The sequence below is a fragment of the Furipterus horrens genome, unplaced genomic scaffold, assembly GCF_987537825.1.
Source record: "Furipterus horrens unplaced genomic scaffold, mFurHor1.1.pri manual_scaffold_3, whole genome shotgun sequence".
Classification (NCBI taxonomy): domain Eukaryota; kingdom Metazoa; phylum Chordata; class Mammalia; order Chiroptera; family Furipteridae; genus Furipterus; species Furipterus horrens.
In genome coordinates, this window is record NW_028327173.1 from 159996441 (window position 1) to 160140619 (window position 144179).

Consider the following 144179-nt stretch of genomic DNA (forward strand, 5'->3'; position numbering starts at 1 on the left):
CTCCCCCCCAACCGAACCCCACATATGATGAAGAGAGAGGAAAAACAGCACCAGACACTCCCATTCCCAGGGGGGAGGAAATTAAAGGCACATGGCAGGCACAGGTCTTTAACAATTCTGAAATCCAGCCACACACACACATGGTGCCAGTTCCCCTGATCCACAGGCAGGGACTGATATAGTCAGTGTCTGTTTCTTCTCTCTGGAAATGGTTCCTTCATTGGGCTCTTGGCTGTATCCTCAGACATCCTTTTCCTTTTCCATGAAAAATGGTTTATATTTGCACCTAATTTCTCAGTCTACTTCTTGCTTACAGGAAGTTGGAGGCCCAGAGCTCTCTTTTCATTTTGAATTCTCTTTGTTCCTTTAGTCTAAGCATGTATTATTCCTTTAAAAATATTGTGGGTTTTCCCTAGCCATTGTGGCTCAGATGCATGGAGCATCATCCTGTAAACTGAAAGGTTACAAGTTCAATCCCCATTCAGGGCATGTACTGGAGACAGCCGATTGAAGTTTCTTTCTCTCTCTCTCCCTCTCTCTCTAGAAGTAATGAAAAAAAAAAAAGTCTTCAGGTGAGGATTAAAAAAAAAAAAATGTCGTGGGTTTTATGTATGTTAAGTTACAATTCACTTCATTAGACAAAGGTCACCCACACACCTCTTGGACAGAATCCCTCTCTTCTTTGAGCTGTAAAGTTTTAAAACAGGTCTTACAGCCACAACCTCAACTTGATCTTGACTAAGGTCACAGTGTGCTGGTAGCATCCTCAGGCCATTTCTTACTTTGAAGACCCTTGAGGGAAGGAGGGTCTGGAAAAGAGAGTTTTATTTTCCATCCCAGCAACCCTGAAGTGGCAAAATTGAGCTCCTTCTCTAGTTCATCTTTCCTTCCCAGATTTTATTTTATCTCAGGTAAATTAAAAAAAAAAAAAAAAAAAAAACGGGGCAAATTACCTCCTTCAGCATTCTACTTGGAAATTTCCTTTGGCCAGACCCACAAGTCCATTTAGTACATTTTTTTCTTTTCTTTTTATTTTTTGATGTTATTTTTCAAAATTTATTGCCAATATCATTGAAAATGGCATTTTTCCCCCTTAAATACATTTTCTCTCTTCCATATTACTACAGTCATGAGCTTCACTAATTGTTCCACTACTTAAAACACAGGTGAACAACTTTCCAGCCTCTAATCACAATTCCGTCACTGCCTTACCCCCCTCCCAGCCTTCCCCTATGGCTCAGGCTCAAAATCACCTTCTGTTACAGCATCACACCACTTCCAGGTACTTTCAGTTACCTGTAGCTATCTAATAAACCACCCCAAAACGTAGTGGCTAAAAACAATGATTTATCATTTCTCATGATTTTGTGGGTTGACAGCAGCAATGTGGCTGCATTCATCTAGGAGCTCACTGTGGCTCAACTTGCCAAGATGCACTCAGCCTCCAGAATGTGTCTCCATGTGGCCTCTTCTCATAGTAATTCCAGCCTCAGTCAGTTTCAGCACGATGGCCAGCTTCCAGAGACAGCATTCCAAGAAGACAAACACTGCTGTGCAAGTCTCGTTCCATCATGCTCGCTAATGTCCCATTGGCTAATAAACTTGCATGATAAAGTCCAGAGTCAGCGTGGGAGGGGACATCATACTTACTGGGAGGCGTTACTTACTGGAAGGTGTTACTTATTGGAAGTCATTGTTTACCGCATTTTCCAACTTTGCCTTACCATTTTCCACCTTGTCCACTATGCTGAACTTATACCCTGTTCCTTGACGCAGAAATGTCTTCCTTGCCTCAGTCTTTGGTTTTTATTTGGCTTGCTCTACCTCTAGTCTTCAAACAGCTATTTCTTTTGTTTTCTTCCAGTAGCAGCTGAAATGTCACCTTCCCCCCATTCGTCGTCGGCAGCCGTCCGTCTCGAGAGACGATGGTGTAGCTTCTTAAGAGTCTATCTGCACCACCGAGAATGGCTGTGCAGTCCAACTCGGGAGTGACATGGTATCTGTCTCCTCCCGTGTTGAATCGACATCTTGCGATGACACTGGAGTGTCCTCTCCAGTGAAGCTGAAGCTACAGAGCCTGGGCAGGGTGATATGGAGGGTCTGCTGTTGCCCATGCAGCAGACCCCCCCTCTCTTCGCAGCTGAAGGGTCCAAGGGAAAGACGGAGTCAATACAGCTTGGCTTCAGGTGTGCCGCAGGAGTTGCCGGTGTTGACTACAACGTCAAACCGCCTTAGGGACTCCGGCTCCGGATTTTCTGTCGGGGTTTACTCCCTTAGCCTTTCCCCTGAAGAGGTATGCCGCAAGGCAGCGGAGGTTTTTTTGGAATCAGAGTTTTCCCCCCATTACTATCTATGATATTACCATGTTCTTTTCTTGCAATCTGAAATAACCCTGTTTATGAGTTTTCTAACTTGTTTAATTTCTTCTTCCTCCTACCAAAATACGAGATAAGGGTTTTTTTTTTCTACTTTATTCAAAGCTGTATTCTTAGCACTCCAAATAGACCAAATGCACATTAAGTACTTAATATATTATTCTGAAAGTATGATGAATGAACAAATAGGTGGATGAATGAAATTACCTAAATCTTAGTGTCAAGAAAGTTATAATAATAAATGTGTTTATTTTTACAAAAACTGTTAAGCAACTACTGACTACTAAAAACCAGGAGTGACCCAAAACAGTCGTTTTTGAGAACTGGAATATTTAAAATAAATGATATATTTTAGATTTACTTCAAAAAAAATCTGAAAAACACAGGGAAATCGGTTGGGGCACAGATGCTACAAGATTGTGAATTGATACTTATTTAAGTTTGGTTAAGGGTACATTAAAGTTCACTATACTGTTCTCTTAACATATATTTGTTGGGAAGTTCCATAATAAAAAGTTTTAAAGTGACTTGTAGATTAACAAGAGATTAAAGAGCATTCAAAATATTGTGAAAAATTTTCATAACTATTAATTTATGATATTCCCATTTTTCCTATTTTTTTTAGAGCGTTCTATCTATATGTGATGAAAGGGAAGCATTTTTAAAGATCATCTAGAAACGTCATTGGCTAGATGACTTGAGGTTTATTTAGATGTTGCATCTAACCTGTAATGGGCCTCATTTTAAGATAATCCTGGAACTTTGCATGCAGAACAGCTTTCTGTAAAGCAAATCATTCCCCCATTGATTTCCACTAAGTCTGGAAAGCATGCTCTCATACCTCCTGCTGATGTCTCTGTCTGCTCATGACAGCTCAAGGCAGGAGATGGGAAATGCAGAAGCCCATGTAAGCACTGGCATTTTGCCTTGATCTGGAGCTCAAGGCAGGTATCTGATGCAACAAATTTTAGTATTTTCTGCCTGGATCAAGAAGCCAGGGAGAGCAGGAGTTTGCTCCAACAGATGCCATCCTCATGCTGACAGCCGCTTTGCCTGGCTCTGATATCAGTCTGGGGAGTTGCTCATCTCTTGGCAGAATTCAATTAATAAGATACTTTTCATTATTATATATCTTCCATATGAGTGTTAATTTGGGATAATAGAAAAAATATATGGCTTTGTCCCTAGTATCAAGCAGCCTGAAGACTTAAAGGGCTCAGGAACAAGTCTAGCCTTAATGCATTGTCTGACACTTCCCACCCAGAGCTAGAAGTAGACCATTACAAAGTTGAAGGCTGCCATATCCTGGGAGTTCACTTAAGGAATCAGGACCACGGAGCGAAAATCATCCAGAGACAAAATTGACTTGTGAAATGAGCCATGAACTTGATGATGTAGTTGTGTGGGCAGAAGCCCAAGTGGCTGGTTTCTGGGCAGGGAAGGAGGTTGCTCATCTACTCCTAAAGACCTCAGACTTATGACCAGGCAAATCTACTCAGGAAGACCATTTTGCTTGGGCATCTCTGCTTCTGGAATAGAGAAAAGGAACCAAATGTGAATTTATTTTATTATTCTTATTTTTTTGAATTTGTTTTAATGGAAGTCTCTTCACTGGGATTTCCCATCACCCACAACTCACACCCACGCTTCATGTAATGCTGTCTGGTTACAAAGGTCGTTGGGGGAAGGCCAAGATATGGAAATGGAGGTGTGATGGGAAGAAACCTGCAGTAAAAGAGACGCATCAGTTTAGGGTGCATGCAGCTACAAGTCACAGTAAACTGTAAGCATGGGTTGCTTCATCTAATCTCACCTCCCAGACAGCTGCACCTTCTCAGGGAGGCCCTGGATTTGTGGTGGAAAGAGCACTGGGCCAAGGGTCCTAGTCTTGACTCATTACTTGCTTTCTTTCCAAACCCTGTTTTTCCATCTGAACAAGGAGGGAGGGTGATCTAACTTCTCTAAAATATAGGTTCTAACGATCCAGGAGTCAGTAGATAAGTGATGAGATAGAAACTTGTAGACCACTAGAGAGGGGCAAGCCTTGGAGGGGTGTGTAGTGAGGGCCTCAGAGAGCGGGGGCTGTCTGTGTGGGGGGAGTGGGAGGTGGTATGGCAGACCTTTGAGAAGTAGGAGGAAGTAGTCCTCACTTTGTGATTATGTTCAAAGCCCCAAACTGACCTGGGTTTTTTGGAATAAGTTAAGTGAGGGTATCTACCACAATGCTCAATAAATGTTAGTCTGCTGCTCTCTCCCTTTCTATAGGTGAAGCCCACCTTCCCTATGTAGGACCACCTCACCGAGACAAGAAAGAGAAGCACTTCTGGTTTGCAAATGCAAACAAATGCCTACCTCAAGACTTCCTTTAAAAAAGAAATTTTCTTACAATTAAAAAACAAAGTACATACACACAGATACACACACGTATAAGCATAGCATAATTTTGCAAAGACCACAGTAGACTCCAGTCACCAAATTAAAAATAACAATATAAAAAATTTTATAGGAGTTCAGGTGGATCTGAGAATATTCCTATTTATAGACTCACACAATAAAATAGTAGCTGAATTAAAGATTTGTTTAATGCAAATATTTGGCATCCTGCCAGAAGGACCATAAGGCTATTGTCAAATCAGTTAAATTTCTGCTACAAGCAGTAAGGGAGGCCATCTGCTGTAGTTGGCAAAGAAATTAACATATTTCAAAATGCAAACACATCTCAGTCTTTCCCTACAGACCTCAAAGCAGGCACCTTGACTATAGACAATTTGGATCTAATTTTTCACCCAATGTCTTTAAATAGGCAAGAGACATTAGATAATACATATTCTATTTATTTGCTATTATGAAGGATGACAATTTCTTAGCTTAATACTTCGTGCCTTCTTCATGGATACATGGAACAGACTGATCGATCTCGGAGGGGAGGAAGGTAGAGCTGAAAGAGTGTTTGAAATGACTAGGGAGAGAAAGAGTAAAGAGAAAAACCATTGGTAGAAGGTCAGAGGATTTCTATATTTAAATAACAGGCATAGGGTGCTAATCCCTGAAAGAGACCAAATAAGGGGTCTGAGGTAGAAAGTGAATCAGAATACAAAGTTATAGAAACCAAAGGAACAGCGTTACTGGGTTTACCAATAATAAAACCACCAGTACTTTTTGAAACAGCTTCCAGGCAAGGTAAAGCTAAAGGAGTTCATTGTCACCAAGTTATTATTACATGAAATGTCAAAGGGATTTACTTAAGAAAAAGATCAAAATAATGAACATTAAAATGACAATGAACTCACAACTATCAACAACTGAATCTAAAATATAAAAACAAAAGCCAACCAAGCAAACAAAAATAGGAAGAGAATCATAGGTATGGGGATCATTTGGAGGGTTATCAGCTGGAAGGGGGAAGGGGAAGAAATGGGGAAATGGTGCAAAGATTAAGAAGCATAACTGGTTGGTACAAAATAGACAGGGGGAAGTTAAGAATAATATAGGAAAGGGTGAAGCCAAAGAATTTATATGCACAACCCATGGACATGAACTAAGGAGGGTGAGATTGCTGGAGGGAAGGTGGGTACTGGGTGGAGGGGAGCAAAGGGGAAAAAAACTGGGACTACTGTAACAACATAATCAATAAAATATACTTAAAAAAACTTATTTATAGCAATGCATATCAAAATCAACCTCTATAGGTTTAACAAAAATCCTAATTTTGGTCTTCTCTTATGGTAACAGGTACTGAGGCAATTTATGGTAATACCTGATTTTTCATCTCAGACGGCAGGCGGTATAGTTCAGTTTACACCAGTAAACAGTCTGCTTCTAAATGTAGTCTTTACTAAGAACATTCTTTTGCTCTGTTCTTAACTCCTCAGTGCGAATTCTCTTTTTACTACACAGCATACTATACAATATATACCTCTAGTTGGCACTTCTTAAAGAACATGTAATTAGTTCTTCAGAAGACCAAGCACCTCTCAAAAACAGGCACAAGATTTTAAGTCCCTTGTATCTTCCTAGGTTATGAAACTCATTTGATGGATGACTTCATGCTCCAGGAAATGGGCCCTCCCCCCAGCTATAAAGGATGACTCAAGAATCTAAGCTAACTCGTTTTAGGGTGGGCCACCTCTTTTTGTCCAGAGGCTAAATGGAGGTTGGAGAGTGGGAAAGGAGTACCTAATGGGAGATTCTGGGATTTTTTTTTTTTTCTGAGAAGAGGTTGAGAGCTGTCCTTACCACCTTGCTTGTGATGTATAAAGATATAATATTTGGAGCTGTGGCAGCCATATTGTGCCCTGAGGCAACAGAAACAGAAAAGTGAAGTTGAAGATGATGGAACATAAACACAGCATCTGGTTCCTGACAACATGGAGCCATTAAATGAATCCTGCTGTCTCCAAAATTCTTAATCTAGAAGTATGTGGTGTCCTTATGGTTTTAGCCAGTATGAGGTTTTCCTTTACTTGCAACCAAAAGCACCTCAGGTACTAGACATATCCCCCCACCCCCCACCCCCGATCTTCTTACTGGTTCATTATATCCACAGGTTCTTGCTTTGTTCATCTGCTCTTGATTATTTAAATACTTATTTTAAATCAACATCTAGGTAGCTAATTACTTTTATCCTGAGTGATTGCTGATTGTCATTCTTAGAATTGGTTTCATTTTCCTCAGGTACTTTAGAATTCTGGTTTGAGGCTCATGTTGTGTAGGAGTCTTCCTGCTCTTCACCTCCTCCCTTCTGCGTTTCTACTCTCTTCTTTCCTTTTATAAATGCTCCTACCACCTGTCCAAACTCAGGGCTCCAGTCCTGTGGTGATAGTAGGGCTATCATGGACCTACACAGGCCTGTACAGACAGACAAGTGGGCTGTTTGGCTCAGGCCCTGGCTACAATATATTACAGTTTCTACAATATACGTTATTTGCTTCATCTCAGTTTCTTTCAAGAGTGAGGAGACTCCATATCAAAGCCTGGTCTCATTACTCTGTAGGAGTTGAAATTTCTGGCTGCCCTGCTACCAGACCTACAACTCAGGTTCTGAATTACAAGTTCAGTATACTTAATCACTTTGTATGTTTGGTTTGTTTAAATTGCTTTTGAATACCGCTGTACTTTAAAAATCTTGTCCATTTTTTCTATTACTTTTATTTGAAACCTCCCAAAAATACATATCTAGGTACTCCGTAAGCTGAGCTTTAAAGCAAACATTATACAAGTGAGCAAAAACAAAAAAAAATTTTTTTTGACAACATAAAGCTCTATGCCATGTGCCATTAGTAAGTCCTTAGTGAACAGCAGAGCTCTAATAAATAATATGTGTTATCCTTCTGGATTAAGATCAAAGAGCATATTGGCAGCATTGTTTTTACCTTGTACTGATTTTTATCCACTTCCCCAAATTTCATGAGCTCAAAGAAAGAATGGTATCAGGTCCGTTCATAAAATAGTATGTTGCCTACATAAAAATAGACCCCATAAATCATCTTAAGATCCAGTCAGTTTAATATAAAATGTTTTTAATTGATTTTGAAAACATTTAAAAAACAATTTTTGAGCACTTTCAATAAAAAAAGAGAACTGAAATGCTACTGCAATATTCAACTACTGTAGTTTTAGCAGGTACAACAGACAACAAAACATTGGGGAAATCTGACTTTTTGCACTAAATGAAAACATAAAACAGGGCTTGTTTTTGTCATTTATGGTGTAGTTAAGCACATTATAGTACAAGACTATTATATGAACCTCAGATGCACTGCACAAAACACTTTCCTTCTTTTCAGTTCAAAAGTCAGTGCTTATTGCAATTATATGCAAAATTATTTACTTCATGAAGTCTTATCATGATAAACAGTATGCAAAATGTTTTAAACATCAAAACAATGAAAATAATCTGAGAAAAAGAACATATTCAACAATAACTAAGCAGAATTAGTAAACATAAAAAAGTAAATAACTTGTGAATAACTATGCTTGCCTGGTTAACACTGAACCAGTTTCAATACAGCCAAGAAAAAAAAAGTGGTTACAGGAATACCTAGTACTGTACAAGATAAGTCAATAACACTCATGCACATTTTGTGATCATGTATTAACATGGTGAAGCAAACTAAACTTAATTCTTCCTGCTGTAATATTCTCATGTAAGAGAATAAGAAATAGAAATATCTCATTGAGATCAATGCACATTGCTACATAAGACAAGTTTATCTGTCACTTTGATGACATTTTGTCTTTTCATAATGAAACACATTTAAAAAGTTTAATCTGTGGACTGTACTGGTTGCATTTATCCTAAGAGATGTGCCTACCACAGGTTCAACAAATTTAGTGCAATATATGAACCCCAGAAAGTTTGCTGGACGAATTCAACCAAATTTAAAGTGTTTGCTGCAATACTGTACAGGGGGTTAAAAATCCTCCAGTTTTTATTTTACTTTTTTATCAAAAAAGATTTCATTATTTTTATATTAGTAGGAAGTTAATAATGTAAACATGGGATTAGAATGGCCTCAAAATCTCCTTTTCAGAGTATCTCATATAGAAAGGCTCTCATCATTTGTTCAAAGAAATCCCACAGTTTCCTTTGGGTGTTGCATACTTTGGTGTGCAGTAGTGCTGTGTCTCAATGTACAGTGAAGAAATAACTAGCATAAGAAAAAATATCTAACAGATCATTAAATCAAGATAACAGCAAACACACACAAATGCCAATAAAACTAGGACATATCAATATATAAACCTCTGAGCCAACCCTAGCACCATTTATTTATCAAAATATATTAATACCCTACCTTGCAAATTTTGTGAACAATGAAATCTTATTAAATTACACCCTTCATCACAATCGTTAAATATTCATTGATTGTAGTCTTCTGACTGGCTTACTAATTGAGGTAAAGGAAAACTTAGCTAGGTTCAAGGTAGCACAGCGATGGTTTAACGTTAGCTTTAAAAACTTAATGGCAACTTTTAAATCTATCTGAAAATAATCTTGAAAAGAGTTAAATGGAGCTGTCAACTAGTGAGCAGATTTGTGTCAATAAGAAATTCATAAATAATTATTCATAAAACAAAATGGGAGCCACTGAGAGAAACATTTTAAAACAAATCCTGAGTGCTTATTTTGCAATTGTGGTTATCACAATAAATAAATTAAGCATGTAATAAAATGCTCCTCTTCTTCAAGTAATATTGATATCCCCCTTTGTTTTATCAGAGATATAGATTTGTGGCTTCAGACCTCAGGTGGTAAAATGTGTTTTGCTCTGTTTTTTTATGTTATCTCCCTCCTGCTTGTTTTTCAAAGAGGTCCCATGATCAAATTATATTACTATATTCAGGAGGAGCAATGGAGTCTGTTACTACATTGAGGACTTAAAAAATACTATAATTAAAGAAACTTCAAAATAAATCTTAAATAGAATTCTAATATGTGCATGCAGCCATTGTGAAGAAACTAAGTAAATTCTTTTACTATCCTTCTAAATCCCTCTATCTCAGTTACCAAATAACAAAACATAAAATTTTTTCTAACATGCTTGCTTTTATTCTATTAAATTACAATGTTTGGAGATATTTGTGTGTGTGTGTGTGCTGGCTCCACATTAAAATCAACATTTTAAAACAAGATTAATGCAAGGTCACAAATGTAAATGGCTACTCGTTTTTCCTCTAAAAAATTATAGTGCAGCTTTTGCTTTCCTTAAATTAAGTTAATTTTTCGTTATTTTTTTCCTATTTAAGCCCTTCATTGCAGGTGCAAATGGTACTGAAGTCCCAGAAAGTCCAACAGAGATTTTTCATTCTACAGTAGCTCTATGCTTCAAGCCTAAATACTTAAAATAACCTGAATATCATCCCTGTTTCAAGAACTTCTTATCTACAATTCACCTTACCTATGATTTTATACCTAAAAGATAATGCCAACAACAAAAAGCCTCTAAATCCTGTGTAGATCAACCAATGACTTAAAATGAACTTACACAAAATAAAGATCTAGCCTGCTCTTGTAAAAGCTGGTTAGTCAATTCTAGCAAAAAATGTGATTAAAATGGGGAACATTATACAATTTAAAACCTAATACTTGTTCTACAGCCTACTGTCTTTTCAGAAACTTTTAAAGAACTGAGGCAAGTCTAACCATTTCCTATTGAAGAAGAAACCACTTCTGCAGCAAACTCTTTTAAAATGTCACAATTAATAGTAAGTGTTTCTGCTGCGGGAGGCACTTCCATTAAGACAAATACAATACATATGTCTTTAGATACAGTGTGCTACATATTATAAAACACAATTTAACCCAACATTTCAACAGTAGGATGGTCCTTGCTTTCTATCCATTCAAAACCTGATGAAGTCATAGAGCTCATAGATTCACTGCAAATTTGTTGAAATAATGGGTCATTCTTTAAGTCTTCCAGTGTAGCTTCATCATCTTGTCCCTGCTGACGACCTGGATCAAACAGTAGATTTGGGTCTAAAGTGTTCAAATCGTTGATGCTGCCTGAGAGCTCAGAAGACAACCTGATATCGCTAGGGAAATCAGACGCAGTATTGGTGAGATCAGACGCCACCTGACCTACCAGCCGCTGGTTGGTTTGCAAGCCGTCTCCACTCAACAGGTCTTTAACAGTGCTATTGAAATCTAATTGTTGCTCTCCTATTTCTGATTGTGCTTGATTATCTCCAGGAGAAAAACTGATCTGATCGGTGCTATTACTTTTGGTGAGGTAAGATGGTGTTTGGAATTCATATACAGAAGTGCTGGAATCGATCATATTCTGAGGATTGGCACTAGGAAAAACAGCGGAGGTTTCCAAAATCTGAGTGAGATTCATCCGAGCTGTGTAGTTGGAAGGCAGGTTGTTCATGCCCAAACCTCTCACTGCATCATCATTGTCAGAATCCAGTTTACTCAACAAAACATTGGTTATCTTTTTACTGTTTGTTTGCTTCTGAAGAGCGTTTGGGAAGGCTGTCTGCATCATGACTGTCAATGGAACTGACTGACTTCTTTGAGCGATGTTGTTGGCACATGCGTCTGTATGGACATTTGTGAAGACGTGAACTTCTGGGGTTACTGGACTTCCAAAGGGCATCACATTAGATCGGGGGATATTAGATACTGGATAGAGGGTGCTTCCACTAAGATTACGTTGGCGATGAACAGCAGGGCTCACACTCCGGCATCTGAAGTTGCTGCTGGCAGATGAATTAGTTCCTTTATTATCGAGAGGGGCAGGGACTGCAAACCCCTCCTGTTTGTTGGTGTTATTTACAGTGGCACCTTGATGCTGCACAGGAGAGACAGGAGTCAAACGACCAAAATGAGTGTCATGATGTCTGGGCTGGGACTGATAAGACTGTCCAGGCACAGCAAAAGCATGAGGTTTCCTGAAACGGTCTTCCACTAGTTCCTGATAGCTTGGGAGAATGCCATGTCCAGAAACGGATGAATTACCAACCCCACTATACCCGTTATTCATCCATTCAAGCTTGGTTTTGTCGGGGTGTGTGGCCATGGGTCTTTGCATCGGTTTCACAGGACTGCTTGAAACAATGCTGGCATCATGATATGCCATACTCGAGCTTATAGGAGTAAATGCAAACGGGTTCCTGCATTCGACAGGGCTGGGAGGGACACTACTGCTGCAGTTAGAATGTGGAGTGCCAATGGGTGTGTGCCGACTGCTTCCTAAAGCGCTATCCACAGGTGTGGTCTGGGCGAGCCTGGAGCAAGGGCTCTCCCGGGACAGACTCTGAGACCCAGCAATCATTTCAGATGTGGGGGTTGGGGTCGGGGTCGGGGTTGGAGTGGGTGTGGGCGTGGGCGTGGGCGTGTGGATCGGAGTGCCATTGCTGTGGATTGGATGATAGAAGTGGGTGCTGGAGGTGTGAGATGACATTGGAGCTCCTGGCGTTACTGACTGATTCTGAAGGGTCATTCCCAAACAGTTACCATAAGAATGAGAATTGTTCATCGACATTTGCTGCTCCATAAGCACCAGCTCTTCCACAATACTATCTTGTGTAAGTTCATCATCAAAAGGAAAGTAGCTTTCATTCGTCTGGGAAACAGAAGGCTCAAACTCTTTCAGATCAGACTGTAGAGGTAACTGATCTGAAGGCTGTGCTTGAATTTGATTCAAAGAAGATTCTTGTATCTGGTTGTGTAGCTGCTGGGTATACGTGTCCTGCGGCATTCCTTCTAATTCCCAAACAGATTTCTCTAAGTCATTGATATCAGAGTGCTCGGGAATTGTCATAACACTGATATCTTGCTGTTGTTCACAGGCGGCGGATACAAACTCAGAATCCTTAGTGATCTGTTGCCATTCATTTGGATTAAAGCTGCCATCTGTTTTTGAATCACTGTCCAAGAGAAAGACGCTTCCTTCAAGTTTTACTTTTATACCTGGAGATGATGATGGTGTTTGCTGTTCCAAACCTGAATCACTGGTAGTAAGAGCAGAAGAATTCAAGGGTTGGTTTGCCATCATTTGTGAATTGACATTTATTGGTACCTTGCTAGGACTTGGAGCACCTACTGTCAAGCTTTCTGTTTTCCCTGAATGTGGAACCTTTTGGTCTTTCTTAACACTGCCTGGTTTCTGACCTTCTATGGTAACTGCAGAAAGCTGTTCCACAATTGGTTTCTTTACAGGAGGCACCTGGGACTCTTGCAGTACAGAAGACAGTCGCTTTCTTGGACTTTTAGTGCATAATTTAGGGTCTTTATTTATTGAGTCACCATTAGATGGTGAGCTGGTGCTGGTGAATGTTAAGTTCTGAGTGGCAACTGAGAGAGTGATAGTGCTTTGATTATTGCCTGTCGAAGTGCCTGGTAGAATTTCATTACAGCGACTTTTACATTTGGTCCTCTGGTCACAGACCTTAGTTGCTTTTATTTCAGTGACACCTTCATTTGAAGGTTTTTGCACTACTCCATCGGTATTACTTTTCTGTCCCGAAAGGGCACTAGGCATTGTTTTAGGAGCTTTAGTACCATCAGAGTTCTCTTGGCACTGTATAGGATGCTCATCTGATGAGATTTCCGGTTCCTTTTTGACTTCCACAGCAGATGTTCCCCCGGCACCACTGGTCTTGGATCCAGGAGACTGAAGGGAAACAACAGAACCATTCTTGATCTGTGGAAAGGTCCTTGATTCTTCTGTTGTTCCTGTAGCACTGTTTACTGAGGCAGAATGTTTAAGAGGGGCACTACTGTTGCTGGGTGTGAGGGATATTGCTGTCATTTTCACCACATTTAGAGAACTCATGTGTGAAGTGGGTACAACAGCGGTTTTGATGGGACTGCTAGTAAAGAGGACAGTAGTTGGAGAGCGAATGGTGAGTGCACTGGTGTTGGCTGGTTTAGGTAAGATCTGAGGGTAGCGGTTCCGGGCAGAACGATCCCCGCCAGGACTGGCTGGAACGTTCTGAGGAGTCTTTGGTGCCTGTTTCACAGACTGCATGTGCTGAGTGACCACTTGTACATTGAGGGGAAGAACTTTGCCATCAGAAGAACTCATTGGACTTGGTGATGTTACCAATTGCCTGGTCCGCTGGACCTATTAAAAAGTGAAAAACAAAAAATCAGATTTAACAAGTCTAGAATATTAACAGTAAATCACATATCTATATAGCATTAAGACATTTTCATAAATTTTATGCTTAAAAGAAAAAGATAGTTCCTGTTAGATGAGAGTTCTAGACCAGTTCTATAAAGCCTCATAAATATTACAATAAATGGAACATTGTGCAATAATAGTTATAAAATACATTATGTAAGAAGAGAAGAACATTAAGATAATGAATATATACTAAAATAATTATTTTAAATGAGATTATAAGAAAAGGAGATAAAATCTTGAAGAAACACACAACTATAAAGGTATATACAGAGTCTGTGCCAAGAAGATGACTCACTCACAGGGAGACTGTCTTACAAATGGCCTGCCTCGGGTGTTAGCAACTAAACCACAGTGGGTAAGTCTCAGATAAAGCTATTGTCTCTTCAAGTTTGCTCTACAGTGACTAGTGCAAGAACACAGTTGCCAGGTAGTGCATGTTTTATGACATGATAACAATGATGATTGAGAACAAGAAAAACAACAGGATGAAATATCTCCTTAACAATATCATCAATAATAGCATAACATACTACCTTATTTTAGCACAATACACTCTCATTTTAAAAGCCCCTTTCATCATAACCTCAGTTGTGTGAGAGAGGAAAGAACAAGACCGCAACCTCTATCTGTTGATAAGGGAGCAAGGCTTGGAATAGCTAAGGGACTTGCCCAAGGCCCAATGTCCAGCAAGCCACAGAAGCTAGGTCTATGTTAAAACATTACAAGTTTGCTCTGAATGTTAAAAAGAAAAAAGTTTAAAACACAAAAAAGTTCGCAATTCTGTCAACTCTCAAAATGTCTCATCTCTTACATAAAGCTCTGACTGGCTGTATGCATATTTTATATATCTTGGATCTTTATATTCTTACTTATGTTCATTTTATAGCTCATTTTGTAATCAACAGGTATATTTTGAATAAAAGGCAGCCAACTAAAGCGGAATCTATCGTCACAAAATCAGTTTATAACTGAATCTACACCTCTATTTGCCTCCTTCTAATGTGCCACTTTTAATTAAATGATTGATTTCCCATCATCCCAATAAGGCCAAACACTATTTAATGATATTACCGGAATGGGACTAGGGACAGCTGCCACAACGATACCAATAGGTTGAGGAGAAAGGATTGCAGGATTTCCATTAGAAAGACTGGTCACTCCATTGGTTGCAGTGCCTTCTGATTTTTTTGCTGAGGATTCTCCTGGCAAAGGGGATTGTAGTTTCTGCTCCTGCTGCTTCTTCTGGATTTTCCGTTGCAATTGCTGTTTAGCATCAATAGGCGATGGCAAAGTCTTCACTTGAGGCTGAAAGGAATTACTTTCAGCTGTAGGTATAAAAGCAGAAGGCTGGGTAATTCCTTTAATTCCTGAAAATAAACAGAAAGAAGAGCTAAAGTAAGCACTCTCCTTCATAAAAGGTACTTATAGCTCAGTTTGAGTATGTAGCCAGCTACAGGCAAAGCAACCAGAACCACCAAATTTTAATTCACAGTTTCTTTATAAAGCATCAGTATTAGGTTTCCAAGGTATAAACAAACATCTGTCAATATGGTCTTAGTGGGACACCTTAAAATAAGGTTCAACTCAGGTGACAGTTTCAATAAAAACCAGCAATAACAGATGAAGATTTTGAATAGCAGCTATGTCATAAATGTGCAGAAGCTAAGATAAATGCCGAGAGCATGTTTTATATTTTATCAGATGTCAGAAATTTCCCTCCCTCCTTCTCTAACAGAAATCCATGAATTTTCATGACTTTTCATATTCAGCCCACAAGGGGCACTCAATAAATATTTATTGAAACCATCCATATCTTAGAAAAAAATTGTATGGAAATGTCTTTAATTCCACCAGAAATTCATGAAAATAGGTACTACTATTTTAACTGCTACTGTATAATTATTTCAGTACAACCTATGAGAAATTAAACAGGTTCTTAAAAAGTCTGAGGTTAAGGTATTTTGAAAAAGTGTCACTGAGAAAAAGGAATGATGAAATAAACAAGAGATAAATTTTAATTTAAGAAAAAATTGATCATATAACAATTTTTTAAAAAGTTCACTTCACATTTCAGGTATGGCATCAGGGCTATTAGAGAGGAAGCTGTGGTTGGTAAAGACTGGAGAGAGAATGAGAGGAGAACAGGGTCCGGCAGGTGCCCCTGCCATTCCGTCCCCTAGCCCTGTTTCTGCTTTTCATTGTTCAATTAATGACAACTTGGGGAGGGAGAGACTGGAAGGAGGGAAAGACGTGACTGCAACTAAACTCTCTCCCACTCCTCAACATTGACCCCACCCCCAATATCTCCTAAGTATATTTTTTTCTCTTCAAATCCAGCCCAAGTTGCTCGGTTCCCTCCTGGCCCCCAGCCTCAGCTCTGGCTTCTCAGCACCTGCACCCCTGAGAGTTCCTGCCAAAGGCTCAAAGCTGTCTTCCCCCTACTGCCAGGGTTTCTGGACAGGAATGAGTTCCAAGCAGCTGTTACAAAAGGACGTTTGTAACACAACCTGTTCTCTGTAATATGGAGACTAAATTTATAAAAAACCAAATTCACCTTCAAAGGACGAGGATTAATCACTACGAAAGGTATTTAAAAAAAACGTGGCAATGGCTAAGAACAAAATTTCAAGAGAGATTCTAAAAATGTTTTGAGTAATAATGCAATTTTTAGTCAACTTCCCAAACTGACTACTTTCACAAAGGGAAAACATGTTTACAATTGTAATTCTTTGTATTTTTGTTTAAAAATACACTTTCCTTTACATTTTATGTTTTAAAAATTCAACATTTCTTCCAGACTTTGGGAACAATGTGGGAAACAATAGAGAGAGATGCTTCTTTTCCCCGTAATACCTTCTAAGTCCTCAACTTGTTCAAGTACCCTTCCATCTGTGAGCAGGGGTGGGAGAAAAAGAACACAGAAAGTTGAAGGGCCCCTATTTTTTAAAACTTTTTTGCCAGAAGATAAGGAGACAGTATGGTGTAACTGAGTTAACCTGGGCTTTTGAGAGAGATCAGTCAGATTTCAAATCCTGGCCTCACTACTTATCTGCCCATGGACAAAGTACTTAACCTCCCCAAGTCTGTTTTTGGGTCTGTAAGATGGGGCTGAATATCACCTACCTCAAGGACTGCTGTGGAATAAATGAGGTGACATATGCAAGCTATCTAGCTAGAGAAGGCTGCCCAAGCACTCTCCCACTCATGAACAGGTAAATGCAAACAGATCTGTGTCATACAGTTTACATTTAGACAGGAAAAATTATGACAAGGTTCTAAGAGATTATTTTGCTGAAGTGGGTCCTCAACTGACCATAAAATGAAAAGGACAAAACAATTACACATTACACCCCCCCCACACAAAACTTAAAAGTTTCTGATAAGTATAAACTAAAAGAAAAAAGATTATTAAAATAATTAAGATAAAAAAGTGAAATTATTTCAGAGACTATAATTCTGGCTGAAATAAATCTTTTTAAATTTAAAAATATTTACATTAAATAATCAGCAGAATCATCTCTGGAAAACAAGTTTTATGTCAACGCATTTTTTTCCCCTATAGAAATTATAATTTCCTAGAGTAATAACACAATCTACTCACTCTTTTTTAGGCTTATAAGGGTATGACCAAAATGTAACATTTAAAAAATTTCATCAGATACTTACACATCCATTCATTTAGAAAGAAGTAATTTATCCCAACAATACTGTCAATTCCTAAAACTGTGAATTCTAAAATTCCTATTTGAATGAAAATACTCATTTGCATATTAAAACCACTAGCTATTTTATAAAATGTTTCATAGTTTATTTTTTTGATGTTTATGAGTTTATCTGAGCCAAACTGACCATGTATGTAGGGAGCAAGATACTCCAGGGGAGTAACAGTTTGTAGCTTCTTTTATGCATCTGAAATTAAGGAGGGAGCCATATGGAAGTGGGAGGAAGCAAGCTGGGCACAGAATTTATAGGACTGTTAACAAGATTAGGGGCTTTCTTGAGGATTACTACCCGCTTCCTGGAGTATTCTGCTATTTCAAAGGTGTGTTAACATAGGTAACCTAGGTCTAGCTTAAAGCCTTTCCCTAAAGAAGTTACAGGTCTGGGCCACGACTACCCACCATGACTTGCCCAGTGAGGAATTTTCTATTTTTTGTAAGACTAAGGCATCTCTCACATTGTCCAAAGATCATTTTATTTATAAGCATTAGTTTCTGGGATAGGAGTCTTTCAAGTAATTTAAAAATTTAAGCTTATCTAATATTTATTAATTTAGGTACACATATGTACTTAAACGTACATATTCATGTATGGAAAAGTTAATATCAAGTGGGAAGTCTTAAAAGTTTCGTATCTCAGCAGAGCAATATACATAACTATAGCTTTAAGCTTTAAAATGGAAGCACTGTTATAATTACTATTTTTGTTGGCTCCACAAACCCATATGAATTTATTGTTAAGTAAAGAGCGAACGCATACAAATACTACGGAGAAAAAAAAATTCTTTGGCTAAACTTGTCTTTTCCTACCAGCTCTAAAGATAACACTCCTGTCAGTTTTACTTGTTAACAATAATTTTGTACCTGGTGGTGCTGCTGCCATTACAGTTAGAGCTGCCATTGACTTGGTGCCTATATAATGACTTTTTACAAGGAAGCGGGCTAATTCCAAGACTGTGTCAAATGGCTGGCTTAACACTTTTTGGGCCCATTCGCACACAAGACGGCAAGCAGAAGAAATAACTTCCTCGTCGATATTTTGAAGCTGCCCAGAAGGTTCAGCTCCTTCCAACTAAACAAAAGAAAAGGAAAGTTAAATTTTAAAAGAGCGTTCAGAGAAATGAAACTGAAGCACATTCAAGATACGTAATCTTTGATGATATAATCCAAATCTGTCAGGTCAAAGCACCATGAAGTGATCTGTTGGCAGGCATGTAAGACCCTTGCAAATTAACAGCCCATCTATGCCTGTACCCACCAGTACACAGGGATCAGTAGCACTGTGAATATAACATTTAAACAGTTGTTAAACATATATGAAGACTAAGAAATAGTTTAAATCTTTCTAAAAGTCCTTTCTGATATCAATAAAACTATACCCCTAGTCATATTTTCTCTTCTGAAAACATTTATAATATGCGCATTATCCTACAACTTAATTCTTCCTCCTGACAATATATGTATTATTATATATACAAAGGATATATTTACAAATAGGCAAGTTTAGGTCTATCTTGTTCCCCTTAATTTCAGAAGTCATGTTGATTTAAGGCACATACGTTAACATTTTTCAGCCACTGTTGATTTTTTTTCTCATTTATTTTGTAAAAGGCATAGTTCCTGGTCCCTGGTTTTATCCAAATGAGACTATGCAGCAGGCATTTCAATGCTGATATTAAAGGTACAACTCAACTTATTAAAAAGAAAAGGCAGAATTCTTACCCCATCTCCAGTTTTGTGAAAGTCAAGATTGGGCAGTGTTGGCATATGAACAAAAGCTTTTTTTCTTAGTCCACTGTAGCAATACGTAATAAACAGTTAAGGCCTAAAGTATTCTAAATTAAATGAACTGTGTACATAATTAGAACTTGAAAAGTAATCATATATGAAATGAAAATAAAATCTGAATGAAATAACATCTACTTTTTGAGTTCTTCAGTAAAACCTTAATATTATAAACTCAGGATTTTTACTCCTTTGAAATGGGAACAGTCTTTGTAGAATGTTACTGTCTTAAGTGAAACAAAATAATTCTCATCTGTTATAAATTTAATGAATAAATGTTTCTAATAAGCTGTGCCAGCCACCAGTAACAAACAGGTCAGAAGGAAAGAAATATCCAGATGGAAACCTGGAACAGAGAAGGGAAACTTTAGCCCAGGGCACTGGGACAAAAACAACTCTTAAGAGTGTCACAAGGGCTTTAACCTTTTCATTTCTCTTTTTCCACTGAAACACACAGGATTATCACCTGCAACATGCCAAAGACACATGAAGACATTTTGTTTATAATCAGAAAACAAGGACAGACCGTGTAACAAGTGAATAAAGAACACCTGGAACCATTTTAGAAAAGCAGCCTTCCACCACCACCCCCTTCCTCTCCTCTCCTCCGTAGCAGTGAATCTGTATGCTGTGAAAAAGGCCAAGAGCTAAACAAAGAGAGAGATGAAGTACTTCTAATACCATACAGAGGCCCTCTATCTTCTTCCAAGAGTAGGTAGAACTTTAATAAATTCTCAATGTTCATGTCCTTATTTCTATTTGCTCCTAAGTATTTCTCCATCAGAGGAAGAATCTGGCTTTAATTTTAATATAGACTTTAAGTGGTTGGCTGAAAAATACTTTAAAGCAGGAGTCCCCAACCTCCAGGCTGTGGACCAGTACCGATCCGGGCCTCTTAGGAACTGGGCCACAGAGCAGGAGGTGAGCTTGAATGTAATGCGCTTGAAGCTTGAATCACCCCGAAACCCCCCCGGCCCTTTAACCCCAGTCCATGGAAAAACTGTCTTCCACGAAACCGGTCCCGGGTACCAAAAAGGTTGGGGACCGCTGCTTTAAAGAGAGTACTAATATTCCAGTACAAGTTCCACAAGAAATATTTTGAATGTTAAACATTTGCAAAGGAGATTCCTATGTTTCTAAATTAGAGGAAGGAAAGAAAGGAAACTAACACCGTCCTTCATTTCTATTGATAATTGATGATTGCTGTACTGTGGCATGTCTCGATCATTCTGATTGCTAAAGAAAAGGAGATAAGATCATTAAGAACACATTACAGTGACAGAAATAAGGTGAAATCTACCACAATCTTAATAAACGCTATTTGTTATTTCTCTTGCAGTTCGATAAGTAGCTAGGAAAATAAATTTGTAATTATTCTACTAAGTACTTTTGCATTGTTTTTTTTAATAATTTAAATTTATTTCTAAATACAGTAGTTGTTGGTTGAACTACAACAGCAAATGTTCTGTAATAAGTGAAAATTTAGAAATTACTAAAAACCATCCTGGTAAAGGATATTTAGATTTGCCTCTTGTGCCCAGACGACGTGCCTTCATGTTTGGAAAGACATTTTTCATTATCTTTCCAAAGTCAGCAGCACTTAGTGGATGGTAACCAAGATTGTCACAATAGCTCCTGCAAAAGAAGGAGTGACCAATTTAGAGAGCAATAGAACTCAGGATTATACAGCACAGTGCTATTTCAATACAAGTTGATTCCTTTGACAAAGTGAAGAAACACATCATCTTCAAGTCACTCACCACAATATTCACTGATATATGATCATCATTCCCTGGAGACTAACTCAGGGTTAGTTTATTTTATCCTCAGGGTATACAGTATCATTCACTGCCTTCAGTAGCAGTGAAGACACTTTCAGTAAGAGATATATTGCTAGCATCAAGTTTTTCAACTACAATCCAACCCTGCATTCTGAATTGAGTATATCCAGACCAAACAGTAAGGCTATAAGTTTCCACATATATACACATATGTATATGTATCAAGTACATATATGTATATATTAGAGATATTAGAGACAAAATACTACATGATTTAAAATAGAAACATGACATATTAGAACAAAAAGGGACCTTATAGATCACCTATACCAACACTCTCATTTCACCTATAAGGGAAAGAACGAAGCCACAGAGAGAAGGTCCAAAGGTCCAGTGTTCTCTCCTCACCCCTACCCTCATTACTATTGCCAGGAAAAAAGTACTTTTTAAGGCAGTAACTTCAAGTGAGACCAGGGAAACAAACTCAGTCTTAATTACTCCTGGAATCAGCTGTTGTTATTCTCTAAAGGTGCCAGTCACAGATAAAAGGACAATCCCTCCTCTACCAGCTCAGCAGCAGGCTAAGGCCACATCTTGCTGTGGCTGCCAAGACCTTCCTCACAGCCACTGGCCTTTCAGAGAACCACTACCTGAGAAATACCAAAGTCAGAGGAATTCCCAAGTACTTCAATCAAGTCTCCCCACCTCACTGCCCCCAATCCATTTCAGCATCAACCAGAGCAGCTTCTTGATAAAGACATGCATGTGGTGGAGAGCCTAAGCAAGATTTAGGAAGAAGAAACAAAGGAAGAGAACTGGCAGGCCTAGTGGGCAGGGAGGGTATAACTGTAATTGGGACTTGAGTTCTTGTAGATAGTGCAATAAATATACTGGCAACATTCCTGAAGTGATCTGAGCACAAGAAGTTGAATTGGGAGACACTCAGGGTGAGGTAGGGAACCCTGGGAGTCTTAATAGAGAGAAAAGGGACAGGTCTGGAGACAATGGCATTTTCTTGATCATGCGCTCCCCATCCCCACACCAAAACCCACACTCCTCTGGTGGTGGTGGAGAGGTGAAGAGGTGCCTAGCAGACACATTTCCAACAACGCTGAAGATTAGGAAGAGGGGAAAGGAACTAGCACATTGAGAGCTCCCTCTACAGAAGTATCTAGATATGTCAACTGAAATTAAGACTAAATTCAATACTCCAGTTCAGGGATTGAGTTTTAAGTTATAACCTGAAGGGGTGACTGTTTTTGGGTGCTGACAATTTAAATGAATTGTATTACAACCATAACCATTCTGGCAGCAAGTTAAATCAGTCATCTCTATGGCTTAAGCCAGCACAGAAAGAAAATGTGAATAAGGCTCCTTTGCATCTAAGGAACTGAACACATGCTGTTTTCCCCGCCTGGATCATTACTTTCCTTATCCTTCCAGTCCCAGCTTTAATGTTATGATTTTGAAAGGCTCTCTTCTATCTAAAGCAATGCCCTTCTGCCACACCTAACCGCATTCCCTATCAGTGTACTTATATTAAATAATAGCCAATTTACTTGTTGTCTCAGTCTGGGCAGGGACCATATATAGGGGTGGGCAAAAGTAAGTTTACAGTTGTAATATAAATAATACAATAGTTAATAATATAAGAATAAACTTTCATATATTCGCAATTATAAATCTACTTTTGTCTACCCGATTTATCTGGTTCACAATATTATTCCTAGTACTAGGAACAAGATTTAAGAATCACATTAAGCCTTAATGTGACATCAACTATGTCACATTTAAAATGACAAAAAACTTTTAGGAACCACACAAAAAGACAAAAAAAAAAAACCCACAAAAACCTCAAAACCCTCCCAAACTAATGTCCACTGGCCCTACGATCACACAGGCAGATGGACCTAAGACCACCGATACCAAATAAAGAGAAGCAGGGCAATGGGGCCTACTGAGAGAGAACATATATCCATTCTTATTCTCTTTGTGATTACATTCTAATTCTTTTCATTATAATAGCATACCAAAAATTTTAATTTGGTAGATGTGGTACGTCAAAGGTTGGCAAAGTTAAGTATCAAGATGACCAAACTAATCCTGAGTGGGATTTCAGATGCTAACCATTCAATTTCTCTGGATTTTGATTCTTTTTTTCTTTTTTAATTATTTATTTATTTATTTTAAGTATACTTTATTGATTATGCTGTTACACTTGTCCCATTTTTTTTCCCTCCCCCCCCCTCTACCTGGTATACCCCATCCCTCCAGCAATCCCTCCCTGCTTAGTTCATGTCCATGGGTCATGCATATAAGTTCTTTGGCTTCATCTTTTCCTATACAATTCTTTCTAAAAATAATTAAATTAATTAATTAATTGGGGGGGGCGCACCCCTGCTCAGTAACTATCCTGTTAAAAGAAAGAAATTCACCTGTGGAATAATATATATATATATATTTTTTACAATAACCTTATATTTAGTGGATAAATATAAAAGGTATCTTGTAGACATATAAACAGCCCAAATTATTCTTATTGAATATAAAGGAGGCAAAGTTTAAAAGTAAAACATCGTATGATTCAAAATTCTATACTGTGACATCTATACATCAAAGAGAAAATAAAGAGAGCCCCAATCAATAATAACAATACTGGACACATGTCCTCAACTGCTTTAATTTTGTGAAATCTTAAAACTGAAAATGAGTTCAGCAGTTGTATTGTTCAACTTCCTGCCAGAGTTAGAAATGGCCTTACTCTTAAATGATGGGTTACCTCCATGTAAACACTTCCCTGATGGGGAGGGCTCTATTGAGGTAGTCTTTCCAATTTTCAGCAGTTCTAATTTTCAAAGAAAAACGATTTTATTGTTAGAGCCCCTTCCCCATTGGGAAGATCAAGATAGTTAATGATTCTGTTTTTAATCTAATTAAGTAGGTGTTTATAAGCTACTTAGTCATAATTTTTAAACCCGGTGCTATATGACAAACCAGAGGTCATTCCAGGCCACATGGAGAACTTGGTTAGTTTGTGTCTCATTTTCCTGCTGCATAACTAACTGCATGTTGATCAAGCAAGATACAAGTTAGGTGTCAATTAACTCCTCCGCATCAGATTGTATTTATGTAAACTCAAAACTGTGGAATTAACATAGAACGTTCTGTTTATAAGATAATAAAACACTTTAATGCCATTCTTAAAAATCAGATTCTTTTTTGTCCCACTCTTCTCCTTTTTAAAAACCTCTTTTAAAAAATGTTTTTGGATTTTAGGAAGAAACATCAATGTGAGAGAAAAACATCAACTGATTGCCTCACACACATGCCCCAGCTGGGAATCGAACCTGCAACCTAGGTATGTGCCATGACCAGGAATGAAATCCCTAACCTTTTGGTATACGGAATGATGTTCCTACTAACTGAGTCACACTGACCAGGGTTCTTTTACTCTCTTTTGGAACTATGCTTTTAAGACTTGAAATTAAGCCTCATATTCAACATGACCATTAACATGTCACTCAAAATCCTTGGTAGCAAGTCAATCTTTAATGTTTAATTATATCATTTACAAATCAATTATATAAGATAAAGGTATATGGGTATATATTGTGTAAGGTATAAAAATATAAACAAAAATCATAAAAGACTACTGGCAAAATAACAAGATTGGGCAAAAGTAGGTATACAGCTGTTTGTATGGAAATTAATACAATAATTAATAAATTATACAAGATCAACTCTGTGTTTTGCATATTCACAACTGTAAGTCTACTTTTGCCTCATGCTAGAATCATAGGATACCTATCCATACCTGGACAATTTTTGTGCATTTTTATGCATTACATCAGTGAATCTTCCTGGCAACATGGAGACAGTCATTTTCCCTCCTTCAGAGTTGTTTCTATATTCCTTTGAGACACTAAGTTTCAAACCGTTATGCAGGAGCTGCTATTTTCTTATAGATATAATAAAAGTTCTCAAAATTACTTATGTGGAAACATAACAGATATTTCACTATGTATACTAAATATGACAATTAAAGTGCCTGAATTCAATAAATGTCAGTTGATGAGGATGGTGGTAAGTAGACCCTAAAATGCACTTGCGCTGTCTCACTGTAATGGCACATTAGTACCTATAAAAAGTGTGTGATGCAAAGGTGATTTACACTATCATATAGAAAATCAATGAAGATATCATTACATGTGTATAAAATGTTATAGTTTAATTTACATACTTTTAATATGTGAATAATTCTTTAATTATATTTTACAGTTGTCCTGACTTTTCCCCCTTTGCCCCCCTCCACCCAGCAGCCCCCACTTCCTCAGGCAATCCCCCCACCATTGTTCATGTCCAGGGGTCACGTGTATAAGTTCTTAGGCTACTCCATTTCCTATACTGTACTTTATATCCCTGTGGCTATTCTGTAACTACCTACTTGTACTTCTTAACCCCTCACCTCTTCACCCATTCCCCCACATCCCCCTCCCATCTGACAACCATCAAAACACTCTCCATATCCAGGATTCTGTCTGTTTTTGTTTGCTTAGTTGGTTTTTTAGATTCAATTGTTGACAGATCTGTACATTTTGCCATTTTATTGTTCATAGTTTTGATCTTCTTAAATAAGTCTCTAACATTTCATATAGTAATGGTTTTGTGATAATGAACTCTTTTAGATTTTGGGGAAGATCTTTGTCTGCCCTTTGATTCTAAATGATAGCTTTGCTGGGTAGAGCAATCTTGGCTGTAGGTCCCTGCATTTCATGACTTTGAATATTTCTTGCCAGTCCCTTCTAGCCTACAAAGTTTCTTTTGAGAAATCAGCTGACAGTCTTATGGAGACTCTCCTGTAGGTAACTAAGTGCTTTTCTCTTGCTGCTTTTAAGATTCTCTCCTTTATCTTTAACCCTTAACATTTTAGTTATGATATATCTGGAGTAGGCTTCTTTGTAGCCACCTTCTTTAGGACTCTCTGTGCTTCCTGGACTTGCATATCTATTTTCTTCACCAAATTAAGTAAGTTTTCTCTTATTATTTTTTCAAATATTTCCAATATCTTGCTCTTTTCTCTTCTCCTTCTGGCACTCCTATATTGCGAATGTTGGACCTCCTGAAGTTGTCCCAGTAACTGCCATTCATATGGAAAAGCAGCTTGGGTGGGCCTGTAAATTGGGTGGGGCAGTCTCCAGGGACTTCCAAGGTGGGTCAAACAGTGTTAGCCAGGTTAATGGAGTCTCAGATATGGCACCAGCTTGCTGGCTCTGTGGGGGGAAGGTTTAGAAAAGAGACAATGGCCTCTGCTTGCCTTGATGCCAGATACTTCAGTTTCTCACTCTATGCCACTGGTGCCTGTCAAGCTGCTACCCTGGTCCTGGAGCTCAGAGGGAATGAGTCTGAGTGGGCGAGTCCGTGTGTGGGGTCTTTAAGAGGAACTGCTCGGGGGTCCAGCAGTTTCTTCCACTGACTCAGTCCCTGCTGGTTTTTGCAGCCAGAAGTTGTGGGGCTTACCTTCCTGGCACTGGAACCCTGGTCTGGGGGTGCTAGTGTTGGGCTGGGTTTCCTTGCTCCTGACATATCCCTCCCAAATTTTTATCTACCACACATGGGTGAGGGACTAGCCCGTTCTGCGTCTGCATCCCTCCTATCAGTTCTATATTATAGTTGTAATTTTGCTGTGGTTGTGTGAAAGGTCAGTTCATGTAGCCTACACCACCACCTTGACCAGAAGTCAGGAAAATTTAATTGGCATATTTTTGGCCACAGAATCCCACAATTCATGGCATAATATCCTTTTGTCTTAATGTATAATTTTAAGACACATACTTTGATTTCAGTCTTTTTTTGGTATCTGAGTAATATTCCATTGTACATACACGCACAATTTATTTATTGATCCATCCATTGATGGACACTTAGGCTGTTTCCATATCTTGGCTATTGCAAATAGTGCTGCAATGAACATGGAGGTGCTGTATCTTTTTGAGTTGTTCTGGTTTATGGATGAACACTCAGAAGTGGAAATGCTGAATACAAGTAGGTCTATTTTTAATTTTTTGAGGAAACTACAAACTGCTTTCCATAGTGGCTGCCCCTATTTACATTTCCACCAATAGTGCACAAGGGTTCTCTTTTCTCCATATCTGCTCCAATTCTAGTTATTTGCTGTCTTTTTGATAAGGCCATTTTAACACGTCTGAGTGATTATCTCATTATGTACTTTTTGCATTGCCCTGATGTTAATGATGCTGAGCATCTTTCATGTGCTTGGCCATCTACCTGTATGTCTTCTTTAGAAAAATGTCTATTCAGAGCTTCCTATATTTCAATTAAAAAAAAAAAAATTGGGCGGGTGGCTATTGAGTTGTATGAGTTTTTTATGTTATGGATATCAACCCCTATCAGATATATGATTTGCAAATATTTTCTTCCTTTTTATTCTGATGATTTCCTTTGCTATGTAAAGCTTTTCAGTTTGATGTAGTCCCCCACTTGTTTATTTTTGCTTTTGCTGTTACAATTAAATCATTGCCAAGACCTATGTCAGGGAGCTTACTGCCTATGTTTTCTCTAAGAGTTTTATTGTTTCAGCTCTTATGTTTAAATCTTTAATCCATTTTGAATTTATTTTTGTATATGACATAGATATTTGTCAAGTTACATTCTTTTGCATGTGGTGATCCAGTTTTCCCAACACCATTATTGAAGAGAGACCATCCTTATCCCATTGCATATTCTTGTTTCTTGAGATAGGTTTTATCACTATAAATTTTCCTCTTGGGACTGCTTTTGCTGCATCCCATAAATGCTGGTATGTTATATTTCCATTTTTGTTTGCATCAAGGAAATTTTTTATTTCTCTGTTGATTTCCTCTTTGACCTACTGGTTATTCAGTAGCATGTAGTGTAATATCCACATACTTGTGAAATGTCCAGTTTTTCTTTTGTAAATTGATATCTAGTTTCATATCGTTGTGGTGGGAAAATATGCTCGATATAATTTCAATACTATTAAATTCATTAAGCCCTGGCTGCTGTGGCTCAGTGGATTGAGTATCAGCCTGCAAACCAAGTGTCGCTGGTTCGATTCCCAGTCAGGGCATATGACTAGGTTGCACGTCAGGTCCCCAGTTGGGGGCGCATGAGAGGCAACCACACAGCAATGTTTCTCTCCCTCTCTTTCTCCTTTCCCCTCTCTCTAAAGATAAATAAATAAATAAATAAATAAATAAAAAAAATTGTAAAATGAAATTAAAAAAAAAAAAAAGGACTTGTGTTGTGGCCTAACATGACCTATCTGGGAAAATGTTCCATGTGCACTTGAGAAGAATGTATAATCTGTTGCTTTTGCATAAAATTTTCTGTACATATCTGGTAAGTCCATGTGGTCTAACACTGTTTAAGGCCAACGTTTCCTCATTGATTTGCTGTATAAATGATCAATCCACTAATGTAAAGGGGTATTACAATGCCCTACTATTATTGTATTGCTATATATTTCTTCCTTGAGGTCTATTAATATTTGCTTTATATATTTAGATGTTCCTATGTTGAGTACATATATATTTACAAATGTTATATCCTCTTGTTGGATAGATCTCTTTGTCATTATATAACACCCTTCCCTGTCTCTTATTACTGGTTTAGTTTTTAAAGCAGATTTTTTCTGATATAAGCATAGCTACCCCAGCTTCCTTTTGTTTTCCTGTTGCATAGATTATCTTTTTCCATTCCTTAACTTTCAGTCTCTGTGTCCTTACATCTGAAGTGAGTCTCTTGTAGCTAGCATATAAATCAGTATTTTTCTTTTCTTTTCTTTTTTATCTTTTCAGCCACTTTACATTAACAAGTTGGAGAATTTAGTCCCTTTACACTTAAAGTAATTATTGCTAGGTATGTACTTATTGCCATTTTAACTGTTTTCTGGTGCTTTTGTAGTTCTCTATTTCTTTCTTCTTCTCTTGCTATCTTCCTTTGTGATTTAATGATATTCTTTAGTGGTATGCTTATATTGCTTTCTCTTTATTTTTTGTGTATTTACTACAGTTTTATGCTTTCTGTTTGCCAAGAGGCTTACATGTAACAACTTACATCTATAGCAGTCTATTTTAAGTTAATAACAACTTAAATTTGATTACATTCTAAAGCTCAACATTTTTACTCTCCCTCACAATGTTTTATTGTTCTCTATAAAACAATGGAAAAACTAAAAAAGCTGGTGAATGTCAACTTTTAAGAACCCTGCAAATTAACCCAAGGCTTGCAGAAAACTGGGGAGCATGTTTCCAAGAAATATGGTTGGCTCTAATAAGAACACTATAATTTTAACTTGCCCAAGAAATCCCCCATTCTCCAGCAGTAGCACTGAAAAGTAATAGCCCATATACCCATGTCAGCCTGGTGGCCACCAGAATAAACATTACACAGCTGGAGTATTCTCAAAGCCTCATCCTAAAGAACAGTCATTATTTGTCTTGAGTGGTGGATTCTATAAGACTCCACCTACAGACTGTTATCTGACCTGTCTTGGAGCTTGCCCACTGCAAAATGCTTTCTCCCTGAAGGATGGGGTGGGGAAATTGTTAAAAAGAATTACAGGCAAGTGTTTTAACTTCTTGGCTGCCTGAGACACTGAATAATAGTTGGGATAAACAACAGACTAACCAAAACTTTTTTAAAAAGCTAGAAATAAGTTCACTGAAGTTTCACATATTCCTGGAAATTAACTGAGCATTTATGGTGTTTGTCCATGCCCCAACTAATAGACATTTGATAAAGACTGGGAGATTTAAATTAGTTTAAGGTGTTGAAGGAAATCTCCATCCAATCAACAGCTGACTATTAAGCTAACCAAGTAGAAACTTCGATGGCCCGACAGAAAAATGAAAGAATTCACCATTAGTAAACTGGTCCTACAGGAAATACTAGATGCAATCATTCAGGCTTAAAAAACAGGACACCAAACAGTAAATCAAATCCACACGCACACACAAAACAAAACAAAAATAAAGGTACCTTTGTATGTAAATATAAAATATAGTCTAAATATCTTTTGTCTTACAACTCCTTATTCCTATCTGATCTAAAAGACAACTGCATAAAGCACCAAATGTAAATCTGTGTCAATAAAGACACACTGCATGAAAATGAATGGGGATACGGTAGAGAACACACACACACACACACACACACACACACACACACACTTTTAAAGTTGGTATAACCCAAACTAATTTTTTATAAGTTAAGTATTAACTGTAATTTAGAAAATATATAGTAAAAGAAACAAGGGAATTAAAATGTTTTAACAGAAAAATACCCACTTAAAAAAAAAACATCAGAAATGGGGGAACTAAGGATAAAAAGACAATTTATAGAAAACATAGCACATGGTGAATGAATGTAAAGGGATTAAGTTCCCCAATTAGGGAGACAGATTTATAATAAAATATGATCAAACTATATGCCATCCAAATATTACATATCATAGAAAAAGACTTTAAGACAAAAATTGTGAGAAGAGACAAAATAGACATTATTTCATGAGAAAAGGGTCAGTCCACCAAGAAGGTACAACAATAATAACCTATTATACACCTCATAGCAGAGCTCCAAAATACATAAAACAAAAATGAGCACATTTGGAAGAAGAAATGAATAACTGGAAAACTCAACACTGGGTTTGCCAAAAGTCTGTATGGTGTTTTCCATAAAATAAAAGACACATTTTTCATCTTCACCAATAATGTTATTGATTTGGACACTTTGAGTATATCAGCAGGATATTACTACTGTTGTTATAGAAATAAAAGGGGCTATAAGATGGTAGAGCAGCCTCGGTGGCAGCAGCAGTGGTAGCAGCTGTGGCAAGAGCGAATGGCTCCAACTGTCCCATTGGCCTGAGAGGTTTTGGGCGCGGAGGGTTGCGATGTCAGAGAAAAAGCAGCTGGTGGACTTGGGTCTCCTGGAGGAGGACGACGAATTCGAGGAGTTCCCTGCGGAAGACTGGACTGGTTTAGATGAAGATGCACATGTCTGAGAGGATAACTGGGATGATGACAATGTAGAAGATGATTTCTCCAATCAGTTACGAGCTGAACTAGAGAAAATTGGTTAAAAGATGGAGACCTCATAGCATCCAGAAGAAGTGCTGAAGCAACCTAAACCTGAACTTTTTACTAAATTCTAGGACAGAGAATCCAGGATGGGACACTTTAAAAAATGCTTATTTCATTACCTGCTTGGTTTTACTTTTGCTTTTGTAACGCACACACAAAAAGGGGTGGGGGTGGGGGCTACAAAAGAATACCATGAGAAACTGCCAACAAATAGGATACACACATGAAACTGATAAATTCCTAGAAAGACACAAACTACCAAAATGGACTTAAAAAAAAAAAAAAAAGACAATCTGATCTATAAAAAAAGACTGAAGTAGTAATTTTTTAAAATACCCACAAAGAGAACTCCAGGCCTAGATGATTTCACAGGTGAATTCTAAGGAACAATTAAAGATCGACACTAATTCTTCTTAAACTCTTTCATAAAAATTGAAGAGGAAATATTTCCAAACTCATTATGTAAGGCCAGTATTGCCCTGACTCCAAACCAGAGATATCACAAGAAATAAAAATAAAGACCATATCCTTATAAATATATATGTAAAAATCTTTATAAAATTATTTTTATTTGGCTTAGACTTCCAGTTAAGATGGAGGCATAGGTAGACATGCTTTGCCTCCTTGTGCTTCTACAAAGAGAATCAAAACTAGATCTCAAAACAAGTAACACCCAGAGCTGTCAGAAAACCTAGCTGTATGAAAGTCTGATGACAAAGGATTTAAAGAAGCCACATTCATCTAGACCAGTGGTTCTCAACCTTCTTAATGCTACGACCTTTTAATACAGTTCCTCATGTTGTGGTGACCCCCAACCGTAAAATTATTTTCGTTGCTACTTCATAACTATAATTTTGCTACTGTTATGAATCGTAATGTAAATATCTGATATGCAGGATGTATTTTCATTGTTACAAATTGAACATAATTAAAGCATAGTGATTAATCACAAAAACAATATGTAAATTATGTATGTGTTTTCCGATGGTCTTAGGCGACCCCTGTGAAAGGGTCGTTCAACCCCCAAAGGGGTTGCGACCTACAGGTTGAGAACCACTAATCTAGACGGATAGAGGGGGTGGAGTCGCGTGGAGACATGGTGTAGCACGGAGAGGTAGGGGTGGAATGGATAGTCCCACATTCTAGTATTGTCGATAGAAATTGGGAGGGGAGGGACACCTTGGGAGCAATCAAGTCCAGCCCCAGGCCCAACCACACAGCCCAGGGTTCCAGTGTTGGGAAGATAAATACCCATCACTTCTCACTGTAAAAACCAATGGGCACTGGGGTAGCAGAAGGAACTGCTGGATTTTCAGGAGACTGTTTAAAGGGCCTGTACAGACTTACAACGTATGCAAACCCACTCACTCTGGGATTCAGCACCAGCGCAACAGCGGGAAAGGGCAGCAGTTGCATACGAAAAGTGGGAGAAGTGACTGGAAATGGGGTGAGAGCCAGGCAAACCTCCAGAAGTCAAGCAGTAGCACAGTCCCCTCTCTGAGCCCTCCCCCCACACAGAGTCAACAAAACAGTGAAGTGGTTTGCCCTGCCCTGGTGATTACCTAAGGCTCCGCTCCACACAATTTACAGGGCCTTTTTTACAACAGTGCATGCAACTAAGACAAGGAGTCAAAGCAGCTCTACCTAACACACAAAAACAAACACAGGGAGGCTGCCAAATTGAGGAGACAAAGAAATATGACCCAAAAGAAAAAACAGAAAAAAAAAAACCCACACACACAAAAAACTAAACAAAATGGAGATAACCAACCTATCAGATGCAGAGTTCAAAGAACTCATTGAATACAGCAACAACATAAAGGAAAAAAAATGAAGTTTACATTAAGTGAAATAAAGAAAAACCTACAGGGAACCACGAGTGGAGGGGAGGAAGCCAGGATTCAAATAAATGATTTGGAACACAAGGAAGAATTAAGCATTCAACTAGAACAGTAAGAAGAAAAAAGAATTAAAAAAACAAGGATAGTATAAGAAGCCTCTGGGACATCTCCAAATGTGTCACCATCCAAATCATAGGGATACCAGAAGGAGAAAAGGAAGAGCAAGAAACTGAAAATTTATTTGAAAAAAAAAGAAAGAAAGAAAACTTCCCAAATTTAGTGAAGGAAATAGATATACAAGTCTAGGAAGCACAGAGTCCCAGACAAGTTGAACCCAAAGAGGACCACACCAAGACACATCATAATTAAAATGCTAAAGGTTAAAGGTAAAGAGAGAGTCTTAAAAGCAGCAAGAGAAAAGAAGAGAGTTACCTAAAAGGGGAGTCTATAGGGCTGTCAGCTGATTTCTCAAAAAAAAACTTCATAGGCAAGAAGGAACTGGCAAGAAGTATTCAAAGTGATGAAAAGCAAGGACCTACAACCAAGATTACTCTATCCAGCAAAGCTATCATTTAGAATAGAAGGGCAGAGAAAGTGCTTCCCAGACAAGGTAAAAGCTAAAGGAGTTCACCATCACCAAGCCATTACTATATGAAATGTTAAAGGGACTTATTTAAGAAAAAGATCAAAACTATGAACATTAAAATGACAACAAACTTACAACTATCAACAACTGAATCTAAAAAGTAAAAACAAAATCCAACTAAGCAAACAACCAGAATAGGAACAGCCCATGGACATGAACTAAGGGGGGTTGGGATTACTGGAGGTTAGTATGGCACTGGGCTGAGGGAAGCAAAGGGAAAAGAAATTGAGACAACTGTAACAGCACAATCAATAAAATATACTTTAAAAAATGTATAAAAATATATATATACTCCTAACTCTGAAGTTAATTTTTCTAAAATAAATTTTCAAACAAAATTCCTTTGAGGTTTGCTTTTTAAAGTAAAAAAAATAAAAATGATTTTAAACTTCATATGAAAAAAATTGGTATAAAAATTTAAAAGAAATTGGTGTAAAAACCAAGGAAATTTTTGAAAAAGAAGGATAATGAGGAAAGATTGCTCCTACATTTAAATATTTAATAGCTAAAACACTTTTAAAAGGTATGGTACTGAAATAAGAATGGAAAATACAAAGGAAGAAGGCTGTAGTAAGATAAGAGTTAATAATAGATTAGTGTTAAAAAGAAAAAAATTGTTCAATAAACAAGGCTGGGATAATTAACCAATCAGAAAAAAATTTAAATTAGTCTATTATCTTATGGCATTTACAAAACAAATGCCAGCTGTGGCAGGTGTGGCTCACTTGTAGCATCATCCCGTAAACTAAAAGGTCGCAGATTCCATTCCCAGTCAGGGCACGTGCCTAGGCTGTGGGTTTGGTTACCAGTTGTGTCATGTGTGACAGGCAACCAATTCATGTTTCTCTCTCCTTCCCTTCCCCTCTCTGAAATCATAAACATGTCCTTGGGTGTGGGAAAAAAGTAATAACATAATAAATACCAGATGAAAAAAGCATTATACGTGAAAAATGAAATAAATATCTGGGAAAAATACATGTGAGTATTCAGCTACTAGTGGATGGAGGAAGCTCTTTCTAAGCATAACAACGAATGTTACAAGCTGCAAAAAAGTGGACAGATTAGACTACTTATAAAAATAAAAAGTAAATAAGCAGCAATCTTAAAACTTTTTAATAGTTAATATCCTTACTATATAAAGGTTCATAAACCAGCTACCCCAATTCTGATAATCTATATTAAGTTATAGGGTCAAGAATGTTTACTGCAGTGTTATTTGCAACTGCTCCTCTGTTCACAAATTGTGTAAACAATGGGACAAATGTGGTTAAACAATAACAAGAATATACACATGAGAAAAGGCATTAGAAAAAATAAAAATAACCAAAGTGGTTATTTTTCGGTAGTGAGATTACCGATGCTAGTTTTCTTTTTTATACATTTATAATCATCTGCCAAAACTTCCATTATGAATACATATTACTTTTATAAATAGAAAAATAATATAAACACATTAATAATTATTTTCATAAACACATGTGATGATCAGAGTTCCAAAGTTTCAACAAATATAAAAAGTTTACAGTCATTTGTAAATTAAACTGTCTTTGTATGATGAAAGCCCCTTAAAGCTTTCTGGTTCTATTAATATCTTAATGTAGCATGAAAATACAGTTAAAACGATCCAAATGTCTTAGATTACATCTTCAATTTTTCTCTCGGAGGGATTTTTAATGACTACTGACTTTTATATAAATATATCTAAACATCACTACAATGAATTACACAAGGGTCCATATGCATTAGGACTAGCTTAAAATAAAGGTACATTTCATATTAATAATATTTTTCCAGTGAATATTCAGAAGAAAATCTGTTTAAGATTGGTTATTCTACATATGGTAAGTTATTACTCAGGAAACCTCGTAAAGGCACTCAAATAGGATGATGAGTAGTCTAAAAAGCCTTTAGGAAGGGACAAAATTTCTCTTAAAATCTTTACAGATAGCAAGTGTTATTTTGTATATAACTGAAATCTCTCCTGCAATTTAACATATTTTCTTGGAAAAAAAAAGAATATACTCCAGTTTGCTTTCTTTAGAAAACATAATTTTAAAACTTTTAATTAGCTATTTCCTAATACTTCTTGCCTGCCTGTAGTCTCTTTTTAATATCTCTCAAATTATTTAAATCCACATGGCAAATTATGATTTTAGGCAATGTATAATCAAATGAGAGAAGAGCCTGGATCTCTCACATGCTGTAATTCTGTGGAAATAAACATATTTTCTTTTTAGCATCTGTTGCGCTGTTAATACATGTTACTGTGTCTTTTATAACACATATCATTTGTATGCATGTATACTAATTATATATAAACAAATTCATACTTTGAGCAGCTTATTTATTCACATTATGTGGGAGTCTTAGCCAACTTTACTTCTAACAACTTGCCTAACCTTTTCTACCCACTCCGTTTGATATTCCTCAAATTTAACAAGTTTGCTTTCTTACCTATTAAGCGCCACTCACAGAATCTGAGTTCTAGGCTTATAGCCACCCCTAAATAATTCTGTGCCACTGGAAGAGCCACCTGACTTCTCTGGGTTTTAATGTGGGACGGGAGCATACTAGAAGACTTACCAAGTCTTTCACAACACAAATTTTATCATCAATGGCAGGGATCAGATTCCCTTCCAATTAACCTTAATGTTAAGTTAGTGACTACTATGTGAAAATGCTGCGGGGAAACAACAGTAAATAAAGTATGTTCTTAATGAAATGTTTTTTGAACTAAAATGCCCAGACTCATATGGATTATGAAGACAGGCATAATCATTAACATAATTCTTTCAAATTTCATGGACAGAACTGATATTTCTTTCCTTGTCATTATTATCAAGCATTTCCCTTACCAACTACGACCTTTTTAAACTCTAGTCTAGCTTACTTTCTTTCAGCTGTTGATCTCTACTGAACTGCAAATTAACTGCTCAAAATTGAAGCACCTACTCCACATACCAAAAAAGATGTTTTTGTTCTATTTTGTTCAAGAAAACCCTTTAACTTTTCTTGTGAAAAAAAATTATAAAGATTTATAGGAACCTTAAAAAATGATTTACTAGAAAAATTCAGGAAAATATTATAGAAAAATATAATGATGCCTTGCCAAAGGCAGAAAACTTGAAGGAATATAGAACTGCACTAATGAAGCAGGGTCACACTTTCACAAACTAGTTACAAAGTGGTGTGCAGTTAAAGGACATCACTTCAAAAATATGTAAAATATCCTGAATTGCCGTATTAATTCATTATGGTGATGTCATACATTTAATTTGTCCAATTTGTCTTTTAGGAAATCAGGGTTTCAACATACCACACATTTGCCTAATATTAATTAGCTTTTAGTGAATACATATTTGCTTCTTTGTAGTGTCATAGAGTTATCTCTATTTTAATGAACTTGAAGTTAGTGAAGAACTCAAAATATATGAGTATATATACGTATCACATTCTTGTTGAGTGCAGAAGCTGTATCTTATACATTGTATTCTCAGAACTTATTACAGGGTCTGGCACATAGCAGGACATGGCAGGTATTCAACAGATTGTTATGGACTGAGAGAAAGAACTTTGTAGACTTGGATCAGATGCACTCTTAGCTTTAATTTTCCTAAAGAGAAAAATATCTAAAGCTCTTCAGTTTAACTTTGTTCAACCCTTGATCATTTCAGACATTTTTCTCTAGCCTTTCTCCAGCTCCATTGTTTTTTAAGGTGAGGGGATCAAAATTTTGAATGAGGGTAGAGAAAGTTTTCTTCCTAGATACCAATAACCTCCTTAGTAAGTGTAATTCCTCTGCATCATCTTACACTGGGTAACAGCAGCACTTATTTAACACTTTTCTTCCAAACTGTATAAGTTATTACAACACATTAATGCTTACTTACTGCTTTGACATTTCAATACCAAGAAATTTTTGGTTTTATTTACTCTGCCTGAATAAATCTCTTCTTCCAAATAAATTATCGAAATGTTAAACCAGACTAGAGTTAGCATCTATTAACTTTTCTCTCTCTAGAAAGGCCCATTAGTCTCTATGCTTTTATTTCCTGTCTTTAAATAAATTATCTATGTAACATTTGCCTATATAACAAAATTATATTGTCTAATATGTGCAAGCCACACAACACTCCTGAACACTATTGTTTTATTTGGTTGGTATGCGGAAGGATTTTAAAAGGTTTGAATGTATTAAAAGGCCTTTAAGAAGTCTAAATTTAAAAACAAACAAAAAAATATGTTTTAGCGTTTCCATATGTACTAACTTATTTACTGCCTTCCACTTTCCTTCCAACTCTAGACACACCTTCCTGTTATCCTTAAGAACTCTACAGGAATCCTCTTATTCAGCAATCCTATCCCATTGTCCCTTTACCTCCAGTATCCAGATGTACTCTAGAGTAATTCTTTTATTTGGTAATCCTGTCCTTTGTTACATATGTTACCAGAGAAATTTAGATGAAGGAATAGAAGAGATTTCTAAATTAAACTCCTATATATCACTGTGTTATTCACCAATGAAAAATCATTGTAGCCAGGTATAGTCCTTAAGCTCTTTAATACATTAGCATGCCTGACATATGTACATAATACTTACTTGTACTCATCATAGACTTCCTGTTTGGGTAGTGAAGTCTCAGGATGTTCCTCTAGAGTATTCCGAATCCAGAAAAAGGCATGCTTTTGTTGTGCCCGACTAGATGACATGGCATTCTGATCACTAATCATAGAACAAAAACATGTTTTAGCTGAACTAGACAGCAATTCAACGACAATTTTTGAGCCAGGTCTAAACGTTCCACTAAATTATTATGTGTAAACACACTATGAATGAGCAAACCAAACTCAGGACAAACAACAGATGCCCAGTTATCTCTATATGTCTTCCACCCGTGGATGTGGGTCATTTTCTATAGCTAGTGTCTGACTAAAGTTAATGCCCTGTTCCAGCTCTCCCCACCATCTCTAGATGGAACATTGACAACATGAAGTATTTGTTGTGGCTAAAATGATCTCTAATTGGATATTTGCTCACTTACTTGCCTGTTCATTTGCCTAAACTTACCAAATCATCAAACTTTAAAAATAAAAGTATGGAAGCAATTATTTATTTTCTATTTGCTTAGCATTCTCAAGTAACTACCTAAAATCTCACTAAAGCACACTCGATGCTCCAAACAGAATAGAATTTTTTGTATAAATTATGTGAATGAAATTAACTGAGAAATACTTAAGAGGGTATAGAAACTTTAAGAACAGAATGCATGACCCAGCAACGTTTCTCTAAAGTTTCTAGATGAGACAATAAATATTTTTAATAATGAAACATAATAATACCCACAAGCACTTAAAACATCTTATATTTATCAGAAATTCATGCTTCATACAGGCAACTCACTTTTTTCTTTTTAATATTCTGTGTTATGCTCACCTGATAGTAACTAAAGAACTCCTGAAGTTAATTTATTGTTCACAATACTTATGTACTTATTCTTTGGTTTTACTGCATAAATATATGAATCTGTTTATAAAAGATAACCCACATGCATTTCATAGCATTTACCCAGGTGTACAAATAAATTAGCAAAAACTATAAGTAAGCACTTAACCAAATATGATCTACTGTTTTGCCATTCTTTTTTCTGATGATTTTAGAAACAGTGTTAACAGTAACAACCAAAACACACACACACACACACACACCACTTACATCTTAGGTATCTCCTATACACACTGTACTTAAGGCAAAGACAGACAGAGAGAGAGACATACCTTTTCTCTCCATTGCTGAGACCAGAAGGCAGCTGAAGGTAGAGGTAGAGTTTCTCTAGGTCTGTAAACTTCTCAACTTCTTGCTGATTACAAAGGATTAAAAAGAAAGATCATTTTAAAAACACCGTTTCTCATTTAAAATTTACTAACACCTCTGTAAAAACAAAAACAAAAACAAAACAACAACAACAAAAAGACTGGTCTAAATGTAAGCCAGACTGAATGAATCAACCACCAATAAAACCTAGGCTTTTTTTCTCATCATTAAAATAATACAGTTAAGCTGTTTGATAAATATATTGCATGTAAAAAAAATTAAGGAAAAAAATGTAACCTTCCTATGAATCCTTATGTTCTAGGCCTAAATAAAATCATAGACCAATGCCTAGATAAAAGTTTACTACTTTTAATCACATTTAAGCAATGACGGTTGTACAGTTATTACCAGAAAAGTACTAGACTGAGAGTCAAGAAAATATTTATTATTAATTAGTTTTAGCCTACTCATTTAACTGGCTATGAGATTTCAATGCTCTTGCAAACTTTCCTTAGAACTACAAAATGGATGAGATGATTTCTAGGATCTTTTCCTAATTCTCAAAAAGCCAGAACACGTGACTAATGATGTCACCTATGGATGGAAATTGAGGTTTAAAAATAATGAAGTATAACCAACAGGTCTTCCTGCACTATGCAGATATACAGTAGTCCCTCTATATCGCGGTTCACTTATCGCGGCCTCAATGTATGGCGGGATTTTTAAAAATATTATATTTAATTATTTATCGTGGATTTTTCACTATATTGTGGGATTTTGTGGTACTGTATACGTATGTTGTTAAAGTTACGTAGGTTTAAGAGTGTAGAATATGTTTAAAAACATAAGCAGTGTTTATAAAAGCGTGGAAAAGGTTAATAAAGGAGTGGGAAAGGTTAATAAGGGACTGGGAACGGTTTATAAGTGTGTGGGAAGGGTTTATAAAGCCTTAAAATATATATAAACACTAAAATAAATATAAGGTTGCTACTTCGCGGATTTTCACCTATCGCGGCAGGGGCTAGAACGTAATACTCATGATAAGTGAGGGAATACGTACTTATTCTTTGCTTTCCAATAGCAGCTGTCATTTGGAGAACTGACTTGTGTGGTTTTCTATCACTATTGTTCTGCCAACTATGTCCTTTTGTCTATACATGTACCCTTGAAAAGCATTTCTGCCATAACCAGGACTATACAGCTTTCTTTCCTAGCTGAGTTTGCTTTAAATAAAGCACAAATCCTATTACAATAAAAATATAGTAAAATTTTGGTAGCTGGATTAATTGCATTGCAATTGAAAATATGAACACATTATTTGAATTCCTGGTGGCAGCATTTATTCTTACATAAGAAAGCACAGCTTAAACATAGATCCAAATTTTTAAAAAGCTTAAAATGGTATAACTTAGCCTATTCTTATTCTCATCAGAATTCATCTATAAAAAAGCTTAACTTTACAATTTTTCCACAGAATAACTTAATCTATCAATTACATGTAAATAAAATAACTCCTAAACCCACATTTTTTCCATTACACAGTCTGTGGGGTATTTTCCAATTAGCTCTCACTCTAATACCTAAATGGATTTATTAGCATTGTTCTTGTAACTTTTCCCTTTAAACAAAAACAAACAAACAAACAAAAAAAGGAAAACACATACACATCTCCTTTCTCAATTTCTACTTAACACTTTTGGGGGGAAAAAACAAAAACAAAAACTTTACTTGAGGACATGTTTATTGATTTTGGAGATACGGAAAGGGAAGGAGAGAGAAGGAAAGAAACATCAGTAGAGAAACATCAATTGGCTATGGCTGCTTCTCTCATACGCCCTGACTGGGGACTGAACTGGTAACCCAGGCATTAATCCCTGACCAGGAATTGAACCCACAGCCTTTTGCTTTATGGGATGCTCCAACCAAGTGAACCACATCAGCTATGGCAACCCCTTCTTTACTCCAGTTCTCCAGTGTTCAGTTTTGGAGTCTATTTAATTTTGTTCCTCTTTGTGCATTCCACTTGAATCCTTTATTTATCCCTCTTAACTCTTTCCCTCATATTCTCCCTCTACTTTATTTTTCCAGCTACTATATTAGTCTAGGTCTGTAGCTGTATTTAACAATGAAGGAAATTTTATTTAGTTATTTATTTGTTTGTTTCTATTATCTGCCATTTTCCACAAATGATTTATAATAACTATAAAAATATTGCATATCACAACATATACAAAGGATGGAAATATATAGATGAACAACACAATTGTCCTTGCCTTTAAGGAACTTACAATGATTCTCAAATTATTAAAATGTCTAACTAGCTGGTTTCCCTGCCACCAGCATCTCCCCACTTTAATCTGTCTTAAATATAGTTCCTAAGATACTTTAAAAAAATATATTTTATTTATTTATTTTTAGATACAGGGGAAGGGAGAGAGAAAGGGAGAGAAACATGAAGTGTGGTTGCCTCTTGCACGCCCCTAACTGGTGACCTGGCCTGCAACCTAGGCATGTGTCCCGACTGGGAATCGAACCGGCGACCCTTTGGTTTGCAGGCTGGAGCTCAATCCACTGAGCCACACCAACCAGGGCAGATACTTTTTATTGAATGTTATTAACATCAACCACAAGTGCCTGTCATATTAAATCCATAGTAGGTTACAAAGCAAAAACAAACAAACCAAAAAAACCTTAGTATCATTCTGGGCAAAGTCTGGGAAAATGTAATACAAAACATCATTTCTGAATAAGGAAAATGTGATATATATACATAATGAAATATCGTTCTGTCATAAAAAAGAACAAAATCTTGCCATGTGTGACAGCATGGAAGGACCTTGGGGGCATTATGCTAAGTGAAATAAAGCAGACAGAAATAGATAAATACTAGATGATCTCTCTTTTTTTTTAATTAATTTTTTAATCCTCACTTGAGGACTTTTTTTCATTGCTTTTGGAAGGAGAGAGAAATATCTATGCGAGAGAGACCTCCCCTTTGCACCTGTACCAGGGATGGTATGTGCCCGTAACTCAGGTATTTGCCCTGACTGGGAATCGAGCCCACAATCTTTTGATTACCAGACAATGCTCCAACCAACAGAGCCAAATCGGCCAGGGCTTGTACTACCTGTTTTATGTGGAATCAAAGCAACCACCATCAACCAAAGAAAAAAAGCAAACCCTCTCCAACAAGCTAAATGAATATAGAGAACAGACTAATGGTGGCTTGAGGTAGGGAGTGGAGAAATTCAGTGAACAGGGCAAAAAGGTACAAATTTGCAGATATAAAATGAGCCATGGAGATGTAATGTACATCATAATGACTATAATTAATAATACTCCATTGCATATTTGAAAGTAGCTAGGAGAGTATCTCATCACAAGAAAATATTTTTATTTGTAGCTATGTACTGTGATCGATGTCAACTGGACTTCTTGTGGTGATCATTTTGCAATACATACAAATACTGAATCATTATGTTGTACACCTGAAACTGATATGTTTACGTTAATTATAACTCAATTAAAAAAATCAAAGAAAAAACATTTTTCGATAATTAAGAATTAAAAAAAAAAAACAGTTTGTATTGCTGGAGAAACCTTGGATTCTATAGTTTTAAAATTTTACATATGCTAAAGAAAAGAACAGAGAACAAATTCCAGCAGGAGTTCAGAAGATAATACAAATTAGGATACAGCGCCAAAGAGATGATTTAAAGACGTCAGAAAAAGAGTTTTGAGAAAGATCAAACTGTCCTGTTTGTTTGTTTCCACCTTTCAAACAATGAAAACTTACTACTGTCAATTACAATTTCATTTGTTATATGTGGGATTCAACACACAGAAGAAAACAGTAGGGGAGTTTACTAATACTGACACTATCAACATTCTGTGAAGCACATGGGAACAAAGTGACTCCAGTTTGTGTGACGGCATTCTAGCCTAGCAATGCTGAGTTCGCCAAGAATACTTTTGGTTTTGGATATACTAAGTCATTTATGGTTATTATTTACTGGCCTCCAAAACAATGATCAGCAGTGTAGTAGAGAATTTAACCTTATTTATCAAGGCAAGAATATCAGGTGACAAGTATGTTAAACATCAGATTATTTGATATGCTTTGTAAAGATTTAAATGTCAAAAAATGGAGTTTGTTCCATGTTAAGATTCATTGGTTGTCAAAAAGAAATATTTTGGCTGGATTTATGAAATGAAGGACCAAGTCACTCAATTTTTAGAGCAGTAGAAAAAAGACCAAAGCATAAACTTTTAAAAACAATAATTTTTAAATTCAGTCATAAAAAGGAATGAAGTACTGACACATGCTGCAATATGGATGAACCGTGAAAACATACTAAGTGAAAAAGCCAGCCCTGGCCAGGTAGGTCAGTTGGTTAGAGGGTTGTCCCAATATGCCAAGGTTGTGGATTCGATCCCTGGTCAGGGCACATATAAGAATCAATCAATAAATGCATACACGAGTGGAACAACAAATCAATGTTTCTCTGTCCTCTCTGTCCACTCCCTCTCTCTTCCTTCCTCTCTCCCTCTCCCTCTCTCACATTAATAAATAAAAATTTAAGAAAAAAGAAAGAAAAAGCCAGACACAAAAGGCCATATATTGTATGATTCCATTTCTATGAACATTCCAGAATAGGCAAATCATAGATAGAGAGATTAGTGTTACCAAGGATTTTGGGATGGGAAGCAGGACTGACTGCTTAATGGGTTTACTTTTGGGGTGATGGCAATGTTTTGGAACTGGATAGCTAGTAGTTGCATAACATTGTGAATATACTAAATATCACTAATGGTAAATTTTATGTATTTTACAAGAAAAATTACAATTTTTAATACAGCTTGGCATATTTGGCAGACGTATCTGACATATCTGGTCTAAAACTTCAAATGACAATTACCAACATTCTTATTCATTAAACTTAAAAGTCTTAATTTTCTTGAGTTGAAGAAGTTAAGCTTTCAAAAAGTTATTGAAAATGGTTTCAAGTTTCAAGGGAACCGCAAATATTATCTAGTTTATTCAATGAACTAAGGTGGTAATTACCTATTATTATCGTTGAAAATCTTGCCCAAAAGCTAATAAGGACTTCTCTCTCACACAGTTCAATCTTTACAAGATACCCAAAAGGAATTCTGGAACTAAAGTTTGATTTTATATGTCAAAGACATTCCAGAAAACCACTTTTGAGAATTTTGGTAAAAATCTCCATTTACTCCAAATAAGCAAGGAGACCTTGTGTGCCATCACTTCATTCACGTAAGCATATATTCATGAAACTTTTTTTCAAACCCTTGGCTATGAAAATAAAGTAATGCTACAGACTTAATGTAGCAAATGACCTAGATATACTTTACTTTTTCACATCCTGGACAGAAAAGCTTGTGGCTAACAATCAGACTCAACGTTCACTTAGATATCATGTGATCCAGAGGAAAATAAAGGTGTAATACAAGATATGCAAAATCAAGTTACTTTTGGAAGTTCGAGGTGAAGTTTGGTGTTCGAATCCTACCACTTAATCTCCTTTTCTTCTGGTTTCCTTCTTCTGAAGGAACCAGTAGCACAGAGCTATCTAATGCTACCGTGAGGGGCACACGTAAGGTGGTGAAAAGAACATGGGACACAAACAGTGTTCATCAAATATCCCATCTGCTCAGACAGAATTTCTCAGCTTCCTCTGCAGTTAGCTTAGGGCCATGAATTGAGCAAAAGTGAAGTATATGATTTCTCAGCTGACACAGTTAAGAAATTAATGCATTACCTCTATCTTTCCCCCCCCTTTGTGATACCGTTGAAGTCATTTGTTTCCCCTGTGAGGCTATAACATGGACATGTCTGTCAGTGTGAGTTCCTGAGGGACTATGTGGAGCAGGGGCCTCCAATGATTTGTGCAGTACACATTATGTGAATGAAAATAAATTTTTGTGGTTAGGCGACTCATATTTCGGACTTACTTTGATATAGCAGCATAGCCTAGCCCATCCTGATTAATATGGGAAATTAGATGGTTTCACTCTAGCACTTCTGAAAAAAACTAAAGATCACTTTTATATATGCAGATAAAAATGTGGGGAATAAAAAAGGGTCCTTCTCCAATTTAAAACGCTTTAATTTATTCATTTTTAGAATATTCAACTTATTTTGAAATTATATTAAGCAAGAATATATAATGTTCATATTTATCAAAATGGGACATGAGCAAAAAATTTTTTTTTAAAAGAGGTTCAGAAGCACCAGTTTAGAATACATAGCCTTCAAGCTCTCTTCTACCTTTTACTTTAATAATAATATTAACCTAGTTAAAAATTAAAATCTAATAACTTTTGTACACATGACCCTAGAGTATACCTGTTTATCCCTCTATTTTGGGCCACAGCATTACTCATGAATTTACACTCACTAAATTTGCATTTACTGATTTTCTTTTTATGTTTTTCATTAGCAATACTTTTAATACTTTAATATCCTACTTAAAATTTAAAGATAAAAGTACCTCAAATAAAGTTTACAAAGTAGGTATACATGTATCACTATCCATATTTAAAAGATGCTAACTTTTTGCTACATCTGGTTGAGAATTCTTTGACTTTTCAACAGATTTATATCGTAGTGTTATATGGATTGAAACCAATTCATTCATTTCTCTGATAAGTAGTTAGTTACTATAAAAACTCACTATTTCAAATAGTACTGCAGTGAAAATCCTTATTTGTGATGGCTATATCCCTGTGCGAGCTTTTTTTCTATGGTATGCACTTAAAAGTGTAAGTACTTGGTCAAAAACGATGTATATTATCAATTTCATTGGGTAATTTCCAAATTACTTCCCAAAACTGTTAGACCAATTTATATTTCTCACAACAATGCTACAATTTCTCTACACTCTTGTGAGAACTAAAGATTTAAATTTTAGCTAAGCTCATGGATACAATTATCCAAAGTACCTCATTGTTTTACTTTAATTTTCTGACAGATGATCAGACTGAGTATCTTTTCATATTATTTATCATTTGAGTTTACTCTAATAGAGTAGTTATAAATTTTAGCATGCATTAGAAATGCCTGGAGAGCTTGTTTAAAGATTATAGGACCCCACCTTCAGAGCTCCATGGTTTCTGATTCAGTGGGTCAGAAGTGAGGTCTGAGAACCTGAATTTCTAATAAGTTCCCAGTGATGCATATACTGCTGACCAGGATCACATCTGATGAAACATTTCTCAAGGAACTGCTCATTAAAAATGGGGATAGGACTTCCGGTCAAGATGGAGGCATAGGTAGACACGCTTTACCTCCTTGCACAACCACAGAGAGAATTACAACTATTTCTCAAAACAAATAACCAGAACCATCAGAAAATTGAGTTGTCTGACAACCCAGGATTTAAAGAAGCCACATTCATCCAGAAGGGTGCCTTTTGTAGAGAGTCAAAGCAGCTCTACCTAATATACAAAAACAAACACAGGGAAGCTGCCACATTGAGCAGACAAAGAAATATGGCCCAAATGAAAAAAAAGAACAAAACCCTAGAAAAAGAACTAAACCAAATGGAGATATAACCAACCTATCAGATGAAGTGTTCAAAACACTGGTGATCAGGATGCTCAAAGAATTCACTGAATATGGCAAAAACATAAAGGAAGAAATGAAGATACACTAAGTGAAATAAAAAGTATATATATAGGAAACCAACAATGGAGAGGATGAAATTGAGAATTAAATCAATGATTTGGAACACAAGGAAGGAAAAAGCATTCAATCAGAAGAGCAGGAAGAAAAAAGAATTCAGAAAAACAAGGATAGGCTTAGGAACCTCTGGGACAACTTTAAACGTGCCAACAACCGAATCATAGGGGTGCCAGAAGGAGAAGAGGAAGAGCAAGAAATTGAAAGCTAATGTGAAAAAATAATGAAGGAAAACTCACCAAATTTGGCAAAAGAAATAGACATACAAGTCCAGGAAGCACAGAGAATCCCAAACAAGCTAGACCCAAAGAGGGCCACATCAAGACACATCGTTATGAAAATGCCAAAGGTTGAAGGTAAAGAGAGAATCTTAAAAGCAGCAAGAGAAAAGAAGAGCGTTACCTACAAACGGGTACCTAATAAGACTATCACCTAATTCCTCAAAAGAAACTTTGCAGGCTAGAAGGAGCCACCAAGAAGTATTCAAAGTGATGAAAAGCAAGGACTTACAACCTAGATTACTCTATCCAGCAAAGCTATCATTAAGAATGGAAGGGCAGATAAAGTGCTTCCCAAACAACGTAAAGCTAAAGGAGTTCATCATCATCAATCAATTATTACATGAAATGTTAAAGGGGGGGTATTTAAAAAAAAGATCAAAACTATTAACATTAAAATGGCAACAAACTCACAACTATCAACAACTAAACTAAAAAAGCAAACCAAGCAAACTAGAACAGAAACAGAACAACAGATATTGTGATCATTTGAAGGGTTATCAGCTGGGAGGGGGAAGCGGAAGAATGGGGAAAAGGTTGCAGAGATTAAGAAGCATAATTGAAGCCTGGCTGCTGTGGCTCAGTGGATTGAGCATCGGCCTGCGAGCCAAGTGTTGCTGGTTCGATTTCCAGTCAGGGCACATGACTAGGTTGCAAGTCAGTCCCCAGTTGGGGGCACGAGTGAAAGGCAACCACACAGTGATGTTTCTTTCCCTCTCTTTCTCCTTTCCCCTCTCTCTAAAAATAAAATAAACAAACAAATTAATCAACTTTTTTTAGAAAAAGAAGCATAATTGGCACGTACAAAATAGACAGGGGGATGTCAAGAATAGTGTAGGGAAATTGAGAAGCCAAAGAATTTATATGCATGATGCATGGACATGAACTAAAGGTGGGGGATTAATGGAGGGAAGGGGGATACTGGGTAGAGGGAGCGAAGGGGTAAAAATTGGGACTACTGTAATAGCATAATCAATAAAATATATTTTAAAAATGGGGATACTAAAAAAATGGGGATATTTAAAATGCAGTCTATATACTAATCCTCTGATTATAAGTGCTGCTAATATCTTCTGCTCATTATAACTTATCTTTTCATTTTGTTTTTGAGTTGTGTGATGATTTAATTCCAGGCAAATACATCAATCTTTTAATTTGTAATCTGTGCTTTTTGTATCTTGTTTTGAAATCTTTCTCTAGCCCAATATCATAAAGGTATCCCATGTTTTCTTTTTAAAGTTTTGCTTTTCACATTTAGGTCTTTAGGTCTTTAATTTATCTGAAATTTATTTTCCTATAAGATATAAAGTAGGGAAGGACCTAATTAAAAGTTTTGACAAGGTTAGCTTAATTGTTCTGGTATAATTTATTGAATAATTCAACAATTTCCTTCTAATTTTTCATGCCACATCTGTTACAGGATTCTTGTTTATTACCAGTTAAAAACAATGCCATTTTTATTTTCAGTATTTAAAAACATATTTCTCAGAGTTGAAATCTGATTTAGATAAAAGTCAACAACTTATTCTTAAGAGGGTCATACGGCAAAATGTAAGACTCACTGATCCTCCCTGAAGTTGTGTCACAGAAACTTTTCATGTAAGAATATCACCCAGTAACAGACTAGTTATAAAGCAGCTTTGATGGAGATTTTATAAATCTGAGGTTAATAGTCATGTATCCTATCCTACTGATAAATTAATAGCTAATAAAAATATAAGACATATATTACAGGCGAATGAAAGGACTGCTACATGAACTTGACTGATTAACCCTTCCAATTGAATCTATCCAAAGCAGTAGGACATAGTGGTAAAGGTATAGTATACAGAATCAAAAGGCCGGGATCTGATTCCAGATTTGCCACCCACTAGCTTTGTAACTGATATTAAGCAAACTGTTCTAGCTGAGTATTAATTTTCAAATATGTAAAACAGTGGTGAAATGCTCAATTTTTTTGGTAAGCATTGAAAGCAATTTATAAAATATATTACATAAGTATTCTGAAACACAGAATGGCTTAAAATCAGATTTTGGCAAGAGGTTATAATTCAAATTCCATCAACAAGTATAGAATCTTTTATTTGAAAAGGAAGGTATCTTAAGAAATTTAGGAAATATTTAGCCTGGCGACCTCCACTAACTTGGGAGGTACACCATAAGAGAGCAAGGCTCCTAGATTTTATGTGAGCATCAGAGTTGGCCATAGTTATTGAAGGTAATGTTCCACCAGCACTGACTTTTCTCAGGGTGAGTGCAAAAAGAAGGGTGGAAACTCCTTCCTCCTGAGCCATTAAAATTAAATCGAATCCCTGGCTGCTGTGGCTCAGTGGATTGAGCGTCGGCCTGCAAACCAAGTGTCGTTGGTTCAATTCCCAGTCAGGGCACATGACTAGGTTGCATGTCAGGTCCCCAGTTGGGGGCGCAACTAAGAGGCAACCACACAGTGATGTTTCTCTCCCTCTCTTTCTTCTTTCCCCTCTCTAAAAATATAAATAAATAAATAAATTAATTAATTAAAAGAATTAAATTAAATCAAAGTTAGAAAATATTTCTGACAATTGGGCCACTAGAGAGAACAAAATCAATCTAAGCAGAATTGGTCAGAAATCCAAGCTTTTCTCAGGTTAGACTTGGAACAAAATGTATAACTTTCCATTTGTTGTCTTCTGTCATTAAAAAAATACCTAAAACAATATTCTATATTTCAGAAACAGTTCATTTTCAGTGTCTGTCTGCTTAGGACACCTGTCTCTGAACTGTCAATACATACCAGATGGATTGCAGAAAACTAGCTAGAATTTTGAATATCTTATTACTAAAACTTGAAGACCTTCATGCAGATGGTAAGGAAATATGTTCCCACTATTTATTGGCATAGAATACAGTATAAGGTAGTCTGAGAGGAGATCTGCTCCTGTTTTTCAGGACCGTCTTCAATCAGGCTGACTCTACAATTTCTCAAAAGTTAATAAAAAATAATTTCTCCTGTTGTACATAAATTTCTCTGCAGTGATGTGTTTTCTGTTATGACACTTCCCTTAGGTGTTATTCAGGTTTTTATCCAAGGTTACAAAACTGGGGAAGGACTGATGCTCATAAAGACCATAACAATCAAAGGCTTAATGACAAGTTTTCATGCAAATCCTTGACAGTGAAATTACATTCAAGGTATATTATTTTCATTTCCAGAAGAAGCAGAATCTCCTGTTGAGATGTACACACCTTTCAAAGGACTGTCCAGGTTAGCAATAACTGAGTTCTGATGACAGATGACCAACGGATTATATCATAGTTAGTTCTTTAAACTTTACTCTTCAAACTGATGTCAAAAAAGTTTTTACAAGTTTTAATTTAAATTTGTATTTAGAACAGTTTAAAATGCAGAAACCTAAATTCTCCATTTTGATGGTTTCCTCAGTTAAGTTACCATATATGGAGGGAAAATATGCAAGTATACACTGATAGGATGATCACACCTGACATTTCTGCCCTTGGTTTTGTAAACTACAAAAACAAAACAAAAACAGAATGTGAAAGAATTCCAGTAATCTCTCCCCTCAGGTGACACTAATTCAGGAGCACAGTTACTAAAATGACTCTTTCTTTACATGTGTCACTGACAGAATGACCAAAGGGGAAAAATATCTTATTCTATAGCCTTTTAAAATTAATGGAAACTATCAACATACCTGATACTATATTCTCTCAGGCAGTTGTGAAAGCTGTCCTTCCACAGGGTTGAATAAGGAAGACAGAGAAAAGGACTATTTGTTAATGCTTTTTGCTTAGAATTCTTAATTTTCAGTTTTCTAACTTGCTATGAGAGTCATAGTGTATGAGAGTCCGTGTGATGATCTTTTGAGAGCTACCAACTATAAACAATATAAGGGAAATCTTTTTCTATTCTCAGTTCTAAAAATTATAAATCAAACACCAAGGGTAATTTTTATTGTACTTGTATGATTGTGAGGATTTACTCTTTCTAAACCTACTGAATTAACGTAATATGAAAATGATTTTAATTTTATTTTCAAAATGTTCTGTTCTAAGATAAGGAATGCAATGAGTCCAAAGACATCAGTTACTAGAAGCAAGGCTGAAAAGCAAACTTCAGCAAACTCAAAGTCTGTTTCTCACTTTCTTCTTACTAATTCTGCTGGGTGGCCTACAGAACTCACGACCACCTTAAAAAAGAAAAAAAAAAGAAAAGAAAAAAGAAAAACTAACAAAACAAAACAAAACCTTTTCAACTTGCCTTAACTATAATCAAGCTGACAGGAATTCTGACTTAAAGCAGCTCTAAGGGACTGTAATATAAGCACTGAAAAATTACCACTTCAAGGTACATATGTAAAATATTTGAGTAAATTCTGTGTTTATTAGAAAATTTCTGCACCTAAAACTGAGAATAGATTAAATTATAAAAGAAAAAAGTTAAAGAGACTGCCAAGAAAGTTAATTGTATTTAAAAAGTGGTCATTTTTATGAATGTGCTCTAAAATATACTATTTAATCTTTTTAGGGCTTACTAATAAAAAAGGAAGCTGAATCTCTGAAACTGAAATAATAAATAAAAAGGCAGCAAGTTTCATGGCTACATAAGTACCCATGTGACTAAAGACCAAATAAAATGCTGAGGCAAGAGCATATGGCTAAAATACTCATACAGCAAAGTACAAGGGTCTGAATAGGCAGAGTACATATACCCACAGATTTGAGTACCTTTGACATAGAGAGAACACTCTCTCCATTGTTATATTCTACAAAAAGTGACCACCACGGGATGATCATGTAATATTTCCCTGGATCACTCAGGTTATTATCAATGTTTCTGTATGCTGTCTGAAAAGATTCCCTATCCACCAGTGGTTGGGGATATGGATAGGGGGCACTAGAGAGAAGAATAAGATTTGGATTATTCTAGTCACTGTATTTTTAACTTTTCAGCATAGAAAGAAAGAATGGTTCCTGAGAGCCCAGTTACTGTTATGTTTTCCAAAAAATGGATTTCTAATTGATTCTTCACAACTACAAAGCTACAAGCTCAACAAAGGTGTAGGTAACAGAGAGGAAAAGTCAGTTCTTTAATTCCTGTAACCTTTCCTTTTTTCTCCCTTAGTCTACTTTTCTGTAAACTTGAAATGACTTAAAAATGCAAAGACAGAAAAACTAGATACTTTAAGAATGTATTTTTTGTCTACCAGAGCACATTTTTGTGTATCATGCCATTCTTTGAATACAATATTAATGAAAATAGAGTTTCTTTCAGGTAATGGTGAGAGATAGCCATTATATTCTTTTCTATTCCTCTTTGTGACAACAAAATGAATTTAAAAGCTAGCTGACAATGCTTGCAGCTTTTTTTAAAAAATTATGAAATAGAACTTAGCAAAACCAATGACATGGGCCTTAGTGGCAATTTAGTCCATTTGAGTCCTTAACAGGAAATAAATAAAATAAATAAACAAAAGTTCTTAAAAAACCTTCCAAATGGCATGGCCTTATACAGATTATTTCTTTTTATGATATTCAAGAAAACAACAACAACAACAACAAAAAAAAACCCAGCTATTTAAATCTGGCCAGTTTGTCAAGTTCCATCCTTCCCCAAGTAAATTCCACACAAAAATGCTTTGTTTTGAAAGCTACCCATTTCTTCTTCACGAAGTGACTGAAAGAAAGACATGAGATTCTGAGACAGGTTTTTATTAACAGTAAACCCAGTGCCACATCACAAGATAAACCCTGTCTTCTAACAATAAGCCTTTATCAAGCCATAATGAATTTGAATTAAGACACCCTAAACAAAATTTTTAGTTTCAATACAGTCTGGGTCAATAAGTTGACATTGGTCATCACTTGGCATTCACTACAGCAAGAATTTGAGGTGACAAAGCATGCTTTCTCCCATAAAGGAGAAAAGGGAGGAAGTCTCTTTAAGTTGTATACACTTTATACGTGCCTCAATGACATATTATAGACATCTGGAGGACAGGAAAGGAAGGGTGCCTCCTGTTAAGAATTACTCCTTGAGTGAGTTACTCATAATTATTTCGAAGAGTGTGTCACCTATCTTAGAGAGTCCCGCTCAAACAATACTAGTCTGGTTCTCAGGAAGCAGATATTCTATACCCGAATGTTTCATATAGCTTTAACTTCCCAACCAATCACTTTAGCAGGAGGCACATTAAAAGAACTGGCTTCTAACCTCAAACATTAACCTTGGGATAGACCTGAAAAGTTTAAAAATTAAAGGAAATTATTCATTTGTCCATTCACCCATTCATCCATCCAGCATTGAGGGCCCCCTACTATGCTTCAGGCATGATCTTTTCATTTTAGTACCAGGGAGACACAAAATAAACAAAATTTAAAAGTAAAACATGTTACAGGATGATGATAAATGCTATAAAGAAAAAATGTTGCAAAGGGGTACAATTTAAACTAAAGTAGTCAGGGAAGGTTTCATGCAAGTAAGAAGACTAAAAATGTTTTGCATCGTGGTTAATCAGTAGGAAAGACTCTCAAGACAGTTATTATTCTTTCTTCTACCTTACTTAGGCTTTTTATTGACCGGCTGTTGTAATGACCAGCCAGGGCAAGAACTGACACTGAAGAGAAGCCACATTACTAAGAGACAAAAATAGAAGCTGCCTTCTCACTCTCTATCCTCATGAATACTGTGATATCTTCAACCCTGTTAAGAATGGCCCTCAGGAGAACTTTGCCCCAAAAGAATCTAACACAGGTCACCAACTCAAGTGCCAGGCAGGTAATGCAAATGATTAAAGTAGTTTATAGGTAAAAATATCTATGTTGAGAAGCTGACACATGGCAGGGACTGGGAGGACTGGAGAGTGCACATGTTTGAAAGGGATACCTGTCTCTAGGTCCAGCCAACTGTTGTCATGTAGAACTAAAAACCCTGTGTCCTAAGTTTTCAAGAGAAACCAGACATCTTATCTCTTCTGTGAACTCTCCCAATTCTGAAATATGGCAAACAATTTGAAATTTAAAAAAATGTCAGCGTGGGCCAAACTAAACACCTCTGTGGAGCAGATCTAGTCCGTGGGTCTCCAGTTTAGCTCTTCTGGTCTACAGGGTCAAGGGACGAGTTCTTCCAGGGCCATAAGCACTAGAATGCTTGATTTGCTGGACAAGGTCTGCTTGTTATTACCATCCAGTCCATATCTGAGCAACCATGTTTTAAAATCCAGGATCTCTGGAATATACATTAGATTCAGAGCAAGCCATATGAATAATATGCCATAAACCAAGATGAAATAATACTAGAAGGGTTATACCTAGGGAACAGTCTCTATTGCAGTGTTTCAGAATTCAAGTACTGCTGATCTTCCACACAGATCCAAGATAGATGAATAAACTTTCTACAGACAGACTGCTTACCTGTTTCTAACCAGTTTATTACTATGCTAAATAGGATTTTTCAGAACAGATGGTTAGTATCTCTGTTGTGATTCCCTTTTCAGGATTTACATTTTGTAATGGACAACTTGCTTGCCCAGAAAGTTGGTTCTTAAGGTTTATTTAAAACAGGCTTTGGTGCCCTCTAAAGAAGAAAAATGTTTATAGAATGTAGCTTAGGCTGTTACTTTTTATTTCCCTAGAAAGGACAAACACTATTCCAGTGGGGGTAGCAGGTAGAAAGCAGAGGTCCTAAAGGATTACTTAACCAGTATTCAGGACCTAAGATACACTGACTACAGACTCAACACAATTCCACTTTTTCAAGTTTTCTACTGTATTCCTTTGCAAGAGGACCCTATTGAGAGCTTTCCCTTGGAAGGAACCTATCTCACTATTGGATAATCTGAATGCTGGCACCTGTCATCTAGTTTCAGGTTTCTTTAGCCCTCCAGAAGGAACAGACATTCTGGCAACCTCACATCACTTTCAACTCTTCTCTCCTAATGAAGTCCTCCTTTGGTGGACTCGCACAAATAAACCCTATGCCAGCAGAGCTGACTTAGGTCAGGAAGCCCTTATACTCATGTGTGATTGGGCCTACTGGATAATTCAGGATAATCTCCCCATCTCAAAATCCTTAATTTACTAACACCTGCTGCCCTGGCTGGTTTAGCTCAGTGGATTGAGCGTCAGCCTGCGAGCTAAGTGTCGCTGGTTCGATCTTCCAGTCAGGGTATATCAGAGAAGGAAAACTCTGACTCCAAAAAACCTCCGCTGCCTTGCGGCATACCTCTTCTGGGGAAAGGCTAAGGGAGTAAACCCCGACAGAAAATCCGGAGCCGGAGTCCCTAAGGCGGTTTGACGTTGTAGTCAACACCGGCAACTCCTGCGGCGCACCTGAACCCAAGCTGTATTGACTCCGTCTTTCCCTTGGACCCTTCAGCTGCGAAGAGAGGGGGGGTCTGCTGCATGGGCAACAGCAGACCCTCCATATCACCCTGCCCAGGCTCTGTAGCTTCAGCTCCACTGGAGAGGACACTCCAGCGTCATCGCAAGATGTCGATTCAACACGGGAGGAGACAGATGCCGTGTCACTCCCGAGTCGGACTGCACAGCCATTCTCGGCGGTGCAGATAGACACTTAAGAAGCTACACCATCGTCTCTCGAGACGGACGGCTGCCGACGACGACGACGACGACAAGGAACTCACTGGACATGTTCAATTTTTGCCCAGGTGAGTTAACTTCATTTTTGAGGGGCAGAACATAGCATTTTTTGCAAAGCAGTTGTTTTAATAGGTTATGGTAAGTCACCAAAAAAGGCCAATACTGCATTTTTTTTAAACCTAGAAGTAGCTGGCAATACATAAAAGTCCTCTCTTAGAACACTGATCAATTAGAGACCTAAAAATAAGGCACTATACACTTTTCCTAGGAGGTTTAAAATATGAACTAAAATGGATTTAAAATACTCATTTCCCTTGTTCCTAGTTATAAGCCTTTTATTTCTCCAGCTGATGGGGAAAAGGTAAACAAAGATTACCTACTCTTACTTTTATAATCTTAACTAGGATTGCTGTTGAATCGCCTAGTCCATCAGACAAGTATTTTTCTTCTTGTTTTCAGCTGATTTCCAGACAAGCCAAATTTTATTTACTGCTTACATTAGCTTTTCCTAATGGGAACCAAAATATACGCCTATTTCCCCCACAACACCCCCCTCACTCCTTTAACTGTTATTACTTCTAATAACCCCAAAGCAGAACTAATCGATTTAGGGGATCTAGATATTGAAACTGGTGGGAAGATTGCTCCCTGGTGGTATACACACCTAAAACACTGTAACATACTTCCTCTACTCTAGACACTTGCCCTATGGATTTTACCAATCACTGCCCGAACAGTATGCCCTAGATCACCAGTTTTATGAGAAGTGTTATTAGGGAAAAGAGTTAGAACACATTGAATACTTTTTAAGATTCACGATATACAGCAGCTTATTAAAATAGTTATTCAGACACCTTTTATTCCAGAGCTCATGAAATCTATTTGACTTTTGGAATCTTATTTTGCATAACATTAACATCCTATGGAATTACTCTGGCAAGGCCCATACTTTGGGAAACATGGACGATTATTTGCCATCCCCCTGTGGTTGACTCTCAGCAAACCAGGCCTTTTCTCTGCCAAATATTCAATATTATCTCTCACATTTTAGCCCTTGTTACATCCATCAGGTAAGACCATTTAACTGAACTAAAGTATGTGGACTAGTGAATATGAACTGAGCAGCTTTCAAACATTGCTGGGGTCCAGCTAATCCTCTAGTGTTGAATATGTCAAGGGTAAGATTTTGCCTAGACTATTACATTCGTTATGAAAAATATAATTGAATCAACTTTACAAATGTATGATGACATTACAGATCTACAATTGTTACAACTCGAGAAACTTAGGACATGTAGGTCATTAAAATTAAGTAAAAATCAACTGTTTTGATTGCAAAATCATTAAAATATTAATAAAAAACGATTTACAGTTAGGCTACCACAAGTATTTTCATCTGTTTTCACTGATAAGCAAAGTGCTAGACTTTAAAAATTATGATCATATATACAATTTCATATTTTTCACTTTTAGCATATTTCATAGTGACACAGTCTTCACAATTTTAATCAATTTAAATAACTAAAATTATTTTAGCTATTTTGTTTTAGTGAGCATACTGTAAGTTTTAAAAATGGCATTCAAACAACCTGCTTGCAAAAAACAGACTGCATTTAGAATTACTGATTACTAAAATTCAGTATGATAAGGCCAGATTTAATTTTTTCATTTCAGATCAATTTTAAAGGTGGAAAATTAATTCCAGAAACATTTTCTTGATTATAAAATAAAGTAAAATTTTAAAAACTCATATATAAGCTCATATTTCAGTCACTTTTAAAAAATGATACAGTATATAGTTTTTAAAAACTTGGGTTCTGGAGTCAGACTATCTGGATTAAAAGCCTAACTGTACCACTTAGCAAGTTTTATGACCTCGGGTAAGTTATTTAGCCTGTCTGAGCCTGTTTCTTCATCTGTAAAATGAGGATGATACCAGATTAACCTCATAGGCAAATTCTGAGAACCGAATGGCGAAATATGGAATGCACTTGCCTGGCACACTTGATAAATGCTAACAACAACAAAACAAATACAAAGAAACTCTCCATTTAGAGGATATTATGTGCAGATTATACATTCTTTTTGAAATTACTATTTATGAATAATCATTTAGCAATTATTTACTGAGTGTCTTCCATCTACCAGACACTGTGCTAATCACTGGAGATACAAAGCCACAAAACACTGTCTCACTTACAAAGGATTTTTGGAGAAGAAAAATTAATTGGGTGATTAGCATCCTATATGGTAAAAGCTTTAAGAGGGCCACAGACCTTTCTAAGGGGGTGTATAAAGCAGGGGCATGAAAGCAGGTATGGAGTGTAGGTTGGACTCATACATATTGCTAATGACCTTCTTCTTTGTCTTCCCCTGGTACAGAGGTTAGAAAACAAAATACAGTAGTCCCTCTCTAAATTGCAGTTCATTTATTGCGGCCTCACTGTATCGCGGGATTTTTAAAAATATTAAATTATCGTGGATTTCTTGCTATATCGCGGGATTTTGCAGTACTGTATGTATGTTGATAAAATTACATAGGTTTAGGAGTGTAGAATATGTTTAAGAACATAAGTAGTGTTTATAAAAGTGTGGAAAAGGTTAATAAGGGACTGGGAATGGTTTATAAGTGTGTGGGAAGGGTTTATAAAACCTTAAAATATATATAAATACTAAAATAAATGTAAGGTTCCTGCTTCGCGAATTTTCACCTATCGCGGGCAGGGTCTAGAACATAATACCCGCGATAAGTGAGGGAATACTGTACTCTATGTCCTAGCTTCCCTTGCAGTGAGGGGTACCCAAGTGACATTACTCTAGAGCAGCGATTTTCAACCTTTTTCACCTACTGGCACACATAAACTAATTACTAAAATTCTGCGACACCAGTGTCTCTGACTAAATAGTCAGGTATTACATGTTTTAAAAATTCTTTCAGCATACCAGTTGAAAATTGTGCACTACAGGTTATTACTCTGAAGTTCCTGAAGTGGGTTTTCAAAATGAACGCAGGTGTTCTAAAAGTATAGACAGACTCCCCTAGAAGAGAGCACTTTTGCCTTTCCTTCTGTCTTCCTGCCTCAGCACTTACACAGAGGGCATGTCAGTGCAGCAGCCACCAATGATATAACATGACAAAAGATGGCACAGTCAAAAGGGAAGAGCACAGGACTCGGGTGGCATCTCTCAGTTACTGTGCCACCTCCTGAATGCCCAACTTTGGACTTACTGGATGACACAAACTCTTATTTCTTTAAACCACCAGTTGCTGGAGTTTTCTTTTATCTGCAGCTGAAGGCATTCCTAGTAGATAAATGAAGCTTTCTGAAAAAAATTTTGAGCCAAGTCCAAAGGGAGTTAGCAGTTATCCAAGAAACCTGAGAAGGGCACAGCTGGCAGTGTTGATATTGGCATAAGTTCTACAATATGCACCCTCTGGCTTCCTGGACGGCTCTAGCAGGTGATTTGCCAACCTTCTCCATCTTCCACTTCCTATGTCTGTGGGATTTAATACTCTCCCCTCAATGGTTCCAGATGACGGAACACTCATTTTCAAATGATAAGTTCTGTGATGAACATAAAATGTGATAAATTTATGGCAATTAAGTCAACGGATCCAAATTATCAATTTACACATACAACACCTTCAACTGAAGCTGCCATGTATACTTACTATGTGCCTGCCAGGCACTGTATTTACACTAGTTATTTCATTCAGTGTTCACTACTCGGTGGGTTAGGCACTGTTTTTTCCTGTTCTTTTTCACAGAAATAAATTAGATTAAAAGTGTCCCAAGTCAGACAACAATGGTAATAATGGTAGGGGCGAAGCTTCAATCTCAAGTTTATTTCATTCCATAGCCTTAGCTCTGGGCCACGCTGCTGCACTGCAGTCTCCCTGAGCTTTTGGCCCACAGCACTTGCTTACATCCTCCTTGAATCTATACAATAAACTTTTGGTTCTCCATCTGTACTCTGGGGCTGAGAGTGGGGTGATTCAGGATGGTTATCGCTTAATAGAAGAGTATGGAAGGAAGTGGCATACCTAAGCTGAGTAAAAGAGAAGAAAAGGAAAGGATGTCAGAAAAAGAAAATACAGGCATTCTTTCCCTCTAAAGGAACGTGACGAGTCTCGTTCTTACTGGCAAACCGTGAAGTAATTCCAAAAAATAAATTCTAGTATTTTAACAAATGTATGGTCTCTAAAAGGCCTAAACTGAAGATGGCAACCTTTTAAAATATTTGATATTGCAATATGTTTAATAATTGATTCATTAGTTTATACTCATTCATACATTTAACAAATATTTATTGGTCATTCTCATGTGCCTCGTGTAATCCAATTATTATGTTCCTATACACAAGCAGCCAAGAATAAGTTAAAATGCTAATTATAATTCTCACAGAGGGAAAGAAGATGCATCAAATTCAGACCTGAGAAATCACAGTTTTCCAGAGATAAATCTCAAATATAACTAGGTATAGCCAAAAAGAAAAAGGGGGTGGGGAGTTGGGGTGAGGGTTGGCCTAAACTACGAGACAAGAGTTTATCAGCTTCAACACTACTGAGAATTTTGGGCTGATAAGTCTGTTCTGGGATGAAGTCGTGTTTTGTAGGATATTTAAACAGCATCCTTATCTTCTGCTCACTTGATGCTGGTAGACACCCTGAGTGTAAAAACTAAAAATGTCTCCATATATTGTCAAATGCTCCTTGAGAGGCAAAACTGCCTCCAGTCGAAAACCACTGTTCTAGACCAGCACTATCCAAAATGGTCTCCACTACTCACATATGGCTATTTAACTTGAAATTAATTAAAATTAAAAGTTCAGTTCCTCCTGCTAGCCACATTTAAAGTGCTCAACTGCTATATGTGATTAGTGGCTACCATACTGAATAGTGCATAGAGAAAATATTTCTATCATCACAGAACATTATAAATGACAGTGCTCTTCTAGACGAAGAGAGTATATACTCTCTGCTCTAACTCTGCAACGGTTCTCTACAGTTTGCTAAAAGCCAATGGAAGGAGTGGAGAAAGATGAGGTTAAACAAAAGTAAGGCCTGAGGATGAAGGGTCTTCAGTACCTTAAGACAGAAAAATGGGAAGCCGGTGAAAGGTTTTAAGCAAGGGTGTAAAATTATGAAAACAGATTCATATTTTATACAGATGATTGTGATTGTACTGTGGAGAATGAAATAAAAGTGGAGAAACCAGAAGCAGAAAATCAGCTGGGGTAATTCCAACAAGCATGGTGATCTGGATTAATGCAGTAGCAGTGGGGATGGACAAAAATGGAGCAATTACGGAGGCACAATTGATAGGACCTGGTGAATGACTAAATGTGAGGTAGGGTGAGGAAACAGAAAGAAGTAAAAAACGACTACCAACTGTGTTTTTTTAAAAAAAATTGTTTATTTTTAGAGAGAGGGGAAGGGAGGAAGAAAGAGAGCGAGAGAAATATTGATCAGTTGCCTCTTGGAGGCACAACGACTGGGAACTGAATCTGCAACCCAGGCATGTGCCCTGACCAGGAATTGAACAGGCGATTTTGCGCTTTGCAGGATGGTATCAATGAACTGACTCACACTAGCCAGGGCATGGCTACCAGGTTTTCAGGTTAGATGAGTAAGTAGACTTACTAATATAGTATGGTAAAGAATAAAGGCCCTCCAAGATGTTCATGTCCTAATCCTCTTAATCCCCAGAACCTGTGAATCTGTTACCTTACATGACAAAGGGACTTGGCAGGTGTTAGTCGTCGGCAGCCGTCCGTCTCGAGAGACGATGGTGTAGCTTCTTAAGTGTCTATCTGCACCGCCGAGAATGGCTGTGCAGTCCGACTCGGGAGTGACACGGCATCTGTCTCCTCCCGTGTTGAATCGACATCTTGCGATGACGCTGGAGTGTCCTCTCCAGTGGAGCTGAAGCTACAGAGCCTGGGCAGGGTGATATGGAGGGTCTGCTGTTGCCCATGCAGCAGACCCCCCCTCTCTTCGCAGCTGAAGGGTCCAAGGGAAAGACGGAGTCAATACAGCTTGGCTTCAGGTGCGCCGCAGGAGTTGCCGGTGTTGACTACAACGTCAAACCGCCTTAGGGACTCCGGCTCCGGATTTTCTGTCGGGGTTTACTCCCTTAGCCTTTCCCCAGAAGAGGTATGCCGCAAGGCAGCGGAGGTTTTTTGGAGTCAGAGTTTTCCTTCTCTGATATACCCTGACTGGAAGATCGAACCAGCGACACTTAGCTCGCAGGCCGACGCTCAATCCACTGAGCTAAACCAGCCAGGGCAGCAGGTGTTAGTAAATTAAGGATTTTGAGATGGGGAGATTATCCTGAATTATCCAGTAGGCCCAATGCAATCACAAATATCCTGGTAAAATGGAGGCTGAGGGGAGATTTGACTAAAAAAAATGTCCAAGTAATGCAGTGTTAAGACTCTAGCAGCCACTGCTGGCTTTGAAGATGCAGCTATTAAAAGCTAGAAAAGGCAAGTAAACATTTTCCCCTACATTCTCCAAAAGGTCCAGAGCCCTGCTGACACCTTCATTTCATCCTAGTGAGACCTGTGTCAGACTGCTGGCCTACAGAACCAAAAGATAGTGAATCTGTTTTGTTTTAAGCCATGACGTTTATGGTGATTTGTTGCAGCGGCAACAGGAACCTAACAAAGATAGGCTTAAAATTTGGGGTGTGATACAATCAGACTGGCTTTTTTCAAGTACTTATGCATGGCACATCCTGGTAAATTAGTCAATTTATAAATAGATGGATATATGGGTCTGGGGCTTAAGTTGGAGATGTATGATTAGGAGTCATCAGTATATTGAGATTAATTGAAACCATCAAAGTAGATGAGATCACCATGAGCAAATACAGAGAGAATGCAGAGGACTTAGAGAAACAGAGGTCCTTAAAAGAAAGTTGGAAGAGTATAAGACGTAACAGGAAATCAGAACTGTGTAGCATCTAAGAAATTAAAAGAATAAGCATATACTTAAACCAGGGGAGTTGGGGATGATCAATACAACCAACTGAAAAAGGCTTGTCAAGTTAGGGCATCTATTATATTTAGCAATAAAAGGTCATGGTATCCTTGATAAACACAAGTTTCAAAGGAGTGATTAGAAGACTTGTTATTGGGGTTGAAGATTGAATAGAAGGCAAAGCATGGGTCTGAATTCATTAAGCACCTTTTAACTAAACTTTGACTTTCTTCTTTCACAAGAAAGAAGAAGACAGGGTGGTAGCTAGAGAAGGGTTGTGGAAAGTATTTTTATTATAGATGGGGAAAAAATTAAAGGTGATTTTTTTAAGTAAATGCAAAAGCTTCAGTTTCTTCATTTGCAAAAGGGTGTTAACAAGATTACTCATTTCAGGGGGGTCATTGTGAAGAAAGAAAAAAAAAAAGTGAGCTTATAAGGAAAGCCCAAACCTGAGTAAGAAAGTTCTGCTGTCTCAGGTAGAGAAAGAGGACTAATTACAGTGACACTTGGGAGAATCTAACAGTGCAGTCATTAAATATTCTAGGACCTAAGGAGTATTCCATCTGCATAAATTTCATGAAAGTCAGTACTATTTCAGTAGCCCTAGTAACTGCATACTTCTTCCCTCACGTGTATACAAGAAGACCTAAGGGAAAACAAATACCATCTAAATTTAAACTATTATTATGATGGCTTTAATTTCTGAAGTCCAGTAATCCCAACATAAAAAGTATATTATAGCAACAAAAACTAACCCAGGAAGCATTTTAAAAAGCTTTCATTTAAACAAATTCTTAGAGTTTTGTAAGTACAACCTAAATTTAAACTATTATTGTAGTATTAATTTTCGAAGTCTAGTAACCCAAATATGACAAAATATGCTATTATAACAAAACTAATCCACCATACATCTTAAATCTTATCTTTAAACAAATGATTTAGTTATTGGGGCAGAAAAATAAACATCTACTTTGTTAAATGTTTAAGTGATCTCTAGTGTAAGTTTCAAAAACATGCGATTACCTCAGGTTTTGATTTCATTATTGATTAAATAGAGAAAAGTAGATCGCTTATAGCCAGTTCATCCTTAGGGTTATAATTAAATGTCAAGTTTTATTCACTAAAATTGGGTTAGAGTTAAAATAAATAGTGACTCAAGAACAATATATTTTATAATGGTAAAAGCCTTAGACAAAAGAAATTGAAGATTAGTTATTTTACTTACCAAAATGCAGTCCACTTTAGATTGTACAGTTTTGCTGAAAGAGAAAGAAAGTTAGGTTAATAAGAATGATAAATTTATTAAACACCTGAAATATCTCAAACAGATATGATAATTAGTCTTCCCTACTGTGAAAAAAATAATTTAAAAACTCATGATTAAGATCAGGCATTGTAGCCTAAAACTGCATTTTCAACAAATTCAAAAAAAAAAAAATCTCTTTCCCAGTCCCTGTACTATGTGGAACCCCAAAGCATAATCAGAATGGTTTTCGAATTCACTGCTACAGTCAACCTGCTATTGTACAGTATCATTTTAACAGATGTTCTGAATAAACAAGTTTTTTACGATATGTAAAAGGGTAGGTGTATTATTACACTTAGATATAGGACACAGAGTTTATAATGAATTATGATTTTTACCATATGCCTGATATTCTGGACAATAATTTGTTTAGTAGTTTAAAGGCATAATGGCACAATATTATCTGTAATTCTAAAGACTTGTTATAAAGTAGATTCTCCCACACTCTCTCTCATGTGTATATACACACACACACATGCTAGCAAAGGATTACCTAGATGTAAAAGCAATAACAAAAATTAACTAATATGATAATAAATTAGAGGGAAAGAATATATTTAGAAATAAATAACACAAGACCAGTATATATTATTTTAAGTGAGCTACTAAATATAATAGAACTATTAAATATAAGTGAACTATTTCACACTGGCTTCATTAATACAATTAAAGCCAGTATAAAACAACTGAATTGTCATTTGGATTTTGTTATAACACATTAAAGTAAAAATGCAATGAAATCATGCAAGTCCAGAAATAGTTTCTATTAATTTTTAAAAGATGTTAATTTTTAGAGCCAAACAAATGTCAAAAAGTGCTTATTTGCCTTTGTATATAGCTATAGAGTAAATAAAAAATCAGCATTTAAATCCCATTTCAGTTTACAATCAATAAGCTCAAAATTTTACACCGGTCTCATGATTTCAAATTGCCTTTTTTAAAAATACAAAGTATGACTGAATTAAGTACAATTACAAAGTTCAGAATGACTAAAATGAACAAGATAGTAAATGATACTTCTAGGTAAGAGGAACTGAAATCTCCTTCCCACAACCCCACAGAATATATATATATATCTAAGTATCGTCGGCAGCCGTCCGTCTCGAGAGACGATAGTGTAGCTTCTTAAGAGTCTATCTGCACCGCCGAGAATGGCTGTGCAGTCCGACTCGGGAGTGACACGGTATCTGTCTCCTCCCGTGTTGAATCGACATCTTGCGATGACGCCAGAGTGTCCTCTCCAGTGAAGCTGAAGCTACAGAGCCTGGGCAGGGTGATATGGAGGGTCTGTTGTTGCCCATGCAGCAGACCCCCCCTCTCTTCGCAGCTGAAGGGTCCAAGGGAAAGACGGAGTCAATACAGCTTGGCTTCAGGTGCGCCGCAGGAGTTGCCGGTGTTGACTACAACGTCAAACCACCTTAGGGACTCCGGCTCCGGATTTTCTGTCGGGTTTACGCCCTTAGCCTTTCCCCAGAAGAGGTATGCCGCAAGGCAGCGGAGGTTTTTTTATATTGGTTGTAGGTCCTTGCTTTTCATCACCTTGACTATTTCCCTCCAGTCTCTTCTTGCCTGCAAAGTTTCTTTTGAAAAATCAGCTCATAGTCTTATAGGCACCCCTTGTAGGTAACTCTCTGCTGTTCTCTTGCTGTTTTTAAGATTCTCTCTTTATCGCGAACCTTTGGCATTTTAATGATGTGTCTTGGTGTGGTCCTCTTTGGGTCTAGCTTGTTTGGGACTCCCTGTGCTTCTTGGACTTGTATGTCTATTCCCTTCACCAAATTTGGGGAGTTTCCCTTTATTATTTGCTCACAAAAGCTTTCACTTTCTTGCTCTTCCTCTTCTCATTCTGGCACCCCCATGATTCAAATGTTGGCCTGTTTAAAGTTGTCCCAGAAGTTCCTAAGCCTTTCCTCATTTTTTTCAATTCTTGTTTCCTCATTCTGTACTGGTTGACTGTCTATTTCTTCCCTATGTTCCAAATCATTAATTTGAACCCTAGTTTCCTTCCCTTCACCATTGGTTTTGTGTGGATTTTCCTTCTTTTCATTTAGCATAGCCTTCATTTCTTCCATTATGCGTTTGCTGTATTTAAGCTTATCTGTCAAGTCTGTGAGCATCTTTATCACCAGTGTTTTGAACTCTATATCTGTTAGGTTGGATATCTCCTCATTGCTTAGTTCTCCCACTGGAACCTTGATCTATTCCCTCTTTTGGGCCATACTTCTTTGTCTCCTTATTTTGACAGGTTCCTGTATTTGTTTGCCTCTGTGTCTTAGGTAGAGCTATCACTCCTGTTACGTTGTAAGGGGTGGAGCCTTAGGGATTCGTCAGTACAGGGCGACTCATTTCACTACTTTGTGGTGCTGTATGTGGAAAAGGGGTCTGAGAGGGAACAATGCTGCTTGCTAAGCACTTGCCCCTTTTCCAGGCACTTCTCGCACTTTCCGTATAGAACTGGCGCCTCTCTAGCTGTTACCCTGGCTGTCGTTCCCAGAGTGAGTGGGTTTGTGGACATTCTAGGAATGGGGGGGGGGGGACAGGCTCTAAACAGACTCTCATGAGAGACGGGCATTTTCCTCTGCTGCCCCAGCCCCCACTGGTTTTCACAACCAGAAGCAATGAGGCTTTATTTTTCCCGGTGCTGGTACTGTGAGATGTGCAGTCTGGCCTGGGCTGGGATCGCTCCCCAGGTGTTCCTCCCAGCTTTTATGATGTGTGACTGCTCCTTCCCATGGTCACAGTCACTGCCTTGCTGCCACCAGTGTCACCGCCACCACAGCTGCCACACTGCATCCTCTCCACCCCTCTTACCTGTCCAGATGGGTATTGCTTCTTTATATCTTTCTTTGTTGGATTTCCACACAGTTCGGTTTTCTGGTAGTTCTGATTGCTTTTTTATTTTGAGGTAGATGTAATCCTTATGGTCGTAGGAAGCAAAGCGTATCTACCTATGCTTTCATCTTGGTCGGAAGTGACTTGTGTTTTTGTCTTAAGAAATCCTACCTAGCTAAGATGTTATACATTCTATTTCATTACAAACATTTTTTAAGTTAGCGTTTTTTATTTTAATATTTATTTTAATTAGAAGCTTTTCTTGTGGTATGCTGTAATATATACATTTTTTCTATCTTACAAGCCAACTGTTTCCCATTTTATTAAGCCAAGTTTCCATATATTTAAATGTGTTTCTGGATTTTTTTGTTTTATTATTAACATATTTGTCTATCCCTGAGCCAATACAACACTTGGAATTTATTAGTGCTTTAAAAATTATGTCGAGTTATTTGCTTGTATGACCCTCCTTGACCATTTTCAGAACCGTCTTGAAAATTCTTGGACCTATAATTTTCCACTTGAGTTTTTCAGTTGTTTCAATTCCACAAATGTCCTGCTAAGATTTACATTTAACTGTACAGATATTATAGGTTGAACTGGGGGAGTTGATTAATAATTTGGATTTATCTTTGTCTGTCTTTAAAAATGCCTTGTAATTTTCTCTACTTTTTGTTAGAAAGAGTCCTAGGTAGCTTATAAATATTGTGAATATTACCTTTTTTCTTATTATAATTCAAATTGGTTTATGCTGATGTGCAGAAAAACTACTAGTTTTCTATGCTGACTTTACATCCAGCAGTCTTCCTAAACTCTCATAGTTCTAACAGTATGTAGAGTCTCTTATAGGTAATAATTTCACTTATAAATTAATGAAAATATTTTCCTTCTTTTCCATTCTTTATACCTCTTCCCCTACTCCTTTTCCTTATCTAATTATTTTGGCTAAAATCCCTAGTCTAATGGTGAAGAGTAGCAGTTATAGCTGATATCTTTGTTCTGTTTCCAAATTTTGTTTCAAAATTTTAATATGATGCATTGTAATATTCCATTTAGTTGATGTTTAATAATTTCCTAAAATATTCCTTGAATATTGGATGCTTTGATTGACTCAAAATAAAATGCTTCAGCGTTGTAATGTTCTGCTTTGGAAAAGGACAGGGTTAAGTTATAATGGAGTAACTTTCCCACGCATAACAATTATATGCTGTGGAAAAAATATAAATACAAGCATTAAGGTGAAAGAGTAACCAAAAGCAGGTAGCAACTACAGGGAATTCACTCTTAAAAGAAAGGAACTATACTGCATAAGATTTGTATTCATAAAACTGTTGCCTGAGGGCACTTATCTGCCCTTGAAGCAATGATTACTCAGAACTGAAGCAGAAATCTGCTGTCTTACCAGCAGAGGAGCCAGAGGACAAAGTCTGGGGCTGCCAGAGCCCCTGTGAAGCGAAAAGATGAAATCCCAGAAAGGAAGGTGCCACAAAATTTTTGTCTAAACTATGCCCAAATATTTGGATGAACTTTTTTTCCCTTAAGGAAAACTTTATGGAAAGAACTGAAGCCCCTATGGAGCCTTTTCCAATCTCGTTTCACTCTTTTTTTCTCAGTGGTGACCACTATCCAGAAGCTGCCCTTCACCATTCCCAGAGTGTTTATATTTTTACTACAAGCACTGAGTTTACCCATAAACAATATAAAGCAGTTTTGTTTTCTTTATAGACATGGAGTCAAGGTACATATGCATTCTACTTTTTTCTTTTCCTTAACAGGTTTTAGAAGAAGTTTACTGTTACATAGAGTTATGTGTTTAAAGGCATATCTCCTACCCTCAAATTCACATGTTAAAAGTCCTAATCCTCAGTACTTCAGAATGTGGCCTTATTTGGGGAAAGGATCTTTACAGATGCAATCAAAGTTGAAATGAATAAATCAGTCATTTGAGTGGGCTCTAATCCAATATGATTGGTGTGCTTATATAAAGGGAAATGTGGACACAGAGACACACATACAGGGAAGATGATGTGAAGGGACATAGGTAGAAGGCCTTCTACAAGCCAAGGAGAGCAACCTGGAAGAGATTCTTCCCTCATACTCCTGAGAAGGAATTAACCTTGCCAACAACTTGATCTTGGACTCCAGGACTGTGAGAAAATACATTTCTGTTGTTTTAAGCAACCTAGTGTGGTACTTTGTTAGGACAGCCTTGGCAAATAATACACATATTATTCCATTATTTGAACATACCACTTTTTATTTATACATTCTTTCACTGAAGGACTCTTAAGGTGTTTCCAGCTCTATACACAATATTGCAACATCTGGCACATAGACCTTGCTATACACCATTGCAAGACTTTTTCTCAGACAGACATACACAAACATACATACACAAACCTTGCAGGGGAATCCTAGTATGTTGATTTTCAACTTTCTACTATTGTTAAATTGCTTTTCAAAGTATACTTCATCAGCTGTGTATGAGAATGATTTTTTCTATTCTCTACAAAATCTGATAATGACAGACTTTTGCCATCCTGATGTGGGTGAAATATTTTGTTTTAATATGCATTCTTCTGTTAGTGAACATCTTTACATGTTTATTGACCACTGGACTTCTGTGAATTGCCTAATCATATCTATACTTATTTTTTATTTGTTTTTTGCCTTTTTAAAATTATTATTACTATTACTTTATTTACTTATGGGGTTCTCTTTACACTTTGGGTACTAATTATTTGCCAATTATTTGAATTACAAATATGTTCTCCCCGTCTGTAACTTGTTTTTCTTTCCATGGTGTTCACTGTTTTACAGAAAGCTTTTATTTTAATAGTTTAATTTATTAATATTTTTCTTTGTAAGAAGTGTTTAGTGTCTTGTTTTTAAAAATTCTTCCTTTTCATGATATCACAAAGATTTATTTCCTTCTAAATGTTAGCTTTTCACATCTGGAGTTAAATTTGTTTGGATTCTATGTGTGAAGTTTTTTTTCCCTTTCTTATACAGATAACTAAAGGTGCAAGAGGTTCATTCTTTCCAAGGTCTATGTCTTGATAACCTGTTTCCTATGTCTAGTATTTCTTCTGGTACACATTAGGCAATAAAATTTGTGATCAATAAAAAGAAGGATAGAGGGAAGAGAAGGGAGAGGAAGGGAAGCAAGGTAGAAATAGAAGTGTGGGAAAAAGTATTCAGATCATGGTCCTTGAAGCAAACTGAGTATTTATATCAGAACCATGTAAGACAAAAGGTTTTAATCAGATTCAGGAGGTAAACTAAAGGCTTTCCAGAACTCCGGAATGCTGAAGGCAAAGCTATTGCTCCTGTACAACTGGGTACTGAGTCTGCTTTCTCTCTTCCAGGATGAAAATATGGCCTTGCTGATGCTGAATTGGTTCAAAGGTCCAGAAACCCATGACACAATTTGGTTAAGTATCACTTAATTATTATGGCAAGTTTTGTAGAATGTTCATGAAAGCCTAGGTATAAAGGACCAAGATATATAAAAAATTTGATATGGCAACTCTAGCTTAATTTTCCCTGCAAGAAAGGTGCTGTGTGCGCCATAGGAAACCTAGAATGATCAAAGAGCTATGTAAGACTTACTGCAGTATTCCCTCTCTATATCATGGTTCACTTATCGCTGACTCACTGTATCGCAGAATTTTAAAAAATATTGTATTTAATTATTTATCACGGATTTTTCACTATATCGCAGGATTTTATGGTACTGTATACGTATGTTGTTAAAGTTACATAGGCTTAAGAGTGTAGAATATGTTTAAGAATGTAAGTAGTGTTTATAAAAGTGTGGAAAAGGTTAATAAGGGACTGGGAATGGTTTACAAGTGTGTGGGAAGGGTTTACAAAGCCTTAAATATATGTAAAAATACTAAAATAAATGTAAGGTTCCTATGCAGCGGATTTTCACCTATCGCAGGTGGGGTCTAGAACGTAATACCCGCGATAAGTGAGGAAATACTGTACTACTATACAGAATAGTCATCTGACTTATACATCCTTAACTAAATAATCCAGGAACATACAACAGGTGGGTGGATAATCTCTTCCAACAGTATCTAACCTGACAGTCAAATGGTGAGGGATGGGAGAGGGCACACAATAGAAAACAAAGGAAACGAATAGTGGGACCTAGAATGACTTTGGCCTCAGTGGCCCTCAACAGGAAAATAGCTGCCTAGAACAACATTATGAAATCATTATAGTCGAGGAAGTATGTTCTGTAAGAGTAAAAGGAGGCTTAACATCAATGTAATACACAACAACAACCTTTGAAATATTCTTGCCAAAATAGTGAAACATGTCTACATATTGAACCATATCTTCATCTAACTACCAGTACACAGGAAATAGAGGGGAAAAAAATATAATAGCACCATTAGAATGAAAGCAATAAAACCCAGATTGTAGGAAGCTCCAAAGGATAAACAATCCAGTTTCTTCAAAAATAAATACTCCAAGAAAAAATGTAAAAGACCTACAGATTGAAAGATTAACCAACAGCAATGTATGGATACTGATTCAAACAAACTGTAAAGGAAACAAAACAACACAAAATGAGATGTGGAAATTTGAGCACTGACTGCATGCTTGCTAATATTAAGGAATTCCTGTAGCTGTTGATAGGTTAATCATATAACTATTTATTTACACATGAAATAATATGATCTCTGGGATTTCCTTCAAAATAATTACTGGGAGGTTATACCTGGGGTTACATATAAATAAGATTAGCTAAGAGACTAGTTGCTGAAGCTGAATCATAAGGACATGAGGATTCACTGATCTCTCCCCTTTTGTGTTCAATTGAAATTTTTCAAAATAAAACATTTAGAAAGGGGGCAGTTCTTAGTAGATCCTTTTCAAAAGAAAAGTACATCAACCATGTAGGTCCTACAGCTAAGAGACTAGTTTGAGACCTAAAAACCTTCTGATGTTGATTAAAAATATGAATAACTTAAACTCTGTAAGGCTATATAGAAAACTAAGGATTACAGACTCATCCTCTATAACCAATAACTGCTGAGTTACTGTTAAGCAATGTTTACTAAAAAGCCACTGAATGGTACTAAAAGAGTATGTTAGTATTATTAGAAAGTTTAGACTATAATGACTCATTTTTATAAAAAACTTTTTAGTTATTTTTCTTTTTTGCTTCTTCCACAAACAGGCATCTTTCATGATGCAATTGCTGGCTGCTCCACATGCTGAGCCTCATGATTAAATCTGTACTTTGGGGAGGCAAAGGCTCTAAGCAAACTTTGCTGTTCCCTTTAGTCTCAGTCTCCTTGCCCAATTGTTTTTCAACGCAAACAGATTTTTACATTGATAATAAAAATTCAAAGAGTCAATAAGATTCAAATGTACAATCAAATAGTAGGAAGGCACTGGCTCATATAAACTTTGAAAATTAAAAAGAACGCATCAAATAAATTTATCTAGTAAGAAACACCATGGTATATATAGCGAAAATCAAATAAACAAACAAACCAAAGACCCCACATAGTTTTTTTAAAAAAGAATTCCAATTCTACCACTACTAGCTATATGCCTTACTTAGATAAGTTGTTTTCTTCTTCAGGTATATGACATCTGCTCCAAAACTTTTGTGAAAAATTAAACAAGATGAATTATATAAAGGCCATATGGCAATAACAAGCAAGTAATAGATTCTAAGTAAATGTTAAGTGAAACCAAATCTAGTCTTACCCTTTCATCTACAGTAAGGAAACTGAGGATCAAAAAGGTTAAATGATTTGTGCAAGGTCATACATTGATTTTTATTTGGCCCCATTATGTAACAATGCCACTATTATACCTGATACTAATGCCTCTACTTCACACTGGGTTTTTAATTAAGAAAAGAAATTGTGCCCTGGTCTCATTACTTGGTAACTTTCTTCTCCAAAAAACATCAGGTATTGCCAGGGAGCTATATAAAACTTTTGGCTAGTTCCCAAGTCATATACTCTTTGCTGGGCCTCAATGCCCTCTAGTGCTAACCTGTAGAGCCAGCCTCAGGTTTCTAATACAGGCAGTTTTACCTGGAGCACAGAGCAGGTAACAATACCCACGAACATGAAATGAAACAGGAGGTAAGTGCATGCACATAGAGACCCATCTATAAGGATGACTCTTTTCTTTGGGAGGTGAGATTTTGAGGTTTTACTTTCTTTTCAAACTTTAAAAAAGCTTCTTATACTTTTTGTTCTTGTTTGAATTTATGTAATAACATAAAACTTTTAAAAACAAACTAAAACATGGAGCAAGATAGAATCATGTGGAAAGCCCAGTAGAGAAAATTATTCTTTTTCCCCTAACTATCTGACTTCAGAAACAGTCGTGTACTCATGCAGCTTATTATCTTATGTACATTATGAGAAAGCTGGGTCAGATATAAGGCCGATTTTTAAACTGAAAAAACAAACAAACAAAAATCCACGGGAATAAATGTAAGTGATTTCTTTTGGCGGGGGGAGATGTACCTTATGTGTCACCAATAGACTTGCAATAATATATGTTGTCCTCCAAAGAAGCTCATTTTTTCTTTTTCCCTAATGTGGAACATTGAAAAATTAATCCCTGCCTTTTATCATCTAATGGTTATGGATTGAATGATGTCTTTTAACCCTTTTTGTCAAATCTGTTGTCCCCAGAACACAACAAGGATGCCAGCCTGTTAAATGAAGCATGCCGTTGTCCGGGGACAGCCAACTGACCTGGAGTCTGCACGATCCTTCCCCATGTGGGAAGGCCACCCTCCCCTCCACACCCCCACTCTTATTAGGGATTTCTGGACCCAAGGGTAGTAGGACAATGACCATGTCCAGCTTGAAGCAGCTAGAGGAGCTTGAGACCTTCGCCCATTGTCCTTTATAAGATTATAAAGGGTCTTAATATCTGAGAGGGAGGGATTGTTATTTTTTATTTTTAAAATAATTAATTGATCACATATTTACTAAAAAAAAAACAAAGAGAGAAGAAGAAGAATATATGAAAGGGTGAAGCGGGAAAGCTTGTAAGTATGAACCATGGATATAGACTTGGGGGGGGATTGCTGGGGGAGGGAGATACCGGGTGGAGGGGAGTAAAGGGGAGAAAATTGGAACTATTGTTAACAATATAATCAATAAAATACATTAAAAAAAAAAAAAGGAAAAGCATTAAACCAGTCTACAGTGTTATTAGATGTTTAACTGAGAGTCTCAAAGAAGAAAACCAAAATGGGAATGGCTGTAGAGGATCGAAGTAAAAATAATTTCTAAGATAGCAGACTCAGGCAATGACGCTTGATTAGAAACTATGTTAATGTCTCATGTAAACTGCTATAAAAATAATTCTTAAAATGGAAGTTGAAATGACCCTTGTGTATACTGCCATCACTCGAGACATGACTTGCTACTTTTTTCTAGATTTTATTCAGACAATATAGGAAAGGTTCAGTATCCCAGTATCTGTTCCAAAAAAAAAAAAATGAAGCCACCAAGTTTGATGTCCTATTGTCTTCTCTTTAATCCCAAGAATCACAGGACTTTTGTCATAAGTCAACAAACATGAAAGTCAATTTCATATTTAATATTAAAATTCTCTCTCTGCACGCACTAAAGGAACCAAAAGCAGAGAGCCTAATTTAAAAACATTGTTTCAGTCTATAAAGTAGAAAGCTATCTAAGGAGATTAAAAAACTCTCAATGTTCAAATGATACTTTAGAGAGGAAGATACCAAGACTGATATATTTTAAAGGTAGAATAGTTATCAATGGAAATAGGTAAAATAACTTATTAATGATATAATTTGAAAGATCTAGATTTTTTTATCTTTCTCCACATAGGAAGGTCTGATGGTAATCTCTTCTTGGGTTACTTCATAGACACTTATGGAATAAAGGATCATTTGATCTTAGGCCAAAAGTTTTCAAACATAAATAAAAACAGATCTTCCCTGGGGCAGAAAGCTTTACAAAAACCTAAATAATGAGGTTTAGTCTCTGAGACCTGTCAGTTCATGGGAAAAGTGTCTATAATTTCACTGTCCAACAGAAATATAAGCCACAGAAGTAACCTTACATTATCTAGTAGTCATATTAAGCTGTAAAAAGCAATGAAATTAACTGTAATGAAATATTTTATTAAAAAATCAAAAATATCACCACTTTAACATATAATCAATGTAAAAACATTAAAATATTTTAATTTTTAAAAATGTATTGATTTGAGAGAAGGAGAAGAAGAGAGAAGGAGAAAAAACATTGATTTCTTATTCCACCCAATCATGCATTCATTGGTTGATCCTTGTTATGTACCCTGACCAGGGATCAAACACGCATCCTTGTCATATCAGACAACACTCTAATCACCTGAGCTACCCTGCCCAGCCCAGCCCAGGCCTGAAATATTTTAGATCCTTTTTTCACACTAAGTCTTTGAAATCCAGTACGTATTTTATACTTAACCACACATCTCTATGATTTAGCCACAGCCACACATAGCGAGTGGCCAGTGTACTGACAACATAGGTCTATGGCACAGTATATATAGGCAATACTAAAAAGAATCTAAGAAAATTTGAGGACTGATTCAGAGGTAAGCATGCAGAGACAAAACAGGTTATCAATTATCTTTTAATTATAGGACATACTCCTTAGAAAGTACATAAAACTGTCAATCTCTTGAGTAGGCTGCCTTCAATCATGATACATGCAGAATAAGTGTTTCCTAGATTTTACTAGGATAGTCAAGTGATCAGTATCCTTCTATCTCCCTCTACCTCACCTACAAAAAGTCACTAAGCTGATATATCCTAGTGTCTTTTGCTTAAAGCTGAGAATCACAGGTAAAGATAATAAAGCATTTATATGTTATATGATAACACAGGCAAAAGACATTTGTCAAGTATGAAGGAGAATGAAAATGTTAGAAGCCAGCCATCTGGAACATCTGGAACAAAAGGCCATCTGGAACAGAGAGCTGCAAAGTTAGTAAGTACACATTAGGGATTAGAGATCATTTTGAGAGGCCTGTTTCTCCCAATATAAATAGTTATCCTATGGGAAAAGTAGCCAATATTCAAGTAAAGTTAGGAATTGCTGAGTTAAATAAAATTTAAAATATTCTATGTCCCTATACTATGGAACTATTTATAGACCTTAATATGCTTTCATGCAGTGTCCATTTAGAGAAAATTAGAAAGAGGGCTATAGTATGCAGCATTTCCCAACTAATTTAATAGTTTATTTTCAGGGATCATCTTAAGGAACTAGTATCCCAAGTTGGAAAATAATGATATAGAAGCACAGGGAAGACTACTCCCATAATCATAGGGAGAATCAGTGAAGGAGTACTGGTAAGGGCTTTAAGAAAAAAGTATATTTCTGGGCTAGCTTCGAGGGTCGAATTCCTAACATCCTGACACAAACTCTAAAGACTAAATTATCAGGAACACCTTTTTGATTTGGTGTAATATAAAAAGTCTGTCTGTAGAGCTATAATACCCACACTATTCCTATACTCAAGTAATAATGATGAAATAAAAATTTGATTTAATTAAAATCCTATCAAAAACATCTTATTTTAGTCCCATGCTCCTACAGACCAAAAGAAACTCTATAAAATCAAATGGGAGTGGTTCATTTGATTCTAGGGTTACTGTATGTTTACAAAGTTAGTGAACTTCACGGCACAAAGTTAAATAAGTGACCAAGCAACAAGAATAATTAGTGTACAAAGAAATATCTAAAACAGACACTGTCCAGAAACAAAAGGGATCAAAAAACCTGTAAGACTGTCAATTAAGACAATACAAGTAAAAAAGAATTATTTCCCCAAAGGAGGGAGGCTTTTCTATGGTTTGTGGGGGCATCATTGGTAAAACAAAGAACATACACCAAACAGTATCCTGTGATCTCTGCAAATCCCTGATCTGGATTAATGCTCCCCCTACATGATCAAAGAGAAGACATAAAATGAAGGTGATACTTAACAAAGTATTAAGACATAGTTGTAACTGGCAGTAGCAGGACAGATTTTATTTTTGCCGATCTGGCAGGTATGAAAGAGTTGTCTTGATTTGTCGTTCTCTGAGCAGCAACAATGCAAGTTCTAGGTCTGCTTTATTTATTTATTTTTACCATATTTCCTTTCTATGAAATGCCTGATTATGCTTTTTCCCCCAAATTTATTTGCTTGTTTCTCTTTCTTAGTAATATGTAGGACCTCTTTATATATTTTAAATACTAACTTTCTTTCAGCTGGCTGCAACTATCTTCTCTCAGTTTTGACTTCTCTCACTTTCATTATACTGACACAAGATAAAGAAAACTTTAGAATTAAATATAAATGCTCAGAAATGCTTAGGAATTCTACCAAACGGTTAAGAACTAACACCACTTCTACACAGTCTTTTCCAGAAAACAATGCCTTTTCCACAGTTTTTATTCCACAACAAGATGAAATCCAGATTCATGCATTCTTTTTTTAAAGTAAATTTTATTGATTATGTTGTTAGAGTAGTCCCAATTTTTATCCCCTTTGCTCCCCTCTACACAGTACCCCCCTTTCATCCAGCAATCCCAACCCCCCTAAGTTCATGTCCATGGGTCGTGCATATAAGTTCTTTGGCTTCACCGTTTCCTATATTATTCTAAACATCCCCTGTCTATTTTGTACCAACCAATTATGCTTCTTAGTCCCTGCACCATTTCCCCATTTCTCCCCCTCCCCTCTCCTAGCTGATAACCCTCCAAATGATCCCCATACCTATGATTCTGTTCCTATTCTGGTTTGCTTAGTTGGATTTTGTTTTTATGTTTTAGATTCAGTTGTTGATAGTTGTGAGTTTGTTGTCATTTTAGTGTTCATAGTTTTGATCTTCTTTTTTTTAAGTAAGTCCCTTTGACATTTCGTATAATAGCATGTTGATGATGAGCTCCTTTAGCTTCACCTTGTCTGGGAAGCACTTCATCTGCCCTTCTATTCTAAATGATAGCTTTGCTGGATAGAGTAATCCTGGTTGCAGGTTGCCTTTCATCACATTGAATACTGCTTGCCAGTCCCTTCCTGCCTGCAAAGTATCCTCTGAGAAATCAGCTGATTGTCCTAGAGGGACCGCCCCCCCCCCCCCCCCGTAGGCAACTCTCTGCCTCTCTCTTGCTGCCCCCCAGGACTGTATCTTTCACCTGTGGCATCTCAATCATGACACATCCTGGTGTGGTTCCCTCTTGGTCCAGCTCACCCGGGACCCTCCATGGTTCCTGGATCTGTATGTCCATCTCCTTAGCAAAATTTGGGAAGTTTTCCTCATTTTTTTCAATTCTTGCTTCCTCATTCTGCACTGGTTGACTGTTTTTTTCTTCCTTATGATCCAAATCATTGATTTGAACCCCTGTTTCCTTCCCTTCACCATTGGTTTTGTGTGGATTTTCCTTCGTTTCACTTAGCATAGCCTTCACTTCCTCTCTTATGCGTTTGCCATACTCAAGCATATCTGTCAAGCCTGTGAGCATCTTTATCACCAGTGTTTTGAATTCTGCATCTGTTAGGTTGTCTATCTCCTCATCTGTTAGGTTGGCTATCTCCTTGTCTCTTAGTTCTCCCACTGGAACCTTGATCCATTCCCTCTTTTGGGTCATACTCCTCTGTCTCCTCATCTTGACAGGCTCCTGTGTTTGTTTGCCTCTGCATCACAAGTAGAGCTGTCGTTCCTGTTATGTTGTAAGGGGCAGAGCCTTAGGGATTCATCAGTAAAAGGCGACCTGTTTCACCACGTTGTGGAGATCTATGTGGGGGAGGGGTCTGAGAGGAAACAATGCCGCCAGCCCAGCACTCGCCCCTTTTCCAGGCACCTCTCCCATTTCCGCACCAGACTGGCGCCCCTCTAGCTGCTGCCCTGGCTGTCGTTCCCAGAGTGGGTAGATCTGCGGACGTTTTAGGACCATGGGGGCCCTTTAAACAAGTGGATTCTGCTGAGACTGGCAGTTTCTGCCTCCAGCCCTACCCCCACTGGTTTGCACAGTCAGAAGCAATGAGGCTTGATTTTCTCTGATGCTGGGACTGTGAGCTTCAAGGTCTGGTGAGGGGCTGGGAATGCTCCCCAGGTGTTTCTCCTGACTTTTTGAAACAACGTGTGATGGTGCTTTTCACTGGCCCGCCGCTGCTACCGCAGCTGCCACCACCACACCTCGTCCTCTCTGCCCTGGCTCCACCCCTCCTACCTGTCTGGATGAGTATTTCTTCTTTATATCTTTGTTTGCTGGACTTCCATGAAGCTTGATTTTCTGGAACTTTTGGTTGTTTCTAGTTTGAGGTAGTTGTATTCCTTCTTAGCTGTGGAGGGAGATGCAGCGTGTCTGTCTACGCCTCCATCTTTGCTGGAAGTCCAGATTCATGTATTTTAAGTGGCTCTTGTATCTTTTGTCTAGAACAGTCCTTCCACCTTTTTGCCCTAGGTTATTCACTTTATGATAGTACAGGACAGTTGAATTCAAAATGTCACATACTCTGGATTTGTGTGATTGCTTCCTCTTGATGGCAAAAGTGAATGATCCACAGACTATTTTAAATCAAATACTTTATTTTTTACACTAGAGATTTTAAGTTATGAGTCAATGTCCAGATAACCTGAGTACCAGTTAGGGTATCTGAGTACATATTAACTGAACTGTATGATATGTAATTTATGTGTTTATAACTTTAATTTGACACAAATTTAATGATATGCATAATTTCTTTTTGTGGCAAAGTATTCAGGAATGAATGCTAAATAGTTCATGTAAATGAAGTAATCAATATTTTTTACTCAGCCAAACCAATTTGTCAGTTTTTCTTTCATTTATATTTTTTCTCCAGTAATGAGACAGTCGTCGGCAGCCGTCCGTCTCGACGATGGTGTAGCTTCTTAAGAGTCTATCAGCACCGCCGAGAATGGCTGTGCATTCCGACTCAGGAGTGACACGGTATCTGTCTCCTCCCGTGTTAAATCGACATCTTGCGATGACGCTGGAGTGTCCTCTCCAATGAAGCTGAAGCTACAGAGCCTGGGCAGGGTGATATGGAGGGTCTGCTGTTGCCCATGCAGCAGATCCCCCCTCTCTTCGCAGCTGAAGGGTCCAAGGGAAAGACGGAGTCAATACAGCTTGGCTTCAGGTGCGCCGCAGGAGTTGCCGGTGTTGACTACAAAGTCAAACCACCTTAGGGACTCCGGCTCCGGATTTTCTGTCGGGGTTTACTCCCTTAGCCTTTCCCCTGAAGAGGTATGCCTATTACATATGGGCAACAATAGCATAGTTTAATCTTAAGATTCACTTATTCACATATTAAAAGAGGTCCAAATTCCTTGTTCCTGCCTTCTTCCCTTGTACAGTTATGACTGAGAATCTAATCTTTCTCTATACCTTCCCTAAAAGAGGAGCCCTAAGGAATCAGTCCTTCAACAATTCACTGACTACTGACTATTGTCCATATAATTAGTCTTTTAGGTCTTAAATCCAACACAGAAGAAAACAGTGTCCCCAGGCTGTGAATAGCCCATCTGGAAAACCACAACTGGGGTAATGTACTGCCAGGCATATGAACTGGGAGACTTGAGAAAACAGAGTAAGCCTGGTTTATAGATCTATAGCATCTAGAAGGAGAAAAAACAAAGTAAAGTACAGTTATTCTCCATTTGGAAAGGAAGTAGAAACCTATCTTTAATAGTATGTGCAGTGAGCAACAAGAAGGCTCTAATAATAATAATAATAATAATAAAAACACAAAAACTCTCCCAGATAACAATATCATGCATTGAGTACCAATCCACAGTATTTTATATACATTAATTATAAAATGAGGTACAAAGAAATACACAAATCCAACATATAAGAGGAACCAGAATTGAAATTTATATTATGACAAACCTATATTCTGTCTGCCAATACCAGAAAACAGAAAGATCTAACTGCACAATTCAAGTTAATGTATTTTAAGAATGAAAAAAACAAATGTAAATGAGTGAAGAAACTCAGTTCTAATAATAACTTAGTGACCAGGATGACACTCGGTATTATTATTTCTTCCTTTAGTTTAATCCCGCAATTTTCAACCTTTTTCATCTCATGGCACACATAAACTAATTACTAAAATTCTGTGGCACACCAAAAATATATTTTTTGCCCATCTGGCAAAAAAAAAGAACAGCAAAAAAAAACATATAACTTTGATTCATTCAACCAGACAGCTACTGTTGTCATTTTTTGGTATGTTTTATTGATTATGCTCTAACAGTTGCCCCAATTTCTTTTCCCTTTGCTCCCCTCCACCCAGCAATCCCCCTCTCTCCAAGAGTCACCCCCTCCCCTTAGTCCATATCCATTGGTCATGCTTAAAGCTCTTCTCAACATCCCCGTCCATTCCCTACCCTCCTACTATGCTTCTTAATCCCTGCACCATTTCCCTCCCACTCCCCTCTTCTTCCCAGCTGACTTCCTCCCACATGCTCCCCATACCTATGTTTCTGTTCCTGCTCTGGCTGTCTGCTTAGTTTGCCCTTGTTTCCATTCCCCACCTTCTGTTGTTGATAGTTGTGATACTGATTTTATTTTAATGTTCACAGTTTTTATCTTCTTTTTCTTAAGTACATTTAATACTTCATATAATAATGGCCTGGTGATAATGAACTCCTTCAGCTTTACCTTGTCTGGGAAGCACTTAGTTAATCTGCCCTTCCATTCTAAATGATAGCTTTGCTAGATACAGTAATCTTGGTTGTAGGTCCCTGCTTTTCATCACTTTGAATATTTCCTGCCAGTCCCTTCTTGCCTGCAGTTTCTTTTGAGAAATCAGCTGATAGTCTTACAGGTACCTCCTCTTTGTAGGTAATTCTTCTCTTTTCTCTTGCTGCTTTTAAGATTCTTTCTTTATCCTTAACCTTTGACATTTTGATTATGACGTGTCTTGACGTGGTCCTCCCTGGGTCTAGTTTGTTTGGGACTCTCTGTGCTTCCTGAATCCGTATGTCCATTTCCTCCCCAAATTAGGGAAGTTTTCCTTCATTATTTTTTCACATAATTTTTCAATTTCTTGCTTTCCCTCTTCTCCTTCTGGCAACCCTGTGATTCGGATGTTGGCACGTTTATAGCTGCTGTCCCAGAGGTTTCTAAACCTCTCCTCATTTTTTAAAATTTTCATTTCCTCCTTCTGTACTGGTTGACTGTTTCTTCCTTATGTTCCAACTTGATTTGAACCCTGGTTTCCTTTCCTTCACCACTTGCTTTGTATGGATTTTCCTTCATTTCAGGCAGGATAGCCTTCATTCTTTCCCCGTCCTGTTTTATCTTTGCTGTCAAGCTTGTGAGCATCTTTATCACCAATGCCTTAAACTGTGCACCTGTTATACTCGTTATTTCCTTATCCGTTAGGCATGCTATCTGCCTGTTGCTTAGTTGTGTCACTGGGACATTGATCTGCGCCCCCCCCCCACCACCCCCTTCTGGGTTGTTCTTCTATTTCTCCTCAACTTTCTGTGTTTGCCTCTGTGATTTGGGTCGGGCTGTCGCACCTCTCACGTTATCGTGGGCAGAGCCTTAGGTTTGTTAGTGCTGGTGACCCTTTCACCGTGTTTGGTGCAGTATGTAGGGGAGGGGTCTGAGAGGGAAAAGTTTCAGTTGCCGCAGCTTTTCCAGGCACTTCCCTCTCCCCTTCTGGTACTAAGCAAGCTGCCTCCTTTACAAGACTGGTAGGTTCTTCCTCCACCCCAGCCCCCGCTGCTTTCACAATCAGAAGCAATGTGGCTCTCTTTTCCCTGGCACTGGAACTGCAAGCTACGCCGTGTGGTCTGTGGCTGGAATTGCTTCTCGGGTTTAACCAGTAAGACGGTGTTTTTCGCCCCAGGTACTGCTAGCTGTGCCCAGCCACCGGGCTCTGAGCTGGGCCGCCTCTGGCCCTTGCTGCCACCAAGCACCGCCCCTGCAGCGGCTGCTCCTCTCCTCTTTCTCTCCATCCCGGCTCCGCCCCTCCTACCTTTCTGGCTGATTATTTCTTATTTCCTGGCTGAACTTCCCTGTAGTTTTGATATTTTGGATTTTCTGGGTTTTGTTTTAGTTTTGAAGTAGTTGTAAATTTCTTCTTAGTTGTGAGGAGACCCAGCACATGTATGTATGCCTCCATCTTGGCTAGAAGTCCGTCATTTTTTTAAATTTGACAATCTAAAGGAAAAGAGATCAGTGCCCTGACTAAATAATCAGGTATTGCATGTTTTAAAACTTCTTGCAGCAAACTGGCTGAAAAGTCACTGGTTTAATCAGTTCCTATGTGATGAATATTGAAGCTCCATTATATGGCATGAATACATCTTCAGGATTTTGTTCTTTTGATGAATTGGCTCTTTTATCGTCATGAAATATCCCTCTTTTTTTTTCTTATTATGCTTTATTGATTATGCTGTTACAGTTGTCCCACTTTCTTTTCCCTCTGCTCCCCTCCACCCAGTGACTCCCCTCCCTCCAGTTGTTGCCCCCCACTTAGTCCATGCCTATTGGTTGTGCATAGAGTTCTTCTCAACATCTTCCTATCTGCTCCACTCCCTCCTACTATGCTTCTTAATTCCTGTATCATCTCCCTCCCTTTTCCCCCTTCCCCCTCCCAGAAGACCTCCCCCCAAAATGTTCCCCATACCTAAAATTATTTTTTCACTCTCGTTGCCTACTTAGTTTTGCCTTTGTTTTGATTCCCTAGCTTCTGTTGTTAGTTGTTGTGATACATTTTCATTTTAATGTTCATAGTTTTGATCCTCCTTTCTTTATAAACAAGTCCCTTTAACATCTCATATAACAGTGGTTTGGATCTGATGAACTCCTTCAGTCTTACTTTGTCCTGGAAGCACTTTCTCTGCCCTTCTGTTCTGAATGACAGCTTTGCTGGATATAGTAATCGTGGTTGTAGGTTTTTGCCTTTCATACTTTGAATATTTCTTGCCAGTCCCTTCTTGCCTGCAGTCTCCTTTGAGAAATCAGCTGATAGTCTTAATGAGACCCCTTTGTACATAATTCTCTTCTTCTCTTTTGCTGCTTTTAAGATTCTCTCTTTATCCTTAATTTTTGACATTTTGATTATAATGTGACTTGGTGTGGTTCTCCCTGAGTCCAGTTTATTTGGAACTCTCTGTGCTTCCTGAACCTGTAAGTCTATTTCCTTCCCCAAGTTAGGGAAGTTCTACTTCATTATTTTTTAACATAATTTTTCAATTTCTAGTTTTTCTTCTTCATTTTCTGGCAACCCTATGATTCGGATGTTAGTCCACTTATAGCTATCAGATAAGTTTCTGAGCTTCTCCTCATTGTCCTCACTTTTCATTTCCTCTTTCTGCACTGGTTGACTGTTTGTTCCTTCCCTATGTTCCAGTTTCTTGACTTGATCCCTGGTTTTCCTTCCCTCACCACTTGTTTCATATGTGTTTTCGTTCATTTCAGCAGGACTAGCCTTCATTCCTTCCCCGTCTTGATTAAGTCCCGCTGTAATTTGTGTAAGCTGTCTTATAACTATAGCTCTGAATTGAGCCTCAGAAAGGTTATCTACCTGTTCATCAGTTAATTCATGTATTTGGTGCCTGGTCAGCTGAGTGATTGGGATCTCTATCATTATCCCTGACATCCTGGCAGTTTTTCTCTTCCTGCGCAGGGCTGTCACACCTCCTACGCTATAGGGGCGGAGCCCCATGCACTTGCCACTACTGGGCGACCCTGCTCACCATGCTGTGGCATTTTGTGTGGGGACAGGGGTCCAAGATGGATTCCTGCTGTTCTCTCTCTGCTGAGAAACTGGGAGCCTCCTCCTCCTCTGTCCCCATGCCCTCTGGGCCTCACAGTCCAAGGCAATGGGGATCTGCCTTCCCCGCAGTTGGAAACGCGAACTGACAGGTTTGGCCTGCATCCAGGGGTACACCCAGGTGCTTCTCACCTCCCCTTAAATAGGGGCGTCTGTGCTTACCGCAGTACCGCAGCCTATCGCTGCAGCTGCCACTGTCAGCACAGCTTGACCTCTCTGCCCTGGCTTCGACATTCCTACCTGTCCAGACAAGAACCGCTTGTTTATAACTTCATAACGTTGGACTTCCATGTAGCTTTATTTTCTGGAACTTCTGGTTTTGCGGTAGTTGTTGTCCTTCTTAGTCGTGGAGGGAGATGGAGCGCATCAGCCTAGGCCTCCATCTTGGCCAGAAGTCAATATGTCCCTCTTTATCACTGGTAATACTCTTTGTCTTGAAGACTACTTTGATATAAATAGAATCATTTCAGTTTTCTCATAACTAGTGTTTGAATAGTATGTCTTCTTTCCTTCCCTTTACATTTAGTCTTTATCTTTAAGTACATTTCCTGTAGACAGTATAAAACTGGGCATTGCATTTTTATATAGTATGAAAATCTCTTATAACTATAGTGCTTAGTACATTTACATTTAAGGTAAATATTAATATGGTTGGCTTTGTTTCTTCTCATATCTATTACATTTTATCACCTCTATTGTCTTTTTAGCCATACCACTTTTTATAGTGATTGCTTTAGGAATCTGCAATATATATCCTTAACCCATCACAGCCTACTTTCAATTAATATTATATTGTTTCATAATATTACAACAATGCAGTTCAACCTGCCTTCCTCCGATCCTCTTGCTATTGTGCCTTGTTTACTAGTATGTGTAATAAATACAATAGATTTTTGTTTTAAGAAGTCAATTTTATAAATTTTTTAAAGAAAATAAGAAACAAGAAAAAAATGTTGTTTATATTTACCTATATAAAGACCATTCCTGGCCCTCTTCATTTTTCACTTAGAGCTAAGTTTCTTCTGACTGTTTTTTTCTTTGCCTGAACGACTTTTTAGTAATATCTTTAGTGAAGTTTGATGGTGATGAACTCTTAGCTTTTGCTCATCTGAAAACATCTTACTTTGCTTATAATGCTGAAAAATATTTTTCTGGGTTTTAATTCCAGGTTATTTTTTCAACTTTAAAAAATATATTCCATTGTCTTCTGTCTCTATTATTTTTTGTCAGAAGTCAGTGTTCATTCCTATTACTGTTACACTATGTATAATGCAATGTTTTCCCCCCATTCTTTCTACTTTTAAGATGTTCTCTTTACGTTGTTTTTCAACAATTTGACTTGAGATGCATTAGTATACTTTCTGTTGTGTTTATTTTTAAAATTTTTTACCAATTAAAAACTTTTTAAAAATTACAGTCAACATTCAATATTATGTTAGTTTCAGGTGTACAGTATAGTGATTGGACATTTATATAACTTACAAAGTGACCCCCCCTGGTAAGTCCAGTACTCACCTGGCACCATACATAGTTATTTTGATATCACTGACTATATTCCCTTATCCTGTACTTTACATTCCTGTGACTGTTTCTAATTGCCCATTTATACTTCTTAATCCCTTCACCTTTTTCACCCAGCCCCCAAATCCCATTCCATCTGGCAGCAATCCGTCTGTTCTCTGCATCTATGAGTTTGTTTCCATTTTGCTTGTTCATTTATTTTTTTAGATTCCACATATAGGTGAAATCATATGGTATTTAAAGACTTTGTCTGACTTATTTCACTTAGTGAAATACCCTCTAGGCCCTTCCATGTCACTACAGATGGCAAGATTTCATTCTTATTTATGGCTGAGTAATATTCCATTGTATGTATGTATAACTTTTTTATTTATCCATTTATCTATTGATGAACACTTAGGTTGCTTCTCTATCTTGGCTATTATAAATAATGTTTTGATAAGCATACAGATATATATGTCTTTTTGAATTAGTGTTTTGAATTTCTTCAGATAATACCCAGGAGTGGAGTCCTTCTTTGTTTCCTGTTATAGCCTTTGTGTTAAAGTCTATAATGTCTGGTATAATTATTGCCACACCAGCTTGTTTTTTTCCATTCCCACTTTTATGAAGTATTTGTTTCCACCCTTTACTTTCAGTGCTGTGTCTCTTTCAATCTGAAGTGAGTCTCTTGTAGAAAGCATACCTAATTTTCTTATCCGTTCAACCATCTTATGTCTTTTGATTAAAGCATTTATTCCATTTACATTAAAAATAATTTTTGATAGATATATACTGTATTACTCATATTTTAAATCCCTCCTATTCTCCCTTCCCCCCCCTCCTCCTCCTCTTCTTTCGAATCCCTTTAACATTTCCTATAATATTGGCTTGGAGGTGATGAACTCCTTTAGCTTTTTCTTGTCTGAAAAGTTCTTTATCTGTCCTTCGATTTTAAATAACTTTGCTGGGTAGAGTAATCTTGGTTGTAGGTTGTTGCTTTTCATCACGTTGAATATTTCATGCCAGTCCCTTCTGGCCTGCACAGTTTCTGTTGAGGAACCAGCTCACAGTATTATGGGAGATCCGTTGTAGGCAAATAACTGCCTTTCTTTTGCTGCTTTTAAAATTCCCTTTGTCTTTATAACTTCTGGCATTTTAATTGTGATGTGTTTTGGTGTGAGCCTCTTTAGGTTCATCTTGTTTGGAACTTTTCACCTCCTGGGTTTATAGATCTACATATTTCCCTTGCCAGTTACAGAAATGTTCAGTCATTATTTCCTCAAATAGGTTTTCAATTCCTTGCTCTCTTTCTCCTCCTTCTGGTACCTGTATTATGCAAATGTTAGTACATGTAATACTGTCTCAGAGGCCCCTTAAACCATCCTCATTTTTTGAATGTTTTTTCTTTTTGCTGTTCTGATTGGGTGATTTCTTCCAAATCACTGATGATTCCCTTTAATGTATTCATTTCAGTTATTGTATTCTTCATTTGTGAATGGTTCTTTGTTTTCTATTTCCATTTTTATGTTTCCCAGCTCTGTTGAAGTTCTCACTGAGATCACCGCGCATCTTTATAACCAGTGTTTTGAACTCTGCATTTGGAAGATTATTTGTCTCTATTTTGTTTAGTCCTTTTTCTGGAGTTTTGTTCTGCTCTTTCGTTTGGAACATTTTCCTTTATCTCATTTTGATTGCCTCCCTGTATTTGCTTATGTATATTAGGTAGAGCTGCTGTCTCCCAGTCTTGGTAGAGTGACCTTATGTAACAGATGTCCTGTAGGGCCTAGGCACAGTCTCCCTGGTCACCTAAGTCAGGTGCTGCAAGTGTGTCTCTTGTGTGGGTAGCGTGTGCCCTCCTGCTGCAGTTGAGCCTTGACTGCTGTTAGTACATCTTTGGGAGGGACTGACCTTCAGGTTGATTGGTTGTGAGGACTGGCCATGACTACAGTGGAGGAGTTGCTGTAGAGGGCTGACCCTAAGAGTAAGATAAAGCAGGACTCTGGTGGCTATCGACACTGCCCTTTGGGCTTGTCATTTGTTGGGTGGTACTTCGGTATGGTCTGAAGCAGCCACCAGGTGTACTGGTTCTGGACCTCTAGGGAGGGGTTCTGGTGCAGGCCAAGATCAGCTGCTGACTGTGCCCTGCCCAGGGCCACTTGGTATAAGCTACAAAGTGATTTTCAGATGTTTGTCACTTGTGCTAGGCTTGGAGGTGCCTGAAGAGGGGCTAAGCTGCAAATTAAGAATGGCTGCAGCTATTGCTGGGCTTACAGCTGCTTAGCACAAGGCATGAGAGACAGCGAGGTCAGATGCTGCTTGTTTAGGATTTGTAAACCTTTGACAGATTTTATGGAAGTTCACAGCATGAACCAAGACAGGCCATCAAAATGAAAAAGTCACTGGAAGTGGCTTGAGTGGGTCAGAAATTTGGGTTGGGCAGGGACACAAGGAATTACCAGGAGGGGCAAATAATGTTAGCTGGGTTGATGGAGACTCAGATATCAAGCTTGCCTGGGCCTGCATGGGCAGGGATCAGCAAAGGAAAAATAGCTTTTGCCAGCACTTCCGTGTGGGAGAAAGATGCCCCTCCAGCCCTTGCCCTGAAGCTACACAATTCAGTTCCTCCCTGTATATCCCTGGCACCCCTTGAGCTGTTGCCCCTATGCTGAAGCTCAGAGCACGTCAGTCCATTTGCAGGCCCTTTAAAAGTAATGCCTGGGGCCCTGGCCAATGTGGAACACTTGTTGGAGCATCATCCTGTGCATCAAAAGATTGTAGATTTGATTCCTGGTTATGACACAAGCGTAGGTTATGGGTTTCGTCCACAATTGGGGCATGTATGAAAGGTAACTGAAAGATGTTTCTCTCTCACATCAATGTTTCTCTTCCTGTCTTCCTCCTTCCCTTCTCTAAAATCAATAAGCATGTCCTAAGATGATGATAAAAAAGAAAGTAACAACTGGGACTCCAGAAGTCCTCCCTTTTACTCAGCCACATTCTTCACTAGTTTTCACAGCCAGAAGTTATAGGGACTTCTTTTCCCAGCACTGAAACTCTGGGCAGGGGAGGTCAGTATGGGGCTAGGACCTCTTCCTCCTCAGGAGGGACCTCAAGCGGTTCTCTATGATGGCTGTCCATACTTTAGTTGTAATTTTGATGTGGTCATGGGAGGAAGCAAGCACAGTTTACCTACTCCATCTTGATCAAAGGCCCTCCTTTGTGTTTACTGTGCTTTGCCTTTGTTGACCTCCACAGGTTAGTGGGTGTTCATCAACTTGAAAATCTTTCAACTATTGTTAACTTTAAATATTCTCCTATTCCAGTCTCTCTTCTCTTTCTGGCACTCCATTTACACATATGTTCTACCATTCCATTACTGATCCATGGATTACTGACGTTTTCTTCCATAGTTTCTAATTTTCCATTAAACATATCCAGTAAATTCTGCATTTCAAGTTGAAATTCAACTTGATTATGGTTCTAAATTTTAAATAAAAACATGAATGACCATAACTAACAAGGTTTCATTATTAAATATTATTGAATATAACAGTTTTATGTTTGAAACTCAAGGGACAAACAATTGCAATCCAAAATATCCAAATTATGCAGATCCAAAATTTTTTTGCTTTCAATCTTCCACAATCACTCAGAGCCCATTCATCTCTAAAATTATCACAATGATTAAACACATGTACTCTCAGCTACATAATTAAGTAGCAAACACACTGCACATAGACATCCCAGAAAAATTTCCTAAAAAACTGGAGTTCTCTGGCTAGGTTTCGGTTATAGTCCCTCACAGTTCATTGTCTACATCGAGGAGAGCAGTTGCCTCAACAACCTAACTTCTTTATACTGCACTGCCAATGCTGGCCTACACATTCCAACTTCCTTAAAAACTGATTTTCAACAACTATAGAGAACTTACTCTATTATTTAAGTAAACCAAGGCGTAAGTTGCACCTCTACCCAAATAGGTTAAAACTTTAGAGAATTCACATTCCACATCTCACTTCAGGAGTTAGGAATCCCAAAGTGTCCTTTTTGCTTAATTCCTCTCCGTTTTCAAGTGGTTGTAATTTGGTAGCCTTGTATCTGGAGACTAAATAGCAAGCAAGCAATTACCTAGAACACCTCAGTTAAAGTTGCCCGATGACTCACACCTTGTCTACACTACACTATTAAATAATTTTGCGTAACCTTTTTTCATAAACTTTCATCACACCTTTCTTCAGTAACCTGATCAGGCTCCGAAACAACCTGATTAATATAAAACTGTCAACTTCTTGCATTGTAATTGTAAGAAAAGCAGACATTACATTTTAATAAATATATAATTTTTTATAATGGAGAGAGGAAGGTGGTAGATAGATTAAAAAAAAGAAGAAGAGGGGGAAGGATAAGAACAAGAGAGGACAAAACAATAAAACAAAGGGGATAGAGAAATTCAGGGACACAGACTAGGAGGTTCTGTATTATCTGCTATAAACACCTTGTCCTGTATCAATTGTTCTCAATCTTCCTAATGCCGCGACCCTTTAAAACAGTTCCCCATAAAATTATTTTCGGTGCTACTTCATAACTGTAATTTTGCTACTGTTATGAATCGTAATGTAAATAACTGATACGCAGGATGTATTTTCATTGTTACAAATTGAACATAATTAAAGCATAGTGATTAATCACAAAAACAATATGTAATTATATATGTGTTTTCTGATGGTCTTAGGTGACCCCTGTGAAAGGGTTGTTCAATCACCAAAGGGGTTGTGACCTACAGGTTGAGAACCGCTGTCCTGTATTAACATGAGCACTGCCTGTGAGGAAATGCTTATCTTCACAATTTACTGGTAATTACTTTGTGTCCTATTTTAGTCTAGATGATCCATATTTTAAAAAAAACACAGTTTAACACATTAACTGCCATGTGAGTTATATTTAACTCACCCTAGTTTTAAGCCCAGAGCCTTGTGAAGCATACACAACTCATATGTCACTTTACCTTGGGTGCCTCATGGTGTACAGGCAATTCACGCTACCATGCTATAACATACATATGACATGGACAGTGGCCTCATGGATAAAACCCTGCAGATGGTTTGTGAAAATCTTACTTACTGATGGTGTTATTGTTAAATTAATACTGGAAATTTAAAAACATGGATCATATGAATATGTTACTTTGTTTTCTGTTTATTTTAACCTTTAAATTTCACTAAATCTGACATGTAAACAAAGACACTTCCTTTATGAACTGTTTCCAAGTTTTCCCATTACTGTTCATCAACTCACAAAGAAATATTTTGTTTTCAATGTTTTTATTCTATTTTTCTAATAAAACATCATGGCTCCAGGGAAAACTATTTTTTTTCTAGTGTGGCAGTCACTGTGTTAAAGAAGTGGATGCAATAGACCAATGCAGATATTTTGGGGCCAGAGAGAATCTGCCCAAAGCAGCGATTTTCAATCGATATGCCAGAGCACACTGGTGTGCCACAAGAATTTTTAAAACATGTGATACTTGACTATTTAGTCAGGGGCACTGACTTCTTTTCCCTTAGACTGTCAAATTTAAAAAACGACAACAGCCAACACAACAACAGTAGTCTGGTGTGAATGAATCAAAATTATACCTGATTTTTTGTGTCAGATCAGGAAAAATATGTATTTTGGGTGTGCTACAGAACTTCAGTAATTAGTTTGTGCGTGCAATGAGAAGAAAAAGGTTGAAAGTCACTGTCCTAAAATAATGACTAGAAGGACAGGTAGGAAACTGGTGATTAACTATGAAGATTAAGAGGAAGTACAGGTGTACACATTCAAAATTAACTATCCAGAGGGAAGTCACCTAGAATCAGAAAGATAGGAATAGCTTAGGGAAGGGTGACAAACAGATGCGTGTCATCTCGGAAGCAGAACTGAGAAAATAAGACAAGGTGATGAAAGAAACTGGGAAAAAAATCCAAGCTTAAATGTGTTAGAAGCAAAGATGGCATACAGAAAATTGTAAATACCTACACATTATGTTAAGCCCTGCTATTTCACACAACAAAAGTGTAACCCTGATGTAAATTATCTACTAGTATTAAAGTGTGCACCCAAAGACTTCCTTATGATATATATGATACATGGAATGAAAAGCTATCAATAATTGTACATATACTATATGAAACCGCCCTGGCTGGTTTGGCTCAGTGGATTGAGCGTCGACCTGCGAGCTAAGTGTCGCTGGTTCGATCTTCCAGTCAGGGCACATCAGAGAAGGAAAACTCTGACTCCAAAAAACCTCCACTGCCTTGCGGCATACCTCTTCAGGGGAAAGGCTAAGGGAGTAAACCCCGACAGAAAATCCGGAGCCGGAGTTCCTAAGGTGGTTTGACGTTGTAGTCAACACCGGCAACTCCTGCGGCGCACCTGAAGCCAAGCTGTATTGACTCCGTCTTTCCCTTGGACCCTTCAGCTGCGAAGAGAGGGGGGATCTGCTGCATGGGCAACAGCAGACCCTCCATATCACCCTGCCCAGGCTCTGCAGCTTCAGCTTCACTGGAGAGGACACTCCAGTGTCATCGCAAGATGTCGATTCAACACGGGAGGAGACAGATACCATGTCACTCCCGAGTCGGACTGCACAGCCATTCTCGGCGGTGCAGATAGACTCTTAAGAAGCTACACCATCGTCTCTCGAGACGGACGGCTGCCGACGACTATATGAAACCCTCCAGAGAGGAAGAGCATAAAAACAAAACTGCAGCCCCAAAGAAAAGTGCCATCCAACACTGGGATGGCAGGAAAAGTGGTAAAGCACCAACCAGAAGACAAAAGGGAGCTCTCTTTCTGTTTGGAGTTTCCTCCTATCTGTTTTATATAGAATAAGCCTTTTTTGGAGTTCTGTGTGTTCTGTTTTAAAAAAACAAACAAACTCTGAAAAATCCCCAGGAGCAAGAAATAATGAATAACTTCATTGCTCTCCAAGGGGGGGTGGAAATTTTTAAAGAATTAATATAAACATAAAAGTATAAATGTGTATTTAATCTTGAACTTTCTGGGAATGGCCTTCAAGAAACTACATTACTACAAAATTAGGCCTTAAGGATCACAGCTAAGTACATAGGTGTCCATACACCAGACTTTCCCTCATACTTTGTGTTCAGTAAGTCAGGCTATACTAATCTGACATGTCATAATTTCCAGAGGTTAAAAATTAAGAAGTGTGGCAGTGACACCAAAATTGTTTTTTCTCCTCCTCTATGTCAGTGAGAAATTATTTAAAAATTAACAAATCTCCATTAACAGCACTGAACATTTCTTCACAATAAAACATTATAAGGCAGTATACAACATATATACCAGTAAAATCTACCATACAAGGGAAAAAAGGAACATGTAAATGAGTTTCAGAAACATGTTTCATACTTCAAACTAAAAAAAAACCAACTTCAGATTATACACACTAATTTGAATTATTATTTATTTTTTGTAATATTGCCTATATTAACACTAAATTAAACATTCTAAAAGGTCATCTGTAAACAAAAACTTACAATAAGCCATACTTTTATACTCTTGAAAATGGTACATCAAGAGAACTTAAGATTTTTAATGGTAAAAACAAGTTTGCTCTTTTTATTTATAACTTCTACACTTTGTAACATAACTTAAACAGTTGGAATGTGGGAGGAGAAATAAAAGGAAAGCTTGCCCTGACTGGTGTAGCTCAGTGGATTGAGAACCCCCCTGCGAACTGAAAGGTCACCGGTTCGATTCCCAATCGGCATATGCCAGGGTTGTGGGCTGGGTCCCTGGCTGGGGGTGTGCCAGAGGCAACTGATTAATGTTTCTCTTGCACATCCATGTTTCTCCTCCGCTCTTTCACCCTCCCTTCCGCTCTCTCTGAAAATAAATAACATCTTTAAAAAAAAAAAAAGGAAAACTGTACCAAATGAAGTCTAAACGTATGGCATTTACTGAATTAGCTCCTGTATTCATGCATGCATTCATCCTGCACTGGGAAAATATCTATGAGAGATAAAATCCCTGTGTTATAGTGCTGACATTCCAACAGGAGACAATAAGAAATTATGCAAATAATTTATTTATTACAATTGTAAGGCATGGTAACAAGAATTAGAGCGTAGGAAGAGAGTGATGAAGGACCTAACTTACCTTAAAGATTCAGGAAAGACTCCTTCCTTTTATAGTTAATTAAGCTGTGCTCTGAAGGGTAAGTAGAAATTTACTGGGGGGCGAGGGAGAGGGGTCAGGGTTGGGAGAATGGACCAAGCTAAGGAACAGAAGGTGAAGGAAGGCAAGAACAAGGCCAATCAGAGACCCCGGAATCCTATTGTAGGGTACTGAAACCACTATCTAAATGCAATTACTTAGACAAAAGTTTGAGAGTTCAAAAACAATTATTTATAAAACTCCACTGCAAGAGGAAACCATAATAGTAAGGTTACTGGATTGTTATGATAATCATTTGCATTTCTTTAAAATAGAACCTCTATTGTTAATCCAGTTTCATTCCAGTTATTTAAAAAATTGCATCCCGTATTTTTCACACTATAAGATACACTTAGGTTTAGAGGAGGAAAACAAGAAAAAAAATATTCCAAACCAAGTGGTATACTAAAATATTTAATGAAATATAACAGAATAATATTTCAACCATGTAAAGTGAACAGCAGTCAACAGCGGTATTAAGAATCATTATCACTGTCATTAACAAATGAGAAGAGACTTTAAGGTTCAAGTACTCTTCTAGTTTTCTGGGAAACCCAAGAACTCATCATCGCTAGTGCCAGAATTTATGAAGCTCTGTTGCTCACAATCACTGATATCACTTCCTTTGCTATCTTCATACTGACCAGATGCCCTGAGATTCAGCAGTAAAGTGGGACATTTAGGCGTCCTCAGGGGTTTCGTGTGGGCCCATCGCTGACAGGTTAGGTAATACACATCATGGTCTGTGAAGCAATATTTGCTCCATAAGACACACAGACATTTCCCCCCCACTTCTGGGGGAAAAAAAGTGCGTCTTATGGAGCAAAAAATACGGTATATGTAAAATGTTTTAAATTCAAATTTTCATTTTTACTAATTTAGTAAGGTTATTTATTCCAAATTGCTGATACTTCATTATACTCCAAGAGACAGATTATGAACATTTAGTCTCTTTGATGGCAAATCTTTCAAATTTAGTAATAGCATTTATGATACTGTATTTAACATGCAAGTATGTCCCTCTAATCAGTCTAATATATTGCATAGTTTTTATCACAGCTCTTTTTAAAGAATATTGTAAATTATGATTATAAAAATACTTATTTAACCCTTTGAGTGCCATGCGTAATTCTAAATTTGGATCAACATGAGAAAAATTTATATCAATATATAACCTGAGGTACAAAAAAAAAGAGAACAAAACATAAAATGTGAATTATTCCATTCTCATTTACATTTATAGCCATCGGGAAAAAAGTAGCTAGGAGCAATGCTGGCACTTTTGGGAAAATTTGTTAGCATCACTCACAGCGGCGTTGGCACTCAAAGGGTTAAAATTTTTAGAAAACAGCTAACTGCAACACCCTAAGACCACCACTTACAACTATTCAGAAATATTTACTTCATCTTTTACTTGCACACACACATACACACACACAGCTCCTAGTGTAAAATGTCAGTAACCCATCACAACCTGTTCTCCCTGTTTCTGCCCTGGCTCCTCTAAAATCCCTTTTTAACACAGTAGCAGCCCAGTAAGCCTTTTAAATCACAGTTGGGTCATGTCACTCCTATGCTCAGAGCCTTCTCATGGCAGCTCCCACCTCAGAATGAAAGCCTAAGTCTCAGTGCTTACTAGACTTGCAAGGCCGTACACAAATTTGCCCCTCCACTACCTGGGATCACTATACACTCGACCATACTTTTGCCATTTGGCCTCCTGGGATGGCCTTCTCACAACCTTTGCATTTGCTGTTTTTCTCTCTGGAAAACTCTTCCTTCAAATAACACCATGGTTCCCTCTATGACAGAACAGTAATACAGTAATAAGAATCAAAAGTAATCACATTATCTTATAAACAGATGGTATGTTCAAGTTCTTTGAATTTTATTGTGGTTAAAAGACAACAGCCAACATTGTTTGAATACTTAGCATATGCCAGATTCTACACTAAATGTTTTATATGAATTATCTCATTTAATCTTCACTACAACCTTATGAAACAGGAACTATTACTATTTCCATTTTGTTGAAAAAGGAAACAACTTCAAAAGGTTATGTGACTTGGGCAGCAAAACCCAGGCAATTAATTTCAGAATGCATAATAATGACCACTCCTCTGGACTGCCTCTGATTATTTTTACTTTAAAACTGGTAAATGTGTAAGGTTTTTAAAATACAATAACTATTTAAGTTTTTATGCTTGGCAAAGAAATTTTCTAACCATCTTGAAGAAAAGAATTTAAGAAAGTACAATCATTTTACTATATAAAAATGTTCCCAAAAAGTGACAGCTCATATAGTGCTCTATAATTATAAATATGTGAAGCAGAAAAGTCTGAAAATGTGTGCCATAGGAAGACTCACACAAGAGTTTGACCAGTTATAATGAAGCTCAATATTTAGCTAATTTTTTTTTGCAGTAAGTATCTAAATAGAAGAAAACTTTTTGTCACATTTAAAGTAAAGAAAGCCTGGTCCACAGAGAATAAAGACAAGGAAAGATCTTAGAGAAAAACAATACAGCCAAGAGCAATGTCATCTTTTGAATTTCTAGAAACCTATCTCCTTCAACATGTCAAACAAAAACACTACCTCAAATGCTCTACTGCCTTTGAACCTTCAAAATGATAATTAAATAACCTTTCCACTTCTAATCAACCCAGTCAATTAACTTCCTGCTTTAAAAAAACAATCAAAACATTCTAAAACTAGATCATCGTGATGATTGCATAACTTTATAAATATACTAAAAACCATTGAATTCCATCCTTAAAACAGGTGAATTTAATGGTATGTAAATTATTCAAACTGTTTTTCTTTAAATTATGCTAAGTAAAATAAGCCAGTCACAGAAGGACAAACACCATATGATTTCACTCGTATGTGGAATCTAATGAACAAACTGGACGAACAAGCAAAATAGAGACAGACTCATAGAGCAGGGTGACAGCTAAGGGGACGGGGTGATTTAGAGGGCGGAGGGACTGACCCAAAAGGAAAAAGGACTCCTGGACACGGACAACAGTGTGTGGGACTCAGGGAAGGGGGGTCTAAGGGGACTAAATGGTAATGGAAAAAATACAATTAAAAAAAATTTTTTTAATAAATAAAAAGTCAGGACCTACATAAGAAATGCTAATTACTTGTAAAATTTAATTCTAAATGGTGACACAAAAGTTTATAAACTAAACTGGGCACAAAATATGACCATTTCCCCTTGAGCTCATTATAATTTGAGTACTTCACCATTTGCTTGCAACTTTTATAGCAAAGGTTCTGAAATACATTACAAGTAACATAAATGATGAAGTACCAAATCTGTGAATGATATACTACTTGTAGACAACAAATAGTTGGGTCTTGTTTTTAAATCTATTTTGACAGTATCTGTCTTTTAATTGGTATATTTATATTACAGTAGGCAGTCAGCTTAGTTAGATATTAACAAAAGGGAAGCGAACAAAACTGGCTAAGCCTAAACTTTATTAAGTCTGGAAGTTATAGCTTCAGACACCCCAAGGGACAGTGACATCTGTTGCCAAAGGGGACTTAATCCAGGGGCAGGCAGGAAGATTGGGGCAGATAACCAGCCAATCGCTTAGAATGGGGGGAAAAGGGGGCTGAATAAAATATAATAGTAGAGGAAATTCGTCTGCCCAGGCTTGCACAGGGGTAGGTCCTTCTACTACGAGGCATGCATAATTGGTGACCATGGAGGAGCCTAATCTGGTAAAAGGATCCGATTGTGTAAGGGCACAAAATCCCCAGGAGACCCAGGAAAGGGACTGGACAGGTGGAGGGACCAGGACAAGACCACCGAAGAGCCAGAAAAGAGATTGGAGAGTTTGAAAGAAAGCTTAAGCCTTCTCTAACCCAGGATAATATAATCAAACACAAAGGCCTGCGGTGCATTTGCTCCTTCGCCACTCCCTCTCCGTAGCAGCGCTGCGGGCCCAAGGGCCCAGGTGCAGCACAGGTTGCAGTGCAGGTCGCAGCCCAAGTGCAGCCTTGGCAGCAGTGAACACACAGCAGTCTCTGAATCTCCGGGTCCTGGACCTCCTGAGCCTGGGAGGCGCAGGTGCGCGTTTGCGGTCCCAAAGGCTGGTCTTCCACAGCAGGACAGAGCTGAGCAACCTGGTCATGGATGAGACACGGCACCTGAGGACTGTCCTTTGTTTTTGCTCCAATAAATCTCACCACAATACCTCTCCCCTCCTATGCATGTAACCCTGAAATGCTTTTCCTGTGACACCTCAAAAGAATTGTGTTTCCACCCGCAACAAAACATTCACATTTAAAGTGATTATTGATATAGTTAATCCGAACCATATTTGTAACTATTTATTATTCACTGCCCTTTAGCTTTGTTTCCATTTGTCTTCTACTTCTAACTTCTCTGTTTTTATTTAACATTTTATATGATTCTTTTCCCTCTTAACATATCAATTATACTTCCTTTTAAAATCTTTTTAGTGATCACTCTAGGGTTTTCAATATTCTTTTATGACTAATTCAAGATCACTCTCAAACACTATATTGCTTCAGTTAGTGCAGGTACCTTTTAAGAGTATTCCAATTCTCCCCAGCCCCTCCCTTATAACGTTGCTGTCATTGCTTTCACTTATCCATAAACTATATCACCAAAAACATTATTTTGAACAACCTTATCTGTTAGAAAAAAATATAAAACATATTTTATCTTCATTTATTACTTCTCTTTCTTTACGTAGATCTGAGTTTCTGACCTGTATGAATTTCCTTCTCTTTACAGAACTTCTAACATTTCATACAAAGCAAGTATACTAGTAACAAATTGCCTCAATTTTTGTCTGTCTGAGAAAGTTTCTATTCACATACCTTTATATTCATTGAGTCTTTCCTCAGTCATGTCTGTCCAATCTACTGATGGGCCATCAAAGTGTTATTCATTTCTGTAGTGTTTGATTTCTAGCATTTCCTTTGTATTTATTAGAGTTTCAACCTCTCTGCTTACATTACCTATCCGTTCTTGTACATTGTCCATTTTTTCTATTAGATTCCTTAGCATATTAATCAGTATTTTTAAATTCAGTGTGATATTTCCAAAATCTATGTTGTATCTAGGTCTGATTCTGATACTTGGTTTACCTCTTCAGATAGTGTCTTCTGCCTTTTAGCACACCTTGTAATTTTTTATTGAAAGCCAGACAACACTGGGAAAAAGGATCTGAGGTAGAAAGGTCTTCAGTGTGAGGTTTTAATGTTTATCTGGCTAGGAGTTAGGCTGTATTTACTGTTTGCCAGAGCTGTGGTGTCTGAGGCTAAAATTTTCTCTAATGTCCTTATTTTTATCTCCCACCTTCTCTTTGGGAATCCCTAAAGTCTTCTTCAAGTCTGAGGCTTATGGCTGTTTTTTTTCAGTAATCCTATTATTATACAGCAGCCTTAGCGATGTAGTGATAAAGTGGGGGTGGGGATGCTATTGTCCTGTGATTAGCCAGAACTAGATACTTCCCTTCTCCCACAGGGAAGACTGAGGGCTGGAGGTGGGTATTTCCATTCCCCCAGGCCAATGAGGCTAAGTGAAAGCCACAGTTGGTTAGGGTCTGATAAAATTGTTTCCCTTAAGGCAGGCCTTATTAAAAAGAAGAGAGCGCTCTTGCTATTTCAGAATGGTTACTTTTCTCCTACTCCCATGCAGAAAATGAAGAGATTTTTCTCTCATATCCAGGCAGAACCAGGTAGGAACCCTCAGGAAAGTATAGGGGTTTCCCTAAAACTGGAACACTCAAGCTAGCCCACAATGAGCCTCCAGCAATTCATCAATTACAGTTTGAAGTGTTCCTACCTACAGTGGTTTTAGTTTTTGGTTTCTACCCCTGAGCTTCTGCCATCTATCTGTAAGCTCTGATTCTCTGTATCTTCCTGTCTAGGGAACACTTTGCCCTGTGATCTCAATTTCTGATGGATTTAAGAAGAGTTGTTCATTTTCAGTTTAACTATTTTTCCTGCGATGACAGGAGTGAGGCCTTCCAAGCTCTTTAGGTGTCAGACCAGAGACCAGAAGTCAATATACTTCATTAACATCACTGGAAACTGAGTTAAGAGTATCCCTGAAATATAACTCACGCAGTTTGCATTCTAATATGCTTTACACATAATCCAGGGTTTACACAAGGGAGAATTACAAGATAATTAATATGAAGCTGGTGACTATCACCCACTGTTAGTTAATAAAAGGGAGTGAAGACTGATAACTGTTATTTGTATTCTGAGTAGTTTTCCCAGCAACAGGATACAGGAGTCCACAAACTGCTGTCCAAGGGCCAAAACCAGCCAGCAGTGGAACAAATCTTGCCATATCCATTCATTTATATATTGTCTCTAGCTACTTTCCTGATACAACGGCAGGGTAAAGTAGCTGCAACAGAGACCCTATGTTTAAGCCAGAAATATTTGCTATCTGGTCCTTTACAGAAAAAGCTTGCTTACTCCTGGATTACACATCCCATACTTTCTTGTACATGTGATCACTGGTATTGAATGTGTGTATGTGTGTGTGTGTGCATATGTGCACATACATCTTTTAGTTGCTGACCAGGACTGAGTGCAAAGTGACTATGCACTACCTGTTTAATTTTTATTAATCAATTCATCCTTCAATTCATTTAATATACAATTAACTGAGGCAATTTTGGTTTAGTGGAAATCTTTTTCTACACCATGTAAATGATGGTGTAGAGGAAATATGTAAAACATTAAAATTAAAATAAAGAAGTAATTAACTCCACTTGAGGTGCTCAAGAATTAAAAATATAAAAGTTATGCCACAAAGCATAATACTTTGACTTAAAATTTGTTTAGTAGAAGATATATCCTCTGAGCCAGTGGTTCTCAAACCTCACTATCAGAATCATCCACCTGGAGGGCTAATAAAACCAAGATTGCTGCTCACGCCCTCAGAGTTTGTCACAGTCAAGCTGGGGTGGAGCCCCAAAATTTACATTCTAATGAGTTCCCAAATACAATATTAAGCTGACAGAGTCCTCTAAGAATATCAGATCAAAATAACAAACAAGAAGGCTCTATGTCAAATAGAAAGCCCCACTAAACTAGCCTGTTTTATTAATTTGAAACATTTTGGAACCTCAGAATTGTTTTCCTATTCTAGTCATTCCCTCCTCATTTCCTAGATAAGTCCATCTCCCTCAGTTATTAGCCCTTGGCACACAGGTTTTCTCTGCCATCAGCTTCAGGCTTTGCCCATGACTCAACAAGTTACCTTAGCCTTATGTCGTGGCTCCTAAAATGAATAGATCAAACCCTCCACCAGGACTAAACTTAAAAGAAGCTATCTCCAGAGTTCATTGTTAAGCTGAGGACGGGGGGTACTTCAAATTCCAAGTCTATCTCTTGGTAACTAATATGGAACGCAAATAGTTGATCAGTCCACACAAAACCTTGACTAAACACTACTGTATGCTCATATTCATGAAAGGCTACTAAACCATACAGTTGTCATCTGCTCAGTATTTTTAAAATAAGTGACACAATGGCTCTCACTTGAGACATGTGATTAAAAAAATTTTTTATATAGTAAAAGATATTTGACTAGTAGAACTGAAACTAAATAAATGATAACTTCAGTTTCACCAATGCAGTATTTTAAAAAATCAGTTGCTATTAGGTCCTCTATTCTGTAAAACACAGCATGAGTTTAATAACTTGTTTTGGGAGAAAAGTACCACATTAAAATGATAAAATATAGAAATATTAATATGTAAAAAGAATAAAGTACTTCTAAGAATGTAGACAAAAGTGGTATTCACTAGTACTACTGCTAGATGAGAAACAGAATGATGTAGAATATGTTGCCCCTAGGCTCAAAGAACTTGTTTATTAAAACAGCATAGGAAAGCTTCTGGTCAGGATGGCAGCATAGGTAAATGCAGTACTCACGTCCTTCCATAACCACATCAAAAATACAACTACAGAACAACCATCATTCAGAACTCTCTGAAATCTAGCTGAATGTAAGTCCTACAAGAAGGGCTTTAAAAAGGAAGCCACATTGAGACTGCTGAGGATGGAAGGAATGGAGATGTGGAAGAAAGAAGCTGGTCCCCCACCCATGTGTGGTGGATAAAAATCGGGAGGGATATCTCAGCTGTGGAAGCTCCCCCAGAGGAGTGGGGGGTCCCAGCCCCGGGACCCAGTGCCAGGAAGAGAAGTCCCTACAACTGCTGGCTTGTGAAAACCAGGGGAATTGTGGCTGAGTGAGATAGAGGGCTACTGGAGTCTCAAGCAGTTCCTCTTCAAGGTCCCGCCCAAAGACTTACTCAGACGCATCCAGCACTGGGGCAGCAGCTCCAAAAGCACCAGGGGCATATGGGGAGGAACTGAAGTGTCTGGCAAAAGGGTGAGAGTTAGAGAAGCAGTTTTCTCTCTGACAGACTGAGGCCACTGTTCCTTTTCTCAGCCCTCCCCAATGAGCCAGTAGGCAGGTGCCATATCTGAGTTTCCATCAACTGGCTAACACTATTTGCCCTACCCTGTTGATTCCCTGAGACCCCCCACCTCACCCATTTGCCAGCACACTCAGTGGCTTTTCCATACAAATAGCCTGTCTTGCCTTATGCTCAGACTTTCCTAAAATCTCTCAAATAAGCAGCATCTGGCCTCGGAATGCCCTAATACCTATCCCTAGTGGCACTAGTGTCAGCCAGCCTTGGTTCACAGTTTGGCCTCTCCTGAACACTTCCAAGCTCCACATTAGTTGAAGCCATCTTCAGATTGCTTTGTAACTCATGCAAGGTGGCCCTGGGCAGAACGCTTCACAGCAACTTACCTTGGCCTACACCCGGGAGGCCCCAGAGCCAGTGCACCCTATGGACAGCTTCAGAGCACGTCAAAGCACCACCCAACCACCTCCACAACAACATACACAAAGGACACCAGAGCCCCCCCTGCACATCTGATCGACCTGGTGATAAATTCCCTCCCTTTGATATGCCAACAGCAATCAAGTCTCAACTACAACAGGAGGGTGTACATAGCCCACACAGGGGCTGGGGAGGGGCACACCTTAAGTGCCCAGCTCAGTGAAGGAAGAGGCTGTGCCACTGGACCCTACAGGACACCTACTACATTAAGCCATACTACCGAGCCCAAGAGACACAGCAGCTCTACCTAGTACATAGAAACAAACGCAGGGAGGCTGCCAAAATGAGGAGACAAACATGTCCCAAATGAACAAACAGAACAAAACTCAAGAAAAAGAACTAAACAAAATGGAGACAAACGATCTAATAGATGCAGAGTTCAAAACACTGATTAAAAAGATGCTCGACTGAACTTAGGGGAAGAATAGATGAACGTAGTGAGACTTCAACAGCATTAAAAAAGGACAGGGAGACCATAAAAAAGAACCAGCAGAAATTAAGGCTACACTAAGTGAAATGAAGAATAATGTACAGGTAATCAACAGTAGAGTGGATGAAGCCAAGAATCAAATCAGCAATTTGGAATATAGGGAATAAGAAACACCCAATCAGAACAGGAAAAGGAAAAAAGAATTAAAAAAAAAATGAGGACAGTGTAAAGAGCCTCTGGGACAACTTCAAGAGTACCAACATTCACATCATGGGGATAGGTGCCAAAAGGAGAAGAGAGCGAGCAAGAAATTGAAAACCTAATTGAAAAAATGATGACAGAAAACTCCCTAACCCTGTGAAGGAAATAGTCATACAAGTTCACAAAGCTCAGAGTCCCCAAAGAGGCTCACACCAAGACACAGCATAATTAAAACACAAAAGGTTAAAGACAAAGAGAAAATCTTAAAAACAACAACAGAAAAGCAGTTAGTTACCTACAAGGGAGCTCCCATAAAACTGTCAGCTGAATTCTCAACAGAAACTTCGTAGGCCAGAAGGGAGCAGCAAGAAACATTCAAAGTGATGAAAAGCAAGGACCTACAATAAAGATTACTCTAACCAGCAATGCTATCACTTAGAATTGAAGGACATATAAAGAGCTTCCCACACAAGAAAATGCTAAATTTCATCACCACCAAACCAGTATTACCTGAAATGTTAAAGGGTCTTCTTGAAGAAGGAAAAGGAGAAAAAGAAGGAGGAGAAGAAAAAGACAGGATGAAGAAAGAGGAGGAGGAGGAGAAGGAGGAGAGCAGAGAGTGAAAGGAGGAGGAGGAAAAGGAGGAAGATAAAAAATATGAACAATAAAATGGCAATAAGCAGAAGAGAAACAGACTCACAGATGGATACCAAGAACATTTTTATGGTTGCCAGATGGGTGGCAGGTTGAGGGGGGTTGGGTGAAAAAAGCAAAGGGATTAAGAAATACAAATTGGTAGTACAAGAATAGCCATGGGGATGAAAGTACAGCATGGGGGATATAGTCAACAGTATTCTAATAACTATGTATGGTGTCAGATGGGTACGAAATTTATTGGGATGATCACTTGGTAAGTTCCATAATGTCTAATCACTGGAGTATACACCTGAAACTAATATAATGTTGTATGTCAAATGTAATTGAAAAAAAAAACGATTAAAAAACAGCATAGAAAAAAATTAAGAATGTTAAGTGCTTAACTGTACAGAATTCATTATACCCAAGGTCAAGAAAAGACCAATGTGGACTAGAGTAGCTAAATAATGTTTCAAAGTACAATAATTTGAGCTATGATTTCAAAAATGGTTAAAACATGATTAACTAGGATTTGGAGACAGGGAAGCAGAAATTCCACAGAAGATAGAGAACAGAAATAAAAGCAGAACCTCAAAATATAAGACAGACAGTGAAGTGCCCACTAGAATGAAGTGGAGTTGAATGCTGGTTAACAGCAAGAAATAGGGTTGGATTAAGACTTCCGGCCAAGACCCTCCGTCTTCCTCCACAACGAAGAAGGGATACAACTACTGCAAAACCAGAAATAACCAGAAGTTCCAGAAAATAAATGGAAGTCCAACGTATGAAGTTATAAAGAAGTGGTGCTCTCTGGACGGGTAGGAGGGGCAAAGCGATCAAGCTGTGCTGGCAGCGGCAGCAGGAGTGACGGAGGCAGGATGGCAGTTAAGCACAGACACCTGTATTTAAGGGGAGGAGAGAAACACCTGGGGCCACCCCTGCTGCAGACCAGACCCGTCAGCTCATGATTCCACCAGGGAAAGCAGACCCTCACTGCCTTGGACTGTGAAGGCCGGAAGGGGTGGGGAGAGAGGAAGAACCTCCCGGTCTCTCGGCGGAGAGTAAACTGCAAGAATCCATCATGGACCACCGCCCTCACACACAAAACGCCACAGCATAGTGAGAAGGGTCCTCCGATAATGACAAATGCACAGGGCTACGCCCCCTATAGCATTGGAGGTGTGACAGCCCTGCCCAGGAACCAAAGGTAAATACAAAACTGTCAGGATGGCACAGATCATGACAGAGATCCCAATCACGCAGCTGACCAGACAGCAAATATCTGATCTAATGGACCAGCAGGTAGAAAATCTTTCTGAGGCATAGTTCAGAGCTCTGGTTATAAGAAAACTTACAGACCTAACAGTAGATCTTAAACAAGACGGGGAAAGAACGAAGGCTAGTCCTGCTGAAATGAATGAAAGCACATACAAAACTAGTGGTGAGGGCAAGAAAACCAGGGATCAAATCAACAAAACGGAACATAGGGAAGGAACAGTCAACCAGTGCAGAAAGAGGAAACAAGAAGTGAGGAAAATGAGGAGAGGCTCAGAAGCTTATCGGACAGCTATAAGTGGGCCAACATCCGAATCACAGGGTTGCCAGAAGGTGAAGAAGAAGAACTAGAAATGGAAAAATTATGTGAAAAAATAATGAAGCAGAACTTCACTAACTTGGGGAAGGAAATAGACTTACAGGTTCAGGAAGCACAGAGAGTTCCAAATAAACTGGACCCAGGAGAACCACACCAAGACACATTATAATCAAAATGTCAAAAATTAAGGATAAAAAGAGAATCTTAAAAGCAGCAAGGAGAAGAAGAGAATTACGTACAAAGGGGTCCCAATAAGACTCTCAGCTGATTTCTCAAAAGAAACTCTGCAGGTAAGAAGAGACTGGCAAGAAATATTCAAAGTAATGAAAAGCAAAAACCTACGGCCACGATTACTCTATCCAGCGAAGCTGTCATTTAGAATAGAAGGGGAGAGAAAGTGCTTCCAGGACAAAGTAAAACTGAAGGAGTTCATCAGATCCAAACCACTGTTACATGTTAAAGGGACTTGTTTAGGAGAAAGAGGATCAAAACTATGAACATTAAAATGAAAACTGTATCACAACAACCAACAACAGAAGCTAGGGAATTGAAACAAAGGCAAACTAAGTGGGCAACAAGAGTGGGAAAAGAATTATAGGTATGGGGAACATACTGGGGGGAGGTCAGTGGGGAGGGGGAAGGGGGAAAGGGGGGAAAGGGAGGGAAATAGTATAGGAATTAAGAATCACAGTAGGAGTGAGTGTAGTAGATAGGAAGATGTTGAGAAGAACTCTATGCACAACCAATGGACATGGACTAAGGGTGGGGGGACAACAGGAGGGAGGGGGGTCACTCAGTGGAGGGGAACAAAGGGAAAAGAAATTGGGACAACTGTAACAGCATAATCAATTAAGCATATTTTTTTAAAAATAGGGTTGCATTAATTGATTGTATGCGGTTAGATTACACAGGCCACTGAAACCTTATGGAAATCTTTAGACATGACATGGTGGGCAAGGTGTAATTGTTGTAGGTTTTTATAAGGGGCTTTTTTGGCAACAAAACATATACAGCATAGTTCAATGGGGAGGGGGGTGAAAGTGAGGGGCAGAAAGCAGCTATGTTGCTGCTGTAATAATCCGGGGATGAGATGGTAAAGCACTGATTTATGGTCCTGACTTATGGTCCTGAAGTGTAAACAAGAAAATAAGGAGAAACTTAAGTGACAGTGCAAACTGGCAACTTGTTAAAATACTGGGCATAGGAACGAGAAAAAAATCAAATATGAAACCAATATTGCTAGCCTGATAGAAGAAAGGAACAGTGATATCTACCACCAAAAGTAGAACTGGAAATGAAAGCAAATTGAGGTAGCAAGACACCATGGCACAGAAGAAAGGTTATTGTGAAAATGCCAAGTTTAAGATGACCATGGTAAGTAACTCCCTCTACTCTGGTGAAGGAATGAGTAGATGTGGTTAAAAAGGTCTGCTCAACCCACCTGTTTCTTGATGTTAGCAAAGAAGTGAAAAGAGAAAATCAATGGATGGCTAAGAAATGTGTCTGGATATTCACAATTAAAGAGCATCGAGAGCAGCGGGTTCTCAACCTGTGGGTCGCGACCCCTTTGGGCGTCGAACGACCTTTTCACAGGGGTCACCTAAGACCATGGGAAAACACATATATAATTACATATTGTTTTTGTGATTAATCACTATGCTTTAATTATGTTCAATTTGTAACAATGAAAATACATCCTGCATATCAGATATTTACATTACAATTCATAACAGTAGCAAAATTACAGTTATGAAGTAGCAACGAAGATAATTTTATGGTTGGGGGTCACCACAACATGAGGAACAGTATTAAAGGGTCGCGGTCATAGGAAGGTTGAGAGCCACTGATCTAGAGGAAGGGAGCAGGGAGAATAAAATGTTAATCAGAGGTAAGGTCCAAGAAAGCAGGGAGTTTGCATCTTTCTCGTGGAATCTCCAATGCCAGGCAGAGTAGCTGATACAAAGGCAGCTCTCAAAAAGGAATGAATGAGAATTTCAAAAGTGTGAAGGAATCAGAGTGACAAGAAGAAAAGTTAGAGACATAATGAAAGATAAAGACTGAAAAAGGGCCACTGAGTTGGCAAGAAAAGCAGAAAGTCAGACTGCAAGAGTTTAAAAGGACAAGAGCAGAGAGATCTAGCAGAGTATGGGGGTGGTAAGCTGGTGGACAGACATCCGCTAAAATAAAGAGCAGCAGAGTAGACAAAGGGCATTATTTTTACTTGTTTGGATATTTTTCTAAATGAAAAATATAACTTGCTCATTCAAAAAAATTTGGAGAATATAATAAAGGGGGGAGGTGGACTATCATACATTGTTCTACCACCTAAGTGCAAACATAGTTAACACTTTTAAGATATATACTCAAACTTACTCCACCAAAAATATGAGTGGGCTTACATATTATACAACAGAATAGAAATTGAGAGACTGAAGGGGAGGGAAAGAGATAAGGAAAACAGCAAAACCTGGGACAAGATCAACTAGCAATAGTTATTATAGTTCTTAAATCTTTCTTAATGGTCAAAATAGTACTTTTCTGCTTTTTATTTTATTGACATTAAAGATTTTTGCATATTTTTAACTGTTTATATTTCATCTTATAAAATGAGTACTTACATTATTCATTCAGTTACCTAATGACATTTTTTTTTTATTCTATGAATGAGCTCTTAGGTCATTGAGAGATCAACTCTGTTTTGCTGCAAAAACTTTTTCTCCAAGGTTGTTTGTTGATGTTTTAAGAAAGTCATAAGCATGTATTAAGTCACAGGAAAAGCAGCCAGTGGAAAAGAACAGTTTGATGATGCTAACAGAAACAGGGTATGTGTTAGAACAAATTCCATAAACACACGGAAAGGGCTGAATCCAAAGGGGAAAACTGCCTCTGATTATGGAAAAGTACAGACACAGGTGCCAAGATACAAAAGTGAAGATATGGGCTGAATGCAATACAGGAGGGACCCCACACCAAGTATTCTAGTCCTCTTCACCAAGTGGCCATTCGTCACTGACAGTCAATTCAAAGAACACAGTCCTCTCCCAGGACTATCAGAGCAGCTCCTGGGCCTCTGCCCCAGTTACCACTCACACATAACCTTTTCTTCTCCATTATTACTTTATAATTTTTCCTCTACCCTTCTACATTAAAATTTAGGTGAGAGGACTGTGATTGGTGGAAAACCCATGCCTCAGTCAGGCAAATTTTGTCCTAACCTATTTCTCTCTGATTATTCTCATTACTAACAAGGCTTACTGTTATCAACAATTCTCAATTTCATTCCTGCTAGTGAGAATAAAGATTTCTCAGTAAGAATATTGATAAGTGTATTTGGATCAATAGCCGTCCCCAAATTTTTTGGTAAGGCCACTATGTTGAATTTTGCCAGTAATATTATACCTTTACCAAATCCCTCTCTCTTCTAATTCTGTATTAGTTTATATCACTGATTACACCAATGCATTTAAGAAAATCTTCTTGTTAGATTCGACTGATGATGCATACAACTACCACACAAGAGATGACTGTTTTAAAGGCAGAGAAAGAGTCTTTTTAATCTTCCTATGCCTGTGCATAATAGACATTAAAATACAGCTGTACTGAAAGCAGTTTTCCTTGACCACTGTATTCTGTAAATTCAGGATTAGTCTTTGACCATCTCACTACTTTAAAACATGTGTGTAGAGAATTTGGCCACATACTCCTTGCTAATATCTCTTCCTTCAAAAAAAGAGATCATGCATTTATTAATTTGACAGTTAAGTTTTAGACTTAATAGATCTAATGACTACAATCAAATTAAGGAAGTGATCACTTACATTAACTAAAGCATCTTATCTTGTTCAAATAAATTTCCCAAACTCCCAGAAGTACCAACTTTACTTCCAGCCAGATGTCAAAAACTATATTTTTGCATAATCCAATAAAAATTTCATCTATATTGCAAAAACAATGTCAAGTTCTTGGCTATTCCTTAATATTTTATTGTCACACTGTAAATTACTTGTGTAGTGATTGCTTTGTTTCAGGCATATTCAGTCTCTGAAATCCTACAAACTTTACATGTTAGAAATGTTCATATAGGGAATGTTTCATTAATTCAGCAAAAATTCACTAAAATGGAATCATCTCAGGTAAGATGAGTCTAAATTACTGAAAAAAAAAAAAAAACTTACACAACTCAGATCATTGTTCCCTGGGAGTTGGGAGAAGTTTCAATGAAGCAGTGGCATATGAGCTGGATCTTAAAGTTAGACACTTATATCAGTAACACTTGTATCAGTAGAAAAAAAAGAGAAAAGTTTTTAAGGTAGTAGGTCAAGAGACCAGCACAGGCCTAATGAGAAAAACAAGATAATGAAAACAAAGAAAAAGGGTTATAGATAGTGCAAACTGTGAAGTAGCTACTTAATGGAATAATTCCCTTTTCTTGTCTTGTAGTTACTTGGCAGTACCAGGTGATCAAAGTAGGAAATTCACAGTAAAACAAAAGAATACAAGTAAAAAAGAAAACCACAAACCTAAATGCTCTCCATGCTTGGTCTGTATCTTAATATTAGGTATCATAAGTGGCAATGCCATAGCCCTAGGGACTAACACCCTATAAGATAACCAAAAGTTCTAATGTTTTACATATAATAGAGCTCAAATTCTAAAAATTACAGATTTCAGGAAAAAAGGGGGAAGGAATTATAGGGCATATGTACCACCATTACTTCCGATCCCCACGCCCTTGGTAAGCATCACTAATCAAACAGATTTAGCATTCAATTTCCAGTGAGTTTGCTCATCCTAAATTGGAATGAGTAAGTACCTTTTGACACATAAACCTTTGCTATCCAAACACAGACTATGAATGGATTTGGGTAAAAAAATAAAAACTTTTTTTTAGATAAGGCTATTTGGTGGAGATGGTATTTCACACCATATATATTCTTGCCTTCCAAAATTCCAAGACCTAACAGACTGCAATCTGTCACGCTGACCTCTCATTCTCTGAATTCAGAAACAGAATAGAGATTCAAGAAGCAAGTAATACCTGTATGTTTTCAATCTGTTCTATATGACAAATACAAAATCTCACCTCCCACGTAACTTTTTATACTATATATAGAGGAGCTACTGTATTAGATGTATGATAGAGGTAGTGTGCATAAATAACCAAACCTCATTGTTTTCTGTTTCCTCTTATATATTGGAGGCACATAAGCTATGAAACAGAAAAAAAAAAAATGTCTCAAAAAAAAATTAAATGCTTTAGTTTTTATTCATGTCGGCTAGGTTTAGTGTTAACTATCTTAATCTCATAGTCAGCAATCAAATGAATTAAGGCTTCAGAGCTTTTTGTTCCTTATTTATTATCCTGCCCAGGGCAGAAAGATTTTCTTCTTACAGGTCCATACTGCTCATCTTTAACCTGAACTCTTAGAATCTCGAGAAAACAGAAGAAAAAGCAATAGATACACAAAGACTGATGGAAAAGTAGGCACTAGGTAAGAGTGGTTTAGTTTTGTCAGAGGTATGGAGTAACCATTTTACTATCTTGTTCTTTATACTTAAAAAGAACACTCTGTCACAACTGCACATTATAATGTCTATCCTAGATGAAGAAAAGTTGTGAAGCTCAACCCTACCCTAAATTATTCCAAAAATACAAACCTTTCTTATTTACATAACCAAATTTAAAATAAAACATTCACCACTGCCTTAAAATATTAATTACTACAGAAAAAAGTTCCTGTGTGAGGTGCTTATAAGATCCGAACACCTGTTTATAAACAAAACAAGCACACAAATAATGCCCCAATGAAATCTCTCAACTAGCAACTACTGGGATTACTGCACAGCCTTACATATATTTTTGCATAATCAACTCTTAGAATACTTTAAATGTAATACATGCCCAATAAATATTTATAGACAGAATTTTACATAGAACTCTTGCATAAGGTAACAATAGTGACTAACATCTTCAGACAGTCCTCCAGGGCTAAAACCCAAAGGAATACTGACAATCCTAATAATTTGTCCACTGAAAATGTTCTGCTGATTGCCTGTGATTAGTTACTGCTGTTAGTTTTCAATGTGCTTATGATATGCTTTATTATTGCTGTCAATATTAATTTAGTAACAAGAGTCATAATTTAATCTAAAGGAACTTGCAAGGTCATCCAATAGGAACCTTTCATTTTCTAGACTAGGAAACAAAGATCTATTTTTACTACAATTAACACTCTGTCATTTGTCACCTTTTCCCCTGGCCCCCTAACTGAATAAAAGAGATGTTTTATTGCACATTTTTGCTTAGGTTAATATTACCGTACAAGTGACATTCCTCACATGCCAGTCTTTAGCATAGTACTTCATATATAGCAGCTAGTCAGGTAAGTACTTACACACTGTTCTTGCATAAAGTGCTCAAATTTGAGTAAATGTCAATATTTATTTTAATTATTTTCATTTCTACAATTTTAATGTGCAATGTTATTTTTCTAATATAAAAAGTGATTCAATGTAAGTTTTTATTCAAAGTATGTTTCATAACAAATGAGACGCTTCTGTCTTTTTTGCCACTGTGAAGTTCAATTCCCTCAAAAAGGCCAAAAACTAATAGGGATATAGAAACTAAATCAGTTCTGTGTATAACATCATTAAAGACAATTCCCAATGGGGAAAGCAAATCAGTCAATTATTTTTAATTACACACACACAGCTATTGCCTAAGCTAAACAAGGCCAGAAAGTCAAGGGGCCTAAAATTGTTTAACTTTCCCTCTGGTCAATAGAGAAGACAAATTTACCAGTTTCAAATCTAGAGGAGAACCTTCTTTCTGGAATCAGAAACACTTAGTGTCAGGATGCAACCATCACAGCTGGCCTCCATGTAGACAAGCAAAAAGCACCTAAGTCTTTGATGTGCTTGGTATGTAAGACAGACTGAACTCAGGGCAGATAGCATGTCAACCAACTAATCGAAAATATGTGAAAGCCAGTTGATGTACTAGTCAAGTCTTTAATTTTTAAGCAAAATGAAGATCATGGGCTACAGTTACAGTAAACTTTATGGTTAGGAGCTTTATAGTATATGCTTCCCACTGCAGTTAAAGCAACAATTAACTTTCTCAGACAGAAGCAATAAACTGCCTGACCCAAAACCAAGGACAAAACTGCCAAGTTCTAGGAGAGGGGACAGAAATCAGTACTAATATGGAATCACTATGTAAACCTTTAGATCACCATACTTTGCTCATTGTAACTAGGAAATAAGAAAGTTAGCCCTGGCTGGTATGGCTTAGTGGATGGAGCACCAACCTGCGAACCAAAAGGTCGCCAGTTCGATTCCCAGTCAGGGCACATGCCTGGGTTGCAGGCCAGGTCCCAAGCTGGGGGCATGCAAGATGCAACCAATCGATGTTTCTCTCTCCCTTTATCCCTCCCTTCCCCTCTCTCTAAAAATAAATAAAATCTTTAAGAAAAGAAATAATAATGTTAAAATCTCTCAATCTGGGATTAAATTAGAATTTAGATAACATCCAAAATGGTCCACATGTGTAATTCTACTTTGATTATAATTGTAAATCTAAAATGTACCAGATTCAGAAGTCTGTATGACTTACAGGATTGAATAAAGACCAGAAGCTCTGGTCTCTTCACTGCTTCCATGGTCTGATAACGAATCAGGAATCCTATAATTTACCTGTCATTCAATTTATATGTTTCCATAAAGTGGGCAGAACAATGACACATCTTATAAGACTGTTTTAAGAAATGGTTTACAAGGTCATACTTGAAAATAAAGTTACATAAATAAAAATAACAATAATCACTATTCTTTTAAGAATCCCTGAATTTGTTCGTTGAGTAAATACAGTATTACAATATTTTCTACAATAAAACATCAGAGTTTCTTCTGAATTTCTAGGAAAATGTTTGTAATCTCTATGTCACAGCCTAATAGCAAATGTTTATCACTCCCACCCATGTAGGTATAATGATTCTTAAAAACAACTAATCAGAAACAGGCAAAAGAGAAAAAAATATAATTTTTTCTATAGCAACTTTATTCTATAAGGGTTTCAATTAAAACTGCTTCAAAGGAAAAGACTTAGTAAATTTTTTCTGTTTAAACTAAATACAATTTTCTTTAAAGAAACAAACAAACAAACTATGAAGACACTTGGAGATAAAAGGAAAGAAAAGCTTGATTTGGTATTTTTTTTTTTTAGGTAACCAAAGAGTGGTGCTGAAGTCTGCAGTGAGGTTGGGTTGTGGCTTTGCTTCAGGTTGTCAATGTTGAGTCTTCATTTACAAAAAAAGGCATGGGTTACTAGTTTTCTTTTTCTTAATGAGAAGTTTATAATTCTATTGTTTTGAAAATATACATAACATTCTTACAGTATTCAGTACTAAACACACCTCTGCAAACAAATCTTTCAGGCAATTAGTGTAAATGACTTGGACCTTTGTCTGTGGAGTGGGAATGAGGAAGGTCAAGAAAGGTGCACATAGGCCTTGCTGACCTGGACTTCAGCTGACTATATTCATAAATATGTTATACAAATATTACACCACTATCAAGTTAGCAATATCTTTATTTTCTAGAACTATCTTAAAAATATATATTTCCAATTTTTAAGAAATAGTTTCTGATCTCCTTTAGTACCATACATTGATTTGAACTTTGAATACTTAAATCAAAGACTCATTTGTAGCTTGAAATTATCATGGGAATACTTTTATCAAACAGCATTTTAGTCTAACAAACAAATAAATAATTATGAACTGAGATAATAAATAATTCAATCTCCAGCTAAAGGTCTACATCACATACTATATTTATATCTGTAGAATAGGAGAACAAGTACAGACATGTTTGTGATCCCAAGTCCAATACACTCCGGTCAATCTAAATGCAAAACCCATTTAATGATTTTTAAGTACTACATTTCTGTTTAATGTAATTTTAAACATTCATTAGTAATGTTACCAAAGATTGACATACAGTAACAAAACTGATAATTTCACAGAACATTATCAGGTGATTAAAAAAATTGGTAAGAAGACATTATTGCCTCAAGAAATGTGAAATGAGATACCTAAAGAATTGCAATCTTATCTATTAAAAGTGATTTTAATTTAACATATATATATATATACATACTATTTCTTAGAAGATGGTATTAAAGGTATTTCACTTTTTAATGTCTTTATTTTTATATAATTAGTTGATGAATACTATAAATCCAATCTGGTGGAGCATGGGATATGAGACTATATATTAAATATATCCACTAATGTTTATGATCACTAATGTTTTTCTAAAGTTTCGAATATACCGTAAAAAACAATTTTTGCAAATAGGATTTCTCAAGTTGAAAATTAAGTGCCAGTAAGTGTGTCACTATAATTTAAAAATAAAGATTAAAACTGTACATTTGGGAATTAAGGTTAAGGCGTTTGTTGCCCATTATTTTTTCAGAGCAAGTACCAAAAACTTAGAAGTGCACTCTACTTCAGGGTAAGTTTCCTCTCATTAAAGTCAGCACAGTTAAGTTGTAATGGATGTGTAAACATAAATTATCAATGAAAAAATAATTAAATCACATGATTTACCAAAAGAGCACTCCACTATCATTATTATTCACACACTTCAGTCAGTTACCTGTAGAACTTAGTCTTATTTTAAAAATATAAAATGAAGGTTCCTTTTTCCCTAGTGTTCTCATAATAAATTAAAATATACATAACTAATTTAACTTTTTAAATATGTCTTTCTTAAAAGATTTTAGTCTTTTCAACTTGGATGTCCCTTACCTGAATGTAAAAACCAAAGTGCTTTAAATTCATTTTAATGATGATTTCAGGGACACTTAAATTACCTCATGTTAATAGGAGGTAAAATCACTCCGATTTCTGATAAGCAGGAGCTTAACCATCTCTTCCTTTAAATTACATCTTTTAAAAGGGGGTGAGGGTATCCACTGAAGAATGAAGCCTTCTCTCATCTCACACACACACACAGTATTATTTTTCTGACCTATTCAGGTTGCCACAACATGACTATTGTCAAAATCAAAAATAAATAATCGTTTAAAATATTTAAACTTCATTTTAAAATTAGAACTGAAAGCCAGATGCTCAGCTGCCAACTACTGTAGTATAAACTATTAAAGCCTGCACTGACCTACTTCATATTAGCATCATGACAACATGGATGTAAACCAGGAAAATAATGAAAATTATTATACAGCAAATCTTAATTTTGTATTTAAAAATTGTCACTGTTTTTGAATGTGTAAATTATTGTACTGCAATGCGAGTTATTTTGTGATACATTTACTTTTAAATTGCAATATAAAAGGAGTTTTGGTATTTTAGTAGCCATATTCAGTGATGGACATGCAAAATTCCATTTTTTAAATCAGAGCTTTTTAATACCACATTTAATTCTATTTTAAAACTTCTATGAAAACTAGTCTCAATTTTAAAATAGCACTACACTTTTTAAAAAATGTTAATGAAAAATCCTATAAAAAGAATGCACATTCATGTTCAAAGAATATTTGCAATGGCTCTAAAAGGATACTTAACTAAGTGTATTTAATTATTAAAAGATTGCCACCAGTCTTTCAGAGTTTAATCTAATGCACAAATATTGGAAATTCTCGTACAAGAAAGTACAGGAATAACAAAGGATATTTCATCTATGGTTTCTAAAAAAGACACACAAAATGGTAAGACATTTATTTTACAGGTATCTTTAAATTAAAGAAATCACTTGACAATGTAAACTACCACCTTAAAATAAAATCTTATATTAAAGAAGCCCTTTCTTCACAATCAATGCAAAGAATAAACTCTCTGGAAGAGAAATTTAATCTCAGAATAAAGAAGGCAAAACATTCAGAAACAGCAGCTAAACCAACTGAAAGGAAGAGACCCATTAGGTTTTGTGCTGCCTATTAATATTCCTACGCACAATGTCTGTCTGGTGAAAATTCACAATACACTTCTTCCTCCTTGTATGACTGCAAAAAAGAGTAAACACATTTCACAGTCCTCAGCCCCAAATTCATGTCACCATCATGCAAGATGACAATTTCAACCCATATTCCTCTTACACGTAAGTGCAAACCATAAATAACTTGTTTATCTGCACGCACAATTGAAGAGAGGGGCAAATGCATTTGGGGGATATGGAGACGAAGGGCTGATGCAGTCCCCACACCTCCAGGGGCCCAATAAATACGCATTCGATCCTAGATACCCACATTCAATGAACGCATCAGCCTGCTCCTCCGCTCCCCCGCCCGCCGCCCCCACCCCCTTTGCAGCAGAGATGTGCCTGGGCTTTTTTACCCCAGCGATGGTGGATCCTCTTACCAGATGGAGTTCTTGATCTCGTGTTGCAGCGCGCTGGCCTCTGTCCCTGGCAGCCCAGGCACAAGGGCTGGCAGAGCCACCCCCGAGTTGGGGGTGCTGGGGGGAAGCGGCTGATGGGCATCAGGCTGCTGTGGTGGCGGCTGTTGTTGTTCCTCTGCCATCGCTGCTGGAGTGGTGGGAGGGTGGGAGGGAGGGAAGATGGGGGCGCGGGGAAGGGTGAGGGAAGAGACGGGGAGGGGAGGACGAAGGGGGAGAGGAAAGGGGGAAGGGGAAGAGGAGGAGGAGGAGGAGGAAGGAAGCTGGATAAGCTAGGCCTTTACCCCAGGGCTCGAGTGAGTCGCCTGCCGCCTGGGGGACATCACCGGGAAGACCGAGAGGCTCCTTACGGCCGGGGCGCTTCACCGCGGGAGAGGCATGGCGGCGCCCCTCAGCCCTCCGCGGCCGCCTCCTCCCGTCAGCGGCCGGGGCTGGGGGATGAGGAGGGGGCGTCTGAAGACTGGGTCGGGGGGGACAAGACTCCCCCAAATCCAAGGAGAATGGTTACTCAGACTTAGCGGCCTGGCCTTCCTTTCTTGCCCCCGGGGCTTTCTACTCCGGGGGCCCCGCTCTGCTGCAGCCCCAGGCTCAGCTCCACGCCACTCCCCACGCCGCCGCCACCGCCGCCGCTGCCGCTCGCTCCTGGCCCCGCGGCCGCCGCTGCCCAGCCAGCCCCGGAGGCAGCCCAGCGCGCGCAGCCGCACTGCGGCCCGGCGCAGACGGCAAAACACCTACCGCTCCGCCGGGCGGGGGTGGGGGGTGGGCGTGGACCAGTTTGTGCGGGTGCCGCTGCGCGGCGCGGGGGTATAGGAAGGGGGCGCACGGGTGCGGAGGCCTGGCGCGGGCCCCTGGGGCCCGCAACGCGCACCGCCAGGGCGAGGAGGCAATTGGCCGCACGGGTGGAGGAGAGCAGGAAAGCGTGGGGGAGGTGCTGGCGAGAGAAAGGACTTGCGGGAGGTGGAGGAGGAGAAACCAAATTTAATATTTGGCGTGGAAATGGGATTTTTTTCCATCTTCAAAGCAAGGAAAGTAAAATTAATCAACATATCCCCCTTCCTCTCAGCAAGTGAGGATTACTCTTTTCTCTGGGTAAAAGAAGAGAACTGAAGCAGGTAAGAGGATAAGCTGACTTTAAAGTAGCCCCCAAAGAAAAACACCCGTTGGAATTAACCACCCTATAGGTAATTCAGTCTTGAACGGAAATCCCAAGTCAGGAGCTGGGTTGAGTGCTCCTCAGTCGGGCATTCAAAGCCCTCCAAATCTGGCCCCACTTTAGCTATCCAATCATAGCTGCTTCCATCCCCCTGCAAGAACTCCGGGCTCCAATCAGTGAAGTCTCCATGCCATTCTCAATGCACAGCAGATTCATTCTTCCTTCGTGCCTTTTTGCTCATGCTGTTCCCCGCACCTCCCCACCTCACCCCCTTTCCAGGAATGCCCGCCCTCCTCTGTGCCGCTCTCAAGCCAACCCAGGCACCAAGGCACGGCTCAAGTCGCGGCTTGTCAGGGTCCCTGGCAGCCAAGGCCCCCGCCTGGCTCTGAAAGAAAAACGTGTAGTTCTCCCAACATGGAGGCTCAGGCTCCAGCCCCAAACTCCTTCCTTTGGAGCCAGTTGAACCTCGGACGCACTCTCTGCCGCCTTTCCTCCATTCATACTTAAGAGATAGCTTTGCCCACTAAGAGTAAGATTCCCTCCCAGAAACAAGCAAGTCCCCTTTAAGAGCCGAATTGGCTTTTCTAGGTGGGGCTGATCAGGGAGGCCTAAACTGCCTGGGTGTACAAGACAACAGCCAAGGCCCCTGGCACCGGGCGCAACAGCTGCTCAGCTCACACTGACCTTTTTCTGGGCCCGTGGGTTATAAGCTCTTCAGCTTTTTTTTTTTTTTTTTTTTTTTGACAGTTTCTATCAGATGTCTACCTGACAAGATTCTCTGGCCACTTTCCTGCTGTGCTTGGACTTTGAGCCCTGAGGCTCTGCCACCTTTTAGACTCCTGGTAGGTGGGGAATCTGATTGGCTTGGGATTTCTGGCCTTTGGAGTGCTCAGTTCCCTTCCTTGGCCTGGAACCCTCTTGCTTTTGCACCACTGTTCCCTCAGGCCTGGCCCACAGACTCCACTCCCATATTGGCCCTGGAAACTTGCACTTGGTGGGGTTAGGGGTAGGGAGGAAGGATACCTGTGTGCAAAACACAGCTCTGTATGCAGATTCCATGCCTCTTAGATTCCTTTGCACCATGAATACCCATTGCACTGATTGTTTCACACAAACGGCCCCGCTTTTCCATAACCTAAGATAACTGTTAGCCATTTCAGGAAAATATAGGATTATGAACTCATTTGCATATGTAACCTAAGTCCTATGTAAAGATAGTATTTTTCTGTACCATACTGATAGGCATGCTTACTGTGCTCTAGACAGAAGTTTTGAAGAAGAATAAAAGTAGCTAATGTTTGTTGGGCACTTTCCGTACGTTATCAGTTATTCCTCCCCAAACTATAGATTGTAGGTACTATTCTCCCTATTTTACAGATGAAACAGGAGCTTAGAGAGGTTAAAGAACATTCTTAAAGTTACCTAATCAGTAAATTAAAGAGCCAGGAGTTGAATCCCGGAAGTCTGATTCCAGAACCTGCAAGCCATACAGAAAATGAGGTTATAGTGAAAATCTTGAATGTATATCTAATCTCGTATTCATGAGGAAGATGAAGGAAGTTAAAAGGCATTGGGGAAAGTTGCCAAGTGCCCCAGAGTCTAATTTTTTACCTGGCCAAAAAAGAGAATGATGGCTCCACATTGCCACACCCTGGGAGGTGGATAGCCTAGGGAGTGGGAGATTCATCCAAGAAAGCTAACGTATCTGAGACCTGCCAAAAGCCTTAAGAAAAGGAAGCTGAGAACGAAGACGTTTCTTTAAAAGTTCGCTGCCTGGTGTCACATAGGCTGGCTTCCCGAGTGCAACTATTCAGTTTTTTATAGGTTCCATAAAGGAGCCATGTCACCCCAGCAACCACTAGAGGGCTCAGCAGAGCTGCAACCCTGCGCTGCCCTCTAGCGGCGGTGCTGAAAAGAGGGCATTATTTAGCCGTTGGGGCCTTCAAGGACCAGCAGGAAGTTAGAGGAGACATCTGGGACTCAGGTTCCATCGACAATGAGAGGGGACAGAAGAGATCCTATTACCAGAATGAGACTTCCTTGCAGGGAGGAAAGGGACAGCCCTACACTGCTCACTTAACACCTGAGAGTAGAGTATGCCTTTTATTAGTCTTCAGAGGCAGTTGTAAATACAATTATGCCACTGGAAACCTAAAATAAAATCTGAAGTTACCCAAAATCTTGGGTTGGGACTCAAGCCAAGTCCAGACACCCTGAGTAAAGGTAGCCATGTGCTTCTGAAATTGTATGTTGAAACCCTGTACTAAGGTCCTTTAAGGACCCAGAATCAATGAGACTTATTTTCTTAGACCTTCAGTTTGACTCAGTAAGAAATAATGGAAAACATTATAGTAAGCATGAATTTTAGGATTACACACTAGACTTTGAGCTCCTGTTTCCCAAGACTAAGGCATACAAGTCTATTCTCCCTGTAAAAGTATACTCAGAAGTGGAAAATTTTGAGATACACTGATGTAGTCTTAGAGTCAAAAGACTTGGGAATTCAAACCCTCTGTTTCCATCTCTATAAAAATGAAGATAATGACCTACCTCATGTAAAGTGTTACCTAAACCACAGAAGTGCTGTGCACCTACATATAAAGACAATCTACAAGATGGATGGATTGTGAGCATCTCAAAGGTAGTGAGTATGTATTTAGCCTAGTAGTCCTGGTACATAATTCTTTACTCCTAGGTGTTTGGTAAATATTTGTTGAATTCGGTAGTTACCTAATTTTCTTAGCCCAATACATTATACCATCTTCCTCTCCTATGTCTGTAAACCCGTGTCCTTTATGAAACTTAAAAATTTTTATACTGTCCAGACTGGAACATATAAATTTTTCCTCTATTTAATATGCTTGATACATAATAGTATTGGCCACAGATGAGAGAGAGAGAGAGAGAGAGAGAGAGAGAGAGAGAGAGAAGTAAGAAGGGAGGGAGGAAGGAAGGAAGGAAGGAAGGAAGGAAGGAAGGAAGGAAGGAAGGAAAGAAGGAAGGAAGGAAGGAAGAAAACATTACAGAGACATAGTGGCGGGAGATAGTGGTCCTGTTCAGGATAAAAGAGCTGTTTGGAGAAGGCCTCTTGTCTAGCATTTGAACAGGGTCTCATTGGGTGAACAGAAATGCAATAGGCAGAACACTAAGGGAAGAGAATTTCAGGTCAAGAGCTGCATGAAGTCATGACTGGTCATGTGGGATGTGTGAATAATGCATAGTCCAGTGTTACTCCGTGCTCAGATCCTTAATGAACTGTATAGGAGGAGGAAAGAAAGGGAGGGAGACACAAGCCCAATTTATAGACTGCTACTTTATGCTATTAGTTATGATTGTTCTGACAAAAGATGAAGCCTAAAATAGGTTTTGTCAGTGGTAAATATTGGGTAAGTGCTTAAAGTGTGGTAGTTTACAGATACAGAAAGGATTAGATTCTACTCTATTCTCCCTTTTTTCCCCCTTCAAAATAAAAACACAGCATTTTCCCAATCTCTTCCCCTGATCATTACTTCCTCTGCCTTCTTCCATAGCAAACTTTCCCTCTAGGAGCTGAGAGAGTAATGTGTAATTACCTGCATGTTATCATTACTTGAGAGAAAGAGAAAGGAAGGCTTTCCACCCTCAAATAATCTTTCTTTTTTTTTCTTTCTTTCTTTTTATTGTTGACACTACTACAGATGACCCTATTACTCCTGCCCCTCCCCACTTTGCGAGTAATGGTTAATTTCTGAGCTGATGTCTTTTCAAAGCATATAGTCCTAGAAGAGCTGATATATTAAGTTCCAGTGCTATAATGTAATTGAATCTTCATTCTTACTTTTAACAGTGTTAAAGGGAGCAACGTAGGAAGAATGGGGAAGGGGCCAATAGAGGAGAAAAAAGCAAAATTACCGAAGAGGGAGGTTGTAGGATCAAAAACCAAATGCATATTGGCAAATTTGGATAAATATTTTCCATGCCATACTTACTAACATTAGTATAATGTGAAAGAATGAATTATCCTGTTAGAGCACAAATATTCCATTATTTCATTCAAACAATGGTATGTTAAGGCAAAGTAGCCTAACTATTCAAATACTGGGCAAGGCAACAGGCTGTTAACAACACTGTCACTACCTGGCTATGTGACCCTATCTATACAAGCCATTCATTCAGGTCCCTTTACTTATCTCTAAGGATTAATGGCATCAAGTTCTCATAATGTACTTGGCTCTTCAACTGAAAGGTATTACGAAAACGAATGCCAAGTACTGCTTTGATTTCACCTAGAAATTTTCCACTGTTATTAGAACCATATACATGTTTATATTGTGACCCGCAATTCTCTTTATATTAAAAAGGTTCAAGTTAATATCATCTGTCTGAATTTTAAATGAAGTGTTTCCTTTTACTTAAGGCTAGAAAGGTCCCGAATACAAATTTGATATCGCAGGAATTCAGGTCTGCAGCAGCTGTGCAGAGAAGCAGGTAAAGAAAAAGCATATTTGCCTAACCCTAAAAGTGACAATGAAAAGACCCTAGACTCTAGGGGCGGATTTAATGGCGGGCGCACCGGGCATGCCTCCTGGCGCCCGACTTCTAAAGGGCCCCGCAAAACCCCAACTTTACACTTTTTTCTAATGACACCAAGTTTGGTTTCATATGTGCAATTTTAATTACATACAAGTTTACAATTGGCGGTAAAACCTGATAGTATGTTTATATTCGCTTATTTTCATTATGTCATTACTATGCTCTATACTGTTCACATACTACGCTGCATAGTCCCTGTGCGGCTGGGCTACCCTCATCTGAGCAATAGAATCATATTTGCTACTTTGTACTTACAAAAGTTCTCCTCCAGTGCAGACTTAAGATATACACAAACACACAGGGATGTGAATTAGTTTGTGAATATGTACTTGTTTCATTTACGGTTTTAAAAATAGTTTTCTAAATAAATATTTTTATTTTCCCAGTCTCTCTTTTTTTTAAGGGGCCTGATATTTTCTTCTGAGCTTGGGGCCTCAACCAACCTTAATCCGTCTCTGCCCTAGAGCCAATCCTACAATGAGGAAGTCAGCACCGGTGCAGTCCGAACTGGTGGAGCCTAGTTAGTAATCCACAAATTTTATTATTCCTCAGTTCCTTCCGAGGCACATATAAATACCTATTATGTACAAATTATTATGCTGGGATCTCAGAAAGAGTTAAAAATAAGTGGCAAACACAGTATTGTTCTAATCATCAAGAAGTTCATAATCTAATTGGAACACTAGACATATCAGCTCATATATCTTTTTAAAAGTGAAGTAAAAATACAGGGAACAAATAATTTATTGGGCTATTAATTTTTTTGTGTGTTCTTATATTTTCCCTCCCATCCATTCCAAACAGGTTTCAAGGGAGTATTCCTAAGCAGAAAGAAGTTGTCTGACAGGAACTCTCTCTTAGACAACCCCAGTGGGCACCATTCACATTTCTTTTTTTCTTTTTATTTATTTATTTGTATGTTTGTTTGTTTGTTTACCCACTTATTTAGTTTTATCCTCACCTGAGGATACTTTCATCTGATTTTTTAGAGAGAAAGAGGAAGGAAGAGAGAGAAACATCGATGGACAGAAGCATAAATTGGTTGCTTTCGTATGCACCCAGACTGGGGATCCATGTGGGGGCAGGGATCTTATGTATCCAGATTGCCAGGGATTGCACCTCCCTGTGCTCAGATTGGGGATGAACCCCCAGCCTAGGCATGTGCCCTGACTGGGACTCAAACCCTCAGCCTTTCAGCTATGGGACGACACTCCAACCACTGAGCCATACTGGCCAGGCAATACCACTAACATTTTAAATAAAACCTCCTGGACCACAGCTCCTTAGAATGCAATGTCGAGTGTTATCTCTGGAATTGTGCCCAACAATCTGCCTTCCAGGTTTCTTGATTCTTGAGATTTTGCTAGGGGATTAAGGAGGTAAGGGCATCTGGGGAGCAAAGGAAAGAAAAAGAGAGAGAAGGAAGGAGGGGTTGTGGGTAGGTGGAATCAGAGAGAAAGAAAAAAACATACCTCAAACTGGAAAGTGACCTGTGAGCCAGCTGAATGTAAGAGCTTTGCCCAAAGAAGAGGTTAATAATTAACACATTGATTTCTTTCTTGGAGAATATGAATATGATAAAGAGAGAGGGTTAGGCAGTTGGCAGTAAAAACAGTAGCAAAAAAACCACACAAGAGAAGGCAGACCTCAGAAGTCATTAGACAACAGCAACCAGTAGAGGCAATAAGCAAGGGGAAACTGAGAAGCCAAGCTGAAAAGGCTTACAGAAGACAAAGTAGTTGCTTAGTAATGGTATGAGCAACAGGCCCAGGGGTTCATAGGAACTGAGTAAATTTTCTGTTGGAGCTCCAGGGTGAGGGGGCACAAATAAAGAAGAACAGATAATTGGCCAGGTCTTATTCTGGGAAATCCAGAATAACAACCCAGACTCAGAAACATGCATACAAGTGACTTTGTAGAAACTCAAAGAGAACTCAAGAACTAAAAGTTCATTTAGGTTCTAATTTAGTTCTAGCAACTGACTTATCTTCTCAGACTCCAAGTAGAAGGCTTTCATTGCTCCTTTAGTTGGGTGCAAATCTCTCTTCCTCCAAGCCTTATGAATATAGTTACAGTCCTGATCATCTGAAGAGTCAATCATATGTCAAGAGTTGCATCCTCTCAGAAGTCTTCCCTTATGCTATCCCCAGCCCACACTCACCCAAGATGAATTAGCTTCTCCCTTCTGTGGTTTTTTGCTACCTACCACAGCCTTATGTCAGACACAGTCTCATTATATGGTAATTGTATGTTTACTTGTAGATTCTTGTATCTACTTTCCCCATCCCTGGTTCCTAGTACTGCTCTTCCCTATATCTCCGACATATAGCACAGTCCCTACCATGAAGTAGCCAAACAATACTGTTTGTTAAATGGAGCTATTGAATTAGAGAGAGCTCCTTTTGTTTAGGCCAAGGAGGTGTGGAAAAGCAAAATGCCAGAAAAAGTGAAGGGGTTAATAAGAAAACTCAATAGCAGGAGCTGACAACTTAGTTAATTCATAGTTCAAATACACATCTCCATGACTCTACAAAAATTTCCCAAGCAGCCAATTTTGTCTGTTCACTTTGACAACTGGTGCTCTGATTCTCCAGTTTTAAAGGTACTTGAGCCAGTCTTAACCCTTTTAAGGAGGAGTCAGGTATGTTCTCCCTTTAGCCTCCAGTTTCTCATCTGAATTCAGATGCACATTCTTGGGTGGGCCGGGCTTGAGGTTCACTCTCAGGGAGATCCTCTGGGCTTCAGAGCTTAGAGTCCAGGATCCAAACCCCAGCCCTACCACCTGCCACCTTTGTAGCCTCAGGCAAGTTCTTCACCATTCTGAGCCTCAGCTTCCTAACTGGTAAAAATGGGGATAATAACAGCTTCCTCACACAGCTATACTGAGGGTTTGATGAAAAATATTTGTGAAAATACCTAGCACAATGCACACAGTAAGAACCAAATAAGCGTGTTTCCCTTTCTACTCCCCAGGAGGTGGAGAGGAGCAGGGAGGTCATAGGGTGATGGTGGACAAGGGCCCTGACAATGACAGGAGCCCTGAAACCAAAAGTGCCAGCAGCCTAGGGACCATGTGCCACCTCTTTAAAATCTGATAAAGCATAGGTCATGGTCACCCAAAGCCACACTGCACCTGAGGCAGCAGTCCTGGAAGATTCCTTGATCAGAGCATGGAAGGATTTTTTAAGCCCTACAAGGCTGAAATTGGGGCACAACAGATAGTGAGATAGGTACCATTGATGACAAGCAAAAGATCTTTGTCTATTCCAAGCAAAGAAAATTGCTGATTCATCAAATGCTTTCTCAGAAAGCTCTGGGACTGTACAGAAGTGTCTAACAGCAAACCCCTGCAAATCACAACCCCAGGACTGAAAAAGAAGAGAGGGGGGTTTGTGTTAATAATCAGTTGTGAAATCTCAGAATATTCAAACACATATCCATCCCTTCTGAGGTCCCTAAAGGAAGTCAAATGGGACTAGTTACTCTGATTTTCAGACACTTAAAAGACAAATAATATGGGGGTTCAGGGTCTATGCTTTCTGGCTGCTCTTGGAAGAGTTCTCTCAAATCAGTATTAAAACTGATGAAGTGGTACAGGGCCTGGGGATGACTTATGGCCACAGTGTGAGGGTGGCGGTGCGGGCAGGCTGGGGGTTGGACAACTAGAGGTCTGCATACCAGGCATGCACTATTTTCTTGCTGCTGGTTGCTGGATTCTGATGTAGGAACTGGTGACAAGAAGGTGACTTGGGAGCCTGAAATTCTGAGGATGGAAAGCCACATAAGACAATGTCAGAAGGACAGTGATGGAGTCCCCACCATCACCCCACCCCGAGTCTGTGGGGAAGGGACCACCAAACACAGATCAAGGGAACTGTTGGCAAACCTGGAAGGACAGAGCCTGCAGAGTTCTCTGTCTCAGGGAGGAGATTTCAAGCAGGTGACAGTTACTCATTGGAAGATCCAAAAAAGGGAAGCTGCCCAGGAGGGTAGTGATCAGGAGGAAGCCCAAGTTCTGAGTTCAAATCTCATATGTCAGAGACAGCATATAGAAAGGGAATCCCACCCATGTGAGACTTGCAGCAAAAGCTTCCCATTTAATTCGGATCTAATTAGATGTCAGATTTCTCATACTTGGAGAAACCTTACAAATGTGATCTGTGTGGAAAAGGCTTCAGCTAGAGATCCCACCTTGCTGAGCACCTGAGAGATCACACCAGAGAATGACTCTATGTATATAATGCTTGTGGGAAAGACTTCATTCACTAAGCAGATCTCATTGAACAACAGAAAGAAAGCACATGCAGAGGAAAAGCCATTCAATTGCACTCAGCGGGGGGAAGCATTCTGTCACTCAGATCAGATTCAACACCAGTGAGTTTATACCCAGGAGAGAACTTTTGAGTGCAAAGAATGTGGGAAAGGCTTCAGTCAGAGTTTGTTACTCATTTTACATCATAGAACTCACACAGGAGAAAGATTCTATGAATAGTGAATCTGGAAAATCCTTCTTTAGGAGCTCAAGCCTTATTCGACATTATCAGATCCACACAGAATATGAATGTAAGGAATATAGAAAGGTCTTTCCTCATTTCTCAGATCTCATCAAACTTCAAAGAATTTACACTGGAGAGAAAGCCCTTTGAATGTAATGAATGTGGGAAAGCCCTTATTCAGAGTTCAAAGCTTATCCAACATCAGAGGATTCGTATTGGAGAGAGGCCTTATGTTTGCAATGAGTGTGGGAAGCATTTCAGCCAGACATCAAACTTTATGCAGCATCAGAGAATTCACACCGAAGAGAAACTCTACAAATGTAATGAATGTGGGAAAGATTTCTTTCTGAGTTTATACCTTATTTGACATCAAAAAATTCACACTGGAGAGAAGGGATATGAATGTAAAGAGAGTGGGAAAATTTTTCTCCAGAAAGCCCATCCCACTGAACATCAGAAAACCCACACTAGGGACAGACCCTTTGAATGTAAGGACTGTGGGAAAGCTTTTATTAAGAGCTTCAAGCTTTTTCTACATCACATCATTCCTACTGGAGGAAAGCCCGGTGTGTGTAGTTACTGTGGGGCAGGGTTTATTTAGAATTTAAACTTTCTTCAACACCAGAAAATTCACACTGAAGAGAAACTCTAAGAATGTAGTCAGTATGAAAAAGATTTCAACTCTACCCCAAACTTTTAAAACAATCAAAGTGTTCAACAAAAGGGGCTTCCCTTTAGAAAGACCCTCACACATTTGGGTGAGAAGTCTGTGGGTCAGAGGGAACATACAGATAATTTATGAAGTTATTATTCTCCAACTCAGTGAGTGATGTATGGAAGGGCATGGCATGAGCCCTAATTCACATGGTGTTGGATGTGTCAGTATTTCCAAAGTCACGGGTGGGGCTGCTTTAGCAGTGCTGGACTTCTGTTCTCTTCTACAGCTAGGAAAACATGTCCTCAGGAGAACCACATGACTGGGTAACTGACTTAGAGATGGAACAATTTGAGGGGAGGAAGTAGGTCTCAAGAGAAAGTTTCTATATTTTATTGCACAATTATAATGCATCTCTGAGTTAAATAAATCCCTTTTAAAGAGAAAACCCAACTGACAAAGTTAGTTAGCTCATGATGTACTCTGAATAGGCTACGTGGCAGGCAGGGGATGGGGTATGGCAGGATGGGGGAGAATTCCAAAACAAGATGATCTCCTTAGCCAAATTTTTATGACTGAAAATGTCCCAACTGTCACTGCTCACTGCCTAATCTATCAAGTTTATTATCAGGTGGAAAAGTAGCTAAATAATTACAGCTCTTCTGCAACCAGTGTCTCCCACCCCATGAAAGAATACTTTTTAATTGAATAGACTACCCAATCTATTTTTGAAGGCAAATGACTCATGACTAGATACCCCTTTCCACTATAGTTGGTAAAAGTCATTTTATGATTTCAAATCCTCTCAGAGATATCGGAGTAAGGCTTCAATTTTTCTTTCTGTGTCAAAAACACTCTTTCTGAGTATAAACAACCCAATTAAAAAATGGACAAAGAATCTGAATAGACACTTCTATAATAACGACATATAGATGGCCAATAGACATATGAAAAGATGCTCAATGTCACTAATCATCAGAGAAATGCAAATTATTATAAAACCACAATGAGATACCATCTCACACCTCTCAGAGTGACTATCATCGATAAATCAACAAACAAGTGCTGGTGAGGATGTGGAGAAAGGGGAACCCTCTTGTACTGTTGGTGGGAATACAGATTGATGCGGCCACTATGGAAAGCAGTATAGAGATAACTCAAAAAATTGAAAATGGATCTGCCTTTTGACCAAGGGATCCCACTTCTGGGAATATATTTGAAGGAACCCAAAACACTAATTCAAAAGAAAATAAACAACCCTATATTCATTGCAGCATTATTTACAGTCACCAAGATATGGAAGCACCCCAAGTGTCCATCAATAGATGAATGGATAAAACTCCTATGGGATATTCAGACAATTTAATCCTACTTGACCATAAAAAAGATGAAAATTTTATCCTTTGCAACAGTATGGATGGAACTGAAGAACATTATGCTAAGTGAAATAAACCAGTCAGAGAAAGATAAATACCATATGATTTCATTCATATGTGGAATGGACCCCAGGATGGGCAGTGAGACTCCTCACTCTGAAAAATAAACATTCTGCCCAGCAGTTTGCCCTTCCCTTCCCCTATAAGCCTTGATACAAGGGCAGATAAAGTGCTTCCCAGACAAGGTAAAGCTAAAGGAGTACAGTATCACCAAGCCATTATTATATGAAATGTTAAAGGGACTTATTTAAGAAAAAGAAGATCAAAACTATGAACAGTAAAATGACAACAAACTCACAGCTATCAACAACAGAACCTAAAAAGCATAATTAATAAAATATGCAAAAAATAGGTGTCAAATTGTACCAAATGCTTTTTTTCTTCTTTAATGTAATTATATATTATCTTTAACTTGAATATAATTACTTGCATTAATGTATGCTGAATTTTGAATTAGCTTTGAATCATCAGATAAATCCTACATGGTTATGACTTTTTATATTCAATTTGCTAATACTTAGGATTTCTGTGCCTGTGTTTATAAACAAGTGCTTTCCTTGTGTAGTTTTAATATCCAGGCCATGTCAGCCCCAATTTAAATGAATTAGAAAACTTTCTATTTTTCTCATACTTTCAATTAATTAATTAATATATAAGGGAATTATTTGTTCCTTTCTTGTAGAACCATCTGTGTTTGGTGACCTTTCAAGAGAAAGAGGTTTGACCACCTTTTCAATGTACTCTTGTTTTTGTTGTTGTTAATTCTTCTCATATAAGTATCTCCTCTTGGATGACTGTTGGTGATTTACATCTTCTAGAAACCCTTTAGTCTAGGTTTTTATAATTTATTTGCTTAAATTTAGTATTTACATCACTCATACTTTTTAGAATATACTCCAAGTCTATAATTATGTCTCCTTTTCATTTCTAATGTTGATAGTCTCTCTCTCTGTGTGTCATTCTAGACTTCTGACATTGTTGATTCTTTTGAAAGAATTTAATTTTAATTTTATGCAAATTATCTCTGCTTTCTATTTCATTCATTTGTGTTTTTTTCTTTAGTAACATTTTTCTTTTATATATTATATTTTCCCTACATTAGCTTCTTGAGCTGTATACATGATTTACTTCTACTCAATCTTTTATTATTTTCTATTACATGCATGTATTTTCTCTGAGACTATGTAGATTTTGATTTATATCGTTATCATTGTCCCTCTTGTTGCAGTGGTTAAACATACTGGCTTTGGACCATACTATCTAAGTTGAAATCACAGCTCCATCACTTATTGATTCTGTGCCCTTGGGCAGATTATTTAACAGAGCTTTGTTTTCCTCATCTGTGAAATGAAATGATAATGAAATCAACTCCTCAGGATTATTGTAATAATAAAATGAAATAATCCATATAGATCACTTAGTACAATGCTTGTTATATAGTGATGTTTAATAAATTTTAGGTATTGTTATTTCTAAATAATTTAAACTTTAAGTTCTTTTTTATTAAAGTTATTCAAAGTTAAAAGTTATTTAAAGGGGTACTTTTTTAATTTCCAAGTTTATAAAAATTGAATATTTTTGTTTAGTCCAAATTTTATTGCACTGTTAAAAAAATTTGACCTTAATGATTTCTTATCTGGAAAATTGTTAACATTTGTGTGTGTGTGTGTGTGTGGTTAGCAGCTAGTTAATGTTGCATGTGTTTGAAGAGATTATGCACTCACTGTTTATTGCATAAAAGTCCTTTATAGCTATTTAATCAGGCTTCTCTATTGTTATTCAAGTCCGCTCTACCCTCACTTACTTTTTTCTACTCGATCTGTCAATTTCTGAAATACTTTGAAGTCTTCTAAATGGCTGTGTATTTTCATACCTACTTGTATTTCTATCAGTTTTTACACTGTAAGTTACATCACCGTGTTATTATTAGGTTTGTAAATATTCATTATTAATAGAAATTATGGAATTGCATCTTTCATCAGTATGAATGTTCCTTATTTTGTCAAATTTTCTTAATACTAAATTACTTTTTATCTAAAGTTAATGTTACCACACATATCCAGTTTTAGCTAATATATCTTTGTATGTTCTTTCTTTTTTCCCAGCCTTCTTCTTAGATGTATTTCTGGTAAATAGTTTATAACTAGATATGTTGTTATTCTTGTTTTACCAAATTTGAGATTTTTTTCTCTTTTTTGAAGAAACTGGGAAGACCAGGGAAGTGCAGAAGCCTGGGAGCTGCGCTCCCGCCGTGGGCGCCACGTCCAGCAATATTCCAGAGGAACTCAATGAAAAGGTGTGTTGGCCTCCTCTTGGGTCTGGAACTTTGGCTTAATTATTGAGAAATCATTTGTATGATCAGATGAACACTGGCTGGAGTTAAGTCTTGTAGCCATGGGTGGTTGCATGAACCCACTTCATAGCGACCTGTTGGGTGCGGATCGCACAAGAGACTCTAGGGGGAGTCCCGTGAGTGCTGGCCTGGCGCCTGCGGGCAGCGGGTTGGTGTGCAAAGAGATTTTAAAGTGCCCAGAAGATTCCCCCTGAGAGGTTTGGGGGCTGAAACTCAGACTGGGCCCACTGGCAGAGCTGAGAGTAAGCCAGGTGGGGTATGGCTCTAAGAGGCACAAAGCAACGTTTCTTTTGTTTGTTAGTTTGTTTTTGCCCACCCGGGAGGAATGGCGGGAGGCGCGGCAAGGTTCTTAAGGGGAGTGTAGGAGCGCGCACTTTCTCCAGGCTCCAGCAGAGGTAGGGCGAAGTGGACTAGAGACGCTTCAAGAGAGATTCGGGCGGTGGTGTCAGTGAAAGAGAGCTGGGAGACAGAAGAACAGACTCCAGGGCAGACTCATCCCCACTGCTGCAGGAGAAATCATTTAAACAGACCACTCCCCTCCAAGTGGCAACAGCCAGAGTGGAAACAGTAGCCCCAACAGAAGAAAGTATTTGGACCTGCTCCATGGTGCTTAAGTCTGACTATGGATTACTAAGCAACTAGAATAAAAAGCGAAAGAGGAAGACACAGGCAGAGGAGCACCAATAGTCGTGATCAGGCTGCCTAGATCCAGACTTAGACACAAGCTGATGTCAACAGGGGCGGATCCAGAAAGAGAAGAATGGGAAAAATCTAGATTCTACGGAGACAAATTCCACTGTGATCTACAGGAGATACATTTGTCTCCTGTATATCCTTTCAACCGTCATTTTTTTTGTTCTCCCAGTCTATGCATTATAAGTAACTAGTCTTTATATTATAGTTTATTTCAGATCTCATATTTTGCTCCTCCCCTTTCTTAATTTTACCATCTGATTTCTTCCTATTTTTTGTTTTAAATTCTATCTTTTCTCTTACTACAACTTGTTTCCAATCTGCACTCATTATTTCTCATCTCCCCAGTCTCTCCATACCATTTTTCTTGTCATAAGTCACTTCACGTTCTTTTTCCCATCATAAAATACACTTATTCTCTCTTCACCTTGATCAGTATGTGACATTCCTGCCATTTTATTCATAGATCTTCACTATTCTGGTATTTCAAATCTCAAATCTTATCATGCTGTTCTCCTAACCCATTTGTACCCTCTTCCAGCCCTTTCCTTCTCTTATTTTAAATTTGAATTTTACCTGTGTTAGCCTTGTTTTCATTCTTCACTCTGAGTATTCCTTCTCCATCATCTCAAAATCACTTCCCTTTCTGCCAGACATCTCTTAAGCTTCTCTTTCTTTCTTTTTTACCTCTTACTCCCAACCCACCTATATTAATCTTAGCTCATAGGTTATTGATAGTGCTGTGGTGAAACTTTTTCTCTAATTTGGTGCCTAGTTTTTCTGCTTATTCATCTTCCTTATTTGTGTGTGTGTGTGTGTGTGTGTGTGTTCTCTCAACTTCTGTTTAAACCTAATACTACATGTTTCCCCTCTCTTAATTTATTCTGCCTTCTTCCTTCCCTTTTTTATATACGATATAAATTTTACCTTCTCTCTTTGCCTTGTCCATACTCACTACTATTATTGCTCCTCCTCTTCCCCTCTCAAAAATTATTTTTCTTTCAGTTAGTCAACTCTTATTTGCTTTTTCTTTCCTATAATAGCCTTAATCTCTTTATATCCTTATTAATACTGGCTCATTTGCAGTTGATACATTGATTGAGGATGGGGGATATCTTTGTGGGTGTGGGATTCTTGCCCAGACAGGTGGTTTTGTTTTAGCAGCAGCTCAACAACTGTTTCCAAGATGAGGTGGGTGGAGTGACTCTAGTCAGCTAGCTGGAGGAAAGGACCCACCAAAGAGCGATACAACAACAACCAAAACCAAAATACTACCAGACAGTCCAAATAAATGGCATAAAAGGCATCCGAAGAGCATCAAGCTCAGGAGATCAAGGAGTCTGCACCACTGAATCCCATAGGACGCCTACCACAGAAAGTCAAAACACAAAAGCAGGAAGTTAAAGCAGATCAATCTAAGAAGCAGAAACAAACATGAAGAGCCACATAAAATGGGGAGATGAAGAAACAACTTGATAGCCTCCTGTGTAGTGTGGACATTTTAACGATGTTGATCCTTCCCATCCATGAACATGGTTTACGCTTCCATTTATTTGTATCTTTCTTAATTTCTTCAGTGTTCTGTAGTTTTTCGAGTACAAGTCTTTTCCCTCCTTGGTTAAGTTTATTCCTAAGTATTTTATATTTCTTTTTTGCTATAGTAAATGGGATTTTTTTTCTAGGTTCTATCTCTGATATTTTATTGTTGATGTAAAGAAATGCCTCTGATTTCTGAATATTGACTTTGTTCCCTGCTATTTTGCCAAATTCATTTATTAGGTCAAGTAGTTTTTTGACGGAGTCTGTAGGGTTTTCTATGTACACTATCATCTCATCTGCAAATAATGAGTTTTACTTCCTCTTTTCCAATTCAGATACCTTTTATTTCTTTTTCTTGTCTGATCACTGTGGCTAGGACTTCCAAAACTATGTTGAATAGGAGTGGAGAGAATGGACATCCTTGTCTTGTTCCTGATCTCAGGGGGAATGTTTTCAGTTTTTGCCCTTTGAGTATGATGCTGGCTTTAGGTTTCTTGTATATGGCTTTTATTATGTTGAGGTATGCTCCCTCTATTCACACTTTGCTGAGTGTTTTTATCATAAATGATAAATGCTTTTTCAAATCTATTTTATCAAATGATTTTTCAGCATCTATTGATATGATAATGTGATTTTTGCCTTTCATTTTATGTGGTGTATTACATTTATTGATTTGTGAGTATTAAACCACTCCTGCATTTGTGGGATGAATCCCACTTGATCGTGGTGTATGATCTTTTTAATGTGTTGCTGAACCAGGTTTGCCAATATTTTGTTGAGGATTTTAGCATCTGTGTTCATCAGCAATATTGGCCTGTAGTTTTCTTTCTTTGTTGTGTCTTGACTTGGTTGTGGAATTAAAATAATACCAGCCTCATAGAAAGAATTTGAGAGTTTTCCCTCTTCTTGAATTTTTTGAAGTAGTTTGAGAAGGATAGGAGTTAGTTCTTCCCTAAATGTTTCATAAAATTTGCCTTTTAAGACATCCAGTCCAGGGATTCTGTGTGCTGGGAGTTTTTTATTACTACTTCAATTTCACTAGTTGTTATTGGTCTATTCAGGCTTTCTGCTTCTTCTTGATTCAGTTTTGGAAGGTTATATGTTCCAAAAGATTTGCCCATTTCATCTAGGTTGTCAAATTTCTTGTCATACAGTTGCTTGTAGTAATTTCTTACAATCCTTTGTATTTCTGTGGTATTGGTGGTGATTTCTCCTCTTTTGTTTCTGATTTTATTTATTTGCATCCTCTCTCTTTTTTTCTTGATGAGTCTGGTTAACTGCTTGTCAATTCTGTTTATCTTTTCAGAGAACCAGCTCCTGCTTCTATTGATCTTTTAACTTATTAGTTTAGTCTCTGTGTCATTTAATTCTGCTCTGATCTTAATGATTTCCTTCCTTCTACCAGCTCTGGGCTTTGTTTGTTGTTGTGCCTCTAGTTCTTATAGTTGTAGGGTTAGATTTTTTATTTGAGATTCTACTACCCTTTTTAGGCAGGCCTGTATTGCTATGAAGTTCCCCCTCAGGACTGCCTTCTTTGTGTCCCATAGGTTTTGGCCTGTCGTATGTTCATTTTCATTTGATTCCAGAAACTTTTTGATTTTTTCTTTGATGTCATTGTTAACCCATTCATTATTTAATAGCATGCTATTCATTCTCCATGAATTTGAATGTTTTTGAGTTTTTTCCCCTTGAGATTGGTTTCCAGTTTCAAGCCATTGTGATATGAGAAAATGCTTGATGTAATTTCAATTTTCTTGAATTTTTTGAAGCTTGTTTTGTGTCCTACCATGTAGTCTATCTTTGAAAATGTTCCATGTGCACTTGAAAAGAATATTTTGCTTCTTTGGGGTGAAAGGTTCTATATATATTAATTAAGTTCATTTGATCTAGAATGTTGTTCGATGCCTTAATATCCTTGGTGTTTCTTTGCTTCTAAGATCTGTCCATTGTTGACAATGGGGTGTTAAATTCCAGTACTATGAGTGTGTTGCTGTCAATATCCTCCTTGAAGTCTTCCAAGATTTTTCTTATATATTTGGGTGCTCCTATGTTGGGTGTATATATGTTTACCAGGGTTATATCTTCTTGATGCATTGTTCCCTTAAGTATTATGAAATGTCCTTCTTTGTCTCTTATTATGGCCTATGAAATCTATTTTGTCTGATATAAGTATTGCTACCCCAGCTTTTTTATCATGTCCATCTGCTTGAAATACTTTTTTCCATCCCTTCACTTTAAGTCTGTGTAGATCTTTTGTTCTGATCTACAAAATCTTCTAATTCCTTATTGATTTTTCGGTCTAATTGTTTTATTGATCACAGAAAGAAAAATGTTGAAATTGCCAACCATAATTTTGGATTTGTCTATATTTTTTCAATTCTACCAGATTTTGCTTTGTGTATTCTCAAGATCTGTTTTCAATACATGTGCACTTTGTGTGTGTGTGTGTGTGTGTGTGTGTATTCTTGGTGAATTGATCCTTTTGTCATTATGTAATTTCCCTCTTTATCTCAGGAAATATTCCTGTTCTGAAGTCCAATTTTCTGGTATTAATATTGCCACTCCATCTAGCTTTCTTTTGATTAGTATTTGTATGGGGTCCACAAATTTCCAATCTGTCATGCCAGCCTCTGCAACTACCCAAAGATCCACTGGTTTTCTTCCAACCACATTTGTCCCTTTATCAGCACCAAGTCCAATCCTTAATCCAAGCTCAGAATTAGCCAATATTCTCAGGGAAGCATATTGTTTGCTAGCATAAGCTTATTAGAAAGGATCCTCTCCTCTCTGGAATATTATCCAGTCCTTTTTGCTTTCACATCACTTTGATACCTTTAACATGTGATTTTTATCATTTATCCATTTTTTCTAATTCTTTAATTTGGAACATTGATCTGGAGCAAGCAACCTATTGAATTCTACCCTATATATATAGATGTAATTTAAGGAAAAGAACCTGTGTACAAAATTACCAGTAACAGAGATAACCATAACCATTGGGTTTAACTATAATTCTAGAGAGAAATCCAAACTTAAAACCAAATTTCACAGACTCTAGCCCTAATCAAGAGCAAATAGTATATGTGCTGCTGAAGCAAGCACAAGAAGAGTAAATGGTAAGTCAAGCATAAGTAAAATCCTCTACTTAGTTAAATAATTCTTGGACAGAGCCATTAGTGTTTTGGTGTTATATTTAAAAGGTAGGTACTCATCTTGTTACCATGTTTTCAAGTATCACAACATTTTTCTTAACAGAAATATATTAAGTAAACATCTCAGAAATATTAAGTGTGTGTACAATAAAGTAGCAGGTGTGGTAAGACTATAAGGATTAAGAGAGAATTTGAAGACATTTTTTCCTTATGATTCTTGCTAACAACTTTAGCTGGCCTTGTGGAAAGAGCCTTTGTTGCCAGGGAAATGAAATATGTTATTTATTTTATTGTTAAGCCCTCACATAGTATAAGCCTTGAAAAATACATATGTTCTCATGCAGGAATAATTTTACCAGAGAGATAACCCTCCTCCTATCTTCTGAACATTTTACCCAATGACAAAGATTGGAGGGATACTGGCAGATGTAATATCTGTGTATAAGCAATAAATTACATGAGCCAAGTAAAATAATGTATGGATGTGGTTGCTACAAATAAAAGCAAGCTTATGCCTATTCTATCCATTTTCAAACAAATTTATAAGAAAGGGAAACTTCATCCACAACAAAGATACAAAAGGACATAACTCCAACAGGACATTTTTTAATTTCAGGGATTGATGTCCTGAAGAAAGTTATCTGAAGAGGGACATAACAGAATTGTTGGAGCTGGGAATAATGTCCACATCTTTCAGTCTGAATCATTTAAATTCCCAACGCAGATTTTATGCCTAAGAATGATCATTAATTAGAAAAACCAATGTTATCTCAAAGCCAGATGAATAACTAATGCTGGCATAGATCTATTGCAACCAAAGATTTGTATTGGGTCATCAGCAAGTGAATTACCTAAGCATAGTTGGTCTTTATTGCTTCAGGGGGACTTAATGAGTTCAAGATCCTTCCTTTTGAATTCAAAGGTACTCCAGAGTTTTAAAAATTATTGGTAAGAAAGTTATTGTGTGTTATAGAAACCTTGTATTGAAGGGGCTGAATGACCACTCTCACTACTGTTACTTAATATCACATTGGAAGTTTTGGTTAGTGAATAAAGACAAATCAGAAATAAATAAACCCTCATTATTTGCAAATTATATTATTGAACATCAAGAAATTTCATTAGAATTTCCAAAAATCATTGGATTTAATATTGGGTTGGCCAAAAAGTCTGATTGGTTTTTCCATAAATGGCTCCAGTAAGCACTTAGTTGTCTTTAACTTCATTCGAAACAATTTTGTTAGATTGTATTGCAATAGCTGTCATATCAGCATACCTTAAAAAATAACATCAAATTGGTAAATTTTTGTGTAGCCCTGTTAATACTGAATATGGGAGAAAGTATGCAACATTTTCTATGTATTATGCTTTATTATTTCAAGAAAGCTAAAAATGCAACTGAAATGCAAAAAAAAAAAAAAAAAGATTTGTACAGTGTATGGACAAGGTGCTGTGCTCGATTGAACATGTCAAAAGTGGTTTGTGAAGTGTCATGCTGGAGATTTCTCACTGGATGATGCTCCATGATCGGGTAGACCATTTGAAGTTGATAATGATCAACTCGAGATATTAACTGAGAACAATCAGCATTATACCAAATGGGAGATAGCCAACATATTTAAAATATCCAAATCAATAATGTTATTGGTGAAAATAAAACAATATGTCTTTTATTTTATTGAAGAACTAAACGTACTTTTCTGGCCAACCCAGTATGATGTCATCAAAGCACTGGATACAAGAAAAATGTGCAGGTAGCCCCTGTATAACATGGTTGTTAGGTTCCTAACAAATGCTGTGTTATGTGAATCTGTGTTATATGAAACAAAGAACTAGTACAAAAAGGGGGTTAGGTTCCAAAAATTAAAGGAAATACTATTATATTTTTATAATTAAGAGAAACATCTTTATTAAAGCAATTTTCATCAAAAGTGTTACATATTAATGTGAATTAAGTAATGTTTTCTTCATCATCACTACTAACCTCCATTAACTGAATGAATTTTCTTTTTGACAAGATATTCTCATCCTCTGAACTTTCTTCAGCATTATCTTGATTTCTATGCTCTACTTTTTTCAAAATATCTGTTATTTTAGATTGCTTGCTTTTAGCTGAGAGATCTTTATAAATTTTGTTATACGGTGCTAAGCACTTTTGAAGTTCACTCTTAAACTTTGTGCTCCTTTCAGTGCAAGGATCTTCATTAAAGAAATATGACACTAACTGTTCGGCTAACTCTAGGCCTTTCTTTATGCTTTTTAGAGTAAACTGTTTAACTTCTTCATTTTCATCAGTGCTACCCTCCCCTAAGTTATCTTGGCATATGCCAGATGTCATTTCTGTTGGGACCCCCGACCCGCAGAGATCCCCTTGTGTCGTGGATGAAATGAAGACTTCCTAGGCAGCTTGTGTTAGGGGAGAGAAAGGTGGAAAATGTCTGAGAGACAAATGCCTTGGTTGCCTTCCTCAAGGTCTTTTATTGAGTGCAGTAAGCTTAAGGGCATATAGCATGCACATAAAGCTCATCAAACAGTGCTGCTTACAAAAAACAGATATTGTTCAAGGATAACAATTGAAGGAACATTGAGATCTCCCTCAGGTCAGGGTGTGTTGGACCAAAGACTTCAGGTGGCCGTAAAATAGGGAGAGTGAGTTCATTTTGAGTTAAAGTTAAAACATCTGCTGCTGGTACAGTAAAGCGATCAGGTGAGTTAAAAGAATAGGGGAAGCTTCAAAGGACATAAAGCATTTTTTCATGGCCTGATTCCCACCAGGGCCCACTGGCTATAGCACTGAGGCACATATGCACTCAGCTTTTCCCGGTTTTCCAGTCAGGTCTTACAGGCTTCATTTCCTTTGCCTGGCCTGCATGGGGCTCCAAGTCTTGATACTTTCCTGGGGGACCCTGAAAATTTCCACCAAAATTGCTTCATCAGTTTCTTCTTCTACCAGCAATTCTTAGATATCTTCTACAGTCATATCACGTTAGAGCAAAACTGTGTTATAGAAGTATCATGTTATACAGGGGGTTTCCCCAATTCTCTAAATGTGTTAGAGCAAAGCCGCGTTATAGAAGTACTGTGTTATATGGGGGATACCTGTATACAGAAATGTTTAAGGAAGAAAATATCACAAGCTAATACCTGAAAGGTGGTTAAGAGTTATCAAGATGAAGGGGGCAAGGTGGGGATGGGTGGGAGGGGGAGGACTAAAGCAGATGAAGGTATTGTTTCCATCCAAAGGAAATTCCTAGGCAAGGCCTAGGGACAAAGGAAGCACTTGATGGCTTGGAAGTAAGGAAATTCAAGATGCTTGTTAGTGTGTGTAGGATTTGATGCAATTCCAGACAATAATTCAATGGGATGTTTTGGAACTTCACTACTTCTCTTAAAGTTTTTTTTTTTTCTTCCTGGAAATGGAGTGTACTATTATAATGAAAATTAAAGGGAAAAAAGAGTTTGAGAACTGAATATGTGGTTTGAACCAATTTCTCTAAAAATTGGGAATACAGAAATAGACATTATATATATTCTTATAATAAATATATGCACTGACAATTTCTGGAAGACTACAACTAAAAAGATGTCATCGATGGCCCCAGAGGAGCATAACTGAGATTTTGAAGGGGACACTGGGGGCAGGAGCATGGGAGGGGGTCTTTTCTGTTTGCTTTTGCATTATTTCTATGACCATGTTGTGCTATTGTAATTTTTAAAGTTCTTTCAATTAGCAAATAATTCTCCCTGAAAATATTTCTAGATTTGAAAACTGTCTAGCAAGTATTGTTCCTACTAGGATTAAAGCATATTGTGACATACAAACACCTTTGATGAATAAAGGATATATCACTAAGCAATGGAAAAAGAAGGAGTTATTCGATAAATTAATTTGAAGCAATTGTTTAGTTTGGAAAAAAATCATATAGATTCTCACTTCACATCAAACATCAAAATAAATTCCAAATGGTTTCAATTAAATATATAAAAAAAATCAAAACAGGAAAAATAGAAGTAAATATTTTTCAACTTTTGGAAGAAGACAGCAGAAAAGCAAGAGAAACAGGGAAGTATTTAACCATATGAATATTTAAAATTTCTATATATCCCCAAAGACAAACCACAACTAAAATTAAGAGACACACTTCTGGCCAAGATGGAGGCCTGGACTGACACGCTCTGTCTCCTTCCACAACTAAGAAGGAATACAACTACTGCAAAACCAGAAATAACCAGAAGTTCCAGAAAAGAAAGCTACAAGGAAGTCCAACATATGAAGTTATAAACAAGTGGTGCTTGTCCAGACGGGTAGGAGGGGCGAAGCCAGGGTGGAGAGGTCAAGCTGTGCTGGTGGCAGCAGCTGCGGTGACAGGTGGGCGGCAGGCGGCAGGACTGCAGTAAGCACTGACACCCATATTCAAGGGGAGGTAAGAAGCGCCTGGGGAGCACCCCCAGCTGCAGACCAAACCCATCAGTTCACGATGCCCAACTGGGGAAGGCGAACCCCCATTGCTTTGGACTGTGAGGGCTGGAGGGCATGGGGATGGAGGAGGAGGCTCCCGGGTCTCAGTGGAGAGTGAAGGGCAGGAATCCATCTTGGACCCCTGTGCCCACACAAAGCACCACAGTGTGGTGAGAAGGGTCGCCCGGTAGTGACGAATGCATAGGGCTCCACTCCCTATAGCGTAGAAAGTGTGACAGCCCCGCCCAGGAAGGGGAGGTAAACACAAACTGTCAGGATGGCAGGGATCATGATAGAGATCCCAATCATGCAGCTGACCATACAGCAAATATATGATCTATCAGACTAGCAGATAGATAATCTTTCTGAGGCTCAGTTCAGAGCTATAGTCATAAGGCAGCTTACAGACCTAACAGCGGATCTTAAGACAGGGAAGGAATGAAGGCTAGTCCTGCTGAAATGAATGAAACACATACGAAACAAGTGGTGAGGGAAGGAAAAGCAGGGATCAAGTCAACAAATTGGAACATAGGGAAGGAACAGTCAACCAGTGCAGAAAGAGCAAGTGAAAAGTGAGGAAAATGAAAATAGGGTCAGAAACCTATGGGAGAGCTGTAAGCAAGCCAACATCCGGATCATAGGGTTGCCAGAAAGTGAAGAAGAAAAACTAGAAATTGAAAAATTATGTGAAAAAATAATGAAGCAGAACTTCCCTAATTTGGAGAAAGAAATAGACTTACAGGTCCAGGAAGCACAGAGAGTTCCAAAAAAGCTGGACCCAGGGAGAAACACACCAAAACACATTATAATCAAAATGTCAAAAATTAAGGATAAAGAGAGAATCTTAAAAGCAGCAAGAGAGAAGAAGAGAATTACGTACAAAGGGGTCCCAATAAAGCTATCAGATGATTTCTCAAAGGAGACTCTGCAGGCAAAAAGGGACTGGCAAGAAATATTCAAAATAATGAAAAGCAAAAGCCTACAGCCACCATTACTCTATCCAGGGAAGCTGTCATTCAGAACAGAAGGGCAGAGAAAGTGCTTCCAGGACAAAGTAAAACTGAAGGAGTTCATCAGATCCAAACCATTGTTATGTGAGGTGTTAAAGGGACTTGTTTAGGAGAAGGAGGATCAAAACTATGAACATTAAAATGAAAACTATCACAATAACCAACAACAGAAGCTAGGGAATCGAAACAAAGGAAAACTAAGTAGGCAACGAGAGTGGAAAAAGAATTATAAGTATGGGGAACATATTGGGGGGAGGTCAGCGGGGAGGGGTAAGGGGGTAAGGGAAGGAGATGGTGCAGGAATTTAGAAGCATAGTAGGAGGGAGTGGAGTAGATAGGAAGATGTTGAGAAGAACATATGCACAACCAATGGGTATGAACTAAGTAGGGGGACAACTGGAAGGAGAGGGTCACTGGGTGGAGGGGAACAAAGGGAAAAGAAATTGGGACAACTGTAACAGCATAATCAACAAAACATATTTT

At 37.8% G+C, this 144179-nt stretch overlaps 1 protein-coding gene and 2 pseudogenes across 1 annotated transcript; 2 read left to right on the top strand and 1 right to left on the bottom strand.

The window, feature by feature from the left end:
* Positions 1-7664: 7664 nt before the first annotated feature.
* Positions 7665-118869, bottom strand: RFX7 (regulatory factor X7). Its single transcript, XM_090270647.1, has 10 exons — positions 118463-118869; positions 118143-118305; positions 64514-64547; positions 39686-39768; positions 38511-38633; positions 21037-21153; positions 19456-19540; positions 18598-18805; positions 15086-15381; positions 7665-13951 (listed from the first exon to the last, which is right to left on the bottom strand). Exons 2-10 carry the CDS (start codon positions 118301-118303, stop codon positions 10676-10678), a joined length of 4383 nt encoding a protein of 1460 aa, XP_090126773.1. The 5' UTR covers positions 118304-118305; positions 118463-118869; the 3' UTR covers positions 7665-10675.
* On the top strand, positions 31215-31571 carry LOC150016536 (26S proteasome complex subunit SEM1 pseudogene; annotated as a pseudogene).
* An 8803-nt stretch (positions 118870-127672) lies between the features above and the next one.
* Positions 127673-129201, top strand: LOC150016537 (uncharacterized; annotated as a pseudogene).
* Positions 129202-144179: the final 14978 nt, after the last annotated feature.

What these genes read in the sequence shown, in the direction of transcription:
- RFX7 (XM_090270647.1), bottom strand. Translation starts at nt 118,303, where the DNA reads ATGGCAGAGGAACAACAACAGCCGCCACCACAGCAGCCTGATGCCCAT. An exon ending in GAAGTCTATGATGAGTACAA is followed by an intron (nt 21,154 to 38,510) that starts GTAAGTATTATG and finishes CTTCTTTTGCAG; the next exon opens with GAGCTATTGTGACAATCTTG. An exon ending in CTGTCCCTAGTCCCATTCCG is followed by an intron (nt 13,952 to 15,085) that starts GTAATATCATTA and finishes ACTTTTTAATAG; the next exon opens with GTCCAGCGGACCAGGCAATT.